At 62.0% G+C, this 129,229-nt stretch overlaps 11 protein-coding genes and 1 long non-coding RNA gene across 27 annotated transcripts; 4 read left to right on the top strand and 8 right to left on the bottom strand.

Moving 5' to 3' along the window:
* Positions 1-9,112: 9,112 nt before the first annotated feature.
* CLIC3 (CLIC family member 3) lies at positions 9,113-15,914 on the bottom strand. Of its 2 annotated transcripts, XM_055399398.2 has the most exons (6): positions 13,700-15,914; positions 12,833-12,942; positions 12,635-12,760; positions 12,412-12,518; positions 12,161-12,336; positions 9,113-12,087 (listed from the first exon to the last, which is right to left on the bottom strand). In XM_055399398.2, the coding sequence occupies exons 1-6, from the start codon at positions 13,733-13,735 to the stop codon at positions 11,929-11,931; spliced, it is 714 nt and encodes a 237-aa protein (XP_055255373.2). In that variant the 5' UTR covers positions 13,736-15,914; the 3' UTR covers positions 9,113-11,928. The 2 variants fall into 2 exon arrangements, with proteins under 2 accessions (XP_055255373.2, XP_055255374.1); XM_055399399.2 differs by lacking the exon at positions 12,635-12,760.
* PAXX (PAXX non-homologous end joining factor) lies at positions 9,815-11,336 on the top strand. Of its 3 annotated transcripts, none has more exons than XM_088841001.1 (7): positions 9,815-9,951; positions 10,020-10,080; positions 10,306-10,355; positions 10,435-10,625; positions 10,707-10,781; positions 10,955-11,039; positions 11,140-11,336. In XM_088841001.1, the coding sequence occupies exons 1-7, from the start codon at positions 9,839-9,841 to the stop codon at positions 11,156-11,158; spliced, it is 594 nt and encodes a 197-aa protein (XP_088697127.1). In that variant the 5' UTR covers positions 9,815-9,838; the 3' UTR covers positions 11,159-11,336. The 3 variants fall into 3 exon arrangements, with proteins under 3 accessions (XP_088697127.1, XP_055255376.2, XP_055255377.2); XM_055399401.2 differs by having other exon boundaries at positions 11,136-11,336; XM_055399402.2 differs by lacking the exon at positions 10,306-10,355 and having other exon boundaries at positions 10,475-10,625; positions 11,136-11,336.
* Positions 15,915-16,031: 117 nt separating the features above from the next.
* On the bottom strand, positions 16,032-35,919 carry ABCA2 (ATP binding cassette subfamily A member 2). 3 transcript variants are annotated; one of them, XM_088841000.1, is made up of 49 exons: positions 35,773-35,919; positions 32,242-32,335; positions 31,973-32,005; positions 31,214-31,358; positions 30,977-31,140; positions 30,637-30,764; positions 30,142-30,228; positions 29,668-29,886; positions 28,964-29,331; positions 28,597-28,756; positions 27,641-27,769; positions 27,386-27,553; positions 27,221-27,317; positions 26,557-26,730; positions 26,365-26,467; positions 26,171-26,285; positions 25,866-26,056; positions 25,613-25,763; positions 25,334-25,538; positions 25,054-25,218; positions 24,785-24,965; positions 24,498-24,710; positions 24,222-24,418; positions 23,960-24,142; positions 23,622-23,806; positions 23,086-23,206; positions 22,591-22,827; positions 22,305-22,511; positions 21,985-22,087; positions 21,603-21,898; positions 21,319-21,532; positions 21,123-21,228; positions 20,913-21,024; positions 20,780-20,840; positions 20,511-20,685; positions 20,152-20,267; positions 19,925-20,072; positions 19,725-19,848; positions 19,477-19,609; positions 19,209-19,326; positions 18,951-19,129; positions 18,735-18,876; positions 18,525-18,659; positions 18,208-18,311; positions 18,043-18,135; positions 17,744-17,846; positions 17,523-17,660; positions 17,230-17,436; positions 16,032-16,814 (listed from the first exon to the last, which is right to left on the bottom strand). In XM_088841000.1, the coding sequence occupies exons 1-49, from the start codon at positions 35,836-35,838 to the stop codon at positions 16,779-16,781; spliced, it is 7,329 nt and encodes a 2,442-aa protein (XP_088697126.1). In that variant the 5' UTR covers positions 35,839-35,919; the 3' UTR covers positions 16,032-16,778. The 3 variants fall into 3 exon arrangements, with proteins under 3 accessions (XP_088697126.1, XP_055255371.1, XP_088697125.1); XM_055399396.2 differs by lacking the exon at positions 31,973-32,005 and having other exon boundaries at positions 31,214-31,325; XM_088840999.1 differs by lacking the exon at positions 31,973-32,005 and having other exon boundaries at positions 24,845-24,965; positions 31,214-31,325.
* On the top strand, positions 21,781-23,681 carry LOC129539131 (uncharacterized). The gene is made up of 3 exons (XR_008682401.1): positions 21,781-21,913; positions 22,164-23,203; positions 23,577-23,681. It is a non-coding gene; the product is annotated as an uncharacterized LOC129539131 (long non-coding RNA).
* Positions 35,920-37,709: 1,790 nt separating the features above from the next.
* Positions 37,710-41,719, bottom strand: FUT7 (fucosyltransferase 7). Its single transcript, XM_055399708.2, has 3 exons — positions 41,542-41,719; positions 39,387-39,498; positions 37,710-39,295 (listed from the first exon to the last, which is right to left on the bottom strand). The coding sequence occupies exons 2-3, from the start codon at positions 39,397-39,399 to the stop codon at positions 38,280-38,282; spliced, it is 1,029 nt and encodes a 342-aa protein (XP_055255683.1). The 5' UTR covers positions 39,400-39,498; positions 41,542-41,719; the 3' UTR covers positions 37,710-38,279.
* A 1,846-nt stretch (positions 41,720-43,565) lies between these two features.
* On the bottom strand, positions 43,566-49,317 carry NPDC1 (neural proliferation, differentiation and control 1). Of its 3 annotated transcripts, none has more exons than XM_055400194.2 (9): positions 49,048-49,315; positions 46,284-46,430; positions 45,096-45,230; positions 44,834-45,007; positions 44,697-44,763; positions 44,494-44,578; positions 44,307-44,386; positions 44,044-44,140; positions 43,566-43,932 (listed from the first exon to the last, which is right to left on the bottom strand). In XM_055400194.2, the coding sequence occupies exons 1-9, from the start codon at positions 49,157-49,159 to the stop codon at positions 43,864-43,866; spliced, it is 966 nt and encodes a 321-aa protein (XP_055256169.1). In that variant the 5' UTR covers positions 49,160-49,315; the 3' UTR covers positions 43,566-43,863. The 3 variants fall into 3 exon arrangements, 2 of the variants coding, with proteins under 2 accessions (XP_055256169.1, XP_055256170.1); XR_008682467.2 differs by having other exon boundaries at positions 43,890-43,932; positions 44,830-45,007; positions 49,048-49,317; XM_055400195.1 differs by lacking the exon at positions 45,096-45,230 and having other exon boundaries at positions 49,048-49,316.
* A 1,697-nt stretch (positions 49,318-51,014) lies between these two features.
* Positions 51,015-56,707, bottom strand: ENTPD2 (ectonucleoside triphosphate diphosphohydrolase 2). Of its 2 annotated transcripts, none has more exons than XM_055400190.2 (9): positions 56,325-56,707; positions 54,921-55,038; positions 54,190-54,340; positions 53,839-53,998; positions 53,532-53,759; positions 52,880-53,134; positions 52,676-52,795; positions 51,712-51,846; positions 51,015-51,595 (listed from the first exon to the last, which is right to left on the bottom strand). In XM_055400190.2, exons 1-9 carry the CDS (start codon positions 56,439-56,441, stop codon positions 51,392-51,394), a joined length of 1,488 nt encoding a protein of 495 aa, XP_055256165.1. In that variant the 5' UTR covers positions 56,442-56,707; the 3' UTR covers positions 51,015-51,391. The 2 variants fall into 2 exon arrangements, with proteins under 2 accessions (XP_055256165.1, XP_088697124.1); XM_088840998.1 differs by having other exon boundaries at positions 53,532-53,681.
* Positions 56,708-64,605: 7,898 nt separating this feature from the next.
* On the bottom strand, positions 64,606-72,199 carry SAPCD2 (suppressor APC domain containing 2). Of its 3 annotated transcripts, XR_008682517.2 has the most exons (7): positions 71,508-72,199; positions 68,629-68,741; positions 67,890-68,030; positions 67,411-67,518; positions 67,215-67,325; positions 66,627-67,117; positions 64,606-66,405 (listed from the first exon to the last, which is right to left on the bottom strand). XR_008682517.2 is itself a non-coding variant. In XM_055400688.2 (6 exons), the coding sequence occupies exons 1-6, from the start codon at positions 72,082-72,084 to the stop codon at positions 66,989-66,991; spliced, it is 1,179 nt and encodes a 392-aa protein (XP_055256663.1). In that variant the 5' UTR covers positions 72,085-72,199; the 3' UTR covers positions 64,606-66,988. The 3 variants fall into 3 exon arrangements, 2 of the variants coding, with proteins under 2 accessions (XP_055256663.1, XP_055256664.1); XM_055400688.2 differs by having other exon boundaries at positions 64,606-67,117; XM_055400689.2 differs by having other exon boundaries at positions 64,606-67,117; positions 67,890-68,027; positions 71,508-72,198.
* Positions 72,200-77,863: 5,664 nt separating this feature from the next.
* Positions 77,864-84,269, top strand: UAP1L1 (UDP-N-acetylglucosamine pyrophosphorylase 1 like 1). 4 transcript variants are annotated; one of them, XM_055399658.2, is made up of 9 exons: positions 77,864-78,592; positions 79,197-79,401; positions 79,605-79,780; positions 80,086-80,258; positions 80,413-80,606; positions 81,009-81,149; positions 81,674-81,859; positions 82,406-82,472; positions 82,863-83,822. In XM_055399658.2, the coding sequence occupies exons 1-9, from the start codon at positions 78,304-78,306 to the stop codon at positions 83,178-83,180; spliced, it is 1,749 nt and encodes a 582-aa protein (XP_055255633.1). In that variant the 5' UTR covers positions 77,864-78,303; the 3' UTR covers positions 83,181-83,822. The 4 variants fall into 4 exon arrangements, with proteins under 4 accessions (XP_055255633.1, XP_088697123.1, XP_055255634.1 ...); XM_055399660.2 differs by having other exon boundaries at positions 77,866-78,592; positions 82,931-83,158; XM_088840997.1 differs by lacking the exon at positions 82,406-82,472 and having other exon boundaries at positions 83,680-84,269.
* A 3,011-nt stretch (positions 84,270-87,280) lies between these two features.
* MAN1B1 (mannosidase alpha class 1B member 1) lies at positions 87,281-98,504 on the top strand. 2 transcript variants are annotated; one of them, XM_088840996.1, is made up of 13 exons: positions 87,281-87,503; positions 88,014-88,122; positions 88,778-88,893; positions 90,564-90,718; positions 90,971-91,080; positions 92,263-92,448; positions 93,134-93,282; positions 93,665-93,853; positions 95,311-95,501; positions 96,003-96,123; positions 96,573-96,770; positions 96,847-96,978; positions 98,134-98,504. In XM_088840996.1, exons 1-13 carry the CDS (start codon positions 87,396-87,398, stop codon positions 98,146-98,148), a joined length of 1,779 nt encoding a protein of 592 aa, XP_088697122.1. In that variant the 5' UTR covers positions 87,281-87,395; the 3' UTR covers positions 98,149-98,504. The 2 variants fall into 2 exon arrangements, with proteins under 2 accessions (XP_088697122.1, XP_055255630.1); XM_055399655.2 differs by having other exon boundaries at positions 97,585-98,504.
* A 1,638-nt stretch (positions 98,505-100,142) lies between these two features.
* Positions 100,143-103,738, bottom strand: DPP7 (dipeptidyl peptidase 7). 2 transcript variants are annotated; one of them, XM_055400201.2, is made up of 13 exons: positions 103,581-103,738; positions 103,280-103,393; positions 103,058-103,197; positions 102,802-102,965; positions 102,440-102,575; positions 102,282-102,363; positions 102,030-102,196; positions 101,815-101,875; positions 101,268-101,386; positions 101,023-101,179; positions 100,822-100,886; positions 100,489-100,559; positions 100,143-100,384 (listed from the first exon to the last, which is right to left on the bottom strand). In XM_055400201.2, the coding sequence occupies exons 1-13, from the start codon at positions 103,660-103,662 to the stop codon at positions 100,276-100,278; spliced, it is 1,467 nt and encodes a 488-aa protein (XP_055256176.2). In that variant the 5' UTR covers positions 103,663-103,738; the 3' UTR covers positions 100,143-100,275. The 2 variants fall into 2 exon arrangements, with proteins under 2 accessions (XP_055256176.2, XP_055256177.2); XM_055400202.2 differs by having other exon boundaries at positions 102,440-102,503.
* Positions 103,739-111,471: 7,733 nt separating this feature from the next.
* Positions 111,472-123,170, bottom strand: LOC129539648 (endoplasmic reticulum mannosyl-oligosaccharide 1,2-alpha-mannosidase-like; the record flags this gene model as incomplete). The annotated part of the gene is made up of 12 exons (XM_088841696.1): positions 111,472-112,287; positions 112,894-113,025; positions 113,102-113,299; positions 113,749-113,869; positions 114,371-114,561; positions 117,423-117,611; positions 117,985-118,133; positions 118,818-119,042; positions 120,179-120,231; positions 120,459-120,613; positions 122,285-122,400; positions 123,056-123,170. Coding segments are annotated over 12 exons (1,869 nt in total), but the record flags the coding sequence as incomplete, so codon positions are not given.
* Positions 123,171-129,229: the final 6,059 nt, after the last annotated feature.

Below are 129,229 nucleotides of genomic sequence, written 5' to 3'. Positions count from 1 at the left end.
GCGCTCCGCAGCTGGTTCCGGGGGCCTGGAGGGACAGGGCAGGACACTTGCCCGGCAGCCCTGCCCACCCCCCTGGGCAGACGTTAGGCCCGAGAGAGGCGGCTCCTTTGGCTGCCGGACAAGGCGTCTCAGTGGCTTCCTTGAGCCCCCCTCGGACCGCAGGCGCCAGGCCAGGGGTGCAGACCTGCAGCTGCCCTAGAACGTGACCCCCGACCCACGCCCGGTAGGCACCTGGGCTCCTCGGGTCCCGGGTCTCCCACACGGCAGCCCGGGGTTCCCCACACCACAGCCTGGGGTCCCCCACACCACGGCTCGCGGGATCCCCCCACCACAGCCCCAAGGGTACCTCACACCACAGCCCCGGGGGTCCCCCACACCGCAGCCCGGGGGATCCCCCACACCGCAGCCGGGGGTCCCTCACACCACAGCCCGGGGTCCCTCACACCGCACCCCGGGGGATCCCCCACACCGCAGCCGGGGGTCCCCCACACCGCAGCCCGGGGGATCTCCCACACCGCAGCCCGGGGGTCCCCCACACCGCAGCCGGGGGTCCCTCACACCGCAGCCGGGGGTCCCTCACACCACAGCCCGGGGGATCTCCCACACCGCAGACCCGGGGGTCCCTCACACCGCAGCGCCGGGGGTCCTTCACACCGCAGCCCCGGGGGTGCCTCACACCGCAGCCCGGGGGTCCCTCACACCGCAGCCCCGGGGGTTAGCCCCACACCGCAGCCCCGGGAGTCCCCCACACCACAGCCCCGGGGGTCCCCCACACCACAGCCCCGGGGGTCCCTCACACCGCAGCCGGAGGTCCCTCACACCGCAGCCGGGGGTCCCCCACACCACAGCCCGGGGGATCCCTCACACCGCAGCCGGGGGTCCCTCACACCACAGCCCGGGGGTCCCTGACACCACAGCCCCGGGGGTCCCCCACACCACAGCCGGGGGTCCCTGACACCACAGCCGGGGGGTGCCTGCACCGCATGCATCCTAGCCTGCCCTCCAGCACCGCTTCTCCCTGACCGCTGCCTACAGATCTCTGTCCTGCCATTGTGTTTATGAGGGAAATAGTGGTGTCCTCTCACGGCTGGCTCTGAATCATCTCAGGGTGAAAGGGCATGACATCTGCAATGTACCTCATTCAGAAAACAACCGTGCAAGATGCACACATGTCAAAAGTTGACCGTGGTCCCCCGGGTGACAGCTCGCTATGCTACTATTCTGCTCTTCAGCTGGTTAGGTGTTTTTCGGTAGAAACACAGCCCTGTCCTACCAGACTAGCGTTCTCCATCTGGGCCCTTCCGGGCAGTGCGGTCACTGGGAGGAAGAGTCCCCACATCCCAGGGGCCCCAGACAGCCCCTCATCCCTGCACCACCTGGAGCCCCTCCGGTGCCGCTGCTGCCCGGCCGACCTGCCAGGCTCTGGCCCGCTGTGGGCACCACAGGGGTGGGACCTGTCCTGTCTCCCCTTGCTTCTAGCCTGACACCTGTCCCGCAGAGGCGGGCAGTAGGTGGGAAGGCCCAGAGAGCCAGCCTCTCCCACCCAAGATGCCAGCTGCCCTCAAGACAGGCATCTATAGAGGGACTGGCGATGAACCAGTTGATGTATTCAGCGTGCTTTCCGCCAGGTCCCTTGGTCGAGACGCACAGCTTGTGGGAACTTAGCCCTCTAGCCAGGGAGCACACTCAGGGCCCCGGTGGTGAAAGCGCCAAGTCCTAACCGCTGGGCCGCCAGGGAATTCCCAGTTGATCGGCTGATTCGTTGGTTGACTTTCGGCTTCCACACAGACTGAGAGAAGACACCCTGGAAATTGCCTAAGAGCGGGGACTCACCGTGGGACGGGCTGGGGTGCCACCTCTCCAGCAGGCTCTCAACCCCTGCCCTCCCCGCCCACTGTCCCCTCCAGGGCCCCAGGGAAGGGTCTGGCATGAGGAAATGCAGTCTGCCCTCAGGGCCCTCTGGATCCAGGAAGGGTCACACCCCTGGAGCCTGCCAATGGGCCCAGTCCTGCACACCCTGCTCTGGCCACAAGGGGGCAGCCTTCAGCCAGCCGACCACCCGGGTCCCAGGGCTGCAAGTGTCAGTGTCAGTGTGCCACTCCTCCGCCCGTGGGTCCCTCTCGGAGAGTAAGGGCCAAAGACCTGAGGTGGCCAACAAGGGCCCTCTCCGCTGACCCCACCGGTATCATTGCAAAGAGCCAGGTCACTGGGAAAAAGATTGTTCCACGCCTAAGCATTCAGGGCCTTCAGTTTCAGCCTCTAACCAGCCTTTCCAACATCCTCCCAACCCCCAGCACCGGGCTCCAGGGAATCACAGGGGCTCCTCCCAAACCTCCTCCTAAACGTCCTCTCTGTTCTTGGCCACGCTACATGGCATGTTCCCCCACCAGGGACCCAACCCATGCCCCCTGCATTGGAAGCACGGAGTTGTAACCACTGGACTGCCAGGGGAGTCCCCCAACCCTCTCTGTCTATTTTTTTCTTAAACTGTGTCTTTTCTTTCTTTCAAGCTCTCCTTGTTAATCAGCTCAGATTGGTTATTGATGATTTACATTGACAATGGGAATAGAAAACTTTTATTTGAGCTAAACTGAGGACTGTAGAACAGAAGACCCAGATTTAAGAAGCACTTGAATTGTGCTCCTCAGGCTGCAAAATGGGGAGGGATGTTTATACAGGCAAAAACTGCAAAGATACATACATCGTCAGGAATTAGGATTGAAGCTGACAAGGAGGAAGGGTGTTTGTAGAGCAAGAATCAGTGGGGTCCAAAATACATAGTTACAAGGAGAGACCTTGAGACCATAAGGCCGCAGGTGGTGGTGACTAGCAAAGAACAGTTGGTGATGACCTTGAGTCTGATACAGCTTAAAAAATTCAAGTTCCCAGGGAGGCAGGAACTGTCTGAAACCACACCCACAATGGCCACCCGGCTCCAGTGTGGACGCCTGAACCACAGGTTTGTATCTTGTCAGAACAGCAAACACCAAACATGGCAGGGACACATTTTCTCAAGGTCTGGAGACAGATTGGCAGGTACACAGCAAGTCAGCATGAACTCGGTGTCTGGGAAGGGAATCTCGTCTTCGAAGGAATATAGCACTGTCGCTGGGGACGAAGCGCCAGGGGGTGGCATTTATTCCTGTATTCAGAGTGGACATTCTAAACAGTCGGATAATGCATTTCCCCCTTCCTCCTCATTGTGTTAAAGCAGATACACAGTTAATGTTTGACAGGCTATACAACAGGCTTCTCTAATTAGCATAAAGTTTAATCAAATTATGTCTAATTCAGAATCACTGCCCCATGCCTTAATTCTCGCATCAACTATGTCTCCCCAGAGTGCTCGTTTAATGCTCTCCGGGTCGAGTGTGCTCTTGGTGCATCCCCTGTTCTAAGACAGGTTTCACATGGGAGATTTCTGAGCGCCCCCTCTGACCCGTCCTGTGACTCGAATTTGACCTGAAGAGACCTCCATATGTACACGCTCCCTGTCCCGAGGGACACAATATCCAAGAAAGGTCCGCCCTGGCATCAAGGGAAAAAGTTGCTGTACTGGAAAAAACCACTGCTGGTTGATCAGCAATGCTTTCAGAGAAACATCTCCAAAGGAAGAAATGTAAAGACTAATTAATAAGAAACCATCTTTAAAATGGAGTCAGGAGGGTCCATATTAAGAAGAAGTGGCAAGAACACACAGAAGATCTGCACAAAAAGGTCTTCACGACCCAGACGACCACGATGCGGGGTCACTCACCCAGAGCCAGACATTTGGAGCGTGGAGTCAAGTGGGCCTCAGGAAGCATTACTATCAACAAAGCTAGTGGAGGTGATGGAATTCCAGCTGAGCTATTTCAAATCCTAAAAGATGATGCTGTGACAATGCTGCACTCAATACACCAGCAAATTTGGAAAACTCAGCAGTGGCCCCAGAACTGGAAAAGGTCAGTTTTTATTCCAATCCCAAAGAAACGCAATGCCAAAAAATGTTCAAGCTACCTCGCAATTGCACTCATTTCACAAGCTAGCAGGGTAATGCTCAAAATCCTTCAAACTAGACTTCAAAAGTATGTGAACCAAGAACTTCCAGATACACAAGCTGGATTTAGAAAAGGCAGAGGAACCAGAGATCAGATTGCCAACATCCTTTGGATCATAGAAAAGGCAAGAGAATTCCAGAAAAACATCTACTTCTGCTTCATTGACTACGCTAAAGCCTTTCACTGTGGAATGACAACAAACTGGAAAATTCTCTAAGAGGTGGCAATACCAGACCACCTTCCCTGCCTCCTGAGAAACCAGTATGCAGGTCAAGAAGCAACAGTTAGCATGGGCGTGGAATAATGGACTGATTCAAAATTAGGAAATGAGTACATCAAAGCTGTACATTGTGTTATTTAACTTATATGCAGAGTACATCGTGAGAAATGCCAGGCTAGATGAAACTCAAGCTGGAATCAAGATTGCTAGGGGAAACATCAATAACATCAAATATGCAGATGACACCATCCTAGTGGTAGAAAGCAAAGAGGAATTAGAGACCCACTCGATGAAGGTGAAAGAGGAGAGCGGAAAAGCTGGCTTTAAACTGAGCATTCAAAAACTATAATCATGGCATTTGGTTCCATCAGTTCACTTCAGTCATTCAGTCGTGTCTGACTCTGCGACCCCATGGACTGCAGCATCACCAACTCCTGCAGCTTGCTCAAAGTCATGTCCATTGAATCGGTGATGCCGTCCAACCATCTCATCCTGTCTCATCCCCTTTTCCTCTTGCCCTCAATCTTTCTCAGCATCAGGGTCTTTTCCAGTGAGTCGGTTCTTCGCATCAGGTGGCCAAAGTATTGGAGCTTCAGCTTCAGCATCAGTCCTTCCAATGAACATTCAGGACTGACTGCCTTTAGGATGGACTGGTTTGATCTCCTTGCAGTCCAAAGGCCTCTCAAGAGTCTTCTCCAACACCACAGTTCAAAAGCATCAATTCTTTAGCACTCAGCTTTCTTTATGGTCCAGCTCTCACATCCATACATGACCACTGGAAAAATCACAGCTTTGACTATGGACCTTTGTCGGCAAAGTCATGTCTCTGCTTTTTAATACGCTGTCTAGGTTGGTCATAGTTTTTCCTCCAAGGAGCAAGCGTCTTTTAATTTCGTGGCTGCAGTCACTGTCCCCAGTGATTTTGAAGCCCAAGTAAATAAAGTCTGTCACTGTTTCCACTGTTTCCCCATCTATTTGCCATGGAGTGAAGGGACCAGATGCCATGATCTTCATTTTTTGAATGTTGAGCTTTAAGCCAACTTTTTCACTCTCCTGTTTCACGTTCATCAAGAGGCTCTTTAGTTCTTCTTGTCTTTCTGCCGTAAGGGTGATGTCATCTGCGTATCTGATATTATTGATATTTCTCCAGGCAATCTTGACTCCGGCTTGTACTTCATCCAGCCTGGTATTTCACATGATGTACTCTGCACATAAGTTAAATAAGCAGGGTGACAATATACAGCCTTGATGTACTCCTTTCCCAATTTGAAACCAGTCTGTTGTTCCATGTCCAGTTCTAACTGTTGCTTCCTGACCTGCATGCAGATTTCTCAGGAGGCAGGTCAGGTGGTCTGGTATTCCCATCTCTTTAAGAATTGTCCACAGTTTGTTGCGATCTACAGAGTCAAAGATTTTGGCGTGATCAATACAGCAGAAGTAGATGCTTTTCTGGAACTCTCTGGCTTTTTCCATGATCCAGTGGATGTTGGCAATTTGATCTCTGGTTCCTCTGCCTTTTCTAAATCCAACTTGAACATCTGGAAGTTCTCAGTGCACATGCTGCTGAAGCCTGGCTTGAAGAGTTTTGAGCGTGACTTTGCTGGTGTGTGAGATGAGGGCAATCGTGCGGTAGTTTGAACAGTCTTTGGACTTCCCTGGTGACTCAGATGGTGGAGCGTCTGCCTCCAATGCGGGAGACCTGGGTTCAATCCCTGGTTGGTAAGATCTTCTGGAGAAGGAAATGGCAACCCACTCTAGTATACTTGCCTGGAAAATCCCATGGACGGAGGAGAGTGGTAGCCATGGGGTCACAAAGAGCCAGACACAACTGAGCAACTTCACTTCACTTTCACTTTGAAGATTCTTTGGCATTGCCTTTCTTTAAGATTGGAATTAAAACTGACCTTTTCCAGTCCTATGGCTACTGCTCAACTTTCCAAATTTGCTGGCATATTGAGTGTAACACTTTAATAGCATCATCTTTTAGGGTTTGAAATAGCTCATCTGGAATTCCATCACCCCCACTAGCTTTGTTTATAGCGATGCTTCCTAAGGCCCACTTGACTTTGCACTTCAGGATGTCTGGTTCTAGGTGAGTGATCACACCATCGTGGTTACCTGGGTCGTGAAGATCTGTTTTGTGCAGCTCTTCTGTGTATTCTTCCCACCTCTTTGTAATCTCTGCTGCTTCTGTCAGGTCCACACCATTTCTGTCCTTTACTGTGCCCATACATCTTCGCGTGAAATGTTCCCTTGGTATCTCTAATTTTCTTAAACAGATCTTTAGTCTTTCCATTCTATTTTTTCCCCTCTACTTCTTTGCATTGATCATGGTCCCATCACTTCATGGCAAATAGTTGGGGAAAAAATGGAAAATAGTGCCAGATTTTCTTTTCCTGGTCTCCAAAATCACTGCAGACAGTGACTTCAGCCATGAAATTAAAACATGCTTGCTCCTTGGAAGAAACAGTATGACAAACCTAGACAGTGTATTAAAAAGCAAAGATATGACTTTGCAAACAAAGGTCCATCTAGTCAAAGCTAGGGTTTTCCCAATAGGCATGTATGGGTGTGAGAGTTGAACAATAAAGAAAGCTGAGTTCTAAAGAATTGATGCTTCCGAACTGTGGGGTGTTGGAGAAGACTGTTGAGGGCTCCTTGGACTGCAAGGAGACCAACCAGTCAACCCTGAGGGAAATTAACCCTGAATATTCACTGGAAGGTCTATTGAAGCTGAAGCTTCAGTACATTGGTTACCTAATGTGAAGAGCCAACTCATTGGAAAAGACCCTGACGCTAGGAAAAACTGAAGGCAAAAGGAGAAAGGGGCAGCAGAGGATTCAAAGCTTAGATAACATCACTGACTCAATTCTGGACATGAGTCTGAACAAACTGCAGGAGATAGTAGAGGACAGAGGAGCCTGATGTGCCGCAGTCCATGGGGTGGCAAAGAGGTGGACACGACGACTCAGTGACTGGACGACAAGGCGTTGACGACGGCACACTCATACCTCCCGGCTGATCGTCTAGACTGGAGTCTTGCAAGCACAGCAGCTTTCACTAACCTCCGTCAGACATACAGTCATGTCAGGAACTCCATGAAAAAGGAGAGGCCCCAGGTCTCCTCCAATCCTGCCCTGCCCCAGTCATCTTGGGAAGGGCTTTTCTACTGTCCTGAAATGCAGGGGTCATCCATGATCCGTCCCCTCCTCCCTGCTGCCTCTGTCCAACTCCACTCTGAGCCCCTGGCCCCACTTGCATCAGCTCTGCCCTGGGAACTCAGCAGCCCTCTACTATTCTCCCTGCCCCCCTCGCCTTCATCCCTGCAACCCTTGATCCCCCCACCTCATGACATTCAACATGGGCTGTATACGCAAAAATCAGAATGGCCATCTCCATCCCACCCCTGCTCAAACACGCCAACAGCTCCCCACTCTGCATTCAATCATTTGTATATTTACTAAATATCTCTATGTTTCAGCCATTAGAAAAGACCCTGATGCTGGGAAAGACTCAGAGAAGGAGGAGAGGGGGACGACAGGATGAGACGGTTGGATGGCATCACCGACTCACTGGACGTGAGTTTGTGCTAACGCTGGGGGATAGTGAAGGCGTGCCGCGGTCCATGGAGTCACAGAGTCCGACGTGACTTAGCCACTGAACCACAGAAGCACGTCAGCCACCGTTTAAACATGGAGAATACAATGGTGAATGACAGACAGAAAGTCCTGCCTTTGTGAAACTCACGGTGAAAATGGGCAAGAGAGAGAATAAATAACCGTGTCGGGAACCTACCACTGAAGATCACCCTCAACGCTCAGCGGCTTAAAGCAGCGGGCATCGTCTGCCTGCTTCTGAGGTCAAGAAGCTGGCTTTGCGTGCTCTGTTATCTCTGGTGTGGGCTGTGTTCCCAGCAGAAGGCTCCACTGGAAGAGGGTCTGTGTCCTGGCTTCCTCGCGCTTGTTGTTGGCCAGGCCTTGGTCCTTTGCCACTGGGCTCCTTGTGCCGTGTAAGCAATTCCAGAGGAAGAAAGAAATGACAGTCCATCACTTCTGCCACATTCTATTGGCTATCCGCGAGGGACTCCATCCAGCGCAGGCTCAGGGGAGGGGTACCCAAAGGTGCAAAACTACGAGGCACTCGGTTGGAGGCCATCTTAGAAGCTGCCGTCACCACATGTAAATCAGAAGGTGCTTTGTATAGTGACAAGCTGGAAAACAAGTAAATGCAGAGGAGAGAGCACACAAGACGTGGGGCAGGGCGTTGAAGTCGGGTATAAAACAAGAGAAGGCCTCACCAGTGAGGGCCCTTTGCGTAAAAACCTGAAGAGAATGCCTGAGTCTGGGGAGGGGGTGCCAGGCAGAGACAACAGCGCATGCAGAGGTGCCAAGGCAGGAGCCTGGCGGGGGTGGGGTGAGGGTTGTGAAACAGGATGCAGCAGCCAGTGGGGCAGGCTTGGCTGCAGGCGTGTTTGAAATTCATCAGCACAGCTTGCAAACCCACCTGCCAGCCACCCTCCCTATGCCTTGGTCCCGTCACCCTGGCCTCGCAAAGCCCTGAGCAGAGCTGTTCTGTGTCCAAGGCAGGGCTTCTGCAGAGGCCACCCCCTCTGCCTGGTGCCCCCTTTCCTGGCGTGCTCCATCCCTCTCTTCTTCCAGGTCACAGCTCAGAGGGCACTGGGCACGACCTGAGGACTTCATGCTTCATTGTCCATCCCATGATTGCTCCTCAGCTCCAGGAGTTCAGAGACCTGGCTACTGATCTAGGCGAGCTCTGGGCCGGGACAACACCAGCAAGGAAGGGGTGCTGGCTAAACATAGCGGGGCGAATGAACGAGGGGCGGAAGGCTGGCGCGGGTTACCATACTTTATTCTGTTTTGTATTTGACTTGTTCCAGTTGACACAGGAAGTGGGGTGCGGAGGCTAGGGGAAGGCCGCAGGGACCAGCGAGGGGGCGGTCAAAGCGATCTGAGGCCAAAGTGGTGGCCGGCGGGGCCTGCGTCCGCTCAGCGTTTGCGCCAAGGGGGGAACCCCGGACTCAGTGGGGACAGGCGGCGCGCAGAAGGGAAGATCCAAAGAGGCCCCCAAGTGTGCGCCGGGGGCCGAGGCCCGGATGGTGACCAGATTCGGCGAGAGCAGCTCCGGAGCCCGAGCCGTGCACGTGGCCCCGCCCCACGGAGCAGGCTCCGCCCGGGCTAAGCCCTGCCCCACAGCGCAGGCTCCGCCTCGGGGATAAGCTCCTCCCACGAGCAGGCACCGCCTCGGGGCTAAGCTCCGCCCACGAGCAGGCGCCGCCTCGGGGCTAAGCTCCGCCCACGAGCAGGCGCCGCCTCGGGGCTAAGCTCCGCCCACGAGCAGGCGCCGCCTCGGGGCTAAGCTCCGCCCACGGACCTGGCTCCGCCCCGGGCTAAGCCCCGCCCCAGCCCGCCGCGCTGCGGAAGCCTTCTGCCCGCGCAAGCGCCCCAGGTCCCGAGGCGCCCCAGGTCCCGAGGCGCCCCAGATCGGCAGGCGCCCCCGGCCCGCAGGCGCCCCAGCCCTGGAGCCCTGCCCGCCGCGTCCCTCCGCCCGCCGAGGCGCCATGGTGCCGCCGCCGCTCTGCACGCTGCCGCCGGGCCCCGGACCCCCGCGCTTCGTGTGCTACTGCGAGGGGGAGGGCGGCGGGCCCGGGGAACACGGTGGCTTCAACCTCTGGTGAGTAGCGGGTCCCGCGGGGCTGCGAGGGGCGCGGGCGGCCCGGCCTGACTGCCCCTGCCCCGCAGTGTGACGGACGCCGCGGAGCTCTGGAGCACCTGCTTCACGCCGGACCGCCTGGCGGCCCTGGTGGGTAACGGGACTCCTGGGCGGCCGGGAGCCCCCCGCACCACACACCTGCAGCGCGGACCGCCTGTGGGCTCGCAGGGGGCGGCCTGGAATTTCCCGGAAGTACCTGGGAACCCTTCCCACGGCCCTGCAGCTGTCCCGGGAGGCTCTGGTCGGGCAGATTGAGGGTGTCCCCAGAGCCCGTAGGGTCTCAGGCCCCTGATGACCTGCCCTTGTGCCCTGTAGAAAGCCCGCTTTGGCCTCAGTGCGGCTGAAGACATCGCCCTCCGATTCAGGTGAGCCTCTGAGCAGAGAGGCAAGGTAGGTGGGGAGCAGTGGATGTGGCCACGGTACTCAGCCCCCCTCCTTCCCCAGGGCAGCCTGCGAGCAGCAAGCTGTGACTCTCACCCTGCAGGAGGACAGAGCGTCCCTGACCCTTTCAGGGGGGCCCTCGGCGCTGGAACTTGACCTGTTCAAGGTGCCGGGCCCAGAGGCAGCCTCCAGGTTGCAGACACTGACGCTGGGCCTGGCGGAGCGTGTGTGCAGCTTGGAGCGGCGGCTGGCAGGTAGGTGGGGGTGGGAACCCCCCATCTGGGCTCACTAGGGTCCCCCCGGCCGGGCCTGGATTCCTGCTTTCCACCCCCCAGCTGCTGCAGCGGAGGAGACAGCCACCAGCCCCAGGAAGAGCGCCTGGCAGGCGGGGCCTCATCTCTTCTTACCAGGTAAGGCCTGTCGCTTGTGAGTCGGGTTGGGGCCGCATTGACTCCACTGGGACTCGGTTCCCCCAGAACAAGCCTCAAGCTCCAGAGAGAGGATTTGTCCTTGTGGAGAGGGGGTCGTGGGCCTGGGATCTTGCTGGACTCAGGAGCACCCCGCCCTCATCCTTTTTCCCCAGACCCAGATCCTCAGAGAGGTGGCCCTGGACCTGGGGTCAAGAGGAGGTGTCCAGGGGAGTCTCTCATCAACCCCGGCTTCAAGAGGTGCACCCCCACCCCCGTCCCTCCTGTGCCCAGGGTCCAGCGTGGACCCCACCCGCCCCTCCACACCCCACAGCGTCATCCCCTCTTCTCTCCCAGTAAGAAGCCGGCAGGTGGTGTAGACTTTGATGACCCCTGAAGGCACTGCGGAAAGTGTGACGCCAGGACTGTGCCTGCGAGGGGAGGATAGGGGCAACCCCTGGGACCTCCCGCCGGCACCTGCCCAGCCTGCTGCCAGGAGCGAACAAGACCATTCCTCCAGCCCCTTTCCTGTCAAATAAACATCTTCATCTGGCGAAAGTCATGAGGTCATGGCCAGACGCTGGCTCCCGGACCGCGGGCCGTATCAGGCTCTGCGCTTCCTGGTGAGACTTCCCAGCTCTTGCCCTGCCCACCTGTCCCTGTCCAGCACGCCCAGGAGCCCAGCCGGCTGTGCAAGGGTGGGGCTCTGAGAAGCTAGAAATCTTGTTCCCGCCCCAGCGGGCACACACCTCGGTGATGCAGACCCCACACGATGGCCAGGGAGGTGGGGGTGGCCTGCCTGCACCTGGGCAGAGCTGAGGAATGTGGGGCCCGCCCTCTAGCCCGGAGTTGCCCAGACGGGGCTTTACTCCCCACCCTCCCCAGCCATCCTGCCGCCCCACCCTGGCCTGACTGGTTTGGGAGCCCAATCCAGTCCCGCCATCCCCGAGGAGTAGGGAGATGGACCGCACCCCACCCACCGGCTTCTCTGCCGATCCGTGTGGGCTGTTGTCTGGAGCTGATCGGCCCACGCTGGGCGTTTGGGAGTGGCAGAAACTGAGGGCCTCTGGTCCCTCTGATTTCCCTTCGCGCTCACTGGGGCAGAGGTGCCTTTATGGGGCTGCAGACGAGTGGACAGGTGGCGGGGGCGCTAGCGGGGGCGCACGACGGGCCGGTATGCCGCCAGGATCTCGGCGCTGTGGGGACACGTGTACTTGAACTCCTTCTCCTGCAGGGCGCAGTCCAAGTAGCGGTGGACGCCACGCAGCTCAGCGGGGATGGGAGCTTGGCGGAAGTGAGCGCACACCGTCTGCGGGAGAGGGGCGCAGTCAGGGTCTCTGGGCGGGTCTGCCCGCCCCGCCCCGCCCCGGCCCGGCACTCACGTTCACGACGTGCAGCTTGGGCAGCAGGCCGCAGTCGGCCAGCGTGAGCTGATCGCCGTCCAGAAAGCGGCGGCGGGACTCGCGCAGTTGCGGCTCGCGCCCGAGCTCGTGCTCCAGGGGCGCACGCAGGTAGCTGTCCAGCTTGGCGAGGGCGCGCAGCAGCTGCTGGTACAGAACTGAGGGCGAGGGGCCCGGTGAGGACCGGCCAGGGCGCCTCTCCCCCAACCCCCGCCGCGCCTCCTGACTCTCACCGTCGTCCTGCGCGGGCACCGGGTTCTTGATGAAGGCGGAGAACTTTTGAAAGACGTCGTCACCCGCTGCGGCAGACTCCCTGTATCTGGGCGCCAAGCTGGGGAATCTGGAGGGGTGGGGGTTCGAGTTAGAGTCCGCTGCCCCTTCCCGGCCTGCTCTGCCCTTCCTGGGCTCTGCCCCGGGGGTGGCCTGTCTGCGGGCCCCTCTGTGCCCGGCCCTCACTCTGGGGGGCCCAGTGTCTCCTCCAGAAACTCCCCGATCTGTAGCGTGTCGGTTTTGGCGTCGCTGTCGCAGAGCAGGATGGGCAGCTGGGAGCCTGGGGCAAAGTCTTTCAGCACCTCCGGGGACCTGTGGGCACGAGGCAGGGTGGGAGGTGGCTGGCAGAGGAGTGCAAGGCCAGGGTCCCGGGGCAGGGCTCACCTGCGGGTGTCCACGGTGGTGAGTGTGAAGGGCACGCCCTTGAGCAGCAGGATCATGAAGAGCCTCTGACAGGAGGGACAGTGGCCCACGCTCTCGCCGTCCTCGCTGGCCTGGGGTGGGGGACACGGGGCTGCCAGGGCAGGGGGCACACCCAGGACTCCTGCGGGCTCCCGCTGCCCAGAGGTCAGAGCAAGCCCAGGGCTCCCGCTCTCTCAGGCACAGCCTTGACAAGTGGCCGGTGAGGGCCCTTGACTTGGTCCCTGGGAGGAGGGGTCTGCGGAGCTGCCAAGGGCCTGGAGACTGAGCAGGGCGCCAGGATGAGGGGTGCGGGGCTGGGACCCTGGCTCGGGCTTGGCCCCTTGACCCTTATCTTCAGAGCCTGGGCAGAGGCCAGGCCCCTGGGCACCAGGCGCTGCAGGCTGGTCATAAGGGTGGGTCGGGCCAATGGAGCTGTTTTCTGAGTGATTCATCCCATCGAACTGGGCACCTTGCTGCCCCGGGCTCCAAGGGTGGGAGGAGGCCAGGACCTGGCAGTCCCTTCGCAGGGATCACAGATCTGGGCACTGAGGGGGCTGCCTGGCACAGCCCCTGAGCCCCGGCCTCTGGCTATCTGCCTGGCACAGCCTCTAAGGGGCTTTTTTTCCAGGAGAATGGGGCCACCGCAGCCCTTTTGGGGATGGCGCTCTCTCCCTTCTAATGCACCCCCACCCCACCACACCGCCAGTTACACAGCCTCCACGAGACAGCCTGAGCCCACCGCCTCAGGGGACACTGCCGCAGACCGCCCCCCTTCAGACTGCCCCAGAGAGTACAGCCCCACAGAGCGCCCCGCCCCCGGGACCTCCCCCAGCCCAGGCAGCCTGGTACCTTGACGAACAGCTGGAGCTTGCCGGTCTCAGCCATGGCGGGAGCCGCGGCAGCAGGGCCTGGGCGGGCCGGGAGCGCTCTTTAAGGTTCTCGGGGCGCCCCGCCCTCCCCAGCCTCGGCCCGCCCTGTGGAGTCACCTCAGCCGGGAAGCCTGCCAGGCTCCTGCCGGGCGCGCACGAGGGAGCTCAGACTGGACCGAAGCCCCCAAGGGCCCTGGTGGGGGGAGAAGGGGACGGAGTGATGGAGGCGGGGGCAGCTCTGGGTCAGGGTCACCCCACCGGGAACCACCGCCCTCCCTCCAGTGGACGCCCCGCGGGCCAGGGAGCGGGGGAGTTGGGAAGAGCCTGGCCACAGCCTCGGTTTCCCCACCTGCCGACCAGGGCGCCACAGGAGTGGGAAGCCACTTGGAAGGGACGCTCCCTTCCCACCTGGGAGCTGTCCCCGGGGCGCGCCCACCCCACGCCCCTGCCCCGCCCCGTGCGGTCGGGGTGTTTCTCCCGGTCTGTAACCTTTGAAAAGAAGAGCTCTTGGCGTGAGAAGCCACAAGTTTCTGACCCACGGGGGCCGCCCTCCCCCGGGACTGGAAAGGCGGGCCAGAAGAGGCTGGGGGTGGGCAGCCCCCCGGTGCGCGCGCACCTGCCCCGTAGGGGCCGCTCGCAGCGCCTCCCGCCCGGGCCGGGCCTGGGGGCGGGGCCTCGGGGAGGGCCGCGGAGGCGCCGCGCCGCCTGGTGGCCACCGTGGGATCTGCACGCTCCTCCCTCCGGGACCCGGGCCCGCCGCGCCCGGGCCCAGCCTGACAGCCCCTCCCCGGACCCAGCACTGGTCAGGGCCCCGGGCACAGGCCCCGCCACGAGCCGGGCTGATCTGGACGTACTGTGGCCTCGGGGCCTGGGCCTCCGACCCATCTGCCACCACCATGGGCGGCTCCACAACCGCTGGTAGGGGGTCACCCAGCTGGTTTCCAGCTTCCTTGTCACACAGCCCATCCTGGAGGAGGGCCTGGGCCCTCCACACCTGGACCTGCTCACTGGATGGCCTGTGTGTAAAAACACCCTCACACGTCCGTTAGGAAAATGGTGCAATGAACAGGTGGCTCAGAATAAAGGAAATAAAACACCCAACAGAACACCCGAGGGTTTCATTGCAACTTATTTCAAGAACAAATCAGAACAAGATAGATAATGGTTTGTGGTTCAACGGACAGAAATGTGGCAACCATATTCTTGGCAAGGATGTGGGGAAACGCACTCCTGGGGGTGCCCCTGGTAAACGGCAGTGCCTCTGGGACGTCCCCGTAAATACACGAAGGATGAATCAACCTTCTGCAGTTCCCCGGGGGTGGGAGCCTGGTGCATCCAGAGGATGGAGGGAGGCTCCCACTAGCCTGAGGTTTCCTGCTGTCATGGCTGCCCACTCTGAATTCACATGTTCTGGTCCTCCCACCAGCCCCCCCCCTCAGAATGTGCCTGTATTTGCAGATGGGGGTGATCAAGATGAGGTCACGGCAATGGGCATATGACGGTGTATGACCGTGTCCCCATAAAAAGGGCAGAAATGGACACCTTCACACACATAGATGGAGAACCCTGTGTGCAACTGGAGGCAGAGAGCCAGGCCATGCCAAGGACACTGGAGACGGCCAGAAGACCCCAGCAGCTGCGAAAGCAGTGAGCCTCGCCACCTTATGACCTCAGAAGGCTCCAACCTGCCAGCACCTCATCCTTGAACTTCTGGCCCCAGAGGGTGAGAGAGTAGGTGTCTGGTGTTGAAGCTGCCTGGTTGTGGTTCTCTGTTAGGGTGGCCCTAGCAAACCAGGCCAAGCGGGAGAGAGAAACCCAGCAAACTGAAAGCACCATGCACTCGTGCCTGTGACTCTGAGCCGATGCGCGCACCCTGCAGAATGACCTCAGACACTAAAAACACAGACACGCCACCTGTGCTTTCTGTCCGTGTTGTCTGAAACGCCTACCATGTTGTTTACCAACCTTAACAGGACCACAACCTCCCCGGGGCACTTGGATTGTCTAACCCTCCCCACCACCCCTGCCACAACCACAGAGCAGCTGCCAGAGGGGCCTGTGGATCTGCCCACCCTCCCCCTTCAGGGCTCCTGCAGGGCCTCATCTCGGTGGAAACTCCTCTCTTGAGCCCCTGCCTGCGGGCCCTTTCCAGCAGCACCTTAACAGCTCTGTTTAGAAGGGCCAGCGAGGGGAAAGGAACCCAGCCCCTCCTCCAGGTTGACCCCGTCTCCCTCCCCCAGTCCGAGCCCGGTGCCAAGCGTTGTGTCCTGGCATCCAGCGGGGTCCTCCTCACCGCCCCCCCACACGCAGGCTTGCGTGGACTTTTTTATTTATTTAAAACAAACATCTGTGCGCTATGTACAGGTCTGGCTCCCAGGTGGGCGGGCAAAGGGCCAAGCTGGGGGGAGGGCAGTGGCAGCAGGAGGGGTGGGGAGGGGGGTCAGGTCCCTCATCTGGCAGGTGGGGCCAGCGTCTCCATTCCTGCTACCAAGCCTGCTGCCCCTGGCAGCCCACTCTGGGTCCGCAACAATGGCCTCCCCGCGGGAAGCCAGAGTGAGGGAGCCTTATCCTAAAGCAGAATAAATAGGTGCCTTGGGTGGAGCTGAACACACCCCTCCCCTCACCCCTCCCCTCACCCCGAGGCCTGCAGCAGCCACCATCCAAACTGGGTGTAGGAGCTCAGCTGGTGGGGGGGCCAGGTCCCGCCAGGAGAGGTCGGGCGGTCCTGGCAGCCTGGGGCACCCCACGGCCCTGGAAGTGGTGGGCAGAGCTGGGCAAGGGCAGAGGCCAGGGGCCGGCCAGACCCCAAGGCTTTAAGGCAGAGTAGGGTGAGGGTGCACGCAGCCCGGGGCGGGCCAGCCTTTGGCACCAGGAGGGGAGGGCGGTGCGGCGGCCGAGGCAGGGAGGGGAGGGGGGCTGGAGGGAGCTGACGCCTTCGGTCCTGGACCGCCCACTCCAGGGCCTGGCAGAGGGTGCGGGGGGGGGGGGGGGCACACGTGGGACCTCGGCCACCGCCTGACTTCTGTTCCCACTGCGTAACCTCGACCCAACTCTGGTGGTCAGCAGAGCGTGTCCGTGTTGAAGGAGAGCTGGGCCTGGTGGACAGCGACAGGCTGGTTGGGCTGTGTGAGCCCGCCCCCGCCCCAGGCCGGCCCTCCCGCCTCTGTCCGCCCCAGCGCCCTCTCCGAGCTCCCTCTCCGTGCGGGGCTCCCGGGTGGCCTGCCCCTGCCAGGCCGGCAGCTGCTGTCCCCAGGCTCTGCTCCGCCCACCTCGGCTCTGCCTGGCTCCAAAACGCGCTCCAGTTCCCAGGCGCTAGGAGGTCGGCGTGGCCTGTCTCCCTGACTGCGCCCAGGCCTCCCAGGCCCGCTCTGCTCCTGAGTATCAGGTGACTCCTTCTGCCCCCCGCGTCCCCCAGCTCAGAACGGCGGGGGTCCAAGGCCCCGCCCCGCCTCCCAACCCGAGCCCGGCCCCCTGACCAGCCCGCGGCCCTGACCCGAGCCCCCTGCTCACCCGCTCCTCCTCGAAGCTGATGAGGCCCTCGTCCTCCGTGTCCAGGTCCTCGGGCTCGTCGGCCACCAGCGCCCGCAGCTCAGTGGGGGGAGGCCGCGGCCGGAACAGGCTGAGCAGGCGGCCCAGCGGGGATTGCAGGCCCGAGGGCGGCTCCGTCTCCTGCTGCTCCAGGTTGTCGCTCTGCTTCTTGGCGAAGTTCACGAACACCTGGCGGGTGGGGGCAGGGGATGGGCGGGGCGGGGCCCGGCCCGGGGCGGGGGGCAGGGGTGGGCGGGGCCCGGCCTGGCACTCACGTTGTCCAGGGTGGTCTGGCTGACCGAGTAGTCCTCGACACCCAGCACGCCCACCACCTGCTCCATTTTGCTGAACACCTGCGCCAGCGAGATGTGCTCGGACTTGAGCTGGTACTGCACCTTCGTGTGGTGCCGCTCCTGGGGGGCACAGAGGTCAGAGGCCGCTCAGAGGTGCCCTCCCGCCCGCCTCCCCCGCCTCCGGCCCCCCAGGCCTTGCCCACCTTGAGGATGGCCTCCGGGAAGTTCCTGTTGAAGAACCGCACCACGTCCTTCACGTTCTGGCTGCTTTTGGTCCTCACCGTGATCATGTACCCGTCCCCGAACCTGCGGAGCAGGCTCGTGGCCACACCCCAGCCAGCAGAGGGGCCCGTCTCGCCTGCCTCTTAAGCAGCCTGTGGCTGCCCCGCGGGGCCTGTCCCCGTGGGCCCTGCCCCTGTACCCCTCCACCCCAGGCCCCCGCCCCTCCCCCACCCTCCTGTGCCCCTTCCCCCCCGCCAGGCCCCCCACCGCCAGGGCTCACCGGTTCTTCAGATGCTGGATGCTGCCCAGACAGCGCAGGCGCCCGTTCACCATGATGGCCAGCCGCGTGCACAGCGCCTCACACTCCTCCATGCTGCAGGCGGGACCCACAGGTTGGCATGGTTGGGGGGGGGGGGCTGTGGGGGGGGGCGGGATGGGAGCGGACCTGTGTGAAGTCAGCACTACCGAGCGCCCCGTCTTGATGAGGTCCAAGATGAGGTTCCAGAGGAAGCGCCGGGCCTTGGGGTCCATGCCTGTGGTAGGCTCGTCCTGGGGGGTGGTGTCAGGCTCAGCTGCTGTACCCCGGTCCACCCCGGCTGGCCCCACCAGCTGCTTCCCGCCTGGCTTTCCAATAACACAAAGATGGGGTACTGATCCTCATCCCACCCCTGGGGTCGGTCACCAGGAAGATGAAAGTTGGGGTACCTGATCCCCAAACCACCCCGTTCCCCATCCTCCCCCCAGTGCCACCCCTGGGCTCACCAGGAAGATGAAAGCTGGGTACCCGATGAGGGCAATGGCTGTCGACAGCTTCCGCTTGTTCCCTCCGCTGTAGGTGCCAGCGGGCTTGTCGGCATACTTGGTCAGCTCCAGCTTCTCCAGGGCCCACTTCACCACCTGGGAGTGATGGGGACGTCAGAGGCGCCCCCCCACACCCCCATGCCGGCCCCCTCCCCGCCCGGCGACCCTCACCCGCGCCTCATCCTTCCAGGGGATGCCCCGGAGCCTCGTGTACAGCTGCAGGTGCTCCCGGGCCGTGAGCTCGTCGAACAGGGCATCGAACTGCGGGCAGTAGCCCAGGCTCTGCTGCACCTGGAGCAGCTCCTTGAGCACACTGGGGACACAGCACCGTCAGCAGCAGGGCAGCCGCCGGCCTGCCCACCCAGGCTCCCGCCCTCCCGCCCACACCTGTGCCCGTTGATGAAGGCCTCGCCCCCCGTCGTGCTCTCGTCCCCCGTCAGCATCTTGAAGGTGCTGGTCTTGCCCGCGCCGTTGACGCCCAGGAGGCCGAAGCACTCGCCAGGACGCACGCCCAGGCACAGGCGGTCCACGGCCAGGATGCGGCCTATCTTCCGGGACTTGTACACCTGGCAGAGGTGCGGGGGCGGCGGCTCAGCAGGGCCTGCGGACCCCCGCGGGCCCTGCCCCCAGCCTTCCCGGGCCCACCTTGGTCAGGTTCTCGATTTTGACCATGTCGTTGTCGGCGTCTCCCCTGAGCACTCGCTGCCGCTCGCTGGCCACGTCCACGTCGTCCTCCACAGGCTTCGTGGACACAGGCATGCGCCTGGGGGCGGGGAGCGCGTGGCTGACGCTGCCGGGGGCGCGCACGCTGGAGCCGCGCGGGGGCGGGGGGGAGCGCGTGGCTGACGCTGCCGGGGGCGCGCACGCTGGAGCCGCGCCCCGCCCACAGGGCCCGCGGCGCTCGGGCACTCACTGTGGCTGCCGCAGGAAGTTGTACTGACACATAATGGTCAGGAGAAAGCCCACGAAGCCCTCGACTGTCATGGCCACCAGGCCCCTGGTGACGATGTCCCACTCGAAGGGAGACTTCATCTTGTCAACCTGGCCTGCGGGACAGCTGGCTCAGGGCCGGGGCCTCGGGAGCACCCGCTTGCCCCTAGGCCTGGAGCCAGCCTCGGCCCCCTCACCCAGGGGCCGCGCCCGTCAGCCCCGCGGCCTCACCGATCTTGGCGTAGTACTCATTGATGTACTCATTGTAGGCCATCTCCATCAGCCCGTGGCCCAGGTTGTAGTTGGGAAAGATGAGGAAGCAGCTCTTCAGGTAACTGTTGACAACCTTCAGGTCCTGGACGGTCACGGGGTGGGGGGTGTCAGGGCACAGCCCCAGCCCCGCCACCCCCCGCGCTGCCACCCCAGCCCACCTTGTCATGCTCAAAGAGCTGCAGCAGGAAGGTGGCCACGGTGGCCGTGATGCCGATGAAGAGGTTGATGACGATGAGAAACACGTAGGCCGAGCTGGGGACCTCGAACCAGAAGGAGGCCGGGTACATGATGGGGGTGATGGACCACCTGTGGGCGGCAGACAGGCGGCGTCACCGGGCTGCCCGACCCCTGCACCCCCCTCCCCGCCCTGCCATCACACCCTTACCCGTAGAGCAGGAACAGGGAGAGCACGGCCGGGAAGTTGGTGGGGGACGTGTAGGCAGGCAGGTCAAACACGAACAGGATGAGGACACAGCAGGTGGCCGGGACCAGGTAGTTGAGCTGCCGGAGCAGGGGTGAGGGGTGAGGGGCCGGGCAGAGGGGCCTGGGGGCAGGGGCAGGGGGTGAGGGGCCGGAGCAGGGGCAGGGGGTGAGGGGCCGGGCAGAGCAGCCTGAGGGTGGGGGTGGCAGATGAGGGGCCGGGCAGAGGGGCCTGGGGGCAGGGGTGAGGGGCCCGAGGGCAGGATGGGGCCCAGTGAAGGGCAGGGGAAGGGGGTGGGGGCCGGCCGGGGGTCTGAGGCACACCATGTCCCACACGTAGTTGGCCAGCCAGTAGATGACGGGGTTGCAGCCGCTGACAAACTGCAGGTGCTTGGCCTTGGTGGACTTCTCGGCCACCAGAAAGACCACGAAGCTGGCTGGCACGAAGGACATGGCCACGATGATGAAGATGGCGATGACCACGTCAGTGCCCTGCAGCCTGGGGGCAAGGAGGCCCTCAGCCCTGCCCGGCTCGCGGTCAGGCGCCCCACCCGGCTCGCGGTCAGGCACCCGCCCGCCCCACCCGCACCTACAGGTAGTCCAGGGAGAGGCTGGCGCTGGTCCTGTTCATCGGGTGGTTGGTGACGCTGATGCCTGCGGCACAGGGGCAGCCTCAGCACCTGCTCTGCGCCGGCGCACCCACCCCGCCCTGCCCCGCTCACCCACCATAGGCTGCAGGGTTGCCCTTGCTCTTGGGCAGGTTGGCACGCAGGATGGCATTGTTGAGGCTGTTGAGGTAGGTGGGCATGCTGTGGTAGCCCTTGTTGTTGTAGAAAACCTGAGGGGGCGCACAGAGGGATCCCCCAGAGCCTGTCATCCTTGCAGACCTTGGGCAAGGGTGGGACGCGGCAGGGCCCAGGGCTGAGCAGGGCTCACCTGGGCGGCCCGGCGTACTGCAATCCTCCGCACCATAGCTGGGGCCCGGGCCCCAAACGAGGCTGGGATGGACTTCTGGACGTTGCCAAAGGTGATGGCCCCGTACCTGGGTGGCAAGCCGACCACCCGTGAGGCCAGGCAGGCAATGGGGGTCCACTCCCCGTCCAAGGCCGGCACACCCCTCCCCTCTGCTCACCGGTGCAGCCGGAAGCGGTCAGAGGTGAAGAGCAGGTACTCGGAGACGTTGTGGCCCGTGATGTCAGTCAGGATGTCGCCCGTAACCACCCGCATCTGGGGCGGGTGCCCCCCCACACCACCCGGGCAGGAGAAGCCGGTGCCCTGCCCAGAGCAGGTGCAGCGGACAGGCTCCCGCACCAGGTGTGGAAGAGAGGGCGCCGATGTCCAGTTATCTGCAGGCAGAGTGCACGGTCAGCCTGGCCCCCGCTTTCCCGAGCCCCAGGCGGTCCCACTAGCCAGTACCTGGCCCGGAGGTGGGCAGCAGGTCCTCATCCAGGGTCACGGGGGAGTCGGACGGGGCGGGTGAGGGCGGGGGCGGCACGAAGTTGGACAGCGGCAGCCCCTGCGTGAAGGACTCCAAGCACATGCTGTCGAAGAACCGCGCGGCCAGCAGGCGCGACTCACCGCTGCTCAGGTTCAGCGTGGGCCCCAGCGAGCCGTTGGCCGGAGACTTGAGCACACAGGTGGCGCCCACACCCGACGGCAGCCGGAAGGTGCCCACCAGCTGCTGGGGCCCGGCGTCGGGGGACAGGCGCAAGCTGGGAAAGCACAGAGTGAGTCCAGGTGGGGGTTGGGCCAGCGCCCCCAGCCCCCGCCCTCCATGGCAGCCCCACTGCTGGCTGACCGGTATTCCCGGCGCTCCTCGTTGGCGTAGGGGATGAAGTTGCCACGGGGCTGCGTGTAGTTGTGGTACTGGGAGGGGGACAGGATGAGCGGGGGCAGGTCGCCTGATGGGAAACACGGGGAAGCCTGAGCAAGTTCCTACAGCCTGCAACCTCATAGACCCAAGTCCCCTCTTCCTAGTACCCACAGGGGGCCCAAGCTTGGAGTCTGCACCCCAAAGGAACCCCAGAGTGTGCCCACCAGCCTCAGCTGCCATGCCCAGGGCCCCCCACGTGGCTCCCGAGCAGGTGGATGTCCAGGGGCCTGGCCAGGCAGCCGTACCGATCTCTGGGACGGAGAGCGCCACGGTCATAGCCACGCAGACGAAAAAGGCAGGGAGCAGGATCTGAGAGGATAGTGCCTTGGAGTTGCGCCGGGCGCAGTGGAAGCGCTTCACCAGGAGCCCGTGGAACTGGCGCACCTTCAGCCACCAGCCCTCCAGCTTGCGGCTGCCCTGGCCAACCCGCGCGAGGGTCTCCGCCTCCACCTCTGCACAGGAGGCAGGAGCTGAGCACGGGCCCTGCTCCACCCTCCAGGGACCGTCCTAGCCATACCCAACAGCCCCCACCTTGCAAGCTGACATTATCAGGGTCCTGCAAGTTGTCGCAGAGGGGGCGGTAGTCGCCGTAGACATCGGTGTAGACGGCCCCCTCATCACCACGGGCAGAGCCCACCGAGGACGCGGACTGCAGCGATGCCTGAGATTGGGCCAGCTCTGCGCACCGCGCCAGGCTGCTGGTGGGATCTTCCCCCAATATTGGGTCCGCAGCCCCCGGTAACACGTCTTTCCTGGACTCTTTCACGTCTGCAGAGGGGCCAAGGGAGACACGCGGGGACTGAGGGCGGCCTTCACCTGCAGGCCTGTTGGGAACTCCAGCCTGCACACTCACCCAACCACCCCAGGCCACAGCCCCGGCCTGGCCCTGGGGCATCCTGGCTCCCTGTTCCCACCTAAAGCCCTTGGCCCCCAGAGACAGGGAAAGAGTGACAACGCCAGGCTCACGTTCAGAGCCGGCAGAGCCAGGCGATGGGGCAGAGATGGTCAGCAGCCCTGGCGGCTCACCTGCCTCACTGTTCTCCAGCGACTGGTCTTCCTCCGACACCTTCAGGAACACTTCCTCCAGGGTCGTGTCCATCAGCCCAAAGCTGCTCAGCTGCAGCGCATCCAGACTGTGCTCCAGGTGCTGTGAAAGAGCTGTGTGAGGCCCGCCTCAGAGAGGGTGGCCGCGGGGCAGGTTGTGCCACGGGGCAGGTTGTGCCCACCTCTTGGGCAGCCCCGCCCCCTCCGCTGGCCCCGCCCCGAGCCCACTCCCGCCCCTCCACTGGCCCCGCCCCCGAGCCCAGTCCTGCTTCCTCCACCAGCCCCGCCTCCTCTACTGGCCCCGCCCCGAGCCCAGTCCTGCTTCCCCACCAGCCCCGCCCCCTCCACTGGCCCCGCCCCCGAGCCCAGTCCTGCTTCCCCACCAGCCCCGCCCCCTCCACTGGCCCCACCCCCGCACCCAGGCCCGCCTCTTCTGCTGAGCACACCTCCTCCGCCTCCCCCACTTCCTACAGACCTCTGCCCCGCCTCCGCCATCAGCGCAGCCCGGACTCACACACCTGAAAGAGGCGCTCAAAGGCCCCCTTCTTGGCGGCCTCACTGGGCAGGATGTAGGAGAGCTCCGTGCTGGTGTCCGAGACCAGCAGACAGGACGCCACGTGTTTGCGGATAAACTGGGAAACCTGGGACTCGGAGCAGCTGCTCAGCTGGGCTGGACCTGGGGGGCTGGCTGTCAGCCCTGGCTCTGGGAGGGTAGGAGGGCTTCACTCAGGGGCTGGGGGAGAGGGTAAGCCAGGCCCAACTAGCACCCTGGGCCCACTGGGCAACGGTGAGAGCCCAGCCCCTCGACCTCACTGGTCTTGAGGAGGGGTCTGGGGCAGGTGGCTTCCGCACAGACCTTGGGGGCCCCCGGGCTCGGCAGGCCGCTTGACCAGCGTGAGGCGGTAGCCGTCCCCGTAGGCGCCCTTGAGGAAGAGCGGCGAGCCGCAGCACTTGAGCTTCCCGTGGGAGATGATGGCAATGCGGTCCCCAAGCAGGTCAGCCTCGTCCATGTGGTGGGTGGAGAGGAGGATGGTGCGGCCTGGGGGAGACAGGGTCAGAGGGGCGGGCAACCAGGGCCAGGCAGGGGGCCGTGCTCCCCACCCTCGGCGCCTGCTCACCCGGCTTGTACTTCAAGATCAGGTCCCAGATGGCGCGGCGCGCGTAGGGGTCCACGCCGGCCGTGGGCTCATCCAGGATGATGGCCCGGGAGCCGCCCACGAAGGCGATGGCCACTGAGAGCTTGCGCTTCATGCCACCAGACAGTGTCTGCACCAGCGAGTGCCGTTTGTTGGAGAGCTCCAGGTCCTCGATCATCCTGAGGGCAGACGGGAGGTGAGCCGCGGGGGCGGGGTGCTGCTGCCTGCAGCCTCGCGTCCCGCCCAAGCTCCACCCACTTGTCCATCTCCTTGCGGATCTCCTCCTGGGCCATGCTCTTGAGCCTCGAGTAGAACCAGAGGTGCTCCTCCACCGTGAGCCGGTCGAAGAGCACGTTGTGCTGGGGACACATGCCCAGGTTCTTGCGGATCTCGTCCATCTCCGTGCGGATGTCATGCCCATAGATGGTGGCTGAGCCCGACGTAGGTGGGAACAGGCCGGTGAGGATAGACCTGGGCAGACAGGTGAGGTCACGGCCCCACCTCCTGCAGGGAGCCCTCCCTGCCACCCACCCCGCAACACACACATGGTGGTGGTCTTGCCAGCCCCGTTGTGGCCCAGGAAGGACACGACCTGGTTCTCATACAGGTTGAGGCTCAGCTTGTTCAAAGCCAGCTTCTTGTCGCTCTTATAGACTTTGGTGAGCTTGTCCACGCAGACCACCAGCGGCAGGTGGGTGGGCTCCTCTTCCATGCCCCGTGTCTCCTCTGCACCGGGGCCGAGAGTCAGCACCAAGGCTGTCCCCAGCCCCCAAAGTCAGCAACTGCCCCAGTCCCCACCCTGGTGTCCACTCACCCAAGCGTCGGCTCTCCATGGCACAGGCTTGATCCTCCTCCATGACGCTGAGGCGAGGGGCGCGAGCCCATGGCCAGTTCCACTCCCATGCCTCCGTCCGCCCGCTGCCTAACCAGTAGGACTTCTGCAGTGGGAAGTACCAGGGCCGGGGCAGCCCGTACATGCCTATGGGAGAGGGGAGGCTGACCCAGGGCCTGGGGTCACTGTCCCCCCCAGGCCATGTGTCCCCCTAGAGACAGCTCCCTTCTCCTGCTCCCCTCTCCTCCAAAGGGCTTGGTACCTGGGTGCACAGCCTCAATGTACCACGTGAGCACCCCATAAACGACCGCATCTACCATCAGCATGGTGACAGCCAAGAGCAGGTTGAAGTCATCCCCTTCCACAGGAGACTGGCTGAATGTGTGCCACTGGATGCCCACGCCCGCCACCTCGTACAGCGCAAAGTACTTGGAACCCAGGCCGAAGGCTGTTGTGGACATCAGGGACTGAGGAGACAGCAGTGTCAGCACAGGAACGGAGGCCGGACGCCCCCGAGCCCGGGCCACCCCGTGTCCCTCACCGCGATGCACTTCTCAAAGGCGGTGATCTTGTCGTGGGCCACCTCCTCACGGATAGCCACGTACATGTAGGGCACATAGCTCAGGAAGTAGATGATGCCGCCGCAGGCTGAGGCCAGCTTGGCCTTGGAGTACAGCACGGACACCAGGAAGCTGGGGGCAGGCAGGGCCACAGGCCGTCAACCACACCCGAGTCCTGGGTCCCTAGTGGAAGCAAGCCCATCCTCCAGCCTGCTGCTGCCCCACAGCACCCACCAGAACATGATGGTGGCCACGGCGTAGACAGCCAGGAAGAGCCAGATGATGAGCACGTGGCTGTGCGCGAGGACTTGGCCGTACTTGAGGATGGCGGTCAGCGCCGTCACCGAGATGGACAGCTGCACGAAGCCTGTGATGAACCAGGCCACCCAGTGCACCGCGTTGTTCAGGCCCATGGTCTTCATCACCTGGAGGGGCGGCAGGGCACCGGGCTGCCCACGGCTGCCCCCCGCCTGTACTGCTCGCCACCTCTCACCTGTCTCCATCGGCCCCTCCGCCCCTCCGCCCTCCTCCATCTTCACCTCCTTCAGCCGGTGCTCCTTCTCGGCCACAATGTGCTGGATGGTCATGGCCACAGAGTAGACCCAGGAGATCACCATGCAGAGCGGCATCATGTGCTCGATGACAAACAGAAAGCTGGGGGGAGAGAGGGGCGTGAGGCGGAGGCCGGCGGACCGGGCGCCCAGCGCTCGCCCGGCGCTCGGTCTGCACTCACTCGTCCCGCGTGTAGCAGGGGTAGGGGAACATCTGCACGTAGTTGCCGGGCTCCACCACGTCGTGGCCCACGAAGGTGTCGATGATGGCGCGCTCCATCATGTCTGCGGGTGGGAGGAGCAAGAGGATGGCGGTCAGCGGAGGCCGAGGCCCGCCCCCCGCGGCCCCCCGCGGGCCTAGGGTCGGCCCTCACCCTGGATCCAGACGAAGCCATAAAGAAAGTACAAGCGGCCGCCGGTGTTGGGCCCCGGCCGCCAGTAGGCCCGGCGGATCTCGTTGGTTTTCTCCGTGAAGCTGGAATTCTGGCGGATCTTGTAGTGCACGTGGGGCGGCAAGGAACCATCCTTGCGGGTCTGGAAGATCACACCTGGGACGGGAGGACGGGCGGGGCGGAGGAAGGGGGATGAGGGGCGGGGCCGGGGCTGAGGAAGGGGAGGTGGGGGCGGGGCTGGGGGCGGGGCCTTGGTGGAGGGCGGGGCCAAGGGTGGAGCCTGGGCGGAGGGAAGGGTGAGGGGCGGGGCCGAGAGTGGGGGCGGGGCCTGGGCGTAGGAAGGGGGATGCGGGGCCGGGCCTGGGCGGAGGGAGGGAATGAGCGGCGGGGCCGAGGAAGGGAAGATGAGGGGTGGGGCCGAGGGAGGGGGCGTGGCCTGAGCGGAGGGAGGGGATGAGGCGCGGGGCCGAGGAAGGGGAGATAAGGGGTGGGGCCGAGGGAGGGTGGGGCCGAGGGAGGGTGGGGCGGGGCCGAACAGTGGGGGCGGGGCCACTGACCGACCGTAGAAAGGTACAGAAGGGGAAGGTCTAGGGCAAGGGAGAGGCGGGGGACCCAGGCTGGGGACCTGCCCAGGGGGCTGGCTCACTAGCGAAGACGGTGACATTATCCTGGTAGGCCTGGTTAAGGGTGTAGTTGACAATGCTCTCCTCATCTGGAAAACCCTTGAAGATGTCCACACTCACCTAGGAGAGGAGCATCATGAGGCGACCTGCACGCCCGCAGCGCCCTATGGGGCCCCCGGCCCGCCCACCTTGGACATGAACTGGATCCAGCCGCAGGCCGCATTGTCAATGGTGTCCAGCTGCTGCAGGAGGACTGAACCGTTGGGCAGTGAGAAGTTGTCCTGGCGCAGAGCAGGCGGCAGCTCCTCAGGCGACAGGCTCAGTGCCTCCGGGTGCAGCCGCAGCTCAGCCACATACTGGGGGAGGGGGAGACCGGTTCAGAGGGTGGCCTGGGCTGGCCAAGGTGGTCCCTGCCACCCCCACCCCAGCCCAGCCCCCAGCACCTGTTGCAGCCAGCGCAGCTGTTGCTGCAGCCTTCCCTGCTCCAGGTAGCTGCGGATCTCCGCCGAGATGTTGAGCCACACCTGGGCGTAGTGAGTCACGTTGCCTACAAGGGCGAAGGTCTCATTGGCCTGCGGAGGGTGAGGGCAGAGCACGCGGCTCATGGAAGGGCCCCGGCCAGCACAGGGGCTTCGCATTCCTTACCTCCCTCCATGGCTGGAGGAAGCCACTGGCCAGTCCCCACCAATCACCAATCTAGGGCCGGCCAGAGGGCCCCTGGAAGCTCCAAGCCCTTCCCTCCCAGGCCTCTGCTCAGTGCCTCCCCTGAAACCCCCTCTGCCCGGCTCCCAGGAAAGCACAGCCTCCCCACCCGCTGCCGCCAGTGGTGTCTTCCCCGCCCCTCTGTGGGACACCCCCCATGTATGTCTCGAGTGGCCGTGACACTTGACCCTCATCTCCCCCCATGTTCATCCTAGGGACCCCCTCCCAGCCCCTCCCCTTCCTGGGTCATCTCCAGCCCTGGTTTCTACTTCTTCCAGACTGCAACCTGAGAGGGCCACAGACACTGTGCCCTCAGCTGGTCCCAAACCACGCAGCTGCCCTGCCCAAATCTCACCCAGCGGACAATGCTCTGGACAGTTTCGGCCTGCGGCCCCTCCTCTATCCTCACCGGTGCTGCCCAGTCCTGGCCATGCTCAGCCAGCCAAGACCCTGCACCACACCAGCCATCCAAGGCATCCTCAAGGCAGCCTTCAAAGTGCCCCTGCACCTAGGACTTGCTCACAGGTCCCCTTACCCAGAGAGCCAAGCCCCAGAGTTCTCAAGAGCCAGGGCTGCACCCATCTCGTGCCAATTCTACCAACCGCCCCCCCCACCCCAGCGTCCCCAGCCTGCAGAGCCCTCTGCCCAGCTCCCTCAGTTCCTGCCCCAGAGGACACGGGCAGCCCGAGGCGCACACCTTGAGGATGACACGGTCTGCCTCGGAGCCCGCAGGCGCGTACAGGATCTTGGGGTTGCTGGTCATGAGGTGCACGAGGAGGCCCAGGTTCCGCTGCTCCTTGCTCGTGAAGCCCAGGGAGCTCATGTTGCCCCTTCGCAGTGCCTCGGGCTCGATGGTGCTGGGACAAGCAAGAGAGACTTGAGGTGGGACAGGGCATCGGCAGGGAGGGGTGGGCGCGGGGTTCCCGAGCAGGTGCAGGTGTCAAACGATTGGCAGGGAGTAGGGGACCGTGGATCGGGACCAGGGAGGGGGCATCAGAGCCAGGCCTGGGGGCAGGCCCAGCGCCCCCCGTCTTCCTCACCCCCGCCCCCTGCCACCCACTTACCGGTTGTTGCCACACAGGATGGGCTGCAGGCCAGCCCAGAGCTGCACGAAGGCGGAGCACTGGCCCTGCAGCGCATCCGGGGGGGCCGGGGCTGCAGCGGACGGGGTCCCCTCCTCGGCTGTGCTGTTGGAGCCGGGGCCCGCCCCAGCCCCAGTGCTGTTGGCTGCCCCGCCAGGGCCGCTGGCTGCAGGCCCAGGAGCCCGGCCTGCGCAGGCACCCTGAGGTAGCAGCAGGGCAAGGGCCGAGAGGACGTCCACGTCCCGCAGGACCTTCTGGGCGTCCAGCAGGTCCTCCAGGAGCGCCTGCAGCCGCGGTGGGGGTGGTGGCTGCTGCGGGGCGGCAGAGCCATTGGGGGCGTCCAGGCCCAGCTGAGGGGAAACGGGGCGAGTGGGCAGACGCAGGCCCAGGGGCGGGAGCAGGGTCTGGGGGCTCCTCTGCGGGGGAGGCTGAGGTCAGCGTGGAATAGGGAGGACACCCGCAGGAGACACAGGAGGCGAGCAGGGGAGCAGCCCGGGGATCAGGGAGCGCCGACCCCAGGGACGGGGAGACAGGCTGGACCGGAGACCCAGGGCAGGGGACCCAAGGACAGCCAGGCACAGCCCTGAGCCCAGGCGCTCCTGGTGACACCGAGGAGCCCTGGCACACCACCCCCTGCCCCCGGCCCAGGTGCTAGGTTTGCAGGCCGGCCAGCAGGCAGGCCTCACCTGCTGGGCGATCTTGGCCGCATCCAGTTGGTTCTGGAGCTCAGCAGCCAGCCCTGAGAAGCGGTGGGCACGCGCTGCAGCCTGCCCTCTGCAGACTGCATCCCGGTAGCCCTGCAGCGCTGTCTGCTGACCCCGTGGCACAGTGAGGACCCGGCCCAGCTCCCTGGAGCCTGGCATGCACGTGAGCTGCTCCAGGAGGGCAGGGGCCAGCAGCAGCTCCTGGGGGCAGGGTGCAGGAAAATGGCTGAAAAGGAGCCCCAGCCAAGAGGATACCAAAGGCCTTACCCTGCCCCACTGAGCAGGCCGGGTCCGAGACCACCTAGGTCCTGCAACAGCAGGTAGGGGCAGGGGGAGGGATAGAGACGCATTCCCACCCTGCCTCCCTGGGACAACCACCAACTCCTGTGGACCCCCTCACCCTCAAGGGGAACCCTCTCTTCACCCACCCAGAAGCAGGCAGCCATGTGCCCTCACCTCCATCCGGAACAGGGGCTGCCGATTCCTGGGGGGCCCTGACCCCCCGTCCAGGCCAGGCGAAGGGCCAAAAAGCAGGCGATAGACCTGAATGCGAGGGGGTCGTGGCTCAGCTGGGGCTCCAGCCCTGCAACCCCACGGGAGCCATCAGAGGGCCAGGGCAGGGGGCCAGGGTGGGGGCTCCCCCAGGAGCAGACACAGGAGCCCTGCACTCCCACGGGAACCAGGGGAGGGCCAAGGCGGTGGGCTCCCCCAGGAGCAGACACAGGAACCCTGCATCCCCACAGGAGCCAGGGGAGGGCCAGGGCAGGGGGCTCCCTCAGGAGCAGACACAGGAGCCCTGCACCCCCACGGGAACCAGAGGAGGCCCAGGGTGGGGGGCTCCCCCAGGAGCAGACAGAGGAGCCCTGCACTCCCACGGGAACCAGGGGAGAGCCAGGGCGGGGGGCTCCCAGGAGCAGACACAGGTGCCCCACTGAGGCTCCCGGCCCTCACCTCGGGCAGGTCCACCTGGGCAGCCAGCAGAGCCCGGGCCGCGCTGTCAGGCAGCGACAGGTTCTGCGTCAGGAAGCGCCACAGCTCCCGCGGGTCCCTGGCCACCGAGTCCAGAGAGAAGGAGGATACTGCACAGGCAGAAGGACAGGGCTGAGGCCGGCCCTGCCAGGGGTCAGAGAGCCCCAAAGGGCCTCAGAGCTGAGCTCCCAGCAGCTCCCACTGTGGCTGGGCCACAGTGACGGGCAGTGGGCGCCTGGTGAGCGCCGGGCCAGGGTGTGGCCGTGGGGCCCGTGGCAGGAAGCGCTTCAAACCCTGCTGACCGCCCCGCCCCCGGGCGCACCTGCAGGTCGGGCCATGCGGCTGTCCCAGGGATCCGGGCTGGCCCTGAGGGCCTCCAGGTGCTGGCGCAGCGCCTCCAGCTCCGAGCCCAGGCTGGGCCTCGCCGGGTCAAACAGGTTGCCCTCCTCCACCACGCGGTTGAGGCGCTCCAGCAGCTGTGTGACCCTGCAGCACCGCGGGCGTCACCCGCAGGCCGCTGGCAGCGGGCAGGGCGGGGCGTCCGGGACGGGGCACTCACGTGGAGTTGGCGTACTGAAGGAAGCCGAACTCGTCCCGCTGGCCGTCGGGACACAGCGACTGCATGACCGGCAGGATGCCGGCGGAGGTGAGGGGCGCCGCTGTGTAGAAGGCTGGGGGGCAGGCGAGAGGGCCCAGGGCCGGGGAAGGGCGGGGGCGGGGGGCGGGAAGAGACAGAGGCCGAGAAGAGAGATTTAGAGAAAGTCAGGAGGAAAAGCAGCTGCAGGCAGCAGACAGAAACAGACGGTTGAGTGTTCTAGTGCAGATGACCCCGGCAGGTCAGAGGTCAAAGGGCATCTCACCATCTCCTCCCCACAACTGCCAGAGCATCCCTCTTCCCTCCACCAGCCAAGGCCAGCGCTCTGACTGGTTCCCCAAGAACATGAGGCGGCACTGCCCCCAGGGCTCAGGAGCACAGGGGGCCCCTACTGGGCAGTGACCTCTGACCTCTCTGGCCAGCTGGTTAGTAGAGTGAACGCAGGAGCCCACTAGGTCTGAGTGGACAGCAGCCAGGTGCTGCAGCCCTGCACGGCAGGGCCAGGCAACCCCACCCTGGGTGACACTGGGGAGCCACCGAGGTCCAGGGGGCTCCAGTCGTGACCTCCCACCACCCCACCCCACCCCACCGAGCCAGCTGTTCCTGACAGCAGGCAGGGGCCCTGCAGGACCCAGCTGGCCAGGAGACGCCGTTAGTGCAAGCGAGGGGCGGGGCAGGGTGCAAGCTTCACCAGGAGGCCCCACAGGGCTCCTGAGGTTGTCCGGGCCAGCCGGGAGGCAACCACGCACTTACAGACTGCATGCAGGCCCGGGAGGAGGGCAGAGACCATGCGGGGGTGGGGCAGAACAGAACAGAGGAGACGGTGAGGCCCAGCGCCACGGCCACCCAGCCCGGCCAGTCGCAGGGCACGGGACCGCGCGGGGGACGGGCACCCCTGTGCCGGGAGGAGCCGTGTGCACGCTGACGGGTATGCGAGACTCATGAGGGCCGCCTGCCTGCCCCTCCCGGCCAGGCCCCCCATAGCCCCTCACCTTCCTTCACAGAGATGGTGGGCTTCTTCTGCCGAAGCCCCAGCAGGATGAAAAACAGGACAAGTGGGATGAAGATCTCGAAGGCCAAGACCCACTGGAAAGGGCGGGCGGAGTGAGGCCACCTGCCCAGGGCTGGACAGGACACAGCCAAACCCTCCTCTCCCTCACAGACAGACACCTACCCCTCCCAGGGCCAGCCCAGCCCCGTTGGACCCTGCGTGCCCCACCAGGGGCCACAGGTCCACCCAGGCCCCCCAAGGCCACAGAGATCACAGCCCCTTCCTTCCAGAACCTCTTTGAGGAGCGAGAGGGTCAGTGTTCTCTGGCTCAAGCAAACCAGGCCTCCACACCCAGTCCAGACGAGCCTCACTGAAGGCTGGCAGGGACAAATCAGGCGGCTTGTGGTCCACGCTGACCCACACGTTGCCCGGTTCCTCGCCCACCTGCAGGCCGCCTGGGCAAGATCTCGGAGGATCCAGGAGTGTCTGGACTGGCCTGTGACTCCCACCCTCCCTGGGGGTCAGCCCTTCTCCCTGCAGCTGTAGCGCCATCAATCTCCCCCCCCTCGCAAAGGCCTAGGAAGGTAAGGCCTGGATGGGGGTAGGGCCTGGCTGTAGCCCTGGGCCCTGAACCTCCGGGAAGACCTGGTCAGGGGTCTGACAGCCCCCCGACCCTGAGATGCAGGTTCCTCTTGCCCTGGCCCCCCTGCTCCCTAGGTGCCTTGGGTGGGCACAGTCCTGCCTGCCTGGGGCCTCTGATCAGGGTTCCCAGGACGACTCGGCTACAGGCTGAGCATCGAGGTGAGCCCTGCTGGGACACGCCTGGAGTGGGAAAGAGTGCCCAGGGTCCAGACTTCCCTCTATTCCCTCCTGCACCCCTCCTGGCTCAGGGAGGGCGTGGTGGAAGGGGAGGTGGACCTTGGGCTGACTGCTCTTTGGGGGCCCCTGGCCCACCCGAGGGCACGTCCTGACCCTTACCCCACTGAGCTTCTGCAGAGGCACCAAAGTTCTTTCAGCCTCACCCCCACCCCAAACTGACTTCAGAGCACTGACCCAGCGGCACCCTCTCTGGCCCAGGGCCCAAGCCCTGGTCCCCCAGGGCGGGGCCAGATGCTGCTGTATTTACTGGGTTGACAATAGGGCTTTGTGGTGTGGAACACCCTGCTGTGTGTCTGTGCCCCATGCCCGCCCCAGCCCGTGCCAGCCTCCACCCCTGCCCTGAGCCAGCAGCCAGCCCGGGGCCAGCCCAGGAGGCATCGTGGACCAGGACAGGCGCCTGCCGCGTGCGTGCACACCGAGCGTGGCTGGGGTCACGGCTGCTGAGCCGGCCCCACCCACCCCCGCCCTGCCACCGGGCACCTCCACCAGTAACTGCAGCAACAGGCCTGCTGCCTCCTCATTGCTATAGCAACGGCCGCACACGAGCCGCTGGGAGGAGGCAGTCCTGCTTGGCGGGAGGGTGGCCAGAGGGGCATCTGGTTATGGCAGGCAGTGCAGGTTCAGCCCCACCTGGGCGCCCTACCCAGTGGCCTGCAAGGTGGTCAGACCCCTGTCCCTGGAGACGGGCCAGTGCTCCGTGTGTCGCCTCCGGGCCCCTCCCGCTGCGTCCAAAAGAGAAAAGGTGAGGCCTGAGGACAGAGGCGCTGCCCCCGACTCCAGGGACCTGGCCCCCCCATCAGGAGCAGCCCCCCAGGACAGACAGGGATCCAGACCGAGCTCCACACCAGCAGATGGAGCAAGCCGGGCACAGAGACCCTTGGTTCCTACCCCCAGACCAGGCTTCCCCCAGGATACATACACACCCTCAGTGAGGCACGCAGCATGCAGGCAGACCCTCTGCCAGTCAAGTCCAGGGATCCAACCATGATGCCCAAGACCCTCCCAGAAAAGTGGAAGAGTGCGCCCGCTACCTAGCCTGCCCCAGCCCCCAGCGTGGACCCAGCGAGGCCTCGGCCACCCTGGAGGAAGAGTTCCTGCTGTGCTGTGGCCACAGGCCACGGACCTCCACAAGCCCAGCCATCCCTGGGGGCACCATGGGGCGGGGCAAGGAAGGCTCTGGGGAGGCCCAACCTGACACGCGAGGGCTACTCCTGGTGTAGGTCAGTGGGCACCTCCCCCCTGCTTGCCAGGTGCCCACTTCTCTGAGTCTTGGGGTCCCCAGGAGATGCTGGGGCCCTCACGGGAGCCTCTGCTCCCAGCTCCCATCCTCCCTGCCAGGAACTCGGGGGCTGACACTGACACATGCCCACGTCCAATCTCAATCCCTCCCCAAGGCCCCGCCCTGCTGGCCCCGATGACCCAAAACCTGCAGCGGAGGAGGCAGCATCAGAGGCTGCAGGTCTGATCCACGAGCCCAGCGCCAGCCAGCCCCAGGCACCGCGGGCAGGGAGCAAACACAAGCCTGGCTCCCTGCCAGGGCCAGGTGCCCAGGGGAGTCCTGCCAGGCCAGGGTGATGACGGCTACCCTGCCCATCTGCAGGTCTGGGTTTCCCACTATGCACTTTGAAACCCCTCTCAGGGAGGGGCCGAGGCAGGAGCAGGTTGGCTCAAGGGGCCCCAGGGCCAAGTGGGACAGGAGCCCCCAAACTCCAGAGGGGTAGGAGGATGCCTCCACCTCAGGTTCCATCTCCAGACCCCAACCTGCCCTGAGCCCCATCCTGGAAAATCCCCAGTGTCCTGTCAGGAACCTGAGCTGCCCTGACCTTGCTGCGATGTGCCTGGTGCCAGATGCCCCTGCCCTTCCCAAAGCTGGAGCGGTGGCAGTCAGGGTGATGACAGCCATACCGCCCCAGCCACGCTCCTCACCAGCGCTTCTGCCCCTGACAGCTGCAGTGCCCCGCACCCCCAAGCACAGGGCAGAGAGCTGGGGAGCATGGTGGTCACAGGACCCAGTCCCGGGGGGAGGCCAGGGTGGGGGGTCGAACGGAGAGTGGATCGCTTCAGGGAGGATGGCCGCAAAGGACAAAGGGTGCAGCAGGGCCCAGGCTGGCCAAGGCAGGCACAGCAAGGACGCGGGGCGAGCCCGTGAGCAAGGGCCAGCGGATGTGCGCGAGGAGAGGCGCCTGTCCAAGGACAGAGGGCTGCGCCCGGAGGAGGGACAGGGTCCCTGCAGGGGCGCCAGGGCTGGGCCCAGAGACCGCAGCTCCTCTGAGCCGGACCCAGACTCCCAGCCGGTCCTCTGCTGGGGGAAGCAGGGCCTCCCGCTCCCCCAGGGGCCCGGGGCCACCTTCCAGCCCTGAGGCTGGCCCGGGAGAGCGCGTTGCGGAGGGCGCCCACCCCGTGACTCAGCCGGGCTCCACGAATGTCAGCGGACGCGGGCGGCGGGCCGGGTACAGTCGAGCCCCCTCTCCGGGGGCTAGAGCGCGGGCAGGGGCGGGGGCAGGCGCGGAAGGGGCGACCACCCGCCGCCCCGCCCGCCTGGGGTCGGCGCGCGCCCGGCCGGGCCGCCGCACGTGCGCGCGGGGAGCGCGCCGCCGGCCCCGGTGCGCGCAGCCTCCGGCTCCCGCAGGCCCGCGGCGCGGGGGTCGCTCACCGGGCTCCGGCGCTTCAGAGTCACGTTCTTCCAGAGCAGCAGCTGCAGCTGGTGCAGGAAGCCCATGGCGGGGCCGCGCTCCGGCCGCCTCCGCGCCGCGGCCCGCTCCTCTGCGCGCCCCGCCGCCCGCCGCGCCGCTCGGCATCGCCCGCGCGGGGCGGGGTCTCGAGCTCCGGGACCGGCTCGGCGCTGGCTCCTCCCCGGCGGCCGCGGCTCGCGCCGCCCCCGCTTAAAGGGGCCGCCGGGTGCCCCCCGCCCGCCGCCCGACCCGGGTCTCTTGCCCACCGGCGTTTGGGCGGTTCCCGGAGCTCTGACCCGCCACGAGAGGCTTTCTGGTTGCCCGCCTCCCGCTAGCCGTTGAGGTGAAGCGCCCGAGAGCCCAGACGTAAACCGAGACTCCCGACTCGGTCCCGGGGCGTTCTTCTCCCAGGGGCGCCGAGCCGAGGCGCAGCACCCCAGCCCCCTTAAACAGTCCTCCCTTAAGGTGCTCCGAGGTCGACCTGGCCTCGGCCCATGGCCCCTGGGGGATGCTGGGGGAATGCTCGCCTCCCACCAGGTCCCCACTTCTGCCTGCCCTCCGCGCAGAAGAGCTGAGGATGGCAGGAATTTCATCCGATCCTGAGAGCCAGATCCCAGTGCCCGGGGCACTTGGGGGCTGGAGGGGCATAGCCACCCACACTTGGGGAGCTGGCGCGCAGCCTCGGATGCGGGTCCTACCTGTGCGGGGAGGGCATGTCTCTAAAGGCTCAAAGAGTTGGCTTTCCTGCCAGACTGGGGGCAACCCCACCTGCACCTTGGGGGTGGGGGGGCGTACTGACGAGAAGGGCGGCAGGTGGACTGTCCTTCCCCTGTAAGACTTTCCTGTGCTCCTTGCGAATGAGCCACTTGGTGACCAAATGGCAGAGGCCCTGGCTGGGCTCGGCAAGGGCTGCAGCTCCCTGGGCTCAGCCAGGGGGAGAAGGGACTCAGAGAACGGCCCTGTGCAGGCGAGGCGAGCCGGTGTTTGGGGAGGCTGAGGCTGCGCCCTCTGTGAGGGGCCGCTTTCTCTCCCTGTGGGCGTGGGTGAGTGTGCCCTCTGCACCGGGCGTCTGGGGCCGGTGCACCCGCGAGCTCGGTTCAGCGTCTGGCCGGGTCTGAGCCGGGTGGGGACGCCCATTCCCGGGGAGGCCAGCAGAGGGCAGGCCCTCCCCTGTTGCAAGAAGCGTCCTGCCTTGGGCTTCTCTGGGCTCCGCCCAACCTCAGCTTCCCAATTTGTGAGTGGGAGGGGCAAACCGAGTGGTGTCGAGTCTGCGCTGCACAGAGAAGGACCTAAACTGAGCGCCGGGCCTGGGGAGCCCGCCGCTCCCCACCCCCTCCCAGCGCCTTCCCTGCAGTGGGAGGAGGGGGTGGGGCTCCTTCCCCCTCCTCCCCGCCTCCCCCGCCCCCGCAGCCTGAGGACACTTCCTTCTCCTCTGTCAGGCCGTGGGGCTAGGTCAGGACAGGAAGCCACTGCCAAGGGGGAGGGCAGCAGCTTCCTGCTTCCACCTGCCGCCCACCCACCTGGGGCCCTGGCAGTGCCGCCCAGAGGCTCAGCGCCAGCCCCCACCCCCTCCCCTGCTCACCAGGACCCCCTGATGCTCCCGCATGCCCACGCTGCCACCAGTGACGGGGGCCCACATCTAAGCGGGCCTCGTCACCCCCTGAATGCCCGCAGCCTGAGAATAAAGTCCCAGGGGGCCTTGCACACGTCCCCCAGCCGCATTTCTGAGCTGGGCCTCTGCTCCCTGCCTCTGGGCCTTTCAGGGTCGGGGGCATCAGGGCGGGCTCTCTGCTGCAGAGTCATTCACTGCAGCCAATGGAGGCTGGGAGGATGAACCTGGGGGGAGAGGGCGGGATCCGGCCAGGACAGCGGGGGTCCAGCCCCGTGTGGCTGGGCGCAGGGGAGCCAGATTCCACGTGTGCTCTGCTTGTGTCTTTATTGGTTGGTGTCCCCTCCCCAGGGGACAGCAGGCTGATTGTCTGTCTCAGGTCCAGGACACAGGGTCTGCACGCTGGGCTCCAGACTGCACATCCTGGAAAAGGGACCCCAGCTAAGGGCCGGAGGCCCGGCTTTTGCCCCCACAGACCTCAGGGGGCATGTCCACGGCCCGGAGGACCCTGCCTTGATCCTCTCTCAGCCCCCGCCTGTCTGAGGGCAGCCCTGACCTGCCCGAGATATGATCGAGGTGGGGACGGAGGGCCTGTGTGGCCGTCCACCTGACGGACCTCAGCACCCCATACTCCGTTCCTCCTTCCCTGCTCTCGCCTCTGCCTGCAAAGATTGGCTCCAGTGCCCAACAGCCTCCTCCTCCAGGCAGGCTGCCCAGATGAGCCCTGCTTCCTGGCCCCCCACCCCAGCCTCCATGTCCGCCTGGTGGTTGCCTACGGGGGTCAGGTCGGATGCCGGTGGTTTGATTTCAACACCCAGCCCTCTACCCACGTGTCCAGCTCCCCAGCCACCCTCCCCTTCCCCCCTCCACGGGCAGAGCTCAGGCCTGGAACCAGCCCTCGAGGTCTTGGTAGACCCGGCCCCGGGGCAGCTGGGGGAACCGGGCACAGATGGCACAGAAGCGTTCTCGCCAGTCGCTGAGCAGCCGCACGCGGAACCGGTCTCGCCAGGCGAAGTAGCGCCGGTAGCGGCTTTCGTTCATGCCGGTGAGGAAGGCGGCCAGCTCATGGGCCGAGCTGAAGTCGTCCACGTGCACGAAGGCGTCGGGCGGGGCAACGGCCTCGTAGGCAGCCCTCGGGGGGCCCAGCACCACGGGCACGGCGCCGGCCGCCAGCGCGTTGCGCCAGAACTTCTCGGTGATGTAGTCCCGGTGCTCGGAGTTCTCGAAGGACAGGTAGAAGCGGTAGGGGGCCACAGTGCGCAGCAGGCAGTCGGCGCACAGGGGCCGCCCGGCCGCCCGGCCGAACACGTCCACCCGCAGGTGCGGCGCCAGCTGCCGGTACAGCTGCACGCGCCGCTGCCGCTTCTGGAAGTTGCTGACCACCCAGGCAGCCATCCCGCGCTTGGCCGGCAGCGGGGGCGCAGGCCCCTCACGGGGCTCCAGGCGGCCGTAGGGCACGAAGATGTCCGAGTCGCGCCGGTAGCTCAGCACCCAGTTGAAGACCCCTCGGAGGCGGCCAAGGCCGCGGGTGTGGCTGGGTGACTCCATGGAGGCCCACACCCAGGGCTGGCCCCGCGGCCGCGCCGCCAGGGGCAGGTGGGCCCGCTGGGCCTGCAGCTCCCGGTGGTGGAAGACCACGGCGTCAGCGCCGGCCAGCAGGCTGCGATTGGCAGTCAGGTGGCAGCGGGCCACCCCGTACCTGGCACAGGTGTCCCCGGGCAGCTCTGGGGGCTGGCTGGCAAACGGCCAGTGCCAAACGAGGATGGTGATCGTGGGCTGTGGGGCCGGGGCTTTCCCGGGGGCCGCCCCGAGCTGCCAGCAGAGCCAGAAGGCTGAGAGAAGGGCCGCCACGGCCAGGCTGCCCAGAGCCCTGAGGCTCGGAGCAGGGCTGAGTCCTGCAGGGACACGGGAAGAGAAGCTGTGTCCTCCAGCTTGCCATGGGCCCTGGGCTCCCAGCCCAGACCTCCCCCGAGGCCAGAGACTCACCAGCATTCTGCATTCACGACTCCTCAAATCACGGCCGCCACTCTGTGGAACGCCCGTGAAACCACAGCTGCTCCCCTGCACTGGGCGCCGCCTGGAAACCCTCTCCTTTCATCTGCTCAGGAGGAAGGCCACCAGAGTATCTTCCCGCTCCCGTCCTGCCCCCGCCCCTGGTGACCTTTGACACCACCAGCATCCGAATGCCGCCACCCCCGCAAGGCCCCTGGCTGCTGGGGGGCGGCTCCCGGAAGGGCACCCAGCCAGGGTCCAGGACCATGTCCCCCACCCCTGCCGGCCTCTGGAAAGGCCTGGAGATGACCCACCGGCCGGCCCATGGAGAAGTCCTGCCTGGCCTCAGGGAGGGGAAGGCCATCGCGAGTGGAGGTGGCCCCCACCCGGGAAGGGCAACCCTGACATCGAGGATCCAGTGGCTGCCCGCTGCCCTGCCGGGGGTGCGGCGGAGAGCAGGCGTGCTTTCCTGGGGCCGCTGAGCATGGGCCACCACCGCTCCCGGCGCCGTGTAGTTACCCACTTCCCCCGCTCCTCCCTCTCGGCTCCGCGGTGGGCCCCCAGACCCTCTGGCTGCAGACACGCTGCGCTCAGCTCCACCCGGGAGGCTGAGGTTTCTCCCATGTGTTGCTTCTAGCCAGGCCTCTCCACGCTGCCCATTCCTGCTGCCTCGAGGACACCTTTGTCCCGGAACCTGGATTCCCCGGGACGGGCTATGTCGCAGAGTCCACACAGGGCCCCAGTGCATGCCCTCGGTGGACAGCACCAGGCTGGGCCTGGCTCCGGTGGGCTATGTGGCTGCCACACCTTCCTTCCCCACCAAGGGCACCGGTCTGCAGGAGCCCCAGCCTGGGTGGCCTTGGGTCTGATCAGGCCGGGAAGAGACACGGGAACCTGGGCTGGGACGCTGTCCTTGGGGGCTCTGGGTTTCTTCCTCCAGGCCCCACAGCCCAGGGCGGGGGAGTGACGGAGGGGGTTTTCCAGGCTGGAAAGGGAAGGAGTCGCTCTGTCCCTGACGTGGGCACCTGCTCCAGGAAAAGGAAGGCTGCAGTCCAGAGGCCCTCTCTCCACCCCGCCGTCCGCCAGTCCTGGGGCCCAGGCATGGAGGTCCAGTTCCTTCCCCTTTTGCCCTGGCTCCAGCCCGCTCCACGCTCGGTCACCAGCTTCCTTCACCCCAGCCGGATGTGGCCAGCAAGGCCCAGCCCTGGCACTGGCGTCCTGAAGGCCTCAGGCCGGTCCGGTTCTTGGAGGCTGCAGGTGGGGTGTCGTGGAACCTTCACCAGGCCTGCCACCCGTGCCATCCTGGGGGCCGCCCATCACCCTGTCCACTCTCAGGCTCCCAGGACTACCGGCCTGTCCCAGCTCTCGTCCCCCGGTGAGGACCAGACTGTGTCCAGGATGGGAACCGAGGAGCCGTCAGCACACTCATGGGGAGACAGAGGCTGGTCTGGGAGAAGGGGGGCACTCTGGCCCCTCTGAGGCTTCTCACCCCCAGCAGAGGCTCTGAGCGGTGGTGGCGAGGCTCTTGTGCAACACTCGGGGGTGGGGGGTAAGATGCAGCATCGGGCCCTGGACCGAGCAGAGGGCAGCCGGCACCCCACCCTTCTAGACCTCAGTGCTCAGGGAGAGGACCACGGTGGCACTGGACCTGGGTCCCACCCAGGTGTCTCTTCCCTGGCAGGGGCACCCCCGAGGACCCCACCCCCTCTGCCTGTGGCAGGCGCCCCAAGGGCAGCGGAAGAGGGCAGGAAGGAGCCAACCCCCTCACAGACCGCTGGCGACCTGGCTGCCAGGGCCTCTGCCCTTCCTGTTTGCGCTGCCAGGTGGCGGGGGCTCTGCCAGCGGCCACAGCCACACCTGCAGCCTGCTCCCTTCCTGGGTGGACTCGCAGGAGCCACCCCCACCCTCGCCCGGGATGCTCCCCCGGGCCTCTTGCATGCCCACCCACTCGGGGGCAGCTGGGGCCCCATTCGTGAGAACCTGCTTGCTGGGAAATGGGGCTCAGGATTTGGCCCAGAAATGGGTCAGAATGAGAGATTCTCAGAGGAAAAAAGAAACAGGCGGACAAGCCTGAGTCAAAGAGAAAGCGGGGCCTCCTGCCAGCTCGGTGCCAGGCCCCAGAGCCAACGGGGTGCAGGCAGGCACTCACCTCCGGCTCAGCCGCCCATGAGCACCTTGGACCAGGAACATGCAGCCACCCCCACAGCCCAGCCGCGCGTGGCGCTGCTCCAGGGCCAGCCTCCTGGGGGAACCTGCCTGGAGGGCCCCTAACTGGCCCCTAGGGCCCAAGGGAAGAGGATCCCCCTTCCAGAGGCCTCTGCAGTGAAACCAGGGCCGGCCACTAGTCAGGGAAGAGGAACTAGGGGCTGGGACGGGGCCCCTCAGCCCACTCACTGGGCTCTCAGCCCCACGGAGCCCAGTGCCCGCTCCTGCCAAACTCCTGCAACGTTGCTCGAACCAAGCACCCCCCCCCCAGATGGGATGTGGCCGGGACCCCGCGCTGGGTGGGAAGGGCAGGAGGGCTGGAGGGGCTGGTGGCCTCGGGTGGTCCGCGGTGAGGCTGAAGGCAGCCGCCTGCTGTGACTGCTGCCCTCGCAGCTGCACTCGACCTGGGGCCCCCTTGGCCAACTGCCAACCTCTGTACACCCCTCTTCCCCAAGGGGCTCCCCAAAGCCCTGGCCTCACGCTCTCCCTGGAGAAAAGCGGCGCGGGCTCCCCCTGCTGCCCTCGCCCCCTCCTGCAGGAGCCCGCGGCCGAGCTCCGCCACCAGGGGGCGCTCCGGGCCCGTGGCCCCACTTGGCTGGGCTGGGCCAGCTCTGGGGGCAGACAGGTGTGCTCTGGCTGCGGCTGGGTGTTCCCTCCGTCCCGCATAGGCACTGCTGTCTGGAAGGAGTCGGTGGTCCACTGAGGCATGTGAGTGGCCATCCTCTGCCCAGGTCAGAGCAGCATGAGGCTGCAGGGGTGAGTGCCAGGACACCACGGACTGAGCCCAGGGCTCCAGGGCAACCTTCAGTCCTGGGTCTGCAGGGTTCAGCCGGTGACTGGTCTTTACTCTCAAGGGAGGCCTTAAGCTCTTTGTCTCCCAGTTTTCTTTGTGGCCAATCCCCCTCATTACACGGACGAAGTAACAGGCGATAGGGGTCCTCAATGCCTGGCCCACGTGCCACCCTGCGCTCATTCCCAGCTCCCTGTCCCCACCCCCTTCCATCTCCCACACCAGCGCACCAGAGGGACACCATGGCTTCACACTGGGGGCCTGCCCAAGGCCATAGCCCCAGAGACACACTGCTTTAGGAGAGCCACTAGCTCTAAGGAGGGCCAACCTAGCTTCCACTGCCCAGCCCCACCTAAGGGACCAGACTGCCCCAAGCGGGCCGTGTCCACCCCCTGCAGGGCTGCTGCACCAGAAGTCAGAGGTCCAGCAACCTCAGGACCCCACCCTGAGGACTCACTAAGGGGCTTCTGAACCCCATCCACGCTTCCTCCCAGCCTTGGTGGGGCAGACAGACCTGACCTCCACCCTGTCTGCAACAGGCCCCCTATGCTCCCTGGATCCCAGAAGCCCCTCCTCCCAGCCCAGTCTTCTCATCACTTCTGAGCAGAAAACTTGGACCCCACTCTGGAGCTTCAGCTGAAGGTCACCTCCCCCTCCACTGGCTTTCCTGCTCCTTGGCGGGGGATTGGAGTCGACTGAGAGGTACTTCCTGACATTTGGGGGCCCTACCACCTCTGTCGCCTCAGCTACCCACCCTGGTCTACCTGCCTGTGTGTAGCCTAGGATCCTCTGCTTGGCATACCCACTATGTATGCTGCAGGGGCCCCGGGGTCGACATGGTCCCGCAATAAGCGCAGAGACAAGGTGTGCAGCCCATCCCTCCTGGCCCAGGTGGATGCAGGGCAGGAACGGAGGCCTCAGTGCCCACTGCCCGGCGTCTGCGGTGCCCACTCCCAGCCCTTTTCATCATACACAGGATAGGGTGTTTGAAGGAAGAGCGCCAACTCCAAACTGGCCTGGCCATGCACCCATACTCTCCCCTCCCCAGCCCTCTTCCCCAGTGGGCAGTGACAGGGTCTTCCCAAGCTAGGGGTGCAGCAGAAGGCCTGAGGACCCACTCCAGTGTCCATCCACCATGGCCCCCTGTTGGGGGGAGGTCAGTCTCTAACACACTCAGCCAGTTTTGAAATGTACTTTAATTGGCTTTTCTCTGGTATTACCAACCCATGCCTAGTTTCTAGGGTTCTCCTCCGTTCGATTGGGGGCTTCCACACTTGAGGGGACAGGCACAAAAAGGGGGCACAGTCCGGCAGGAGTCTGCCCCGTGAGGGGTTCCCAGCCGCTGAGGCCAAGCCACAAGCAGGCGCACATCAGGACACCCTCTTTAATGGGAAAGGCCGGGCCCCCTGCTCCCCCCCACCAGTGGGCATCACGTCCTCGAGAGGGTGGGCAAGAGGGTGGGCATCAGCCTTCAGGTCACTGCAGCGGGGGCGCGGACAGCGAGGCATGGTCGAACAATGGGTTCCGAACCTCCATCTCTCCCGTCTGCGAACGCTGGCGTTAGGTGGGCCCAGAGCAGGGGAGGGATCCCCCCTCCGCCTCCCCCTGCACCCCTCCCCCAGCCCGTACCCCCCCACCCCCCAGCCCCGCACTCACTGGGGCCAGGCCCGGGCACTCGTACACCGTGAAGTCGCCGTCTTCGTTCTCCTCGTCGGAGGAGGCGGAGTCCAACTCCTTGGGCGGCTCTTTATGCCTGGGTGGGAGGCAGGATCGCTGGGTGCTCCCTCACCCGGCAGGCGCCACTGGCCCAGGGTAGAGGACAGGGGTTGGTGGCAGGCCGGGTGGAGGTGGGCAGGGCTGAGCAGGCGGCAACAGGCCCTGGAGCGGGCGGGTGGGCCGCGCTGGGCGGGGTTTCTTACCGCTCCAGGCATCGCATCTGCTGCCTCTGGTGCTGGTAGTGGTACATCTCGGCACTGTGCGCCAGCCTCTGGTCCCCGGGCTGCGGGAGGGGTGGGGCGGGTGGGTCAGGCCCAGGACGGAGGGGCGGGACGGGGAGGGGTGGGGAGGGGCGGGATGGGGAGGGGGGGGTGCGGCGCGGCCACGCACCGAGATCCCCGGCGGAGCTGGGGAGCTGGGCGCCTGCGGGGCCGCGTAGTCGGCCTTCTGGGTCAGGCGGATGTCTCGCTGCAGCCTGCTGGTGAGCGAAGAGACCCTCGGGGTCATCACCCTCCCCAGCCCCGCCCCGCCCCGCCCCTTTAGCCCCTCCCACCCGCCCGGCCCCACCCCGCCCCACCCCGCCCCGCGCTCACCGCCACCAGAAGAGAGCGGCCACCAGCAGCGCGGCCGCGCCGGCCACGGAGCATGCCAGGATCAGCACTGCAGGGAGGGGGCGCGGTGAGGGCAGCCTTCGGGGCAGGACCCCGCCTCCCCGCCCGGCCAGACCTACCGAGGGTGAGGCCGTCACCGCGCCCGCCCCGCGGCTCCAGGGGGGACATGTGCACAGGCCCAGACGACACAGCGGGGCCCAGGGACGGGCGGGGTGTGGGCGCCGGGGCTCCCCGCGTGGAGGGGAGGCCCAGGTCGAGTCCCTGGCCTCGCTCTGAAAGCCCCAGGGTGGCCGCTGCAGGGAGACGGCAAGTTAGCACAGCAAGACCGGGTTGAGGTCAAGGGTGTGGGGAGCTGGACAGACGCGCGGGTCAGGGTCTCACCCGCCTCCGGGGGCCGCTGTTGTCCCTCAATCTGGGGTGGGGCCTTGAGCCCGGGGCGCCCCACCTCATGCCGGGCTAGCTCCTGGGCCAGGAAGTCGATCTCCTCTTCCAGTCTGGGCCGGGGCAAGCCCTCCCCTGGCGAGGGCGAGGGGCCATCAGCTGGAGAGGCCCTGGGCCCTCCCTGGCAACCAGCTACAGGTGGCCTTCCCAGAGAGAGTGGAAAGGCCCATCCGCCAGCCAGTCTCCAGGCCTGGGTCTCCTCCTAGGCCCCAGGAGCCAGAGGACCAGGTGCCAGCCCGCGGGCCCCAGGCCATCCTAGTTGCCATGGTGACAGCTGAAGGAGCTGCGTGTGTGCCAAGGTTCCCAGGCAAGTAGGCAGGGGCAAGTGCTAGGGGAACACGCAGAAGCCAGACGGACAGTGCAGGGGTGCCGGCCCTCTCCCCACCCACTACCCACAAAGTGGTGGCAGGAACGCAGGGACGGTGCATCACCCATGCCACGTGGGCCTCGTCGGCCAAGGGGGGCAGGACTTCCCAGGGGATGCAGAGAAGACCCGTCCTAACCCCCGCCTCTGCCTGGTCACCAGGAGGAAGGGAGGGCAGCTGCCAGGGCGGGGCTGTGGATGGGCCTCCCCGTCCCAGACAGAGGCTCCAAGTAGACTCTGACACTTAGCATCCGCAGAGCAGACCATGTGCCTTCAGCGCCCAACCCCCAACTCGTTGTGAGGAACGTGCTCTTCCAGGAAGCCCCTCCCACCCTGTTCAACTCTTCGGCCCCCACAATACCCTCTGTAATGCCCCATCACACCTGAAGTCACTCTGGCTGGCACCATCCCAACCGACGCTGGGTCAGGGCAGCATCGGGGCATAAGCCGACAGGACCAGTGAGTGATGGAGAGGGAAGGGACGCTGGGCAAAGAGCAGAGGCAGCTCGGCGGGGGAGAGGCCTGGGGGCTCTGACCTTGTCTCTCCCGGGGTCACCCTGGCACTTCATGCTGGGTACCTGTGGCCCTGGGAAGGGTGACTGCCCCAGGCCCCAGCCCACTACCCAGCTCCGCACTGGTGCCATCCGGAAAGGGTCACCAGGCCACTTGGAGGGAGACGGGCGAGTCCTGGCATCCCACAAGGTGCAGGACACCCAAGCGCTGAGGGAGGGAGCAAGTGTACCAGGTGGGGGAGGAGGCCGTACCCAGAGGCTGGCGCGTCCTGGGCACACACAGCCCCTGCCGGTCCTCCTGGAAGGGCTGGAGGCAGGGCCCACAGACGTGTGCCCCTGTGGCACACCGTGCCCGCCTCTGCAGGGCGCAGTCCAGGCTCCCAGGACAGGCAGCTGCGTCTGGAAAGGAAGCAGAGGAAGAAAAGGGTCTCGGCGGGTCTGACTCAGCCCCTGCCCAGAAGTGGTGCCGTTGTGGCCACCCCGCCCCCACCCCAGAGCTGGCCAAGGCAGGCTCCGGCCATTGTTCTGGGCAGGCCCTGCCTCCCCCGCGTCAGGGACCAGAACCAGGAAGACAAACAGTCCTGATACTTATGGGAACTCCCTCGCTCCACCCACTCCCCAGAGTCCACTGCCCAGGCCCAGGCCAGCTTTCTGCATGGAAACTGTCCCTCGTACTCCTGAGAGCACAGAGCTCTCCTGGGCCGTGCAGCCCTCCAAGCCCTGCTTCTGGTCTCAAGCTGACCCAAAGCAAGCCTCTCACCCAGCCTGGGAGCCTCAGAGGGTGGGATCCTCTCTCATCCCCTCAGGGCTGCTACTCAAAGCCCATCACATCCTACAGCCCCAGAAAGCCCGGCTGGGAGACGGCCCAGATGCAGTCACTCCCCTCCGGCACAGAGAGGGGCTGCTGGGGTGGGGGAACCTGGGATGGAGTCCGCCGGCCTCACTGGCTTCGCAAACAGAAACCAGGCAGGAACACTCTTGCAGCCACCGCTGCCAGGGACTGGGGGGCCTGAGACTCCAGGAGGGAGGCCGCTTCTAATTTGGGGCCCAGACCTCAGTGTCCTGTACACAAAACCATGGCTCCCACCCTGATGTCGGGGAGTGACGGGCGGTGGCCCTCTCAGCCTCAGTCTCCTCTCGGGATGTAGAAGGTGAGGCCCCTCCACGCTGGGGCAAGTATCAAGGCCTGGGACACTGGCCCCAGTCACTGGACAGCAGAGCCTGGGGAGCCACGGAGAGACCCAACAGGACTGTCAATCATGTGGGGGTGGGGGTGGGGGTATCTTGGACGACCAGGACTGGTCCCCTTGGCCCAGCACCCCCCCAAGCAGGAGGGTGACATCCCAACCTGTCCTCCAGACTTCAGCTGGCCTGACTTGGTTTCCTCGGTAACCTGATACTCACAGCCCCATGGCTGTAGATATCCCTTGGAGGAAGTTCCAGCAGCTTCTACAGCAGGTGGGCAAGTGGGTTGGGGCTCCCCTACCAGGGATCCCACCTCCTGCACAACCTGGGTCGGCAGGCACCAGTATCAGTGCGCTGGACCCAGGGCTGGGGCTGGCTAAACATTAAGCCTGTGCCAGCAGGTCTGTCTAGACCCCACCCACCAGCTGGGCCCCCGGGGAGCCAGGCAGTCCCAGCCCCTGGTGCACTGACCACGGCCAGGGGCCTGAGGTCCAGAGCCGGCTCTTGGTTCTGGGCTCCAGGGGTCTCCCTTCGCTCCCCACCCTCCACCCCAGGAAAACACGGGTGCTGCCCGTTGATCCTGGGAAGTTCCCCACTCTAGCCTCAGAGTGCAAACAAGGCCCCAGGAACAACAGCACCTGGAGAGCGGCTGGCACGCTGCCCAGCATCTGGGCGAGCACAAAGCTGATGAGCTGCTGGGGCGGCACCCGGCTTCCCCGTCTCTCGGGAGCCCCACCCTGTATGCCCTGGAGCCAGGCCACCAGCAGGCAGCCTCCACCACCCCTGGCCGCCATGCCCTGGCCCTCAGGCCTCCTTGGGAGCCTGCTCTGGTCAGGCCAGGCCCCTGTCCAGGGGTGCTGTGCCCAGGAAGAAGCCTGCCCTGCTCTGGTCTCTTGAGGATACACATGCAGACTACACCGCCCAGGTTAGCACCCCAGCTGCATCACATACTGGTCACATCACTTATCCGTGCCTCAGTTTCCTCATCTGTGAAATGGGCTAAAGGCAGCACCTCTCCTACGGAGCTGCTAGGAGAAACGGGGCCTCGGTTCAAAGCCCCGCGGTCCTGCCACCTGGGAGGGTGCGATCGGGATTCTGGGTTCCTGCAGAACTCTGGAGCCTCAGTGCCATCTGGGAAGCTGGCAGGGTCTCCCAGGACCCTGGGCTCATCCCTCTCTGCCTGAATCTGCCCTGGGGGGTGCCCCCACTGCCAGGCACAGAAAACGTAATGGAGGGGCCCTGCAGGGCAGAGGGTGAGTGAGGAAGCAGAGACTCTGAGTCCCTCCTGCCCCCAGTGAGGCCAGAGCAAGCCCCGAAGCCTGAGACGAGCTGTCAGATGCCCGGGAGACTTCAGACGCCGCCACGGCAGCAAAGCAAGGTGCGTATCCACCACCCGAGCGGCAGGGACAGACCAGCCCTGCGGCTCCGACTCCAGGACGGCCACCGGCAGGAAGGCCAGCAGGCACCGGGGACGCGCACACAGAGAAACGTCCGTGGGACCGGCTCCAGGCCGCGGCCCGCTCCGAGACAGCCCGCCTGCGACACCGACCCACCGACTCACGAACCCAGACAAAGACAAGAAGCGGATGGACTTCAGCTTCACCGCCAAGGAGCCCGGAGAAGCCCCGTCCAGAGGAGTCCCTCGGCGGTCCGGCGCCGCGCCCTTCCCGCCGGGGACTGTTTACCCGAGCAGGGCCTGCGAGGCCTGCGGGCCCAGACCAGGGCGGCGGCGGCGGCGGGGAAGGTGAGCGCGGCGCCCGCGGCCGAAGCCCCACCCGGCGACCCCCGACCCCGGGGCGCCCCGCAGCCGGCTTCCCAGCGCGTCGCTCACCGGAGCGGCCGGCGGCCGCACCGCGTAGGGCCGCGCCGAGGACGAGGCCGGACAGCAGGAGCCGCAGCAGCCGCAGGTGCCGCGGGGAGGGCGGGGGCACAGGCGTCGCCATCCTTCAGCGCCGCGGCCGGGGCAGCATGGCACCGCGCGGCCCGGGGCTGGGCGCGGGGTCGGGGCGCCGGGGGCGGCGGCGGCCAGGAGGGGGCGGAGGCCGGAGGCGGACGCCGCGGAAAACGGGCGGCGGCGGCGGCGCTGACGCTGCGGCAGAGGATCGGGCGGGGGCGGCGAGGGCGCCGAGTCGGAGTGCGCCTGCGCGCCCCACCTGCGGAGGCGGGACCGCCGTCAGGCTGCGCCCCCCCCTCCCCGGATTGCGAGCCCCTCCTCGGCCCCCCGGCCAGCCCTCTGGGCGCCTCAGCCTCTGAGGCCTCTGCAACCCGGACCTTCTCCAGGCGGGGCACTGGTTGGGGCTGGGTTCCCCGGGATGCGCTTCCCCAGCCGGTCCCTCTCGGGCTGGTAACTCCCACCCACCGCCCCCCACCCTCCTGGAGCGGAGGATCCGCTTGGATCTGGAAGGACACCAGGCGCACAAAGCTGGGCAGGCGCACGGGGACGCGCAGGTGTGCCCGGAGGCCCACTCGGCATTCAGACACACGGCAAAGGCACCCACCGGCGCACAGGACTAGCCCGGTGCCGGTGGCCACTGTGACTGGAGTGGGACGGACGCTCCCGGTGAGGCCACCAGGGGGCAAGAGTGACCTGGAACTGCTGTTGACAGCCAGCTGGGAGCTGTCCACGGTGCCCAGGTGACAGCCTTTTAACTCTGGGGTGCCCCACGACGGCAAGCACTTGGGTGCACCCCTAACCCCACCTACTGCCTCCTGGGAGCGCAGCCTCCGCGTCCCACCTGGAAACCTCCCAGGCTCCCGTCCCTGAGAGATCAGGGCGGCCCTCCCCCGTTCCCCCAGCCCCGCGGTGCTCCTCTTGGCCCTTTGAGTCTCGGAACTCCGAAGATGCGGCTGGCGGCCCGCAGGTTTGTGAAATGCTCAGAATCTGGCAGACGTGTATGTGGGGTGTGCGGGGGGTGTGTGGGAGGGGCGGTGTGTGTGTGCGTGTGAACAGAACAAGGACCGCCCCCGTCCCCTGCGAGGCACTAATCAGACAGAAATAGTGTCAGAGCTCACTTCCCAGAAAGTGGGGGTGGGGGCGGAGAGATGCAGGCAAGACCACGCCTACCCACTCGGGGGAGACAGGGCCTGGGGAGGGGCTGCCCGAGCGGCAGGTGGAGTCTGTGCGATTGTGCGGCTTGGCCAGAGCCAGGCTCTCTGCAAGGCTCATCCTCCTGAGCAATGGGGCCCTACGTCCCTCCCGGCCCTGGCTCCCCCACACCACCCGCCTCCTGTGGATGGTGTGCCCCCTCCTTCCCCCCACCTCCCTCAGTGTCTTGAGCACCGCCTGAGAGGCCCGCGTGCTCAGGCGGGTTCATGGGATTTTCCCGGGCACGAATACAGGAGTGGGTTGCCATTTCCTCCTCCAGGGGACCCTCCCAGCCAAGGGATTGAACCCACGTCTCCTGCGTCTCCTGCGTTGCAGGCAGATTCTTTACCGCTGAGCTGCCGGGGATGCCCCCTTGAGCACTGCCTGCAACTTAGGCAGTCGCTGGGCCCCCTCACTCCCCCGTCTGCCATCCCCACCCGATCCCAGCCAACCAGAGACCAGGGCCCAGGCTCCAGTCTGGCGGGAGTCTCAGGGACTCTGTTTTAGAGCAGCCAGCTGACAGCTACTCCAGGCCACAGAGGTGCAGCAAGGGACCAGGGTCGTCACTCCCCCAGCCTGAGCTCGGAGAGGAAGGAAGTAGGAAGAGCCAGGGTCTTCCCCTAGGGCCAGAGCGGGGCCTGTGTGGCCAGTGCAGCTGGGGAGGGGAGTGAGGCGGCAGAGAGGCCCCGCCCCGTGGACAGTCTCTCCACTGCTCTACGAAAATGCTTTTATTCAATAACAAAAATGTGTACAAGTAGGCCCTGGGCTGTGACCATGACCGTCCCCTTAATACCCAATCCTGGGGTGGGAGGGGGCCCTCAGAACTCCACTCCCGGAGACCCGACTCTGCTCTCACAGGCTGAGGACCCCCAACCTCAGTAAGGGGGGGGGAGCAGGAGGCCTTGAGGTGAGACCAAGGCTGGAGTTGGAGGGGTGGGGCTGGGTTCCGTTCTCTTTGCCCATCCCTGCCAGATGTCGGTGTCCGCACTGAGTCTTGCTCCTGGGCTGCATTAGGGACAGAGGTGTTGGTGGTGGGGTGGGGTGAGGGGTGAGGGGGTATACAGATGGGGGGGCCTGGGGCTGGGGGTCCCTAGATGGTGCTCGCCGACTTCGTGGAGCGCGCCTGGTGCAGCAGGAGGGCAAACGCGGCCAGGAGCATGGCGGCGAAGAGCAGGAGGAGGACGACCCAGGAGCTGAAGTCTGTGCCTTTGCGCAGCCCAGGCGGGTCAGCGGGGATCAGGTTGGTCAGGTTCAGCATGTAGCCAAGCGCCCAGCCGACCGCAGTGTCCCCGGCCTACGGGCCGCAGGTATGGCCTGAGCTTCTGCGCAGCCAGGGCGGCCCCGCCCCTCCGCCCCTCCGCCCCCCTACCCGGCCCGGGCGGCCCCGCCCCTCCACCCCGGGGTTCCCACCTTCTTCTGGAAGGTTACGCCTCCGAAGGAGCGCTCGTCGAAGCCATATCCCCGGCTCAGCAGCTGCTGCACGAACATGGCCCCCGCACAGTAGTCGGGCAGGCGGGCCCGGTCGTCCGGTGCCCGAGCCTGCAGCTGGGATGCAAGTGACAGACTCTAGGCCAGCGACCACCCGGAGGTCTCTGCCCCACCAGACACAGAAAGGCAGTGCGCGGCTGGAAACGGCGCCGCAGGTCCCAGAAAGAAGCAGGCGGGGCTCTCCCCTGGGGAGGAGCAGCCTGACCTCTGGATGGCAGCGGCGTGGTGCCTGTGAGGTTGACAGCCAGCGGACAGCAGCGTGGCCCCCGGGGAGCAGGGGCTGCAGCGGGCTTGGAGGGATCAGGGGAGCAGAAGCTCCAGACTTGGCCCTGGGCCCTGGGCTTGCCTCCTGAGCCCACTTCCCCACCTCCCCAAGTCTGCCTGGGACTGGACAAAGAGAGGGCAGGACACGGGAGGGTTTCTCCGGAATCACCTCCTCCTCCGCGGGCCCAGACCCCTCCATCTTACTTCACCTGGGACCAGCACAGCTGTTTTCCACTTCTGACTCCCCCGAGCCCTGCCTGTTCTCCTGCTGAGGCTCCGCTGGTCCTTCTACTTCTCCCCACGCTCTCCCAGCCACACTCTTCCCTGCCCTGTCCACTCCACGCACCCTGCTGTCCCAGGGCCTTTGCACTGGCTGTCCCCTCCACCCTCCAGATCCTGGATCTAGGGTCAGGCCTCAGAGAGGCTTCTGCAATCCCATCTCATCTGACTGCTGGGCTCCTGGCTGTAGCCTGGCCACTTTTCAAGTCTGATTGGCAGTGTATCCCCACACCCCTCTACTCACAGAGCAAAAGAAAGATCGGGAGGCCTGACGCTGACTGGCAGAAACCCCAGCTCCACCCCGCGCAGCCCTGGTGGAGCGGGGGGGGGGGGCAGGCCTCACCTCACTCCATGTCTGGTTGCAGACGGTGACTACAGCCACCTCTAGTTGCTGCAGAGTTGCTACGGGCAGCCCCATCACCGTTCTCAGGAAGTCCATCGTGTAGAAGAAAGCAGAAAAGGCCTGAAACGCGGGTACAGTCACATGGTGACCAGACCCCAGGCACCTCAGGCATGGGCCCCCAACCTTCCTGTCCTCTGGACTCACGATGAACTTCCCAGCCACAGGGGGCTGGAAGACGCCATTGAAGGAGCATCTGGAGAAGCGGCAGGAGGAGGAGTTAAAGAGCTGGGAGACGAGGCTGTGGCACCGGGCAGGGTTGCTGCTGCCCGCCAGGCTGACCCTGGCGCTCCTGTTGAAGGCCTGGGGCCGCTGGGCGGCGGTGCAGGGCGACTCGTAGATGTCCCGGAGCATCACGTGAGTGGAATAGCCCTGCGGCCAGCAGGGGTGGGAGCCGTGGGTCTGGGGAAGGACGAGGGTGAGCGTCAGTCCCGCTCCAAGCATTACCAGCCACCCCTGCCCTAGGACCCCTGGAGGGCCTCCCCAGAGGACAGCATTTCCTCTGAACACATGAGCTATCCATGGCTCCCCCTCGCTGGCTGGACAGAACCCAAAGTGCTTGGCCAGGTGGTTCAGGCCCCCTGAGAGCTGGCCCCGGCCCTCCTTATTCACCAGGGCCACCCCCAGCCTCTGGGTCTTTGCTCATGCTGGATTCTCGCCCATCTGTCCTTCCAGCTGATCCAAGCACGACTTGGGTTCCTGGAGAAGCCCCGCTCTGGCCACTCTTCAGGCTCTGCTCTGGGCCCTTGGCCCCCTCTTTCCCCAAGCCCTACTTCCAGGAGGACTCAGTAGAGGGTACCTGGAGTGCACTGGCTAGCAGCCTCCGCAGGACCTGGTCACGGCCATAGCAGAGGAAGCTGTGAGTGTATACTCGGTAGTGCTGGCCATAGAGCTGGAGCTGAACCTCGTTGGCTGGATCCTCCGCGGGGCTGGCTGTCTCGAAGGTGATCTGTGTGGAGGCGCCCCCCAGGTCCATGGCCCCCAGCGTCCCCTTCCTTGGATGGAACCACCGGCCCACCCAGCCATACTGTGGGAAGTGGAGGTTGGGGTCAGCTAGCAGGTGGGTGCCCACACCCCTGGCTCATTGGGCTGGCCACCGGGCCCACCTTGATGAAGTTTTCCAGCAAGTAGTTGGCAGTCACCCAGCCAAACACGCCCTCATCCTGGCCTGAGAGGATGCGGGCACCGCGGAAGTCAAAGGGGTACTGGGTCAGCGTCTGTGTTACGGCAGCGAGCACGTTGGCTGAAGCCTCTGGACTGGTCAGGCTGGGACACAGGGAGGACTTCAGAGTCCCCCCCAGGTGGCCGTGATCCTGCTGCTGGGGTGCTCAGCGTCTGCCCAGCCAGCTGAGGGGCCCAGCCCAGGGCTGCTGCTGGGGGTGTGCAGGGCCCACCCGGGGCTCAGGCTGCCGTGGTCCCCAGGGCCAGGAGGTCAGCGGACAGGGCAGGACACTCACTTGAGCAGGCGCATGCCCGCCGTGGCTCCCAGGTAGAGTGGCGTGCCCACGTGTCTCTCCTTGGGCACTTCCCGAAGCGCCTGGTTCAGGCATTCCACAAGGCTCTGCCCGGCCCCAGAAGGGTTGTCAGCATAGCTAGAGATGCCCCCACCTGAAGGGAGCCAGCAAGATGGGCCTGGTGGGCAGCCTCGAGCTGGTCCACAGGCCAGCAGGACTGGGGGCGCTTATGCTCCCGAGCCAGGTGGCAGCTGAGACCAAATCTCCCAACTTAAATTCTCAGAGACGCCCTGCTCAGAGATAAAAGGGCTGCCTGTGGGCCACCCACGTTCTCCAAGCTGCCACCTGCCCAGTGGGTGTGCACACAGGTGCTCGGACAAAGCGTGGGTCTGTCCACCCAGCCCGGCCTCCCCAGGGGCCTGCCTGGGCGTGCCCTCCAGCTCCTCGGGACCCCTCCTGCTCTGCCTGGGATGTAGAGCCAATCTGGGGCCAGGCAAAGCCCAAACCTTCCAGATGTTCCCTGGGGCTTCTTTTCTAGGAACTGTCCACAGCCCTTCTGAGGCCCAGGGATGCAGCCTCCCTTTGGGGGGCTCCTGCCTGGAGTGGCCCCCTGGCACCAAGCAGAGGGGTCTGATGGCTCGAGACTGCAGAAGCTGAGGCCAGGGAGGGCTCCCAAGGCCCCACAGTGAGTGGGTGTGCAGGCCGGGGGTGTCCAGCACTCAGAGGACTCTTACCTCGCACGTCGCAGGAGCTGTGCTGGCCCACGACCCCTGTGTCGTTCTCTTTGTCCGCCGGCCACTTGTAGATGAACATGGATGTGTGGGAAGAGCCCGCGTCCAGGACGATGCCATACTGCAGGTGGGGTGGGGGTGAGCCTTAGGAGTGGGGCAGGGCGTGAAGCCATGCCCTGTGGCTCTCTCAGCTGTCTGGCCCACCCTGCTTGACCCTGTGTCCAGACTGGAAGCTTCAGAATGAAGTTCTGAGGCTCCGAGAAGGCCGGGGACAACCCCCGGGACACAGCTTGGTGGGCAGAGATGGAGGTGGAGGGCCAGCGTCCACACCCCCGCTGACTGCAGGAGCCTCCTGAGGGGCATGGTCAGAGTCAGGGGTCGGGGGCCACCCTGGGAGCCCTGGCAGGGGGCCTAAGGTCCTCAGGCTGCAGCAAGAGCCCCTCAGACTGGCCCTTCCTGCCCATCCTCATCCTGTCTCTCTGATCTCTGCCCCATCTGAGGATGTGAAATAGAGGCCCCAGGGAAGGCAGGACCGAGGCTGATCACTGGCCAATGAGCAGAGTGGGCCTCAAGGGCAGGGCCAGGGGAGCGCTATCCTGCAGAGCTGTCCAAACGCCGCAGGGGCCTTTCCTGAGGGTTGGAAGATGGCAGCACCCAGCTTGCCAGAGCCACTTTCCCGCACCTGCCCCAGGGGCCTGCATTCCAGCAAGGGGAGCTTGCTGGAGTCCCTGGAACTCCAGGAGCAGAGCCGGCTGAGGGGCCCGCCCCGCCCCACCCGAGCTGGGGGTCTCCTCTGGCAACGGAGCATTCACTCTGCATCTGCATCCCTGGCGCCTGGGGCTCCAAGCCCTGGGGCGCCGTCCACCCAGGCACCAGACTGGCCCTCAGTGCAGTAGAGGGTTAAGGGGGCCCAGGTTCCCGGAGGTCGAGTCTGGCGGGGGCGGGTAGGGGAATCAGGCCGAGTCCGTTCCAACATTTTTTTCAGGACCGGCCAGGGCTGCCCCCGCACCGTGAGAGCCAGCGGCGAGGTTTGGGAGGGGTCCCTTGGCCCAGCGCCTGTCGCGCCCCATCTGGGCCAAACCCCGAGGAAGGCCGAGTGTGCTGGGGCGCGGGCCCGGCCACGGCCTGGGCGCCCTGGGGGTGCGGAGAGACTCCAAGGCGGCACCGCGGCGGGCGCCGCGAGCAGAGACTCCGGCACTTCGGCCTCCGGTACCGCGTCCCCCGGAAGCGCCGCCGCAGCGCCCTGAGCCGGGGCCGTAGCGCGTCTGAGGGGCCGGGACCCGACCCCGCCGGGCCGGCTGCGGAGCGCGCGGGGTCCCGGCTGGCACGCGGGCGCAGCCCGGCCCGGCTCGGTCCGAGCCCCCGCGGACTGCGCCGGGCTGCCCGGGAGCCCGCTCGAGAGTGCACCTTGAGGGCGGGCGGCTCCCGGATGTCGCGGGTGGGGACGCACAGCAGCAGGAGGCCGGCGAGGCCGGCGGCCGCCAGCAGCAGCGGCGGCAGCAGTGACAGCGCCTTCCCGGCCATGGGTGCGCAGGCGGGCCCGGGGTGCAAACGCGGCGGCGGGGAGCCGGGAGGCCGAGCGAGGTCGGGGACCGCGGGGTTGGCACCCGGGGCGGGGACCGGTCCGCGGAGGCCACGCCCACGGCGAGACGGCCCGCCCCGCTCCAGCCCGCCCCGAGCGCAGGTGAGAGTCTCGGTTGCTGAGTCATCCGCGCCGCCCCTCGCGGCGCCCCGGCCGCAGCCCAGGTGCCCTGCTCGCTGCCCCCTTCCCCTTCCTGTCTGCTCTGCCCTAGTGTCATTCCTCCTGGCTGGACCCCCACCTCAGCCTCTAAGAGCCTGCCAGCCACGATGGGCCGCTGGGCACTCCAGCCCGACCCACAGAACGCCCTGCCCTCTCCGGCCTTGGCCTGGGGGCCTCCTGGGCGGGCTTGTTTGGAGGGTCGCGCTTCTGGAGAGCCGGCTCTCCCCTGGCCTGATCCTGAAGGAAGGAGACACTGCCAGCTGCAGGAACCACGTGGCTCCCGGCTGGGTCCTGGCAGGGGAGGGCCGGCCTGCCTGCGGTGCCCACCCAGTCCTGGGCTCATGGCAGGGTGCTGTGCCAGTCATGCCCCAGGACGCTGTGCTGACCCAGGCTGGGCCTGCCTGCCCTGGAGGTGCTGAGCGCTGAGACTGAGGGCCAAGTAGGGGGGAGCCAGACCTATTTCACATGGTTCCAAGCAGACAGGTGAGGGTGCAGGCAGAGAGCAGAGCAGGGAGCCCACAGTCCCACGGAGCCTGGAGACAGGGAGCCCTGCTCAGGTGCCCGGGGCCCCGCCACCACTCCTGCCCAGCACAGGGCCCTTGCCCAGGGGCCCAGAGGCCTGGACCGGGGAGGAGGGGCCTCTGCACAGGAGGCTTCATCCGTTGGGGGGAGGGGGAGAGGGGCCGCAGGCCAGCCAGTGGGCACACTGGGTGGACAGGTGCTCGACTGGCTGAAGCCCCAGCTCTGCTCCTGTGCCCCACGGCATGTCTGGTCTCTATGCTTTGAATCCCTACGTCACCCTGCGTGCCACCCTGGCCAAGCATCACCCCTTACCCGGGCCAAGGGCCACCCCCACTTTGTGCAAAATGGGAATTCCCACAGCGGGGAACTATGTGGCAAGACCATCCAGGAGTGCCAGCAACAGGGGTTGGGGGGAGGGGGCCCAGAAGGACAGCCTTTGATGGGCACAGGGTCTGGGCAGTGGCGTGGCCGGCTGGAACCGGACGGGACAATCGGGATCGCCGGGCCAGCTGCCCAGGCTGAGGGTCTGGTGTCTCAGGCCCAGCAATGCAGCCTTGTTTCCAGCTCAGGACCCGGCGGGAAGGGTGGGAGCCCCGGGACCTCGCTTGGCCTCCCCAAACCCTCCTGGCTGGGGCCCAGCAGAGAGTCACTGGGTGCGGCCGACTCAGGGCTCCAGGCCCCGGGTTCCAGCCAGCTCCCCCAACACCCCTCCCACCCCAGGCCCTTTCTTCCACCCCGGAAGGTTCAGAGGAGGGAGAGGCCAGCAGTTTAGGCTGAAAAGGAAGAGACAAAGGCGGCCCAGAGGGAGCCTGGCAGACACTGGTGTGCCGGCCTGCCCCGGCCCCCCCAGCCCTCGAGGCCCAAGTGGAGGGGGCTGTGGGGATGCAGGCCTGGCCCCCGTGCTCATGCCAAGGGCCCAGACCAGCCTGGGGAGAGCCGATGGGAGGAAGTGGGGGCATGGAACAGCTACAGCGAGATGGGAGCGGGAGTGAGTTCTCCCCAACAGGGGCCGGGCGGGACCACCTCTTAGCCCAGAGACTTCTTTCGACGATCACTGGGCTCTGGAAGGCGGGCTGGAGGCAGGCGACAGGGAGGCCCTGGCAGGGACCCACTGTGCGGGAGGTGACTCCGGCCTCCTCCGGGAACCTCGGTGGAGGTGGGGCTCCAGATGTTCTGCACGTGCTTGGCTCTGGCTCCAGGCTGAGGAATGTGGCTGCAGAGAGGTGCCAGGAGAGGCCCTGGGGGAGGGCCCGCAACCCGCCCACCTCGAAGAACCCAGACCTCCCAGGGAGGGGGTCCTGGAGGTCAAGGCCTCCACTGCCCCTGCCTCCGTCTCCTCGTGGGAAGTCACTGCATCCTGTGGCTGGAACTCCTCACCACTCACTGTGCTCGAGAAGTCACTCAGCAGACATTTGCTGGGACCCTTCTGAGGACCAGGCACAGCAGGCTGTGCGTCGTGGTGAGCGAGGGCGGCTTGCAGGGAGGGCCCAGCACCCGTCCGGGGAGGGGCGCCTCGCGAGGCGCCACAGACACACAGCAGCTGCAGCCCCGGCTGCGGAGGAGTCCTGACGGCCTGACCTGACCCGACCTTTGTACCGGTGGTCCCTTGCTTTTGTTTATAGCTTTCCACCGCCTCGATGCATCTCCAAATAATCTATTGTGCTGTTTTTCCTGTGTTTTTTTTTTTTTTTTTATGTACTGGAATGCTCTTCCGGAATTAGCTTCTTCCACTGCCACTGGATTTTTGAGATCCATAATGCTGACGTGTGAAGCACTGCCTTCTGGTGCGAGCATCACAAACCTCACATTTCATAGTGAGTGTGTTTGTGGCCCTGGCGTCAGGCTGTTTTCACTGAGATTGCTGCTACACACACTTGTACATGAGCCTTTCCCTGGGGAAGAGCTTAGGGGCTGGGGACCAGAGCACACGTGCGTTCAGCGCCACCCGCCAATAGGCCCGTTTACAGCATGGCAACGCCACCTGGTGACCTTAAGGGTGCGCGCCACTGTTTTGGTTGGTATTCTGCAAACTCTTGGATTTTTTTTAATAAAACCCTTGTGTATTTATTTATTTGGCTGCGTCAGATCTCAGTTGCGGCACGTGGGACCATCACTGTCACGAGGGGTCTTCCGTTGTGGCTCATGGACTGGTTGAGGCAAGCGGGCTTCAGGAGCTGCAGTCTGCGGGCTTAGTTGCCCCAAGGCATGAGGGGTCTTCGTTCCCAGACCAGGGATCAAACCTGCGTCCCCAGCGTTGCAGGGCGGATTCTTAAGCATTCAGCCACCAGGTCTCTCCAGGGAAGTCCCCCTGCAGCTCTTGGATTTTTGAGACGCTTGTGAGAAAGAAATCTCTTTGAGCTTTTCATGCTGTTTCTTCAGTTGCTGGAGAAGTCGAGTCTTTCCTGTGTTGCGTGAAGCATCCGTTTGAATCTTTGGTTCATTTTCCGGGGACGGCGTCTTCCTTGCTGCTCTGCACGGCTTTCATGTACACTCTGGCTATGAGTCCTTTGCGGTGAAATCATGCAAGCTCTTGACTGGTCCGGCGTATCCGTTTTCTGCTCTATCCTGTGTGCCTTTTGGGTCTTGTGTGTGTGATCTGCCTCGAGGTGCTTATCCACTGCCAGTGGAATGATTGTTGAATTGATGGGTGGAATCTTGTTTAAAATTTCCTGTTCGTGTCTGCTTTATTTCTGCAGCACTTGTTCTTATTTCTGTTTTGTTTTAATTCCTAGCATCATTTTGTTTGTTTTCTGTCTCTTATTCTTCACTGATCCAGGCAGATGTTTCTGCCCTTGTGAGTCTCTCGGTCAAGTTTTTGCCCCTTTGTCGATGTTTCGTGGAATGCATGTGAGAGCACGGCTCCCCAGCCGGGGATGAAACCCGCACTGGGAGCACCGTCTTGACCCTGAGACCGCCCCTTGGATGTTTGTTTTCTGTTTCGCTAATTCCTGCTCTAATCTCTGCCATTTATGCTCAGATATGACATTATGTGGAGCGGGAGATTTTGTGTCTCTTCCAGCTGTTGCCCAGCGTCAAGAGAAGTGTCAGGTCCATGTACATGCGCGCAAGTCACTTCAGTCGTGTCCGACTTTTTGCGACCCCGTTAGCCCTCCAGGCTCCTCTGTCCATGGGATTCTCCAGGCAAGAATACTGTGGTGGGTTGCCATGCTCTCCTCCAGGGCATCTTCCCAATCCAGGGACCGAACCCACGTCTGTTGTGCCTTCTGCATTGGCCAGCGGGTTCTTTACCACCAGTGCCACCTGGGAAGCCCTGTCAGGTACATATATACACTCAACAAAATATTTTAAACTGACAGGTTACAGTTTCTTTCTTCCATATTCTTTGTATTGGTTCTTGAAGTTCAATGCTTAATTCTTGCTTTACAAACCTTTCTTCTTTCCTAATGTAAACGTCTAAATGTCTGTGTACATTTCCCTCTGGTCTTTGCTTTTGTTGCATGCTGTTTTCGTCTTTTTTTTTCCAGTTTCATTGCGATTTCTTATTTGACACACGAATTGCTTAGATACGGGCGTATTTTTTAGATTTCTTTTTTCATGTTTTTTCTTTTTTCCTTTCTTTGGTTGTTTCTGTTTGCTTTTGCTTTGTTTGGGATTTGTTTTTCTGAGGAAGTGTGTGTGTCTTAAAACCCAGAAGTCTGGGCTTTAAAAGCATATTATTTATTTGGCTGCACTGGGTCTGCATTGCGGCATGTGGGACCTAGTTCCCTGACCAGGGATCGAACCCGGGCTTCCTGAATTGGGAGCATGGAGTCTTAGCCCCTGGACCACCAGGGAAACCCCTGGGCTTTTTCCAAGGTACCTGCATCGTGGTGACATCATGTAGTCTGCTTGCGAGCAGTCTTCTGGTTTCTGTTGGATTGGGTTTTGGGCCCAGTGTGTGGGCATAAAGATATATAAATATTCCTCGTGTGCTGGAGAAGAATGTGTATTCTCCAAGTAGTGAGTGCATTGGTCTGGATTCGTACACTACATCACCAATAACGTCCAAATCTACTGTATCCTATCAGTTATCAAGAGATATGTTAAAATTCACTGTGATGATGAGTTTGCTAATTTTTCTTTACAGTTCTGACAAGTCTTGCTGTGTATATATGCATAATATACACATAATGTACACATAATGTATTATATGTATATACATGTAAACATATGGATCAATAGCAAATGGAGAGAGAAGAGGGCAGCAGAGGGTGAGGTGGTTGGACGGCATCACAGACTCAATGGACATGAACTTGGGCCAACTCCAGGAGACAGTGAGGGACAGGGAGGCCTGGCACGCTACCGTCCATGGGGTCGCAGAGTCGGACATGACCTAGCAACTGAACAACAATAGCAAAACCAGGAAATTGACAGGTGCAACCTAAGGAGCTTACTTTATTTCACCGGTTTTACTTGCACGAACGCGTGTGTGTCGCTGTCTGCAGTTTTATCCCACGTGGAGCCCTATGTAACAACCGTGAAAATTAGGACACCTGACTGAACTGTCCCTGAGAGATCCCCTGCACCAGCTCCAGCCACCCCACACCGCCCAGCTCCGTCTGTGGTGTTTCCCGGTTGGCACAGGGATGCATCACGCGTCCTTTTGAGTTGGGTTCTCACCACCCGGCACCCCTTCCCTGAGGCTCACCCACGTTGCTGCGTTACTAGCAGTCCCTTCTCGTTGCTGACTTGCATCCTGGGGTGTGGTTGGACCAGTGTCCAAACAGATACCCATAGAAGGAAGGACATCTGAGCGGTGTCTAGCTGGGAGCATCGACCAGTGAAGCTGCTGTGAATCATCTCGTACATGTTCCTGCGTGAAAACAAGTCTTTGTTCCTCTGGGAAAAACGCCCAAGAATGCCATCGCTGTGCATATGATGTAGAGTAAGGGTGAAATGGCAACCCACTCCAGTACCCTTGCCTGGAAAATCCGATGGACGGAGAAGCCTGGTAGGCCCCAGTCCATGGGGTTGCAAAAAGTCGGACACGACTGAGCGACTTCACTGCAAGGGTGCCCCCAAGAAAGGAAGGGGAGCCAACAGGAATATATATTATTTGGGGAGGGAGAGAGGGAGCAGGGGAGAAACAGATTTTTATTTTAAAGAACTAGCTCATGCAGCTGTGGAAGCCAGCAAGTCTGAAGTCTGCAAAGCGTGTCAGCAGGCTGGAACCCAGGAAGACAGGATGTAGCAGCCTTGAGAGCAGAGGCAGCCTGCAGGCAGACCTCCTTCCTTTTGGGGGACTGCAGTCTTTTCTCTTAAGGTCTTCGACTGATTGGACGAGGCCCATCCACGTTATGGGAGACAATCTGGTTAACTCAGAGGTCACTGATGTAAAAGTCAGTCACGTCTAAAACATACCTTCACAGCAACCTCTGTGTTGTAACCAAAGCACTGGGAATCATACCCAAGTCAAGCTGACAGGTGAAACTAGAAACCACATGCGGTGATTTTAGCTTTGAAAGGAATGAGCAAATCATTCTCGAGTGGCGGTGTCACTGGACGCGCCTGTGATAATGTGTGAGTGGCCCAGTTGCCCACATTGTCGCCAGCACGGAGTGTTTCCAGTTTTTACATTAGCCACCCTGATTGGGGTGGACCTATTCTCACTGTAGCTTTAATTTGCATTTTTATAGTGGCTAATAATGTTGAGCATTTTTTCACATGCTTATCCGCTATCCGTGTGCCCCCTCGGTGAACCGTCTGCGCACCTTCGCGAGTTGTATTTTACTGTTGGGCGAGCACCACTTCAGGGTTGCTCTATATTCCTGGTGAATTAAACTTTTTGAGATTGTTACTCTCTTCAATGTTATCAACATCTCTTGCCTTAAAATCTATTTTCTTTTCGATCAATGCAGCTGCTTGAGTTTTTCTTTTTTTGTTGTTTCGGTATTCTATTTCAGGTGTGTCTCTTAAAACAGCTTCTATCTGAACTTCTGGAAAGCCAACCTGATAACTCACCAGAGCTCACCTGTTCACGTATTCTGTGAACCCTGATATATTTCTTCGATCTTGTGTGTTTTCCGATTTTTACATTTTTTCGTCTAGATTTGAATTTCTTTTCCCTTTTCTCCTCCATTTCCCTGGCCCTCCCTTTTTTTGAAAGGTATACTTTTAGCTATTATCTTACCCGCTTCTCCCAGTTATTGTAACTCTCAGACTTAGTAAAATAAATACGGTTGCTGTCTTTTTCTGCCTCTAAACAATTACCCTTGAGAATGCCTCAGCTCCCTCCACGTTTCCGCCATCATGACATTTGGGTTCTACTCCACTCCCCCAGAGGTCAGCACCCTCATCCTCATTAGAATTCCTGTCACAGCAGACGAGAAAGGGAGGAGGCCCGCTGACCGCGTGTGGACGCGCCATCTCGGGAGGGAGTCCTCCCTGGTCACTCAGCGTCACGGAAGATGCAGTCCCAAGGGCTGCCTCTGCCACAGCCTCATGCAATTCCAGGCCGACGCCAGCAGTTCCTAACCCACAGAAAGGGCAAGAAGACGTGCTGCTTGCTCCGTGGTGAGGAAGCCACCTGGTAATGCAGGGGCTGTGGTCTCCATCCCCGGGCCAGGAAGTTCCCTTGGAGGGGAAACGGCACTCCAGTACCCTTGCCTGGAGAATCCCATGGACAGAGGAGCCAGCAGGCTATCACATACAGTCCATGGGGTCGCAAAGAGTCAGACACGACTGAGCGTGTGTACATAAGCCACTAAGTCTTGGGTTTTAAAAAACAGCAACTTTGCTGCATGTGGGATTTTTCAGCTGTGGCATACGAGATCTAGTTCCCTGACCAGGGATTGAACCTGGACCCCTGCACTGGGAGCATGGAGTCTTAGCCACTGGGTCACCAGGGGAGCCCCTGCCCTGACTCTTGAAAAACAGTGTCTGTGGGTGCAGGCTTCTAGGTTAATAATGACATCGTCTCAGCCACTGATGGCTTTTCAGTCTCTGGACTTTGATGTCACTGTGGTATCTCCTTTGAAGGTAACTGGCTTTGTCTCTGGATTCTTGTAAGAATCTTATAAGAGAAAATGTCACTTTTCTAATTCATCTTGCCTGGGATTCACTGGGATTCCTGGACCTAAGGATTGGTTAAGACGATTCTGGAAAAATTTAAGCCATTTTAACTTCATATATTTTTCCTCCTCCCTATCCTTTCTTTCAGGAAATCAAACAGCCCTCCACCTCTCAAAACCCTGCTCTCATAGTTCCTGACTCTCTAACTGAATGGTCCTCAAATCATTCCCTAAGCTCAGTTTCAATTCATTAAGTCTCCTTTCAGCTGTGCTGAAATTTCCCACGTCAAATTCTAAATTTTATTTTTGAATTTCTAGTTCTATTAGATTCTTTTCATTTTATTGGCCACCTTTATGGAGTCAAGGTTGACACTTTTAATGGAATGAGAAACTGGACGATTCTGTGTTTGTTTCCAAGCATCTTTTATTTCTCCAGCTACAAGAAACATCGGCATCTTCTCTGACCGTCCCAGTATCTGAAATGGCCACATATTGTTTTCTCCCTGCTCTCACAGTGGCTCCTTTCCTTGTGAACAGGTTTTAAACTGGAGATGCTCCTTTTCCTTGGCACTCAGCCCACAGGGAATCCTCGAGGCCTGGTGGAGCCGCACCGCTCTGGCACAGATGCTCAGGAAAGGGTGACTTCGCCCTCGCCCCTGCTGCCCCGCCTCCCCCTCCACGCTGGCATCACAGAGTGTTGCTGGCATCTAGTGGACAGATGCTGCTAAACATTCTCCAGGGCACGGGCAGTCCTCAAGACCACGCCGCCCCAGTGTGGCTAACGCTTGCTGCACTGGAAAGGCTGTTTTGTTTCTGCCAGCCGCCTGGGCTCGCCAGCCCGTGGGCACTCCCAGTTCCCTTGGGGTCTCTGGGGCGGCGCAGGCAGCCTCACTGCAGGCTGCAAAAAAGGAGGGTGCATCTTCCGTCCTGGGTGGGAGGCCAGCATCATCATTAAAGGCCCCTCTGCAAGTCGCGGGTTTCTCCCACTCAGCCTGCAACTGAAGGGGCTGCCTGCAGTGGGCAGCGACCCTGGGGTGAACACCGAGCTCTCAGCAGGGACACAGAGCCCCTCAGGGCAAAGGCTGCCGCCTCTGCTGTTCCAGCCCCCACAGGCTCGGGCAGGGCTGCGCAGGAGCAGGTCAGGTGAAGCCGGGGAGGGAGCTCCTGAGGCCGGAGCAGCACTTGAAGAGCCCAGAGCTGGGATGGCCCATGGCCTGGGGCCTAGCCTGTCCTGAGTCATGCATGGGTGGAGGAAGGAATGGGAGCTGGGGAAGGCTGTTTTCAGTTCTGGAATTAAGCGGACCCCTAGTGAGGGGCTCAGGGCCCGAGCTGGTGCGGGGGCTCTGGTCAAGAGCTGGCAGAGGGGGACGACTAGGCGAGCCAGGAAAGGGGCAGCCTCCGGGCGGTCCTGGTGGGCCCTGGTCCAGTCACTGCATGGCTTGGATGCTGGAAACCTGGTGCCGCCCTTCGGGTCCAGCTCCCCTTCTGCCTTACATCCCAGGGAACCTGCCCAGGTCAAGGTCAAGTAGCCTGCGTGCTGGACCCAAGACAACCACCTTCCTCCACTGGCTGCCGGTGTTGGGGAGGGCTCCAGCTGGCACAGGCAGAGCAGGGCCCTTTGGGGGCAGCACCCCGGACCCCTCCTCTCTGGGCAGGCTGCTGCCCCCAGGCACGAGAGGCTGCGCACAGTCAGCCCTCAGAGCCCAGCTCTGTAAGTGTCCACCTATGTCCAGGCCCCGACCACACGGCCTGCCTGTGAAACCTGGATGCCCTCAGCTCCAGGGGAGGGCCCTGGGGGCGCTCAGAGCCCCTTCCAGGGTGGCTACAGGCCCACTGAGCAGATGGTCTCCCTGAGAGTGGGCCGGGCGTGGGGGCACAGGCAACAAACGACCCCGGCGGGACCCGCTGCCAGGCTCTTCCTGAGTCCTCCAGGCTCCCCTTTCTCGGACCCAGACCCAGACCCTTCATTCCCTGGGAAGCGCGCATCTGGTGGGGGTGCTGCTAAGGCTGCTAGTCTACAGGACTTCCTGGGGCACGCCAGAGGACTACCACCTGCCCTGAGGACAGGGTCCTCCCCACGGAAGGGCACCCTAAGCTGCCCTGGTGACCACGGCCCTGGCCTGGTTACCTGGCAGGCCCGAGAAAGGTCACTGTTTGTTCAGTGGAGTCCAGGCCAGCAGGGATGACCGCAGCCCATTCGTCTAGCGTCTAAGTTCTGCGAGGAAGAGAAAGACCAGCTCTGGCTCAGGCAGGAATCCAGTGAGTCCTGAACACTGTGCCCTGGGGCCCCCCTGGAACCGGGCATCAGTAGAAGCCCCTGGACTCCTGGCTGAGGTGGGACCCCTAGTCCTGAGGGAGGAAACGTGCCCGTGAACCCTCGGAGCCAATCACCACTGGGTCTGAGGTGTCCCACCCAGACCCTAGAGGGTCACCTACTCTAGGCCCCATCGGAGACACACAAATGAGGGCTCCAAGGCCAGTTAGCAGCGCAGGGTGAGCAGGGCCGTGGACTGGAGACCCCAGGCGGAGGGGACACAGGCCAGCAGAACACGGGAGCAGGCCTGCCAAGAGCTGCTGAGGCTGGTGTCCACACTCCCCATGGACAGCAGGGCAGCTCCAGGCTGGGTGCCGGCATGATGAAGTCTCCTGCCCTGCCAGCCGTGAAGCCCAGATCTGAAGGGAGGAGGGAGGCAACGTCCAGGCACCTCTGCCTCAGACGGGGGCCAAGGAAGTGCCCCCCTGCCCGGAGCTGAGAGACTGGCCAGGCAGCAAGGTCCCATGTCCGTGCCTGGGGCTGGCTACATGAAGGTGGAGTCCAGGGGCCCGGCATCCTGCTGGCTGAGGGCACGGGCCTCAAACAGCTGCTTGATGAGGGCAGACTTCTCCTGCTCCAGCTGTGTGATCCGCTCGCTCTTGTTGGTCACCTCCTGGGCAGGTGGGAGGGTGGTCAGAGCCTGGCCAGGGCCCCCCAACCCCCACCCCCACCCCACCCCCAGCTCCCGCCTGCACCCCACCCATGCCCACCTGGGTCAGGAGCCGGTTCTGCTCCTTCAGCATGAGGATAGTCTGCTGCTGCCAGTTGGGGGCTGAGGGTGACACAGGGCCTGGAGGCCCCGAGGAGGACGAGGGCAGAGCCTACAGGAGGGCACGGTCAGGCGGGCCTGGCACAGCCTCTAGGACAAGGGTGAGGGTAGCATGAGCTGGTCTGGGAGGCACTCACCCTGACAGCACAGGCCGCGGCCAGCAGCTCCCCCAGGCACCGGGCCACCTCTTGCACCTTGGGCAGCAGCTGCCCCAGCAGGCGGGGGCTACCCTCAGCCCCGAAGTCCTGGAGGAGAGCACAGAGGGGCAGTCAGGGAGCAGGGCCAGCCCGAGGGTGCAGGGGTTCCCCAGGGACTGCAGAGGGGCCCAGGGGTACAGGGGGTCCCCAGGGGCTGCAGGGGGGCCCAGGGGTGTCACAGGTAGGGAGTATCACGGCAGGGAGGGGTGGCCCAGCACTCTGGGTAGAGGAGCAACCACTGTCCTCTGCCCACTTGGGCAGGGGATCACTGTGGGGGGAGGGTGCCTGTGCCCACCTGGGCAGGGGATCACTGTGGGGGGAGGGTGCCTGTGCCCACCTGGGCAGGGGATCACTGTGGGGGCAGGGTCGCTGTTTCCAGGGGTGGGGTGGGGACGGGCCCAGGGAGCAGCGGCACTCACCAAGCTGGCCCTGCTCTGGCCCAGGCGGCGCTGGCGCTCCTGCAGGTGCTGCAGCTGCTGCTGGCACCACTCCCGGCCCCGCGCCATCATCTCCAGACCCTGCAGCAGCACTTCCTGTTCCTGCCGCAGCTCCCGCATCTGCTTCAGCCGCCACACATGGGCATTGCATCACCCACGGGCATACACCATGTCAACCACAGGCATGCGCCACGTCACCCACGGGCAGCACACGGGCATGCAGCAGGACAGGATGGCCTGCACCTGCCTGAGCCTGGAACTCACACTGGCCCGCGCGCACACACCCGAGCACACACCCTGGTACCAACAGGAGCCCTTGTGCGCCTCTGCACTGGGAACACAGCCCTGCTCCTCCACCCAGGGCTGGGGGCCTTCCTCAGCCCCTCCACACAGGGTCCCCAAGGGAACCTTCCCCCCCTTTATGGCATGTGGCCACTCTCCACAGGTGGGCCGGCCTGACGCACCAGCGAAGCAGGTAGGGGCCAGTGCAGTGCCGGGGAGGGGCTGACCAAAGGACTTCTTGACCTGACCGTGGGCCAGCTCCCAAGTGGGTTCAAACCAGGATGGGAACTGAGGTTTAGAACCACCGATGTTCCTGCCACAGGGTCCCCCGGAACCCAAGCCCAGATGTGCCCTCCCAGGCAGAGGGACGGTCCAGGAAATCATGCGTGTGGGGCCTCGTCCAAACAGGCGAGACGGCAGAGCCCCGGCCCCGGCTCACCAGGCCGCAGTCCGCGCCGCTGGTGACGGTGTGCCTGCGCCGCTCCCCTCGGGCTCGGGGCCCCCGGTGGGCCTCCCCCACGCCAAGTTCCTGGGCCCTGCAGGTCACTGCTCCTGCAGCAGAGAAGTGACAGCCTGGCTCACTTCCAGGCCTGTGAGGCAAGCCTGGCCCCCACAAACCCCCGAAGATCCATCCCAGACCCACCCCCAACCAACCCCAGCTGCACAAAGCCAGGTGCCCAAGTCTGCGTGCCTCTGGGATCCTCAGCGATCCAGAGCCTCCCTGGGCCACACCCTGCCGGGGCCTGGCTGGAACCTGGTCCTCTCTCAGCCCTCACAAGCTGCCCTCACACCTGCCATGCAGACAGCCGTGTGGCCACCGAGGCACAGGTCGCGCACCCCCTGCGTGAGCTCCTGAGGGCAGGGGGCTCCATCTCATTCATCTCTGCACACCCAGGGCCCATATCTCAAGGGCTCAAAGGCTGCTGGACTCGGAGCCAGCGAGGTGACCTCTGGCCTCCACTCCTCTCTCCTTGTCAGCCAAAGGGTGACTGGGGCTTCCCAGGCAGCGCTGGTGGTAGAGAACACGCCAGCCAATGCTGCTGCTGCTAAGTCGCTTCAGTCGTGTCCGACTCTGTGCGACCCCATAGATGGAAGCCCACCAGGCTCCCCTGTCCCTGGGATTCTCCAGGCAAGAACGCTGGAGTGGGTTGCCATTTCCTGCTCCAATGCTTGAAAATGAAAAGTGAAAGGGAAGTCGCTCAGTCGTTTCTGACTCTTAGCAGGAAACACAAAAAGACTCAGTTCAATTCCTGGGTCGGGAAGATCCCCTGGAGGAGGGCATGGCAACCCACTCCAGTATTCTTGCCTGGAGAACTCCAGAGACAGAGGAGCTCGGCAGGCTACAGTCCATGGGGCTGCAGAGAGTCAGACACGCCTGAAGCGACTTAGCACACAGAGTTCAAGCAGGAGGAATGTAGGGCTCAGGTAGCAGAGCCCAGCGTTCTCCCAGGGAGGCGACTGCAGCATGGTCCCTGCATACCTGCACCAGTGGAGCCCCAGCAGTAACTCTAACGCACACACAGTCACCCGCAGAGTTGGCGTGGGGCCAGAAAGCCAGGTGCTTCCCTGGGTGGGTCTCCTGGAGAGCACCAGCTTTCCTGGAGGACGGGAGGGCGAGCAGGGCTGCCCGTGAGGGGGGGGTGGGTGCAGGTGAAGAGGGCACCCTCCCTGGGTTCCCGAGCCCCACGCCCTGCCTGGCACGGCAGTGGGCAGGTGATGCAAAAAGCAGGCACAGGTATGTCTGACAGGGACACATCCAGAGGGCTGGCACCAGGTGGTCACGTGGGCCACCAGCCAGCTGTGGCAGACTGGCTCCAACCAGCCAGCCCTGGCAGACCGGCTCCAGGCTGCCATGGGCTGAGTCCATGTTCCAACCTGCTGAGCTGCGCTGAGGGGTGCTGGGGGCACCCCGGAACACCGGGGCTGGTCTGCACCATCAGGTTTGCAGGGTGGCCCAGGGCCCCCAGAGGACAGCAGGCTGGAGGCCCAGCAGGCAGAGGCATCCCTGACCCCACCCCACCCTGTCCGAGCGGGATCTAGCAGCCTGTACCTATGGGGCTCAGGCCAGCCTGGGGTACGTGCTGAACCCCAAAAGGGAACAGGAAGGAGGGCCTGGACGGCGGGGAGGGCTTGGGGGGCTGTGAACGTGGGGCAGCTTTCTCTTCCTGGGGTGCTAAGGGTTCTCAGACCTCCAGGTTTTGCACCCAAACAGTATGTCATGAGCCCCGTCTGGGCCTCCGCTGGTAAAAGGTGACAGTGGACGCCGGAGCTGGACCTCAGAGGACTGCAGTGACGGACCTGGTGCGACGACAGGCCTGAGGCATCAAACCCCAGTCCCATGGCTGATTCCCAACAGCATGCAATCACACGGACGGCACCGGGCCTGCACTCAGGGCCGCACGCCCAGAAGCCCACTTCCCCTTCACATCCGGGGGGACGTGGAGGCTGGGCAGCGAGGAACCTGGATGCAGGAGCCCCCAGCTGAGGGTCTGATGAGCTCGACAGGGAGGCGGGGGCCACCGTAGCTCCAGGTGGCAGTCATGGGGTTGGGGAGTATGTCTGAGCATGGGCAGGGTGTCCGGTGAGGCTGGCAGAGCGGTGGGCTGCATAGAAACGGCCACAGCTGCCCAGCAGAAGGCCTGCACCTGCACAGGCTGAATGGGCCAAGGGGGCGGAGCTCCCCCCCCTACAATGCCAGTGTTGTTCCCAGGACAGGCTCTCTGGGGGATAAACAGGGGACCATTCAGTCATGCTCTGTCCCTGCCAACTGGACCGGAAGCTGGGCCATCCCCAGGGGCTGTGGTTGATCCCGCCCAGGTGTCAGAGTTGCCAAGGCTCCAGGCCTGGAAGACCCTCCACTCTCTGCCCTTTCTGGGGCCAGGTCCTCCTGCACCACGCCTGGCAGCTCCGGCCCGCCCTGGCCTCACGGGGGCGATCCGCCCAAGCCTCTCCGCCGAGCTGCTAGACCGAGAAGGACCCAAGGAGGCAGCAAAGGCCCTTCACAGTCTGGGGGCCCTCCCTTGACACCAGTGAAAATTGCCTCTGCCTGAGTCACCAGATGCGCCCAAGGGCCCGGGTGTCCCCAGGTGCGGGCAAGTACTGAGGTGGAGAGCCCTTAGACCGAAACGGCTCCCCGCTCGGGTTTAGCTCGGAGTGGGCTCCTGGTGGGGTCTGCGTGGCCTCCCACCAGCTCCTTGGCCGGGTCTCCGAGCACCCGAGGTGCGGAGGAATTTCTTTCCCTCCAGGCAGCCGGCGTGACCCAGGCTTACAAGCCCGCGGGGAGCTACGGGGCAGGGCCAGGGGCCGCCCCGCACTCACCAGTGTCCTTGCTCGGGCTCCGCTCCAGCGCCGCGCCCTGGGGCCGCTCGGGTTCCGCCGGACCGGGCGCCGCCTCCGCCAGGCCGCACGGCTTCTCCAGGTTCCGACTCGCGAGGCCTGGGCCAGCCGGCGGGGGGCGCGCGCCCAGGGGCAGGGGCTTCCTCTCCAGGACTGTCCGCGGCTCGTCGGCCGGCGCGAACACCAGGCGCGGGGCCGGCGTCTGGCCCCCGGGCCGCGCCGAGCAGCCTGCCCCGGCCGGGGCGCGTGCGGGGGCCCGCGTGCCGCCGTCGGCGCTCGGCAGCGCGGTGCGCAGGCCGGCCACGAAGCGCTCGAAGGTGAGGTAGCCGCTGGCTGGGGCCGCCTGGCGCAGGCCCTCGAGCACGCCGCGGGGCAGCTCGCGCGCGTCGGCGCCCCGCCAGCGGGACTCGATCTCCCGCAGGTGCACGAGGCCGCGCCGCCGGTCGTCCAGGATGTCGAAGAGCGTGCGCAGGCTCTGCAGGAAGGCGCGCGGCAGCCCCTCCGTGCCCGGCGCGGGAGGCGGCCCGCCGCCCGGCTCGGCCATGGCGGCTCCGGCCATGGGCGGCCGCCCGCAGCGCTCGGGCCTCGGCCCCCGCCGGCTTGGCCCCCGCGCTGCCCGACGGCGGGTCCGGCGGCGCGCGACCCGCCGCGACAATAGCGGCGACTTTTTGAATGGGCCTCCCCGTGGCGTCAGCGCTCATTAGCATCCGCGGCGGCCATTGGCCGAGGTTAGCTTGTCTCCTCTCTGATTGGCTGAGAGGCCGGCAGCCCCGGTTTGATTTTCGGGTGGAGAGGCCGGTGGCTGGCGCGCTCCCGCAGTGCCCGGAGCGGCCGGGGGCGCGCGGAGGCGCCCGGCGGGCAGGGGGCGGGGTCCCCCTAGTCCGCCTGCCTCTCGAGCTCGCGGGTGGGGGCGGGACCCCCGAGCGCCCCGGTAGACTCCCCCCGCTGCAACCACGCCGGCCGCTTCCTCCGCGGTCCCGACCTCTCTGGCTCTGGCCGCCCAGCCCACCTTCCGGAGGGCGGGGCCCGGGGCCGGCGGTAACGTGTCCCCGGGTGGCCTCCGGGGTTAGGGGGAGAGCAGCCCTCCAGGGACCCCCCCCTTCCCCCTCGAGCTGCCCAGCGCGCTCTTCGCTGAGTGTCCCTCGGCGCAGCCCTGGGGCTCCTTTCTCTTGCACCAGGCGGGCCCCGAGGGGATTGTGGGCTCCAGCCAGCTGGGCGCTTCCGCTCACAGAAGCCTCTCTGTCCCCACCGCTGCTCCCTCCTCCGCCGGCCCCTCGGGATAGCCTGGCCTTTCCTGCCGGCCGCAGGACAAAGCCACTTCTCCTGTGTCCCCAGATTCCCGTGTGCTCACAAGGTCCTCTGCTCTGGCCCCTTCCTCTGGCTGGACACTTCCTCCAGCTGCAACCAGGGCACTCATGGCCTCCTGAAGGCAGCTAGGCAGGCCTGTGCACCCCCTCCCACCCCCGCCCACTGCCCCTGCTTCATTCCCTGGTCACTCTGTATGGTCAGTCTGGGAGGGGCTCATCTCAGGGCCCACTGATGGGACCTTCCCCAAAGCAGGGAAGGACCCAAGATGCTGTCTGCCTGGGACCCTGTGTTCCCCATAGCCTGCCCTGAGGTCCTGCCCTGCTCCCTTTCCTCCACTGATGGTTTTCTCCATGCAACTGATACCCCACTTTGCCACTGAGCAGAGCACATGAGTTATCTGCTGCTTTAGAAGAAGACTATTCACCTTGGGGGGGTAAAAGAACAAAGAGTTGATGACCACCTTCTCCAGACAGGCTCTCGGTGCGGCCATGGGCTCCACACTCTGGCTGGCCTGCCTACCTGTGCCTCTGTGTCCTTGGGCCCCAGGCACTGGTCTGAGTCTCAAGCTGTTGTGAGGGCAGCTGCCCTGGCCAGGGAGTGTCCTGGATCCACTTCTCCCCCTGGGGTTATCCCAAAAAGTGAGGACTCTTTTATGGTGAGGAATTTGGGGGCTACCTAGAAAGCTGTGAGCCTGGATAGTCACCCCATGGAGACTGGTCTGTCCCTGCCTTCCCCTTTAGTGGCAGGACCAGCCAAAGTCCCCAGAGGCATTCAGGTCTTTTGTCCTGCAGTTCATCTCCCCTTCCTTCTCTGCTTCCAGCAACCATCCCCCACCCCACCCCAGGCCCCTATGCTTAGGGTACTGGCATTCCTTCGCCTCTGAGTCTGTGCACCTGGGGGCTCTCCTACCAGGAACACTGTTCCTCTGTGCTCCTGGCTGAGCCCTGTGCTCTTCCGGTGCACAGTGGCGCTCAGTGGAAACCTTCCTGGAGGTCGCAGCGGAAGGAGCATCTTTGGGTGGGACGCTGAACCAGGGCGAGGCCCGTGGGAGGGGCGGCCTGGGGACAGCTCTGTGGGGTGCTGCCTCTCAGATGGCATGCCCAGCGGGACCCAGGCTAGGCCACGGCCCTTGTGAGCCTGAGCCCACTGTGCCAAGAAAGCAAAGTCCCCTCAGGGCTTCTAGAGTGCTGGGGAAGGCGGACCCGCCGGGCCCTGGCTCACTGGTGCTCTGACGGCCCCTCGCTAGGCGCTGGAGAAAGGCATGGGGAAGCTGAAGTCAGCGCCAGCTCCGGGTGTGGGGCTAAGGCGTGGTCCCCATGTCTCCGACCGCTTCCTCCTTCCGGTTGCTTTCCAACCTGAGGCGTGGTCCCCATGTCTTTCCAATCGCTTCCTCTTTCCGGTTGCTTTCCAACCTGCCCAGCACCTTTCCACCTGTAGCTTTCAGACTGGCTGTCACCCTGGAGAGGGATGGGGAGGCTTCCCAGAGGCCCAGGCCAGGCAGATCCTCTGAGGCCTTTAAACTTTGGAGGTACCCACCCTAGTCGTAATTTTCTCTGTGGCAGCCAGGAGCTCTTTGGAGCGGGCAGGGGCACTGGCCACGCCGTCCTCTGCCACCTTGGCAGGCGGCCCAAGAGGCTGTCACCCACCTGTGCCTCCTAGGTATCCCCGTTTGTCAGTGCCCCCTCTGCCCAGGCGGGCCGGCCCCCCTACTCTTGGCCCTTCAGGTGCCTCCGGCTACACGGTCTCAATGGTCCAAATCCTTCTGACCTCAGCTGAGTCCCAACCTCCCACGCACACTGTCTGTCCACTTGGCGCGCCTGCCGCAGACCTCCCTTCAGGGCCACGGACTGATGGAGCGGACCAGCCCCTCGTGTAGCGAGTGCACGCAGGCAGCCGTCTGGCCCAGTCACTGTGCTAGACCTGGGGCCCAACACGATCGTTCTTAACAGGCGCTGGCTGAATGTCCGCTGTGTGCTGGTCATAGATCAAGTGATGGTGTGCAGCAGTGAGCCAGACAACATCCAGCTCTCGGGGTCTCAGTTCCCATGGGGAAGCCGGACAGGGGAGGGTAGAGAAAGGCAAGGAGGAACAGAAAAGGACAGAAGGGTCTTCCCAAGTGTGACCTGTGAGCAGAGATCTAGCAAAGTGGAGCAGGAAGTTCTCTGACTTTCTGAAAACAAGCCATTCAGGTGCAAAGGCCCTGAGGCAGGCCCACTTCTTTTAGGTCCCAAGCAAGTTCAGGGGGCCCCCAAGAGGCCGTTAAGCTCTGCCTCCTAACCCAGAAAGGGTACTTGGAAGGGGTGGGGCTCGCACCTTAACAGGCATTCGCTGGACAGGCTGGAAGGGGTTTTCTTTTCTTTTCTTTCTGTGTCTGTCTCCCTCCCGCTGCACCGGGTTGGTTGCAGGATCTTTCACTGTGGCACGCGGGATGGCACAGGAGGCAGTGACCAAATCCATCCCCAAAGAAAAAGAAATGCAAGAAGGAACAGTGGTTGTCTGAGGAGGCTTTACAAATAGCTGAGAAAGAAGAGCAGTGAAAGGCAAGGGGGAAAGGGGAAGATATAACCGAGTGCAGAGCTCCAGAGAACAGCAAGGAGAGATGAGAAGGCCTTCTTAAGTGAACACTGCAAAGAAACAGAGGAAAACAACAAACCGGGAAAGACTGAAGATCTCCTCAATGAAACTGGAAGAGCAGGAAAGCATTTCACGCAAGGACGGGCACAGCAAAGGACAAACATAGTAAGTTCCGAAGAGAGGCAGGAAAGATTAAGACGTGGCAAGAATACACTGAAGAACTGTAAGCTGGAAGGCCATGACGGCGTGGCCACTGCCCTAGAGCCGGACACCCTGGAGTGTGGAGTCAAATGAGCCTTCAGAAGCATTGCCATGAATAAAGCTAGTGGAGGTGATGGAATTCCAGCTGAGATATTTCAATTCCTAAAAGATGATGCTGTTAGAGTGCTGCACTCAGTATGTCAGCAAATTTGGAAAACTCAGCAGTGGCCACAGGACTGGAAAAGGTAAGTGTTTATTCCAGTCTCAAAGAAGGGCAATGTCAAAGAATGTTCAAACTACCACACAACTGCACTCATCTCACATGCTGGCAAGGTAAAATCCTTCCAACTAGATTTCAACAGTATGTGAACCGAGAACTTCCAGATGTACAAGCTGAATTTCAAAGAGGCAGAGGAATCAGAGATTAAATTACCAGCATTCATTTGATCATGGAGAAAGCAAGGGAATTCCTGGAGAACATCTACTTGTGTTTCATTGACTATGCTAAAGCCTTTGTGTGGATCACAACAAATTGTGGAACATTCTTAAAGAGATGGGCATACCAGAACACCTTGCTTGTATCCTCGGAAACCTGTATGCAGGTCAAGAAGCAACAGTGAGGGCTTCCTTGATGGCTCAGTGGTAAGGAACCAGGCTGCCAGTACAGGAGACTCTGGCACCCTCCCTGCTCTGTGAAGACCCCACGTGCCGCAGAGCTACTGAGCTTGTGTGCCACAACCACTAAACCTGTGCTCTGGAGCCTGGAAGCTGCAACTGTGGAAGCCCGAGCGCCCTCAAGCCTGTGCTCCGCAAGTAAAGCCACCACAGTGAGAAGCTCGTGCATTGCAACTGGGAAGTGTACCCTACTCTCTGAAGCTAGAGAACAGCCCGGGCAGTAATAAAGACCCAGCATACCCAAAAGTGAACAAAACTATTTACAATAAAAGAAAAGGAAGAAGAAGCAACAGTTAGAACTGGCCAGGAACAACTGAGTGATTCAAAATTGGGAAAGGAGTACAGCAAGGCTATATATTGTCACCCTGCTTGTTTAACTTAAATGCAGAGCACGTCATGGGAAGTGCTGACTGGACGAATCACAAGCTGGAATCAAGGTTGCCAGGAGAAATCAACAACTTCAGATATGCGGATGATACCATGCGAATGGCAGACAGTGAAGAGAAACTAAAGATCCTCTTGATGAAGGTGAAAGAGGAGAGTGAAAAAGCCGCATGAAACTCAACGTTAAAACACAACAACAGCTCAGACCATGGCATCCGGTCCCAGCTCTTCATGGCACATAGACGGGAAAAGTGGAAGCAGTGGCAGGTTTGGGACGGTGACTGCAGCCATGAAATTAAAAGACGCTTGCTCCTTGGAAGGAAAGCTATGACAAACCTAGACAGCGTATTAAAAAGCAGAGACATCACTTTGCTGACAAAGGTCCATACAGTCAAAGCTATAATAGTCATGTATGGATGTGAGAGTTGGACCATAAAGAAGGCTGAGAGCTGAAAAAAATCATGCTTTGGAACTGTGGTGTTGGAGAAGATTGTTGAGAGTCCCTTTGACTGCAAGGAGATCAAACCAGTCCATCCCAAAGGAAATCAACCCTGAATATTCACAGGAAGGACTGATGCTGAAGCGGAATCTCCAATACTTTGACCAACTCATTGGAAAAGACCCTGATGCTGGGAAAGATGGAGGGCAGGAGGAGAATATGGTGGCAGAGAATGAGATGGTTAGATGGTATCACGGACTCAGTGGACATGAATTTGAGCAAACTCCAGGAGATACTGGAGGACAGAGGAGCCTGGCGTGCTGCAGTCCGTGGGGTCACTGACAGACACGACTGATGACTTAACAACAGCCTGGGATCTTTAGTTGGAGCGTGTGGGGCCTTAGTTCTCTGCCCAGGGATCAATCTCAGCCTCCCTGCATCAGGAGATCAGAGTCTTAGCCTCTGGACCACCAGGGAAGTCCCAGAGATCTTCTCATTTCGGGTCCTAAAGCACCATTTTAACTTGTTTTAACCATGGGTATGACTTTTAGACTTAGTGAAACTAGCTGCTAAAAGAAAATTTTGTCCTCTAGTGCCTGAAGCTACTCTTTCATATTTTTAACCAAGGAGGCGGTAAACAGTAAGAGGTTTAAAACCTGACGGTTAAAGTAAAAAAGCAGGGCCAGGGGCAGCTCCTGCGTGCTTCCGGTCACACGGCAATGGGAAGGAGGAGGAATGAGAAGGAGGGGGCCCCCAGGCAGGAAGGTTGGCCTTCTTGGGGGCCGTGCTGGTGATCTGGCTCTGTCCGCCCCCGCCCAGCCCTCCGTCTGAGCCCCCGGACTGTGGTCCCTGGCGCCAGGGGTCCTGGTAGATGCCCACACGGCCGCTGGCAGAGACGGACCCTAGCCTCCCCTGGGGACTGGGGGCTAGGACGCGAACTAAATGTGAAGCCTGCCCTCCAGCGCCAGCGCGGGCGGGGCGGGGCTCGGAGCGGCCTCCCGGGCTGAATAGTGGCGGGGCGGGGGCGGAAGCGAGGCGGAGTGGGCAGGGGTCTGCGACCCAGCCGGGCCGGGGCGGGGCGGGGTCGAGGCGGGGCGCCCCGGGCCCGCCCGGCTGGAGTCGGGGCCGCCCGCCGGGTCCCGTGACACCGGCCTGAGAGCACGGGTCACAAGCGCCGGCGCGGCGGGCGGCGGCAACATGGCCTCGGAGGCGGACCTGCGCGCCCGGCTGCAGCGCGCCGGCCAGCAGCACCTCCTGCGCTTCTGCGCCGAGCTGGCGCCGGAGCCCCGCGCCGCGCTGCTGGCCCAGCTCGAGGCCCTGGAGCCCGAGGCGCTGCGCCGGCACTGCCAGCGCGCGGCTGCCGCCTGCGCGCGCCCCCCGGGCCCGCCGCCCGACCTGGCTGCGCGCCTGCAGCCCCTGCCTCCTGAGCGCGTGGGCAGCGCGAGCGAGGGTGACCCCCAGACCCGGCGGCTCTGGGAGGAGGAAGGTAGGCGGCGGGGGTCCGGGCGGCGGGCGCCGCGGGCGGCCGGAAGGGGCCACGCCCACGGAGAGGGCAGAGCGGGGCGCGCGGGGAGCTCAGTTTGCCTTCTTCGTGAAATTGCCTGCCCTCTCTCACGTACCGGCTCGGGTTGGTTCTGGGGCCGCCGCCCCCAGGCCGAATTCCCTGGGGGTGTGCTTTGTGCTGGGCGCCCCTGGCTGGCCAGCTGCCACTTACAGCAGGGGACCCGTGGACACTTGCACAGGCTCCTTTTCACAGCAGCGTTGGCGAGCTGTGTTCCTTGCCTCTTGGCCCGTAGCTGAGGCTGTTTGTTGCTCTTGGAGGGGAGTCTTCTCCGGGTCCCTGCACCCAGGAGGCTCTGAACAGGCCCGCGAGGTGTTTCCTCTGAAGGACCCAGGAGGGCGTGGTCAGAACCTCGGCAGGGTCGGGGTAAGGTTAGGGGTGGGTGAGGCCCCGGCCCAGGTCGGAGTGTCATCTGGAAAGTTCTGTGCTGTGGCTCGCAGCCCCAGGCTCAAGTTTGGTTTGCGCTAAAATGAAGGGGTGATCGTGTGGTGGGTTTCGGGAACCCCCTCATGGTGCCCCCTGCCTCCAGGTTTCCATCAGATCGCCCTGAACAAGGTGGCCGTGCTGCTGCTGGCCGGTGGGCAGGGCACCCGCCTGGGAGTGACCTACCCCAAGGGCATGTATCAGGTGGGGCTGCCCAGCCAGAAGACCCTGTACCAGCTGCAGGCAGAACGGATTCGGCGGGTGGAGCAGCTGGCTGGCGAGCGCTACGGGACCCGCTGCACCGTGCCCTGGTGTGCCCGCCTGCATTCCCTGGGCCCCAGAGTGATTCCCACCCCCCACCTTGTGTAGCCCCAGTCCTGCTCCGCACCAGGACTTGAACCCCAGCACAGCCCCAGACAGAGCCCAGCCCCCACCCAGAGGGAGGCCTGCCAGCCCCATCTGCCAGGGGGACCAGGCCCTCCGCAGGGCTGGCTCAGCCGTGCCTCCCTTGCAGGTACATCATGACCAGTGAGTTCACGCTGGGGCCCACGGCCAAGTTCTTCAAGGAGCGTGACTTTTTCCACTTGGATCCGAACAACGTGATCATGTTTGAGCAGCGCATGCTGCCTGCTGTGACCTTCGATGGCAGGGCCATCCTGGAGAGGAAAGACAAGGTCGCCATGGCGCCAGGTACGCCCCGTCGCTGAGGCGGGAAGGGTCTGAACGTGGAGGAAGGCCGAGAATGTGGAGCTAGCTCCGGGTCAAGAGGCCTGGGACAGAGGCCGGAATATGCTGCCCAGAGGCTGTGTAGTCCTGAGCGAGTGGCCGGCCTCCTTTCTCTGGTTCTTGATTCCCATCTGTCACGTGGAACAGCCACAGGGCTCCTTGGATAGCGATAGAGCGCGCCTTCAGGCGCAAGCCTCCGCTGTCTCCAGCACACCGTCAGCCAGAGGCCGCCCGGAGCCCTCGCGAGGCCCTTTCTCCTGCGTCGGCAGATGGCAATGGCGGCCTGTACAGCGCGCTGCAGGACCACCGGATCCTGGAGGACATGGAGCGGCGAGGAGTGGAGTTCGTGCACGTGTACTGTGTGGACAACATCCTGGTGCGGCTGGCCGACCCGCTCTTCATAGGCTTCTGCGTGCTGCGGGGCGCCGACTGTGGCGCCAAGGTGAGCCTGCGCGCGCCGCGCCTCCTCCTGTCCCTGACCCCGCCTCCTCCTCCCAGCCCCGCCCCGCCCCGCCCTCCATGCCCCGCCTGCCCGCCTGCCCCGTCCCGCCCCAGTCGGCCCAGCCAGGCATCTATCCATCCTGTTGCGGCTGCAGGTGGTGGAGAAGGCGTACCCTGAGGAGCCGGTGGGCGTGGTGTGCCAGGTGGACGGCGTCCCCCAGGTGGTGGAGTACAGCGAGATCAGCCCCGAGGTGGCACAGCTGCGCGCGCCAGGTGGGGGCCTGCTGTACAACGCAGGCAACATCTGCAACCACTTCTTCACCCGAGACTTCCTCCGGACGGTCACCAGGTGTGTGTGGCAGGCGGCTTCCCGCCCAGCCTGGCTGCAGGGCCTGGGGGCAGACCTGAGCTGCTGTGGCTTGCAGTGCAGAAGGGCTCTTGACTTTAAATAAGCTGGAGGCACCAGAGAGCTCGGCAGCTGGTGCGGCCGAGTGGGCCTGGCCCTCCTGTAGACAGGCTGTGCCACCCATCCCGGGACTTGCCGCTGCCACTGTGCTTGGGCAGGGGTGAGGCTGACGGTGGCCAGCTCTCTGGCTCTGCAGACAGGGCTCAGGTGGGCCCTCACTGCCCTGTGTCCATTGTGTCCATCTGTCCAGTTGCCCCGCCTGGCCAGGCATGAGGGAGGTAGGCTGGGGCCCCGAGATGTCCCGTCTGAACTGCATCTAACCTCCTGTTGGCCTCACGTCTCCAGGGAGCTCGAGCCCCTGCTGCAGCCACACGTGGCTGTGAAGAAGGTCCCCTGTGTGGACGAGCTCGGGAACCCAGTAAAGCCACTCCAGCCGAATGGGATCAAGATGGAGAAGTTCGTGTTTGACGTGCTCCCGTTTGCCAAGTCAGTGCAGAAGCCGTGTCTGTTCCTCCCCCCCCCCCATCTTATGGTAGTTCTGAGGCCCAACAGGCAGGGAAATGGAGGCTGTGCCCCTTTTCTGGGGGGTTTTGGTGCAAGAAGCCCAGAGGAAGCAGTCCCTGGGGTGGGAGCGGAGGGTGCGTCTAGGGCAGTTGGAGCCCTCGGCGTTGTGGACTTGGGGGCACACCTGTGCTTCCTCTTGAGTCCCCCTCTGCCCTGGCCTGGGGCCCTGAAGCTGTTTCCAGGGGAAGCAGCTGGAGCTCCCAGAGTAGGTGACCCCTATCTGGGGTCCCAGGTTCTGGGGGTCAGGCTGGTGGGCACGGGGGCGGGAAGAGAGGACCAAAGATAGCTCCGGGGTCTTGGAACAAAGACTCACGCATGCTCGGGGCCCAGAGAACAGACCCCCAAGTAGTCTGTGTTGCTCTGACCTGGCTTTCAGCTGCCAGGGCCCAGGGCGTCTGGGCCAGCACGTCGGGTCTGCAACTGTCTCCCCCGCCCCCCCCCACCAGGAACTTTGTGGCCTTCCAAGTGCTGCGGGAGGAGGAGTTCTCCCCGCTCAAGAATGGCGACTCGGCCGACAGGGACAGCCCTTCCACATCCCGGCGGGCCCTGCTCGCCCAGCACTGCCGGTGGGCCCTGCGGGCGGGTGCCCGCTTCTTGGACGCGCACGGAGCCCAGCTCCCCGAGCAGCCCAGGTGAGTGTGGGCTGTGGGGTGTGGCCCGAAGGACAGTGGTGTCAGGGTGTCACAGCCCAAGCCCCACCCCAGGGCCCTGCTGGCGTGGCTGCTGAGCTGGGGTGGGAGCTTCTGCCCTGGCACCACGCCGAATGCAGATGACCGTGTGCACGGTTCTCGAGGTCTGTTCAGGGCCCCGGGGATGTGAGGGCCGCACCTTCCCAGGCGGGGCACCCAGAAAGCAGCAGGCAGGTCATTTTCCAGGGTGGGGAAAGAATAGAAACTTAGGTTCCACCCCAGTGCTCACAGCCACCTCCTGAATCTGGCTATCCGGGCTGTGAGATGCCTGCAGAGGACAAGGAGGGTTTTTCAGACCAAGTCAGGGGCTGTCGTTCTGGGGCGGTGCCCAGGGCCGGGTGTTTAGAGGAAGAAGGTTGCCTGGAGGAGGGCTGTGGGTGTGGGGGATGGTCCACTGGGTGGGCAGGGACTGGCCAGCTCCCTGGTGGGTGGGGCCACGGAGGGCGCAGGGACAGGACCCTGAGCTGATGCTGACGAGTGCACCCCCAGCCTGCCTGGCAGCACAGAGCCTCCAGCCGTCTGTGAGATCTCACCCTTGGTGTCATATGCTGGAGAGGTGAGAGCCGACTGCCGGGGCGGGCTCCCCTGGGGTTGGGCTGGCGGGGTCGGACGGGGCAGCCTGAGCTGGGCGCTTGGCTGCAAAGTCACAGCTCTGCCACGGTCGACTGGCAGGGTCAGCAGTCCCTCAGTCACAGAGGACTGTCTGAGACCTGGGGTGCAGTGAGCTGTCAGAAGCCTGGAGGGGTTGGGGAAGGCAAAGGTCCATCTGAGCCTGGGGTTTGGGCCAGTGGTAGTGGAGGCTCTCAGTGGGAGGATAGCCCGCCCTGCACCCCCATGGGCAGTTCTGGCCGGCCCTGTGGGACAGCTGCGTGGGCCCGGGGGCTCAAGGTGGCATCCAGCCCTCGCTCCTAGAAGCCTTTCTGGCCCTGCCGCCCGCTGGCTCCAGGCTGACCTGGGGCCTCACCCAGTGGACCAGGAGGTGGGATCCGGTTGTCACGACCTGCTCGTCTCCAGGGGCTGGAGGAGTGCCTGCGAGGACGCGAGTTCCGGCCCCCGCTCATCCTGGACGAGGCCACGGCCAGGGAGCTGCAGCCCTGAGCCCTGCCGACCCTGGGGCCCAGGGCTCAGGACACAGCCCTGCCCGGGCTCTGGGAAGGAGAGCTGCTGTTCGATTCTGGCTGCAGACCAGGGAGCACAGAACGGAGTGGGCTTCCTCCACAGGGGTGGGAGGCCTCCCACCACCCAAGCCCCGGGAGCCTGGTGACTCCAGGCCTGCAGGGCCCCTGGGGGCGCTCTGGCTTCACTCCTGCGGTGGCGACCAGGCTGGAGGCAGAGGGACTCGGGGGACTGGGGTGGGGCCAGGGCGGGCACGGCAGTTGCTGAGAGGCACACGCGCCTGTCTGAGCTGAGGAGGCTGCTGGGCCCTGCAGACCCGCCTGGCAGAGCAGCAACAGCCACGCTGCGCTTTTCTGGAGACGAAGCAACAGCAGCACCTGCAGGGCTCCTGTTGGGACAGACAGCTGAGCCTGGGGTCACAGCCCGGCGCCCCTGCCCTGCCCGGCTGAGGCCCACAGCAGGTCCGGAGCTGGCTCTCCGGGAAGCTTGGCCTGCACGCCTGGCAGAGTTCTCTTGAGTTCCGTCCACAGCCTCAGCCCCCAGAAAACAGTGGGACCCATGGAGGGTGCGCCCCGCAACCCCTCTCTGCCCCAGGCCTACAGGGGGCTTCTGACAGCTCAGTGCTCGCGCTTCTTCCCCCCCCACAGGAAGGGGTGGGCACAGCCCCTCACTGCACACCCCCAGCCTGGTCAAGGTGGGGAGAAGACGGCTGCCTCTGGTCTCTTTCCACGGGCTTGGCTGCTCGGGCCCTGCCTGCTTCCCGCCTGGAGAGCAGCACAGGGCACCTGCCCCCACCGCCTGTGAAGAGCGTCCTCAGTGCGGCCCCCAGCTTGGCCAGACCCACCCCGCCCCTCCGGCTCCTCCAGCCCACGGGCGGCCGTCTCCCCCAGGAAGGGGGCTGTGCTGCTTCAGTGGAAGTGATCCTCCCAGGGGCTTGGAGTGCACGGTGGCTCTTCCACGCGTCCCGCCCCGGGTGTGATGGCAGGGTCAGGGCCAGGCCCAGGGCCCGGAGGATGACTGTGCCTCCATCCAGGCTCTGCCGTCAGTCCTAACATGTGCCTTACTTGCCTTCTCCCAGCTGCTCCACAGGCGCGCAGAGGGCCTGGGGCAGAGGGTCACCAAGGAGGAGGCCGAGGGTCCCGCCCGGCCCAGGGGCTCCTCACTGCCACGACGGGGCAACCTCTTTACCAAGTTGAGTTCGTTGGGTAAACTATTAAAACAGCTTGCTTTCACAAAACCTTTCTGTTTCCAAATAATTGCACCTTCACGTGAGGTTTCGTTCAGCACAGAGAGGCCCTGGGTACACCTCGCTGTCTCCTGCGATGTCTGTCCTTCTGCGATGCGAGGACGCCGCGACCAGGAGACCCTGGTCGTGCTGAGTCCTCTCTCCCGGGTGAGGCTCCCTGTGGGTCGGGGGTCCCATGGCTACAAGCACCTTCCTCCTGCTTCCGTAGGAACCATGCGCCCCCATCATTTCTCACCCAGAGAACTGTTAATTGAAGCAACTTGAGTTTTGAAAGATGGACAAACTCAGTTTTCCCAGAATGCAGGGGTTTCCAGTAAACACAAGGTGCTGTGATCCAGCCCGGCCTGGCAAGTGTGCTAACCAGTGAGCGTGGTGGGAGCAGCACTGGGTGTCCCAGGTCTGCGTCCATCCAGGGGCTGCAGCCTGCTGGCCCTGTGGAAACGAGAGCCCACAGGCCAATCTTTGTATCAGGAGACTGACTTTACAGTGTGTGGGCAAGTGGACCTGAGTTTGGTTTCGTAACAGATTCGCTGAGGTAGCCTTTGGCTTTGTGTTAATTGGCTGAAAGGAGATCCTTCCCTTCTATTTCAAAGGATTGGGATCAAATAGGAAACCATGTCTACTCCAGATTTAGCTAATTTAGCCTTCAACCAAGAGAGACCTCTCAAATCCTTAACCTTCAACTCCGGTGAATAATGGTCCCTAAACAAAGCAGCAGCAGTGTTGCAAAAAGCCAGGACACTGGAAACAGATTGTGGCAAGCTTAAGTACTTCCAAGTGCCTTCAGGCTCTAACCAGCCTTTCCAGCACCCTCCTAGCCCCCAGTGATGAGGCTCTTTCCAAACCCAGTTCATCATCAGCTCACAGAAACAAGTTTCCAGTTTGGGAATGAATCTCTTACCATACTCAGCTCAACTGTGGTAAAGTAGCCCCTGTCTTGAAAAACTAAAGTGGTCCAAATGGTGGTGGTCCCTGATGAACCTCAACGTGTCTCTGAACCTGTTTCTTTTTGCTTAAGCCCCCCGAGATACCCACGACTCCCTCTCCTCAATTCTTCCACCTGCATTCATTAGGCCAAGACATCCTAGAAAATACCACGCTGGAATTTCTTTCTCCCAAAAGGGGAAAGAATTCTAGGAATTCACAGTAACAATCGAAATAGCCAACAAAGTGAACTGACTGTTCACCGCCTTTGCTCTGCTCTGTCTCTCACAGTCCTGGAGCTGTTTCTGGAGACACTGACCTATTTGCTCCTATTGAATCAGCTACCACCCTCCTCATGGGCAACATCTCCAGCTGATACTGACAAAAGCCACAGTGCCCTTCCCGTCAAGACTCAAATTTAAGTCCCTGGAATCCTCTCCCCAGAGCGAACCAGCACCCTTAAGTACAGAAGCCCCTCCGGGTTTGAAGCCCGTGACAGGGCTCCAGGGCTCAGGGCCCCCCGCCCCGTGCACACTGCCAAATGGAGCCTGTGAGAAAGCCCAGTGGCTGAGGACGGAGGTCTGCCCAGGACCTGCAGGCCAGAATCAATGCTGCTGCCCCTCAACACCGTCTTGCTCTTAATCCCCACCCTCGACAAGCACTCCTGCTGAAAGCAACAATTTTCACTGTAGTTATGTTGTGCATTCTTCAGCATAGGAACGCCTTCAGGAACACTGTGGGTCTCATTCAGGACCATTACATAACAAGGAATCTCACAACAAAGCAAGTCATGTCAACCTTTTGGTACCAGTGCATACAGAAGTTGTTTAGTCTTCTGTAGTTTATTAAACATGCAAAAGCATTGTGTCTAAAAAACAATGCATGTACTTCATTAAATAATATTGCAAAAAACTGCTCACCATTAACAAGTTATAACATTTTAAAAGTAACATAGAAAAGTCACTGACCACAGATCACCATAACACATATAATAGTGACCAAAATGAAGCTGTAAGAATTACCAAATGTGACACCGAGACAGGACGTGAGCAAATGCTGTTAGAGAAACGGTGCCCATAAACTTGCTCAATGCAGGGTTGCCACAAACCTGCAAAGACTCAGTATGCACAAAGTGCAATGAGGCAAAGTATGATTAAATGAGGTGTGCCTGCATTCCAGCTGATGAGGCCAGCCAAGGCCTCTGATTCCACTTGGGAAGGACTAACAACGCATCTGGACATGAATGCCCCGAGGTTTCACTGAAATTCCTTCCTTTCACGAGACTTAAAGGTTGATTTGGACGATACAAGGTTTCCTGCAGGCTCCACGCTATTACAGCATTGGGACGACTTACTACTCTCCTCTTCTCAAACCTCTTCACAGCAAGCCATCACCAATCTGTTAAAACTGTTCGGTTTTACAAGAACATAAAGTCTCCACGAAAAAACTGCATTTGATCAAACTCAGCGTCGATACTTAGGCCGCCAGATCTTGGAAAACAACAAAAGTAAATTCCTCTCCTTGGTTTCGACATGGCTAGTACTTGCTACTGTTGCACGTTCTTAACTGCAAACCCTTTGCCATGCCCGAACAAACTCATTTTCCTGATCAAACAGCTGGCTACGTTTACGGTCGACGGGTCCGATGGATGAAAAACCCTGGGTTTCTAACTCCCGGGCCCCGCGTCTTCCCGCCCACCCAGCCGGACCCGGCACCAACTGGGTCAAACCCAGCCCCGGGGTCCGAGCTCAGGGGCTCCCGGCTGACGTGGTGGAGCAGGGGACAGCTGCCCGCGGTCAGCACTGCCGTGAGAAGCCCCGGCTGAGCCTCGATGCCCACAGGCGCCGGGGGAAACGCGCGAGAGCGCAGGACGGCTCAGTCTCGGCGCCGGGCAGCCAGGGCGGTGATCGGCGCGCAGGCGCGGCCGGGGGCGCGTGACGTCACCGCGCACGAGCGGACGCAGGGCGTAGGGCGCGAGCCCGCCTTCGGCGGGGCCGCGGCGACGGACGCAGGCGCAGTGGGGCTGCGGAGGCGCGGCAGAGGCGCATTGGCGGCGCGGCGCGATGGGCGGGGAGTTGGCGGCGCCGCGATGGCCGGACACCCGGCTTGGACCGACGGCCGTATCCGCCCGGCTGGAAGCTGGGATTCCTGACGCCGCGGGAAGGCGAGGCCCTTCGGGCGCCCGCGGCCGTCATGTACCCGCCGCCGGCGCCGGCGCGTCGGGACTTCGTCTCGGTGACGCTGAGCCCCGGCCGGAGCTACGATGGCGGCCGGGGCCTGAGGCGTCGCTCCTGCTGGCGGGTGAGGGCCGGGCCGGGGTCTGGGGACCGGGCGCCGGCGAGGAGGGCTGCGGGCCCCTCTCCGCCGTCCAGTGCGGGCGCAGACGCTCTCCGCGGGGCTTGCCTTGCTCCAGCTGCGGCCGCTGGGGCTGCACAGGTGGCTTGGCGGTGGAGAGCCCGCCTGTCGAGAGGAGACACGGGTTCGATCCCTGGGTCGGGGAGACGCCCAGGAGGAGGAGGCGTGTGCCCACTCCGGTGTGCTCGCCGGGAAATCCCGCGGACACAGGCGCCTGGCGGGCTACAGTCCGTGGGCTTCCAGCGGAGTGGGACGCTGTGAGCCGGTGTGCGGGGTGTCGGCTGCACTACCGCTCCAGCCTGCGGCCCCCGCTTGGAGGAAACGTCCCCGGGTCAGAAGCAGCAGAGCCCCACGCTGGGCCTCGGGACTTGCTCCTCGTCCTCCCGGAGCCTGACGCGGCGGGAGAGGCTGCTCGCTGTGCTCCTTTGACTGAAGCAGCCGTTGTCTGTCCCTCAGAAGTGGAAGCAGCTGTCGCGGTTGCAGCGGACGGCGCTCCTCTTTCTGCTGGCGGTCCTGATGCTCTTCGGCCTCTTGTCCTATGTCCACGTGGCTGACGAGTGGACAGGTACCAGCTGCATGATCCTCGGGCGTCCTGAGGGCTGACTAAGGGGTGGCACAGCCATCTGGCAGCGGCAGGCGTTGGCAGGCAGTGAGATAAGGAGAAGCCTAGAATGTTCCCAGCCCCCCGCTGTAAGGTGGCTGTTAATCTGCGGTGTCTGACTGTTTCCCAGACGTCTGCTGTGAGAAGCGGCGTGTCGTCCCAGCCATCTCACACCGAGGTCCAGGTCTCAGGGTGCAGGCGGAGTCTGCAGGCACTTCCTGACATGCACTGCAGTGCTGGGAAGGAAGCACTGGTGCTGGGAGGAGGGGCCTCTGCTTCCTGGGATCTGCTTGTGACTCCTTGGAGGAGGAAAGCTGCAGAGCCCCCGCGGGTCGCTCCCGTGATCGGCCTGTGAGCCACCGTGGGCCCTCCTTGAAGTGGAAAAGAGGAAGGCCAAGTGTTTGAGTTGTGGGTGGGGATAAAGACAGAAGCTGCCAGGAGCTATGGGCAAGGTTTGCTTCCCTGTGGCCACTCTGGAATTCCTTGACCTGCCCGTTTTCGGAGGTCCCAGCCTGTCCTTTTCCAGGAGTGCTGGCTGTGTCGGTGCTGTTTCCAGCACCCTTTGACTCTCCTCTGGGCCTTGAGGCGTATCTGAGATGAAACAGATTCTCCTGTTTAGCTGTGGACAGCAGGTCGGCGGCAGCATGGCAGATGAGACCAGCAAATCCTCCCGCCTTGCCAGCTCCTCGGAAAGCAGCTGAGAACCCAGAGACCGTGGTGGGGCTGTCGCCTCAGGTACTTGAAGTAAACTGAACGTAGAGTCGTTACTGGGGTCCAGGCCAGAAGCGCGTCAGCGCAACATGGGCTGTTTGAGAGGGACTGGGAAGAATTCTGCCTCCCACCACGTGTCTGAGGTTTTCACCTGAGCCTCCTTGCTCTGGGCTGCTGGACAGAGGAGATGCAGGGAGAGAGGAGCGCCACTCTGTCCTCCGTCTCTGTGCCCGGCTGGCGCTCCAGGTCCTCGGGGGGTGAGACAGACCGTCCCTGTTCCCTGGGAGCTACTGGCCGAGGGCGGGCAGGTGGGGTCTGCACTCTGACCTGCCCAGACGGAGATGCTGGGGCCTCCGCATCACAGTGGGGTCAGCAGGGAGGAGTGGGAGTTGGCAGGTGCGTGATGCCTGCCGTCGAGAAAGGGTGGGGGCAGGGGTGAGGCCTCGTGCTGGGGGCCCCGAGCCATCCAGGGGGCCAAGCGGGGGTGGGGGCGCATGTGGAGACAGAGGGCGAGGGGGTCAGCCAGAGCCAGGGCAGGTCCCCACCCCAAGAGGGGCCGGCCTTTGAGAGCCCGGGGTGCTCTGCGCCAGGGACACGCTCCCGTGGGTTGAGGTGTCCAAGTGGGCCCATGTGCCCCCAGGCAGAGGCTCTGGGACTGATGCCGGCCTCACGCCCCACAGGGTGCCTGGGAGGGACAGGAGGCTGCTCTGACCCCGTCTCTCTGGAAGGTCTGTGTGTGCAAGAGCCGTTTTCTCCCTTTAGAGCCAAGAGCATTCCTTCTGTCACTTCTGTGGCTACTCTTTTCTGTCCTGACTTCATGGTCATGTGACAGCAGAACGTGGCTGTCTCCCCTCCGAGAGACACGTTTCCACACCTCAGCGTCCATGACCTGGATTCTGGTGCCTGGCGGGTGGGGCTGGAAATGAAGGCGTGAACATCCTCGTCTCCTGTGGAGCGAGTCTTGGGGCCCCTGCACATCCTGATGGCGCTGGCACCTCCTCTCTGGGTCCGATGGTGGCACTTGTCCCTGAAGCCTGCTTCATCCCTGGAGCTTTGTTTAGGCCGCACCTACTCTCTTGACCTGGGGGCCCGGCTCGGTGGGCTTTGGATCTTGGAAGTGTGTTGTGTTTACGGATCCTCCTCCAAGGTGTCCATGGGTGCTGCAGCCAGAGGCTTTTCCGTTCACGAATCTGTGTCCTTGTGAGCTGGAGGAGTTGCTGTCACAGCCACTGTTGGGGCGCTGGAGCCGGACGCGTGTGTCCTCCCACAGCGCTTTGTCACTGACCAGCTGCCTCTGCCGCAGCCTTCCGAGGCTGAGGTGGAAGTCCTGGGCGCAGGCCTGGGCAGTGTTCTCTGTGGCTCCATCGACGGGAATGGGGTGGTTTAACCCTGCCCTGCTGCCCTTGGGGTCTGACTCCCAGACACGCTCTGGCCAGGCTTAACCGACCTTCCAGGGCTACACTCGCCCATTGGCAGAGCTTCCATCAGGCAGTCAGAGCCAGGAGCTGACCAAAAAGGGGCTCATCCCAAAGCCGCGTATCGTATGAAAAGCGGAAATCATTTCCTCTAGGAAACTGCAACTGCTCAGCCAATCCACAGCGCTCCCTGTGTGGCTCCAGGTCTGACTGGGGCGGGGGGGTGCGTCCTAGAAGCAGGATGGAATCATTGCACGAATGACTCTTGTCTGTGTCCAGAAGCCCCAAAGGCATTTCCGACGAGGACCCCCCAACCTGCAGATTAGAGCGCCCGATGAAGACGCCCAGGAGAGGAGGCAGGCCCAGGCCCAGAGGAGGGCAGAGGTGGTGGGAGAGGCTGGCTGGGGAGCAGAGGTGCGGAGAGACGGCCTCAGGTACCGGGAGCATCAGAGGTGGTCTGAATGTGGGAACCAGTGTTTTGTGTTTTTGTTTTTTATCAAAGAGAAAGTGCTAACAAGGGTTTTCCTTTGTTTCAAACTGTTCACCCTTGTGGAACAGGGTGTTTGTTGGCTTGTCCATTCACGGTCCCCTGGGTAGCGTGCGAGTTTGAGCCTGAGCTTGGTGGCAGCCTTGGGGAATCCACATCTCTGTCCCTGCTCTGAGCGTTCATGTTTCTCTCCCTGCAGCTGGAGGGGAGCAGGGACCAAGCCACAGCAGGGCACTGAACCTCCTGGCAAGGAGGCAGAGTTTCCCCCCAGGCCTTCCCCAAAGGCCGTGAGGATTCAGGCCAGCCCAGGTAAGGTCCGCCTGTCCCCTCTGGCCTCAGCTGGCGTTCGTTCTGAGGGTCACGGTGAAGTGAATTGGGGTGGCCGTGCAGCTCCTGCCGTCCCTCAAAAGCTCTGCTCAGCCTGGGACACCCAGGTGGACCCGGCTTCTGCGGGTCAGGCACTCGCTATAGCTCTGGTGGTGCCGTCTGGCTCCTGCACAGATGTCTTTCAGTGTCCAGTGCTGCAGCCATCTTAATTTTTGTTTCGTATTCTGTTTTAGATGGTTAACAGTGTTGTGATCGTCTCAGATGACCAGGGAAAGGACTCAACCATACGGATACGTGTATCTGTTCTTTTGCAGACTTTTCTCCTGTAACACTGAGTAGGGTTCTCTGTGCTGTGAAGGAGATCCTTGTTGGTTACCCATTTAGAATAGAGCACTATAGACAAGTCTGCCCCAGACGCCCTGACTATCTCCTCCCACCTTTCAGGTCCCCAAAACCATAAGTGCATTCCCTAAGTCTGTGGGTCCCTTTCTATTTTGCAAGTAAGATTTGTATCATTTTTTGTATCGTTTTTTGTTAGATTCCATGTCTAAGGGTGTCATAGGACGCTTCTGCTTTGAGTTACTTCGTTCACTGTGACAGTTTCTGGGTCCGTCCACGTTGCTGCGAATGCCGTTGCTTCAGTCCTTTGAGAGGCTGAGTGACGCTCTGTTGTGCGCACGCAGCGCGTTTTCGCTCTTTATTTCTCTGCGGATGGACGTTTAGGTTGCTTCCGTGTATTGGCTTCTGTGAACAGTGTTGCAGTGAGCATTGGGGCGCATGTGTCCTTTCAGTCATGTTTTCTCTGGACACATAGGCAGGAGTAGGTAGCTGGGTCACATGGCAGCTCTGTTACTAGTTTTTTAAAGGAATTTCTAAATTGTTGAGAGCAGGTTTTCTTGTCTGGGTCACCAGCGCCTATCACGTTAGATGTCCGCAAACCAGACTGCACACCCAGGCATACTGGTTCCTCTGCTTCCGCTCCTTTGCTGTTTCCTGGAGGGTGGTCCCTGCCAGGACCAGATGGAGGCTGATGAGCATGGGCAGGGTGGCAGTTTCAGCTTGGGCCTTCACTGCTGCCTAAGGTGCCCCCACGGCAGCCTCACTCACCGTGGGGCCGCAGGGCAGTTCTGTCTGGGTGCCCATGCCCTGCTTTCCTCCTCCCAGCCTCCCAGAACGAGCGCCAGAAGGCCGTGGTAGATGCCTTCCTCCACGCGTGGGCTGGATACCGCAAGTTCGCCTGGGGCCACGACGAGCTGAAGCCCCTGACCAGGTCCTTCAGCGAGTGGTTCGGCCTCGGCCTCACGCTGATCGACGCCCTGGACACCATGTGGATTCTGGGGCTAAAGAAAGGTACCTGCTCGTCCCTGCGGTGGGCTTGAGCTCGCCACGCATGACCCCCGGGCCCAAGTGAGCCTGGTCTGGGAGGTGACCACATGCCGCGTCCTGCTGGGCTGTGCTTCGCCTTGCCCTGGCTGCCAGAGTGGCTGTGCTGGCCACGGGCAGTGCTCGGTCCTCACACATGCGTGCGCCCTGCGCCTCCTGCAGAGCGCGGAGAGAGGTGGAGGGTGGAGTCCAGGGGTGTGTGCAGCCCGTGTCTTTGTCGCGGAGGGCCCTGTGGGGGGAGGTGACACGTGATCCGACGCAGCGGCCGGCCGCGCCCCAAGTCTCCCTCAGTCTTTCTTGGTGCAGACAGGGTGGGACGGGCGACGTGTCCCCGGATGTCTCTGAACTGGTGCGCTCACGGGCCTGTTTCGTCTTTGCCTTGCACTGCAGGCCCCCAGCCATTCACTGTCTCGTGCTCCTCTGTAGTGTGGCTTTGACGTCGAGCACTTGTGCTCACGCTGCACGGCCTTCCCCCAGCTGCACGCTGGCCCCATGTTTTCTGTGCGGTTGGAGGACTCCTGGGCTCCCCCTCTTGCATGAGGAGGTGATGTCGAAACCCTGCAGGGGATGTGCATAGCCCCAGAGGGAGCGGTCAGGGAAATGCTGGACTGTTGTTAATTTGTTCCTGTACCTCTGCTGTTCCACGTGGTAGAATTTCAAGAAGCCAGGAATTGGGTGTCCAAGAGGTTATTGTTTCAGAAAGATGTGGACGTCAACCTGTTTGAGAGCACAATCCGGATCCTGGGTGGGCTTCTGAGTGCCTTCCACCTGTCGGGGGACATACTCTTCCTGAAGAAAGCTGTGAGTGTCCCGGCATCGGGTCTGCTCGCGTCCTGGGCGGGGCTGGGGTCTCAAGTGCTCAGCAGTCAACGCTTTTCTCATGGGATTGGGCTGCGGCAGGCGTTTGTTTCCAGTTCTGTCTCCTCCCGCTCTTGAGTCTGTTTCCAAGCACGTGAGTGGCTGAAGCAGCATTGTGCCAGCCTGCTGCCTGCCCGTGAGGTCATTCTGAACTGATTTGAGTCCAGCTCGGTCTTTGTAGCTGGCCAGGGTTGGGTCACGTGAAGCCAGCATACTCGAGTCTGTCCACTGAATTAGTTGAAACTGGGTGTTGGGTTTACCGTCGTGTCACGGAGACAAGGCCACCGAGCAGCAGGAATCGGTGACTCATCGCTGTGTTTATCAGGAGGATTTTGGAAATCGGTTAATGCCTGCCTTCCGAACACCCTCTAAGATCCCGTACTCCGATGTAAACATTGGCACTGGAGTTGCTCACCCACCCCGATGGACCTCTGATAGCACAGTGGCTGAGGTGACAAGCATTCAGCTGGAGTTCCGAGAGCTCTCTCGTCTCACGGGGGATAAGAAATTTCAGGTACGGAGGGGCCCCGCTTCCGGCTGGTGCGGGTTTTCTGCGGGGCCGTCTCTGGCTCGCGGAGCACGTGGAGGTCTGTGTGGTCACGGGCGCTGGGCCGTGAGACTCGTGTCGGCTTTGGTTCTTGTCCCCGGTTTTCCTGGAGAATCGCATTTTCTGGTGACACCAGAGGTGCAGACGGGAGAGGCCTTGACTGGAGGCTGAGTCCTCTGCCTGGCCTGCCCCTCAGGACCCCTACACTGATGACTGGTCCTGCTGCGCTCGGCGTGGCCTGGTGTCCACTTGCCTGCTGCAGTGGGGAGGATGCCTGCTCTGCTGTGGCTGAGCATCGCGGGGTGGCTGGAGCTCTGGGTTTTGTGGTCAGCTCAGCGTAGGTGACGTCGTTGTTGTCCCACTTGTGGCGCCCTGACTGGGCCCCGTACGCTATCCCAGGTGGGCAGCTGGAGTGGTGTGCCGGTGTGGCTCCTGCTCCGCGGTGCTGGCCACGTGTGTGGGGTGATGGCGGACCTGGCTCTGTGGCTGGCTCTAGCTACCTCGGTGTCTTCGGCAGCACCTGCCACCTGCCTCCACAGGGCCCCTCCTGGGGCGGGTCTGTCTGCGTGTCGGCATCCGCTCAGGTTCCCTCTTCTCTCCGCTCACCCCCGTCTTGTATTTTGTTGAGATGTTTGTGTCGAGAGGTCCCGCCCTCTCCTGTAACTGGCTGTCTGGGCTTACGTGTCTGGCCGTCGTCACCGTCTAGAACTGTCCCCTCCACCCAAGCAACCCAGCACTGTTCACAGACTTTCCATTCGTCACTCCACAGCCCTGGGCAGCCAGGCAACAGGCTGCTGTCTGGCGCTTTCCCCGTGCTCAGCGGGTCCCGTCTTCTGCCGTGGCTGCAGTCTGAGCGGTCAGTGAGCCTGCTGTCTCAAGGTGGCAGGACCGGTCAGGATGCTTCCTTTCTCAGCTTAGAGAGCCCCTCACATGGTGGACTTGTTTCTGGACTGGTCACTGCTAAGCTGCAGCCGGTGTGCTGCTGGGGACGTTGGCAGGAACCCGGGCTGGGTCCACCTGTCCAGACGTGCCTTTGTCTGCCAGCCAGCTGTCACTTGTTCCTCCTCGTGGGTGTGTGACGGCGTCTCCAGTTGGCTTTGATTTTTTAATCGGTGCTGTGTCGCTGTGTGTGTGTCCATACGCCATGTGTCTTCTGTGTTGTGTGTCCACGTGCCGCGTGTCTTTTGTGTAGGAGGGCACCAGCAGGTCCCTGGCCAGGCACTGACATGGGGGTCCTGACTATTCTGTTGCTGGGACACGGTCACGCCACGCAGGCCACTTGCTCCTAACCTGTTCTCCCGGCTCAGGGCTGGGAAGTGTCTCAAGAACAGCTTCAGTTCCGTGGTCGGCCGTCCAGGCACCATGTCGGAGGGCAGCCCCTCTGCCCAGCCCATCTGCTCACCCGCCCCCATGGTCTGCCCCAGGAGGCCGCAGAGGAGGTGACGAGGCGCGTGCACGCACTGCGTGGAAAGCTGGACGGGCTGGTGCCCATGTTCATCAACACCAACAGCGGCAGCTTCACCCACCTGGGCATGTTCACCCTGGGCGCCAGGGCCGACAGCTACTACGAGTACCTGCTGAAGCAGTGGATCCAGGGCGGGAAGAAGGAGAGGCAGTGAGGCCTGTTTCTCTGCCTTTGGGGTGGCCCCCGGGCTCGGGGAAGGGTGTCTCCAGTCGGGGCATGTGAGCGTCCTGGAACTCAGTGCTCTGACACTGATCAGCGCACCCTTTCCCAGAGAGCTGCCTGGTCGCTCCTTGTCCAGCTGGAAAATAGAGATAAACCCCAGTGGGGCGCTGGGATCCTCTCAAGCCTCGAGCCTGGGGGTGACTGTGGCCCCGGAAGTGTCACTGATTGGGGAGCCCGCAGGCTGGTTCAGGGTGAATCAGGCTGGCACAGGCTGGTCTCCAGTGGCCCCTTGGGGCTGGTTGGGAGGCTCTGACCTCACAGGACTGGGGGCGGCCCAGAAGCCCGTGAGGCTGACCCCCATGGGGCAGGCAGAGCCGGGCCTCATAGATCCCAGAACGGGGACAGGAGCTCGGGGTCACGCCCTGTCTGTGGAACTGAGGGCTGTGCGCCCACCTGGCCAGCGCACACAGGCCCCGCTGGTCTGCACAGGCTGCTGGAAGACTACCTGGAAGCCGTGGACGGGATCAGGAAGCACCTGCTCGCTAGATCTGAGCCCAGGAAGCTGACCTTCGTGGGGGAGCTCAACCACGGCCGCTTCAGCGCCAAGATGGTGAGTGGGAGCGTATTTCCCTGATCCGGCCTCAAGGCAGCTTGGGGACCCAGCCTCTGTGCTTGATGTCTGATGGCTCTGAGTGGGGACGACCAGGGGAACCTCGTGATCCTGGCCGTGGAGTGTGAGTGGTCCCGGGTGGATGTGGGTGTCCCGTGGCAGCAGCAGGAGGAGCTGAGGCCTGTGGGGCGCCAGGGCCCCCATCCCAGAGCCCCCACCTCCTCCAGGACCCCTGCCCTGCTCCGAGTCTCTCCTTCCATGCTCTCGGGGAGCCCCCACCCCCAGTCGCATGCCCTCCTGCAGCCAGGGCTCCATCGACCTTTGAGGTGGTCCTTCCAGAAGCTTCTCCCCTGCCCATGTGGGGCCCCAGGTGCTTGGCCTGCAGCTCAGTCCCCTGTCTGAGGCCTGATGGCGCTGGACCCGCTGATGAGGTGACCCTGTGGTTTCAGGACCACCTGGTGTGCTTCCTGCCAGGGACACTGGCTCTGGGTGCCCACCACGGCCTGCCTGCTGACCACATGGAGCTGGCCCAGGCGCTCATGGACACCTGCTACCAGATGTACCGTCAGATGGAGACGGGGCTGAGCCCCGAGATCGCACACTTCAACCTGCATCACACGAAGGCTGTTAAGGACGTTCAGGTTAAGGTGAGCCATGCTGGGCTCAGGGCCGGGCCAGGTGGGAGTGCCGGGAGGCACCTCCTGAGCCCATGTGCCTCCCCAGGCGGCCGACAGACACAACCTGCTGCGGCCCGAGGCCGTGGAGAGCCTGTTCTACCTGTACCGCGTCACAGGCAACCGCAAGTACCAGGACTGGGGCTGGGAGATCCTGCACAGCTTCAACACCTACACGCGGGTGAGCCCCGCCCCGTGTCCCCAGGGCCTCACTGGCGCCTCCCAGGGGCTGCGTGGGGAGGCCCTGCCCTGCTGTGAGGGCCGGGGGGTCAGGGCATCCGTCGGTCCTGTCTGGGGGACAGCTGTCGGGAGGGTCCCTGCAGTGGCCTAAGGTGCACAGAGCGTCCTGGGTCCTCCGTGGGGCTTGGGCAGTGTGTGTCCACCCAGCGGGTGGGTGACCTCTGGGCCGCTACTCCCCAGGCCAGGGGCCACAACCCCCTGCTATGCCCAGGGCCCACTGCCCACCCTGGCAGGGCTGAGACTTGACCTTCACCCTGTGGCCCCTGAGGTGGACTCTACACCCCTCGGGTGGCCTTGGGGCCTTTGTGAGGTCTGCGCAGGTTTTGGAGGTGACACTTGGCATCTGGTCACTGAAGGGAACCATGGCTGACCTCCAGGTGGCCACTCCCCTTGTGGGCTTTGGTGTCCTCCCCACCTGACCCTGCCCTGGGGGCCGTGTGTTCTGGGGAGGGCTGGGGGCCCCGGGCGGGGGTTGGGCGCCTCTGACTGGCAGCCCTCCAGAGGGCTGAGCCAGCGTCGTGATGCTGCGGCCTCGGCTCTCGAGCAGGTCCCCTCGGGCGGCTATTCTTCCATCAGCAACGTCCAGGACCCCCGCCACCCCCAGCCCAGGGACAAGATGGAGAGCTTCTTTCTGGGGGAGACGCTCAAATACCTGTATCTGCTCTTCTCCGACGACCCCGACCTGCTGAGCCTGGACACCTATGTGTTCAACACAGAGGCTCACCCCCTGCCCATCTGGGCCCCCTCCTCGGGCGGGCCGGCTCTCGAGTAGACGCTGCCCCGGAGGCTGAGACGTGCTGTCCGTGAGGGTGCTTGTCAGCAAGCCTCGCGCCCTGACCTTGGCTGTGCGGTGTCCCTCCTGCTGGCGGCACGTGCTCCAGGCTGGGCTTGTGACAGAGGCCCGCGGGCCACAGGGCCAGGATGTTTCAGGGCCTCGTGGCTGCTCGGGGTGGCCACTGGGCATCCGGTGGTCTGCCGCTGGTTCTGTGCTCCTCGCCTGCTTCCTGTTGGATCACCGTTTGGAACACACAGGAATAAATGGGCGGTGTGATTCTGGGGATCCTGTCCACTCAGCGAGTTTCTTCCTTCTTCCTAGAAAATCAAATCATGACCACATTCCTGAAGCCTGAACACTCTCCTGCTGCCCTGCAAGGGCTTCCTCGGGGTCCTGGGCGTCTGGTCAGCCCAGGCCACTTTGGCCCAGAGCCCGTGATGTGATCAGAGATGGGCTGAGGACACAGCCCTGTGCAGCCCAGCCTCGGGCTTATAGCCTATGAACACGCCCGATCCAGAGGCTTGCCTGACCTCATGGGGATTCGGGCTCCTGGCTGGCTGTGGTGTTTACACGTTGGACTCAGGGATCCACCCCTGCATTTGCAGGGCTGGGCAGGGCTGGGCGGCATGTTCACCAGCTCGCTGCCCAACAGACGGACTTCTAATCCATGATAAAAGTATACTTGTTCTGAATCGCATCTGCTTTGTCTTTATTTTCTGATTTCTAGTATGAGGTCGGGGCAAGGGGCAGCGGCAGGTCCAGTCTCCCCTGTGTCCAGACATTGGCTTTGTCTCTGCCCCGGGAAGCTTGGAAATGCCCGCCCACGGTGCAAGTGCTGGGCGAGGCGGCCCCAGGGTGAGGGTGTGAGATGCTGGCTGTGGCCTCCGTGGACCCTGTGCTCTGCCCGCTGCCCTGGGTGCGGGGTATCGGCGCCTGCTGCTCTCAAGGTGCCTGGCTGGCCTCTCTCACACTCCTGTTCAGCCAGGGGCACCCGTTCCTTAGGGCTGACCCAGCTATGGAAGTTAAAAGACGCTGTTCCTTGGAAGAAAAGCTATGACCAACCTAGACAGCATATTAAAAAGCAGAGACGTTACTTTGCCAGCAAAGGTTTGTCGAGTCAAACTTATGGTTTATCCAGTAGTCATGTATGGATGTGAGAGTTGAACCATAAGGAATGCTAAACACTGAAGAACTGATGCTTTCACACTGTGGTGCTGGAGAAGACTCGTGAGAGCCCCTTGGTTCTGCAAGGAGGTCCAACCAGTCAATCCTAAAGGGTATCAGCCCTGAATATTCACTGGAAGGACTGATGCTGAAGCGGAAAGTCCTATACTCTGGCCACTTGATGCGAAGAGCTGACTCGTTGGAAAAGGCCCTGATGCTGGAAAGATGGAAGGTGGGAGGAGAAGGGGACGACAGGATGAGATGGTTGGATGGCATCACCAACTCAGTGGAGTTGAGTTTGAGTAAACTCTAGGAGTTGGCGATGGACAGGGAGGCCTGGTGTGCTGCAGCCCATGGGGCCGCAGAAAGACACAACTGAGCGACTGAACCGAGGTGGGCAGGGTATGGCTTTCCAGCAAGAGGCCAGACCTCTGGGTTGGGCCCAGTCCCAGCCCAGCGCCCCTGTGGGCCGGGCTGGCCCTTTCCCCAGGTGTGTGAAGAGACATGTTGCTGTTGCCGGCAGCCTCTGCGTAGGCCACAGCCTCCCAGCCTGCCGGGGCCTCCCCACCACCCTACCTCACCCGCAGTTGGCACTTGTTCCCGATGGCCCTCCTGTGTCCATCCTGTGGGGCTGCCATCCCCTCTCGCCCTCAGGCCCAGCGGGGCTTCTACCCAGACGTGTGCAGGGCCTACCTCTTGTGGCTGCCTGTGTGCAGAAACCCAGCCCAGGGCACACAGTGCGCCCTGCCACCACCCTGCAGCCCAGGAGCCACTTCGGCAATGCTTTGTCTGGACTCCGGACCACAGGCTTCCTCCTGGACGTTCCGCAGCCCCAGGGGCACAGTCGGCCCAGTGAAGCAGATTGCCCCCCACCCTGTGCAGGCCTGGCCCCAGGCAGGTGGACTTTGGGGTCGCAGGGGCCACTGCAGTAGTTCGGGATGGAGAGCACGGCTGAGAACAGGGTCTCTGGGATGGCCGTTGGTTGTGGAATCTCAGGCTTTCCTGCCGCGGTAAAGGCCCACACACCCGACATGCAGGACAGCACACGGAGCCAAGGACTCTGCTTTATTCAACAGCCAAAACTGAGGAGGTGGTGTGAGCACGCCAGTGTCCAGGGCCTCAGACAGGACAGGGGTAGGGCCGACCACGCCTGACAGGCCAGCAGTTTGTCCAGCGCCTCCTTGGGCAAGGCCCTGCCAACCCTGGCACGGCTCTGGCTGCAGGAGCTGGGGCCTGTTGCCTGCCCCTGCCTCGCCACAGGCCCCAGCCAGTGGTCTCTGGCCCTGTGGCGGGCAGCCTTCAGCCCCCAAGCCCTGTGCGCCTCGCCAGCTCCACCCACTTGCCGATGAGGGCGGCCTCCAGCCTGCGGGCCTCCACCACGGATGCGGGGTCGTCTGGGTGGGAGGCTCTGGGGGCGGGCAGGGAGGCGCTCAGCTGGGCTGGCTGGCCCGAGCCCCGCCACCTTTGCCCGCCCCGACCAGGCACCATGCCCCTTCCCCAGGAGGGCCGCACCTGAGGTCCAGGTGGTGCGCCCCCCCGCGGATGGTGATGGCGACCACGGATGCGCTTAGGTTGCTCTGGATCTGTCGTTGGAGGAGCCTGTGTTGGAGGCGCTGTGCTCTGGGCTGAGCCCCCAGCCCACCGGCTGCTCGTCCCAGCAGGTAGGACGCAGCCTCCGCAGGGGCTTGAGGAGAGCGGCCCCGTTAGAAAGGAAAGGTGGCCCTGAATGAGCAGACGCCAGGCCACCAGCAGGAGAAAGGGAACCAACGGAGGGAGAGGAGGCAGCGATGGATCGGGAGCGCGGCCAGGAGTGACGCCCGCGGGCCCGGCCCCCGCGTGACTCACCCCGCCCCGCGCCCAGGGGTCCAGGTCCCCGTTGGAGAAGATGATGTTGCTGGCAGCTGTGAGGTCTGAAAGGGATGGAGGGAGTGTGGTGGGGACCGGGGGCCCCTCAGCCTGACCCAGGGGCTGGGTCCTGGAGCCAGAGAAACAGCCTGCTCAGTGCAGGGGGAGGAACTGCGCCCCAGCCCCCGCCGTGGGCCTCACCGCCTCCCCCAAAGCTGGTCTGCAGCCAGTCCTGCCGTGGCCACACGCCCCATGTGTCCAGGCAGTACTGCTGGCGCTGGGCTTCAGTGAAGGGCAGCTCAGGGAAGAGGTCTGACACGTTGTTGCTGGAGAAGGTCAGGTTGATCTCAGTGCAGGCCTGTGGGACGCCGCGATCAGGCTGGCCCATGCAGCCCCGGGCCCCCAGCCCCCTGCTCCCGGCCGCCTGGGCCCCCAGACCCCCATACCTGGTAGTCCCAGGCCTTGGCATCACTGCCCAAACCACAGCCTGTGGGGTCGGCACAGGCCTGGTACTGCAGGTAGACATCGTAGCAGGGCTCTGTGCCAGAGGAGTTGTACACCAGCCCTGGGGGAGAGGGCTGCTGGGGTCAGGGGCCTGGACACCCACACTGTCCGCTTAGAGGGGTCCTGCAGGGGTCGGGGCTCTCGGGCCCAGTGGGCCCAGAGAAGATTGGGGTGTTGGTCCCAAGGGGCGGGCTGTGCTGTTCGCTCCATCTGGGTTGCTCAGGGCGGCGGGACAGCCCACCTGACGTGCCCTCTCCCAGCAGGGTAGGCTGGGGCAGGGTGTGCAGCCCGTTGCACTGGGGGCCTTTCAGAAGGCCCTGGAGCCATGCCCCACAGGGGGATGGCCCATGGAGTGGCCACTTCCTCCCAGGGGCCAAGTGCTGGCCTCCGTGCATCCTGCTCCACACTGCCCTCCCTGGGCCTGGCTGCCGCCCACCAACTCAGGGCCTCCGCACTCAGCACGGGCCCGGGCAGGGGGGGCAGACACACCGGCCAGTGCGCGAAGCCCCGCAATCCTCGAGCTCTCTCTCAGCAGCCGGTTGCAGCCAACCTGGGGGAGCATGGAGCGCCTCAGCAGCCGCGCCCCCAACCCTTCCTGGTCCCAGAGCTGAGCAGGCACAAGGCCCCAGGGCGGGCCCGCTCTGAGCACCCCAGGGTGGCCGGGCCCCTCCCCGGGTTCCGGGTGACAGAGGCGGGTGCCGTGCCTGGACGGGGTGAGCAGGAAGGTGGCCCACAAAGTCAGTGGCGTACGGGTAGTCCATCATGGCCAGCACGGTGAAGGCATTCCGGGCGAAGCCAAAGAGCTGGGTGAGGTCCTTTGGTCCGGAGAGGGGCTGGCAGGTACCGAACTCCTGATTGACGATGTGCGGGGCTGCGGGGGGGGGCGGATGCGGGCCTATGGGTTCTGCGGGCCCACATTGGGAGGCGGGATGGCTGCAGGGGGGCAGCTGCCTCACCTCCCTGCTGGAACAAGTCCCTGATCTGCCGGAACGCGTCCTGCACGGCCCAGGCACACTCAGGGCTCTGGCCTTGGAAGTCCTGGAGGGAGGAAGGGTGTGGCTGCACCCACCAGCCTGACTGCCCAGGGTAGGGAGGGGCCGGGGCCTTGGCTTACCGCGGAGACGTCCTGGAAGAACTGATAGGGGTCGCCGAGGCCTGCCGCCGAGACCACAGGGGCACTGGCCGCCAGAGCCCCCGCCACAAGGTGTGGGTACTTGATCCTCAGGTAGGCGCTGAGCATACCCCCGTAGCTGGTGCGGTTGCGGAGTTAGCCCGGGTAACCCCTAGCACCCCACCTCCTGCAAGGGAGACTCGGCAGCCTCTCAGCGTGCAGGCTGTGTCGCCGACACACACGTCCTCTGCCTTCTCAGGGCCTCCCACCCCATGACCCCCAGGACCCGACACGTTCAAGACCCACAGAAGTTCTGGGCAGGGCCAAGCACGCTTGCTGGGGACAGAAAGGAGACACTGGCGCACCTGCCGCCAAAGGCGATGGCCGGGGCATCGGGGGCCTCGAGCTCCTGCCGGAGTGCCCGGAGCAGCCCTGCGAAGTCAGCCAGGACCTGCTCCACGGTCAGCAGCTCCGTGTACCCGCGCCACGTGGACCGCTCACCGAAAGGCAGCGACTTCCCGTAGTAACGCTGGGGGCAGGTGGGTGGCAGGGGGTGGGGGGGACTGACTCGGAGCCCCCAGGGTGACACCCCCACACCCCCCGACCCTGGCCGGTACCCACGTGCTCGGCAAAGACGACCAGGGCCCCCTGCTGTGCTGCCAGCTCCAGGATGAACCCCGAGTTGTTGGCGAAGGACCACACGTCCCCCTCATTGCCGGTGTAGAAGAATATGGGCCCCTCGCCCCTCTTCCAGAACTTCTCTGTCGGGTGGAGGCGCGTGAGGACTGCGGGAGGGCGGCCCCCTTGCCTGCAGCAGCGGGTGCTGTTCCCGGGGCGGCTCACCTGTCAGCAGGAACCGCTGGAGAAAGGTCTTGTTCCCAAACCTCTCAAAGTTGAAATGGTCCAGAAGCTGCTCGAAGTAGGCCTCCTGAAACTCTGGGTCCCTGGGTCTGTGGGCTGGAGGGCAGCACGTTCAGCGGGGGTGGGCGGAGCCATCGTGGGCCACGGGGGATGGGGTGGGGGGCCTGGCAAGGGGTGGATGGGAGGGAGCCAGGCAGGGGGCATGGGGATTGGGGCCCGGCGGGGTCGCAGGGGATGGGGGTTGGAGCCCGGGGCAGGGGTGGGGGCCTTGGGCCACACTCACCCCTGGCCTCCAGGCCTCGCAGCTGCAGCCCCAGCAGCAAGACCAGGGCGCAGGGCAGGGTCGGCCAGGGATGGGGGCTCATGTCCACTTCGCCCGGCAGCTTCGGGTCAGGTGGTTGGGGTCACATGACCAGCGGAACTCCTCACGTGATGGCTCGGGCAGGGCTGTGCACTTCCCTACAGGTCCGGCGCCAGCTTCCTGGCCCTTCCGTGTGTGTCACCGTGGAGACGGTCGCCATGGGGGCACGGAAGTGGGCTGAGGGCTCAAGGGTCCATGCTGGGGCGGGGCTGTGCCTGCCCAGCCTCCCATCCTCTGCGGCCGCCGCCAGCTCGGGCGCCAGGCCACGTGCATATGGGTGGGAGGTGACCTCCCCGCTGCCCGGCCCGCCGGCCTTCTCCAGAGCGAGGCTGGGGAGGGCCTGCCCTTGAGGGGAAGGAAGGGAGAGTTTGGCAGACGGGGCTCGGCGGGAGGACAGCTCTCGGGCCCTGGGGTGAGGGGTGGGGTTGTTATGCCTTCCTCCGGGCTGATGAACCCGGTCTGCCGGGATAGCTTTATTCTCCCCAGTCAGAGGGATCCTGGACGAGCCCCCAAATGTTATGCCCTGAGTCCGGTTCCCCCATTCTGGTAGAATAAGACACTCGCAGCAAAAGCAAGAATGGGGTTTATTTCTAGCTCGAGCTAGGGCTCTTGTCTGCACTCCACTGCGCTGGGAGGGGCAGGAGCCCTAGCTCGAGCTAGATATAAACCCCATTCTTGCTTTTGCATGGCTGCGAGTGTCTTATTCTACCAGTATGAGGGGACTGGACTCAGGGCATAACAGGGTCAGCGGCCCTGGGAAAGAAGCCCAGCGCTTGGAAACCTTGAGGGCCGTGTGGCGGGCAGAGGAGGGTGAGCCCGGCCTCAGAGCCCGCACAGGAGCTGGGGCCGCGCGCTTGGACGCCGAACTGGGATCCAGGACCCTCTCCCGCCCCCTCAGGCCAGCCCCTCTCTGGCGCCCCAGTACCCAGAGGACAGAAGGGCCCCCACTGCCCTGGTGCCAGTCCAGGGCCTGGAGGGGCCAGACAGGCCAAGCGGGTGGCCTGCTCGGTCTCAGGCAGGGCTGTGCTGACCGCAGTCCTGCTGGGGACGCGGCCCATGAGTCGGGCCCAGAGCGGGTGTGGGGGGTGGCCCCGCACAGGTGGCAGCGGGGAGTGGGCTGCCTGTCCCCACTCCCAGGACGGTCCCTGGCCCGCGGGGCCCTGGTCTCTGCCCAGGCCTCTCCTGTTGTGTGCTGGGCTGGCTGGAAAGCAGATGGCCTGGGGCTCGGCGGGGAGGGACCACGTGCCACCCGCCCCCGCCCCAGCTCCCCTCAGAGTCCCAGGCCCCATGCTGTGACTCTCAGTGTGGTAACAATGCTCACCCACCATGTGACACCGCCCTGTGGGTGTGGCCTCCCTGAGGTCACCCAGGCCCGCAGCACAGTCACGCCCAGTCCCCTGCCTGTGTCCGCATCCCTACACACCCTCAGCGCCCCCCTGCCCCCACCCCCGTGTCCCCATGCCCCTGTGCCCCTACCCCTGTGTCCCCATGCCCCTGTGTTCCCGGCCCTGCGTCACCATGCCCCTGTGCTACCCCTGCGTCCCCACGCCCCTGTGTTCCCGGCCCTGCGTCCCCCTGTGTCCCCGGCCCTGTGTCCCCCTGTGCCCCCGGCCCTGCGTCCCCCTGTGCCCCAGCCCCTGCGTCCCCACACCCCTGTGCCCCAGCCCCTGTGTCCCCCTGTGTCCCAGCCCCTGCTTCCCCGTGCCCCCATCCTCTTGTCTCTGTGTGCCAAAGTGGCCCTGTTCCCGCGTACCCTTGGGCTTGTCCCTGTGCTCCCGGCCCTGCATCTAGGGGCGCCAGTCCTGTGTTGAGAGGCCCGCATCTTCACGGAGGAGTCCCTTCCCGTGGACGGCAGCCCCTCCTCTGTCTGCTAAGAGGCTGGACCCCAACCCACCACAGGCCCACCGCATTCCCCCTGCAGATGCTACAGGCGGCTCCTCCATGCCTGGGTAGCAGCGGGAAGTCCCAGAGAGGCGCATCTGATTCCTCTGAAACTCTGGCCACGACTTGTGGCCCTGAGCACACAGGTATGTCTGGGGGACCAGATCCCTTTCCCCAGCTGCCCGGGGCCACTGACTCTGGGGACAAAGCTGGGGCCTGGTTCCCCCTCCACAGCCCCTGGATCTGGGAACCAGGCCCAGTCCCTTACCAGAGCCTACCCTGCCCCTTTCAGACCTCAGAGCCGCCAGGAACCAGAGGTGGGTTCCTGGGATGCACAGAGTCCCAGAGTAGGCCCCAGGGCTCTCAGCTGTGACCCACGCAGCACCTGCAGTTAAGGCCATGTTCATCTCTGTATGTGAAATCATACGCTTTCAATCACATTTAAATATAACATCAGCTGTAAATTCATCCATACTGTTGTGCAACTACCATCATTATCTCTCAAACTGTTTCATCTTCCCAAACAAACTCCTCACTCATTAAGCAACACCTTCCCCAGGCTGATGACCGCTCAGTCGTCAGTCGTGTCTGACTCTGAGGCCCCGTGGACAGTAGCCCGCCAGGCTCCTCTGCCCACGGGAGTCTCCAGGCAAGAACACTGGGGTGGGTTGCCATTCTCTTCTCCAGGCGATCTTCGTGACGCAGGGGTCGAATCCGTGTCTCCTGCACTGCAGGTGGAGTCTTTACCACTGAGCCAGCAGGGAAGGCCTCCCCCTTCCTGGGACGACCTCTACTGTCCTGTCCCTATGAGTCTGCTTATTCTAGAAACCTCGTAGGAGTAGAATCATACACAGTTGTCTTTGTGTCTGGCTCACCGAGCATCAGGTCTTCAAGGCTCATCCATGTTGTCGGCTGTGTCGGGATTTCCTTCCTTTTCTGCAGGTAAATGTGGGTGATGTTCCCTTTATGGACCAACCACATTGTGCATGCCCATCCCCCCATCGGTGGACACCAGGCTGTCTCCACCTCTCGCCTACGCTGAAAACGCTGCTGTGAATTCGGGAGCGCGATTATCTCTGCGAGACCTTGCTTTCAGTTTGGGGGAGGGTACACCTGGCAGTGGGAGTGCAGGACCACGTGGTAACTGTTTCACTTCTGAGGAGGCGCCACTCTGTTTTCCACGACATTTGGGTCATTTTACATTCCAGCCAGCCGTGCACAGAAGTTTCATTTCTCCACGCCCTCTCCAACACTTGTTTTGTTTAGAGGCAGCGTTGCCACAGTGGGAGTGGTCTCTCACTGTGATTTGGATTGGCATTTTCCTGACCAGTGACATTACTTTTTCATGTACTTTGTGAGCATGTATAAGTCTTCTTTGGAGAAACGTCTTGAAGGGGCAGGGGGTGTCCCCAAGCAGGTCCCCGTGCTCTCAGCTCTAACCCAAGTGGCACCCACAGCTGTGTCAAATTAGCATGTGTGTACGTGTATTAAATTATACACATAATGTGCCCTTTTAACATGAAAAGTGTTTCTACTGTTTATTCATTGTTGAGTTTTTTTGTTGTTTAATTTGTTTTGTTTTAGTTTTTTTGTTTGTTGTTGAGTTTCAAGAGTTTTTGTTCTTGACTTTTAGAGGTTTTAAAAAGTATATTCTGGTTATTAAACCCTTATTGGATTTGTAGTTGGAGACTATCTTCCCCCGTCCTGTGGGGCCTGTGCACTCGGGACAGTGTCTTTCCATGATCAGAGATTATTCTGACGACGTCCAAGCAAACAGATGGGGGAAAATGGAAACAGTGACAGACTTTCTTTCTTGGACTCCAAAATCACTGCTATGACAAACCTAGACATTGTATTAGAAAGCAGACACATTACTTGCCAACAAAGGTCCAGTCAAAGCTGTGGTTTTTCCATTGGTCATGTATGGATGTGAGAAAGTAGGACCATAAAGAAAGCTGAGCGCCGAAGAATTGATGTTTTAGAACTGTGGTGCTGGAGAAGATCTTGAGAGTCCCTTGGACTGCAAGGAGAGCAAACCAGTCAGTCCTAAAGGAAATCAGTCCTGAATATTCGTTGGAAGGACTGATGCTGAAGCTGAAGCTCCAATACTTTGGTCGCCTGCTGCAAAGAGCCGACTCACTAGAAAAGACCCTGATGCTGGGAAAGATTGAAGGCGGGAGGAGAAGGGGACGACAGAGGATGAGATGGCTGGATGGCATCACCGACTCGATGGACGTGAGTTTGAGCAGGCTCCAGGAGAGAGGGAAGGAAAGGGAGGGAAGCCTGGCATGCTGCAGTCCACGGGGTCACAAAGAGTCGGACACGACTGAGTGACTGAACAGCAACAGTGACAAAAATCACTGCGGACAGTGACTGTAGCCACGGAATGAAGACGCTGCTCCTTGGGAGGAGGACTGTGACAAACCAGACAGCGTGTCATAAAGCAGAGACATCACTTTGCCGACAAAGGTCTGTCTAATCAAAGCTGTGGTTTTTCCAGTAGTCATGAGTGGATGTGATAGTCGGACCATAAAGAAGTCTGAGCACCGAAGAATTGATGCTTTCAAACTGTGGTGCTGGAGAAGATTCTTGAGAGTCCCTTGGACTGCAAGGAGATCCAACCAGTCCATTCTAAAGGAAATCAACCCTGAATATTCATTGGAAGAACTGACGCTGAAGCTGAAGCTCCAATACTTTGGCCACCTGATGTGAAGAACTGACTCGTTGGAAAAGACCCTGATGCTGGGAGAGATTGGAGGAGGAGGAGAAGGGGACGACAGAGGATGAGATGGCTAGACGGTATCATCAACTCGATGGACATGAGTTTAAGCAAACTCTAGGAGGTAGGGACGGACAGGGAGGCCTGGTTGCTTCGTGGGGTCACAAAGATTGGACATGACTTAGCGCCTGAACACCACCACAGCCATGAGTTTGTCTCTAGATCCTCTCTTGTTTCCCATGATCCGGGTGTCTATCCTAGCCTCATGGAAACACCACACTGTCTTGAATACTGTGCCTTTGTAGGAAGTCTTGAACTTGGGAAATGTGTGTCTTCTTTTTTCTTTTTCAAGATTATTTTGGCTATTCAGGGCCCCTTGCAATCCCATATGAATTTTAGGATTGACATTTCAACTTCTGCAAAAAAAGTTGGAATTTTCATAAGGATTGAATTGAACCTGCAGGTCACTTTGGGGAGTATTGACATCTTAAAATTAAGTCTTCCCGGGACTTCCTTGGTGGTCCAGAGGTAAGGACTGTCCACATTCACTGCTGGGGCCAGGTTTGATCCCTGGTCGGGGAACTAAGATCCTGTAAGCTGAGTGGTGCAGCCAAAAAAAAAAAAAGAAGGCTTTCTATCCATGAACAAAGGATATCTTTCTACCTATTTAGGTCTTAATTTCCATCAGCAATGTTTTATAGTTTTCAATGTACAGTTAAATCACCCCCTTGGTTAAATTTATTTTTAGTTATTCTTTTAGATGCTATTTAAAGTGGAATTGCTTCCTTAATTTCCTTTTGAATTGTTCATTGCAGGTGCATAGAATTGTAGCTGATTTTTTAGCTGTTGATCTAATACCCTGCAACTTTCCTGAATTTATTACCTCAGTAGCTTTCTTAGAGACTCTTGTGTATGTATCTCAAAGATATTTTCTTTGGTTACCAGGAAGATTATACTTAACATCCTAAGTTTATAACAATGTACTTATGTAGACAACAACCTCACTCAATCCCATACATACTGCACTTCAAAACAGCTCCACCTTTCTGCTTTATGTTGTCATTGCAAATTATGTGTTCACACATCTGGGCACAGTAACGTAAGTCTGCAATTGCTGTTCATGCATTTGTCTTTCAAATCCTACAGTAAACACAAAGTAGAGTCATAACCAAAAATATAATGCTGGTTTTTATACTTGCCCACAGTTTTGCCTTTATCAGAGATCTTCATTTCTCCCTATGGCTTGGAGGTACTATCTAATGTCCTTTCACTTAAATCCGAAGGGATACCATGAGCATTTCTTGTAGGGCAGGTCTGGTGGCAGCAAACTCCCTCAACTATAGCTTATCTGGGAATGCCTTTGTTGTTGTTCGGTTCCCCAGTCATGTCCGACTCTTTGTGACCACATACACTTAAGTACACCAGGCTTCCCTGTTCCAGAGCTTGCTCAAACTCATGTCCATTGAATCAGTGATGCCCTAAATTCTTCATTTTTGAAGGGCAGTTTTGCTGAATATAGGATTCTGGTTGACAACTTCATTCACCCATCACTTTAAATACGCCATTGCCTTCTGGTTTCTATGGTTTTCTATTTTAAATTCATTACTTTTGGTCCTGGCGGGTCTTAGGTGTGGTGTGCAGGTTTCGCTGTGCACAGATCCCCTCCAGCTACGGGATCTCAGCTCCTGGACCAGGGAACAAACCCATGTCCCCTGCATTGGAATTCAGATTCATAACCACTGGGCCACCAGAGAAGTCCATCTCTATCATTTTCTGATGAGAAATTATCTGTTAATATGAAGATGGCTCGTATGTAACAGTCATTTCTCATGCTGTTTTCAAGATTCTGTCAATAATTTGATTACTAAAGTGTCTTGGTGTGAGTCTCTTTGCCTTGATTCTTGGAATTCACTGAACTTCTTGAATTTGTAGATTGTATCTTTCAGCACATTTGGTAAGTTTTTAACTAGTTTTTCAACTATTCATTTTCCCCTGCTCTCTTTCCTTTAAAACTGCTGGAAGGCACATGTGGGACCCACTGGGGTGGGGCTCCAGAGCTCTCTGGTCTCTGCTCTTAACACGAGTCCCTCTAGTCACACACCAACTCCAGCGCGCTCCTGCTCCTGCCAGCTTGGATCTGCTGCTGAAGCCCCTAGTGAGTCTCCCAGTTGCTGTGCTCTTCAGTCTGGGACTTTGCTTTCTTTCCATAATTTTTCCTTATTCTCATCTTTGAATTGTTTTTGGGGTTGCTTTACTTCCATGTGCCTGTTTTCCATGAGCTCTTTTCGCATAAAAACAGTTATTCATGTGTGGCCGTGCTAGGTCCTTGCTGCGATGTGGAGGCTTTCTCCAACTGCGCTGAGCAGGGCTGCTCTTCACTGCAGCGCACAGGCTTCTCATCATGGCGGCTTCTCTCGTTGCAAAGCATTGGCTCTGGGACACGTGGGCTTAGCGGACCCTCAGAAGGTGGCATCTCCCCAGACCAGGAACTGAACTCACGTCCCCTGCATTGGCAGCTGGGCTCTTAACTACCGAACCACCAGAGAAGTCCTCTATTCGCATTTTTAACAATTCTCTTAAAGTTGCTTTCTAATAATGCTGATGTCCGAAATTCTTCAGGGATGGTTCCTATCAAATAATTTTCTTCCTTTGGGTAGGCCATTTTCCTGCTTTTAAGTTTCTCCTTGTGATTTTGCTGCTGCCATGGTTGAAAGCTGGCTGTGATTGGTTTTGTGCATGTGTGAGCTTCTCTTGGTAACCCACTCCAGTATTCTTGCCTGGAGAATCCCATGGACGGAGAAGCCTGGTAGGCTACAGTCCACGGGGTCGCAAAGAGTCAGACATGACTGAGCGACGGAACGGAACGGAACGGAGCTTCTCTTGGGGGAACAAGAGCTGGGAGCTGCCTCTGCCTTGTGGCTGACAACCTTCCATTGTTTTAGGCTTTTGCTGGTTTGTTGACGTTTTCCATTGTACCTAACAGGATTAGGATTTCCAAAGGCGGGGGGCGGGGTGGGGGAGATATGACTTTCAGAGCACAGAACGTGGAGTTGGGACCCAAAAGCTTGGATTGGATTGTCTCAGTCCACCCCCAGCATTTCAGAGACCATTCATCCACATGGGAACCTCACAGGGCATGCGTGCGTCCATCCATTGGGCTGGGAGCCGGTGAACATGCCGCCCAGCCCTACCCAGCCCTGAAAGGCAGGGGTGGATCCCTGAGTCCAACGTGTAAACACCACAGCCAGCCAGGAGCCCGAATCCCCATGAGGTCAGGCAAGCCTCTGGATCGGGCGTGTTCATAGGCTATAAGCCCGAGGCTGGGCTGCACAGGGCTGTGTCCTCAGCCCATCTCTGATCACATCACGGGCTCTGGGCCAAAGTGGCCTGGGCTGACCAGACGCCCAGGACCCCGAGGAAGCCCTTGCAGGGCAGCAGGAGAGTGTTCAGGCTTCAGGAATGTGGTCATGATTTGATTTTCTAGGAAGAAGGAAGAAACTCGCTGAGTGGACAGGATCCCCAGAATCACACCGCCCATTTATTCCTGTGTGTTCCAAACGGTGATCCAACAGGAAGCAGGCAAGGAGCACAGAACCAGCGGCAGACCACCGGACGCCCAGTGGCCACCCCGAGCAGCCACGAGGCCCTGAAACATCCTGGCCCTGTGGCCCGCGGGCCTCTGTCACAAGCCCAGCCTGGAGCACGTGCCGCCAGCAGGGGGGACACCGCACAGCCAAGGTCAGGGCGCGAGGCTTGCTGACAAGCACCCTCACGGACAGCACGTCTCAGCCTCCGGGGCAGCGTCTACTCGAGAGCCGGCCCGCCCGAGGAGGGGGCCCAGATGGGCAGGGGGTGAGCCTCTGTGTTGAACACATAGGTGTCCAGGCTCAGCAGGTCGGGGTCGTCGGAGAAGAGCAGATACAGGTATTTGAGCGTCTCCCCCAGAAAGAAGCTCTCCATCTTGTCCCTGGGCTGGGGGTGGCGGGGGTCCTGGACGTTGCTGATGGAAGAATAGCCGCCCGAGGGGACCTGCTCGAGAGCCGAGGCCGCAGCATCACGACGCTGGCTCAGCCCTCTGGAGGGCTGCCAGTCAGAGGCGCCCAACCCCCGCCCGGGGCCCCCAGCCCTCCCCAGAACACACGGCCCCCAGGGCAGGGTCAGGTGGGGAGGACACCAAAGCCCACAAGGGGAGTGGCCACCTGGAGGTCAGCCATGGTTCCCTTCAGTGACCAGATGCCAAGTGTCACCTCCAAAACCTGTGCAGACCTCACAAAGGCCCCAAGGCCACCCGAGGGGTGTAGAGTCCACCTCAGGGGCCACAGGGTGAAGGTCAAGTCTCAGCCCTGCCAGGGTGGGCAGTGGGCCCTGGGCATAGCAGGGGGTTGTGGCCCCTGGCCTGGGGAGTAGCGGCCCAGAGGTCACCCACCCGCTGGGTGGACACACACTGCCCAAGCCCCACGGAGGACCCAGGACGCTCTGTGCACCTTAGGCCACTGCAGGGACCCTCCCGACAGCTGTCCCCCAGACAGGACCGACGGATGCCCTGACCCCCCGGCCCTCACAGCAGGGCAGGGCCTCCCCACGCAGCCCCTGGGAGGCGCCAGTGAGGCCCTGGGGACACGGGGCGGGGCTCACCCGCGTGTAGGTGTTGAAGCTGTGCAGGATCTCCCAGCCCCAGTCCTGGTACTTGCGGTTGCCTGTGACGCGGTACAGGTAGAACAGGCTCTCCACGGCCTCGGGCCGCAGCAGGTTGTGTCTGTCGGCCGCCTGGGGAGGCACATGGGCTCAGGAGGTGCCTCCCGGCACTCCCACCTGGCCCGGCCCTGAGCCCAGCATGGCTCACCTTAACCTGAACGTCCTTAACAGCCTTCGTGTGATGCAGGTTGAAGTGTGCGATCTCGGGGCTCAGCCCCGTCTCCATCTGACGGTACATCTGGTAGCAGGTGTCCATGAGCGCCTGGGCCAGCTCCATGTGGTCAGCAGGCAGGCCGTGGTGGGCACCCAGAGCCAGTGTCCCTGGCAGGAAGCACACCAGGTGGTCCTGAAACCACAGGGTCACCTCATCAGCGGGTCCAGCGCCATCAGGCCTCAGACAGGGGACTGAGCTGCAGGCCAAGCACCTGGGGCCCCACATGGGCAGGGGAGAAGCTTCTGGAAGGACCACCTCAAAGGTCGATGGAGCCCTGGCTGCAGGAGGGCATGCGACTGGGGGTGGGGGCTCCCCGAGAGCATGGAAGGAGAGACTCGGAGCAGGGCAGGGGTCCTGGAGGAGGTGGGGGCTCTGGGATGGGGGCCCTGGCGCCCCACAGGCCTCAGCTCCTCCTGCTGCTGCCACGGGACACCCACATCCACCCGGGACCACTCACACTCCACGGCCAGGATCACGAGGTTCCCCTGGTCGTCCCCACTCAGAGCCATCAGACATCAAGCACAGAGGCTGGGTCCCCAAGCTGCCTTGAGGCCGGATCAGGGAAATACGCTCCCACTCACCATCTTGGCGCTGAAGCGGCCGTGGTTGAGCTCCCCCACGAAGGTCAGCTTCCTGGGCTCAGATCTAGCGAGCAGGTGCTTCCTGATCCCGTCCACGGCTTCCAGGTAGTCTTCCAGCAGCCTGTGCAGACCAGCGGGGCCTGTGTGCGCTGGCCAGGTGGGCGCACAGCCCTCAGTTCCACAGACAGGGCGTGACCCCGAGCTCCTGTCCCCGTTCTGGGATCTATGAGGCCCGGCTCTGCCTGCCCCATGGGGGTCAGCCTCACGGGCTTCTGGGCCGCCCCCAGTCCTGTGAGGTCAGAGCCTCCCAACCAGCCCCAAGGGGCCACTGGAGACCAGCCTGTGCCAGCCTGATTCACCCTGAACCAGCCTGCGGGCTCCCCAATCAGTGACACTTCCGGGGCCACAGTCACCCCCAGGCTCGAGGCTTGAGAGGATCCCAGCGCCCCACTGGGGTTTATCTCTATTTTCCAGCTGGACAAGGAGCGACCAGGCAGCTCTCTGGGAAAGGGTGCGCTGATCAGTGTCAGAGCACTGAGTTCCAGGACGCTCACATGCCCCGACTGGAGACACCCTTCCCCGAGCCCGGGGGCCACCCCAAAGGCAGAGAAACAGGCCTCACTGCCTCTCCTTCTTCCCGCCCTGGATCCACTGCTTCAGCAGGTACTCGTAGTAGCTGTCGGCCCTGGCGCCCAGGGTGAACATGCCCCAGTGGGTGAAGCTGCCGCTGTTGGTGTTGATGAACATGGGCACCAGCCCGTCCAGCTTTCCACGCAGTGCGTGCACGCGCCTCGTCACCTCCTCTGCGGCCTCCTGGGGCAGATGACGGGGCGGTGAGTGAGTGGGCCGCGTGGAGAGACTGCTCTCCAGCACGGTGCCCGGACGGCCGACCGCAGGAGTGAACTCGTCCGCGAGACCCCTTCCAGCCTCCGCCCGGGACAGTGTCTGAGGCCACAGCTGCGGGCCTGGCACCCCCCTGGAGGACTGCTGTGTGCTCCCACTTCCTGCAGGACTGGCAGGCACATCTGTTTCTGAGCCCAAGGTTGCTGCTCATGATGACAACTGCCCCAAAGTCCTCAGCCACCGGGGAACATCTGTACTCTCTTCGGGCTCCTGTCTAGGGGGCAGCACGCGTGTCTCTACCCCAAGGCTCTGCGCCCGCTTCCTCACAGTCCTCTGGACCCAGCAGTGACACACCCATCAATGAGCTCACTTCCTGAGTGAGCTGCTTACTTCTCGTGATCTCACAACCGCCGAGACATGGCAATATGTGTGTCTGCAAGTGACCCTTATGAGCAAGTGGCTCATTTAACGCAGGGCTGCCCTTGGGTGTGTGGGAACCTCACGTGGACGGCGTGTGGTCCCCTCCATCGTTAGCAGGCTTCCCTGACCTAGGGTGGCACCTGACAGGCCACACTTCATCCAAGGATTGGAACACACTGTCTAATCCACAGGCAGCAGAACAGACAGACTGACGCCTTGCAAGTGAAAATCTGTTGTGCATCTAAGGACACCGTCCATGTTGGAAGAACATGGAGACTACAGAGGAGAGAAAAAACTTCCATGCCACACATCTGATTCAGGACTACTGTCCAGAGTGTACAGAGAATTCCTACAGCTCAACAACAAAACACCCAAACTGGACTCACATGAGGGCAGAGGATTTTCATAGTTTGCCAAAGAAGACACACGAATAAACATATGAAAAAATGTGTAGCATCATCAGTCGCCACAATGGAAGCAGATACCACAAGAATCAGACATCACCTCATGCTCCCCTCAATGGCTGCCACCACAGAAAACAGAAAACAAGTGTTGCAAGCATGTGTAGGAACCGAAACACCTGTGCACCGCCGGCGGAAATCCAGAATGGAACAACCGCTCGGGACAAAGTATGGCGTTTCCTCGAAAGCATGGGACACTGAGTGGCCTCACGCCCTCACAGTTTTAGTTCTAAGGATTGTATCTAACAAGGTATCATCACAGCCGCGCTCAGAACTGTGTCATTCACTGTAACCGCGGTGTGGAAGCACGCCAGCGTGCGCTGATGGGTGAATGGAAAAGCAAAGTATGGTCCATCCGGGTAGTGGAATAGTATTCAGTCTTCAAAAGGAAGGAAGTTCTGACGTTACTCTGGATGAACCCTGCGGACACTGCGCTGCATAAAATGAGCCAGACTGACAAGGAGAGGCGCTGTGTGACTCCACCTGTACGACAGGCCTTGAACAGCACACTTCATAGAGACAGAAAATTGAATGAAGTGAGCCAGTATGCAATGCGTGCAGAGCTTCTGCTCGTCAGATGAGAAAGTTCTGGCGATCTGTTTCACAGCTGTGTGAACAGATTGAACACTTATGAAATGGATGCTTTCAATGTGGTTTTACGATGGCGAGTTTTATGTTATGTGATTTTCTTACCACAATAAGAAAAGAAAGAGGCAAAATTTTTAAAAATGAAACTATTTTTCATGGAGACAGAAAGTAGATGCCAGCGTCCAGGACCTGGGAGAGTGGGGAGTTCCTTTCCAGTTGAGGACAGGGGGTCAGTCTGGGGAGGTGGCGCTGATGATGGCTACACCATGGTCTGGACGTGCTTGACGCCACAGGACTGTGCACAGAGGGTAGTCGCTGTGCTATGTTCCGAGCTGTGTGTGTTTAAGAAAGTGATGACAGAGGACTTTCAGATCTGATGTTCACTCTACATTCATTTCAATAATCAATATTGATATGGATAAAAATAGAATAAAAAAGGCTCAAGGGCAGGTGCTGCGGGTCTGAGTTCCATCTCCCTCTACCTCTGATCCTGCACAAGTAAGCAGAACCCTTCCTGCCTCAGTTTCTCCAGTTTCAGCTGGGAAGGGCTACAGTGATTGCAGCAGGAACTACATAAGCTGAAGCCTCTCACTGTGCCAAGCCACTCTGCAAGGCAGAGCAGGGTGGGAGATGAGGGTCAACAGGACTAGTGTGGGTCCCACCTGCTCATCTGCTGCCTGTTCTCTGGGCACATACGGCAGGGTCCCCGGAACATTTGAGGGAGGCATTTGGGCACCAAGGAAGCCTGTACTGAATAGAAGCTCACAACCTTGCCGACTGCTGTGACTACGCCAATCCCTGACACACTTGAGGCTTTTTCCAGTCCAGGTCTTCAAATTAGGACTTTTTCACTGGGAGGAACCTCGGGGGTCAGACTGCCCCGCCCCCCAATACCAGGAGCCGCGCCGGCACACCACTCCAGCTGCCCACCTGGGACAGCGTACGGGGCCCAGTCAGGGCGCCACAAGTGGGACAACAACGACGTCACCTACGCTGAGCTGACCACAAAACCCAGAGCTCCAGTCACCCCGTGACGCTCAGCCACAGCAGAGCAGGCGTCCTCCCCACTGCAGCAGGCAAGTGGACAGCAGGCCACGCCGAGCGCAGCAGGACCAGTCATCAGGGTAGGGGCCCTGAGGGGCAGGCCAGGCAGAGGACTCAGCCTCCAGTCAAGGCCTCTCCCGTCTGCACCTCTGGTGTCACCAGAAAATGCGATTCTCCAGGAAAACCGGGGACAAGAACCAAAGCCGACACGAGTCTCACGGCCCAGCGCCCGTGACCACACAGACCTCCACGTGCTCCGCGAGCCAGAGACGGCCCCGCAGAAAACCCGCACCAGCCGGAAGCAGGGCCCCTCCGTACCTGAAATTTCTTATCCCCCGTGAGACGAGAGAGCTCTCGGAACTCCAGCTGAATGCTTGTCACCTCAGCCACTGTGCTATCAGAAGTCCATCGGGGTGGGTGAGCAACTCCAGTGCCAATGTTTACAATGGAGTACGGGATCTTAGAGGGTGTTCGGAAGGCAGGCATTAACCGATTTCCAAAATCCTCCTGATAAACACAGCGATGAGTCACCGATTCCTGCTGCTCGGTGGCCTTGTCTCCGTGACACGACGGTAAACCCAACACCCAGTTTCAACTAATTCAGTGGACAGACTCGAGTATGCTGGCTTCACGTGACCCAACCCTGGCCAGCTACAGAGACCGAGCTGGACTCAAATCAGTTCAGAATGACCTCACGGGCAGGCAGCAGGCTGGCACAATGCTGCTTCAGCCACTCACGTGCTTGGAAACAGACTCAAGAGCGGGAGGAGACAGAACTGGAAACAAACGCCTGCCGCAGCCCAATCCCATGAGAAAAGCATTGTCTACTGAGACCCCAGCCCCCCCAGGAAAAAAGCAGACCCGATGCCGGGACACTCACAGCTTTCTTCAGGAAGAGTATGTCCCCCGACAGGTGGAAGGCACTCAGAAGCCCACCCAGGATCCGGATTGTGCTCTCAAACAGGTTGACGTCCACATCTTTCTGAAACAATAACCTCTTGGACACCCAATTCCTGGCTTCTTGAAATTCTACCACGTGGAACAGCAGAGGTACAGGAACAAATTAACAACAGTCCAGCATTTCCCTGACCGCTCCCTCTGGGGCTATGCACATCCCCTGCAGGGTTTCGACATCACCTCCTCATGCAAGAGGGGGAGCCCAGGAGTCCTCCAACCGCACAGAAAACATGGGGCCAGCGTGCAGCTGGGGGAAGGCCGTGCAGCGTGAGCACAAGTGCTCGACGTCAAAGCCACACTACAGAGGAGCACGAGACAGTGAATGGCTGGGGGCCTGCAGTGCAAGGCAAAGACGAAACAGGCCCGTGAGCGCACCAGTTCAGAGACATCCGGGGACACGTCGCCCGTCCCACCCTGTCTGCACAAGAAAGACTGAGGGAAACTCGGGGCGCGGCCGGCCGCTGCGTCGGATCACGTGTCACCTCCCCCCACAGGGCCCTCCGCGACAAAGACACGGGCTGCACACACCCCTGGACTCCACCCTCCACCTCTCTCCGCGCTCTGCAGGAGGCGCAGGGCGCACGCATGTGTGAGGACCGAGCACTGCCCGTGGCCAGCACAGCCACTCTGGCAGCCAGGGCAAGGCGAAGCACAGCCCAGCAGGACGCGGCATGTGGTCACCTCCCAGACCAGGCTCACTCGGGCCCGGGGGTCATGCGTGGCGAGCTCAAGCCCACCGCAGGGACGAGCAGGTACCTTTCTTTAGCCCCAGAATCCACATGGTGTCCAGGGCGTCGATCAGCGTGAGGCCGAGGCCGAACCACTCGCTGAAGGACCTGGTCAGGGGCTTCAGCTCGTCGTGGCCCCAGGCGAACTTGCGGTATCCAGCCCACGCGTGGAGGAAGGCATCTACCACGGCCTTCTGGCGCTCGTTCTGGGAGGCTGGGAGGAGGAAAGCAGGGCATGGGCACCCAGACAGAACTGCCCTGCGGCCCCACGGTGAGTGAGGCTGCCGTGGGGGCACCTTAGGCAGCAGTGAAGGCCCAAGCTGAAACTGCCACCCTGCCCATGCTCATCAGCCTCCATCTGGTCCTGGCAGGGACCACCCTCCAGGAAACAGCAAAGGAGCGGAAGCAGAGGAACCAGTATGCCTGGGTGTGCAGTCTGGTTTGCGGACATCTAACGTGACAGGCCCTGGTGACCTGAACGAGAAGGTCTCATCTGGTGGTGCCTGCGTTCTGCCCAATCAGCTGAGGGTGCTTCCGAGGGGGAGAAAGCGGGGAGCTGATGCCTCAAGGCTGATCAGACACCTCCCGGGGCTTGGCGCACATCAGAGGTGGCTTCTCGCCACATGTGGGGGAACCACGTGCACACACAGGGCGACCGCACAAGGAGACGCCGGTGTCCGCGGCCTCAGCACACACACCCTCAGTGTGGGTTCAGGCGGCCACTGGCAACACCCACAGCGTAGTCAGCTGTTGCTATCCCTGCACAGCTGCCCTGTGTCCCTCAGGGCCGTGGCCACGAGTACCCCTCCTGGCTCCCTGGTTCTCCTGGGGTCCTCCAGCGCTGGCAGCAGAGGGCCCCAGCCAGGGCGCAGACTCAGTTCTCCTGTCCGTGGAATGGGCACAGGACAGAGAGCCATCTCAACGGGGATGAGAGGACCACGGTGTGCAGGCTGCAGGGGCTCACTAAGCACCGCCGCCCATAGGCCCTTCACCTGTCGAGCTGGAGCCCAAGGACCCTGCACGTTTGCCCAGAGCCATCGGCCTAGGGGAATCTCTGAAGGACAGAGGTGCACAGCACCCAGGCCTGTCACCGGGACACGGGCAGACAGGCCAGCCTCCTGCACATGTCACTCCCGCCGCTGCAGCACTGGACACGGTGGGACAGCCACAGAGGGGCTGGACGTCATCACCGAGGCTCTGAAGGGTGCCTGACCCCAAGGACCCCCGGGGCCCATGCTCCAAGGGAAGGCGGCCACCCCAACTCTCCAGCGTGCTCCATGCTGCGCCCCTCAGACCAAACACCAGCTGAGGCCCAGAGGGCGCAGGCGGCCCTTACCTCGACTGGCCTGAATCCTCAGGGTCTGCTGCTGAGAAGGCCAGCCGGGGAACTCTGCCTTCTTGCGAGGGTGCCCTGCTTCGGCTTGGTCCCCACTCCCCTCCAGCTGGAGGCAGAGAATCAAACTCAGAGCAGAGGCGGATTGCACAACCTCCCACTCTACACAGGGAACCTCAAGTGAGCAGCCTCCAACCCTGCTCCCCGGGGGCACAGTCTGCGACGCAAGACAGCTATACTGAGGTGTCAGGCTGGTTCTCTTTGCTTTTCAGGGAAAAAACACCAACAGACGCCTCTGGGTTCCCACATTCAGACCACCTCTGATGCTCCCGGTACCTGAGGCCGTCTCTCCGCACCTCTGCTCCCCAGCCAGCCTCTCCCACCACCTCTGCCCTCCCCTGGGCCTGGGCCTGCCTCCTCTCCTGGGTGTCTCCATCGGGCGCTCTAATCTGCAGGTTGGGGGGTCCTCGTCGGAAATGCCTTTGGGGCTTCTGGACACAGACAAGAGTCATTCGTGCAATGATTCCATCCTGCTTCTAGGACGCACCCCCCCGCCCCAGTCAGACCTGGAGCCACACAGGGAGCGCTGTGGATTGGCTGAGCAGTTGCAGTTTCCTAGAGGAAATGATTTCCGCTTTTCATACGATACGCGGCTTTGGGATGAGCCCCTTTTTGGTCAGCTCCTGGCTCTGACTGCCTGATGGAAGCTCTGCCAATGGGCGAGTGTAGCCCTGGAAAGTCGGTTAAGCCTGGCCAGAGCGTGTCTGGGAGTCAGACCCCAAGGGCAGCAGGGCAGGGTTAAACCACCCCATTCCCGTCGATGGAGCCACAGAGAACACTGCCCAGGCCTGCGCCCAGGACTTCCACCTCAGCCTCGGAAGGCTGCGGCAGAGGCAGCTGGTCAGTGACAAAGCGCTGTGGGAGGACACACGCGTCCGGCTCCAGCGCCCCAACAGTGGCTGTGACAGCAACTCCTCCAGCTCACAAGGACACAGATTCGTGAACGGAAAAGCCTCTGGCTGCAGCACCCATGGACACCTTGGAGGAGGATCCGTAAACACAACACACTTCCAAGATCCAAAGCCCACCGAGCCGGGCCCCCAGGTCAAGAGAGTAGGTGCGGCCTAAACAAAGCTCCAGGGATGAAGCAGGCTTCAGGGACAAGTGCCACCATCGGACCCAGAGAGGAGGTGCCAGCGCCATCAGGATGTGCAGGGGCCCCAAGACTCGCTCCACAGGAGACGAGGATGTTCACGCCTTCATTTCCAGCCCCACCCCCCAGGCACCAGAATCCAGGTCATGGACGCTGAGGTGTGGAAACGTGTCTCTCGGAGGGGAGACAGCCACGTTCTGCTGTCACATGACCATGAAGTCAGGACAGAAAAGAGTAGCCACAGAAGTGACAGAAGGAATGCTCTTGGCTCTAAAGGGAGAAAACGGCTCTTGCACACACAGACCTTCCAGAGAGACGGGGTCAGAGCAGCCTCCTGTCCCTCCCAGGCACCCTGTGGGGCGTGAGGCCGGCATCAGTCCCAGAGCCTCTGCCTGGGGGCACATGGGCCCACTTGGACACCCCAACCCACGGGAGCGTGTCCCTGGTGCAGAGCACCCCGGGCTCTCAAAGGCCGGCCCCTCTCTTGGGGTGGGGACCTGCCGTGGCTCTGGCTGACCTCCTCGCCCTCTGTCTCCACATGCGCCCCCACCCCCGCTTGGCCCCCTGGATGGCTCGGGGCCCCCAGCACGAGGCCTCACCCCTGCCCCCACCCTTTCTCGACGGCAGGCATCACGCACCTGCCAACCCCACTCCTCCCTGCTGACCCCACTGTGATGTGGAGGCCCCAGCATCTCCGTCTGGGCAGGTCAGAGTGCAGACCCCACCTGCCCGCCCTCGGCCAGTAGCTCCCAGGGAACAGGGACGGTCTGTCTCATCCCCCGAGGACCTGGAGCGCCAGCTGGGCACAGAGACGGAGGACAGAGTGGCGCTCCTCTCTCCCTGCATCTCCTCTGTCCAGCAGCCCAGAGCAAGGAGGCTCAGGTGAAAACCTCAGACACGTGGTGGGAGGCAGAATTCTTCCCAGTCCCTCTCAAACAGCCCATGTTGCGCTGACGCGCTTCTGGCCTGGACCCCAGTAACGACTCTACGTTCAGTTTACTTCAAGTACCTGAGGCGACAGCCCCACCACGGTCTCTGGGTTCTCAGCTGCTTTCCGAGGAGCTGGCAAGGCGGGAGGATTTGCTGGTCTCATCTGCCATGCTGCCGCCGACCTGCTGTCCACAGCTAAACAGGAGAATCTGTTTCATCTCAGATACGCCTCAAGGCCCAGAGGAGAGTCAAAGGGTGCTGGAAACAGCACCGACACAGCCAGCACTCCTGGAAAAGGACAGGCTGGGACCTCCGAAAACGGGCAGGTCAAGGAATTCCAGAGTGGCCACAGGGAAGCAAACCTTGCCCATAGCTCCTGGCAGCTTCTGTCTTTATCCCCACCCACAACTCAAACACTTGGCCTTCCTCTTTTCCACTTCAAGGAGGGCCCACGGTGGCTCACAGGCCGATCACGGGAGCGACCCGCGGGGGCTCTGCAGCTTTCCTCCTCCAAGGAGTCACAAGCAGATCCCAGGAAGCAGAGGCCCCTCCTCCCAGCACCAGTGCTTCCTTCCCAGCACTGCAGTGCATGTCAGGAAGTGCCTGCAGACTCCGCCTGCACCCTGAGACCTGGACCTCGGTGTGAGATGGCTGGGACGACACGCCGCTTCTCACAGCAGACGTCTGGGAAACAGTCAGACACCGCAGATTAACAGCCACCTTACAGCGGGGGGCTGGGAACATTCTAGGCTTCTCCTTATCTCACTGCCTGCCAACGCCTGCCGCTGCCAGATGGCTGTGCCACCCCTTAGTCAGCCCTCAGGACGCCCGAGGATCATGCAGCTGGTACCTGTCCACTCGTCAGCCACGTGGACATAGGACAAGAGGCCGAAGAGCATCAGGACCGCCAGCAGAAAGAGGAGCGCCGTCCGCTGCAACCGCGACAGCTGCTTCCACTTCTGAGGGACAGACAACGGCTGCTTCAGTCAAAGGAGCACAGCGAGCAGCCTCTCCCGCCGCGTCAGGCTCCGGGAGGACGAGGAGCAAGTCCCGAGGCCCAGCGTGGGGCTCTGCTGCTTCTGACCCGGGGACGTTTCCTCCAAGCGGGGGCCGCAGGCTGGAGCGGTAGTGCAGCCGACAGCCTGCATTGGTCCACTTAGAGTGAAACGCATGGGGAGACCTTTTCTGGCCCTGCTATGGGCTTGGAGAATGACTGGCAGCTGGGTGTGCTGGCTGCAGCCCCCTCCCGCCTTACCTAGTCCCTGCAGCCCACTAGCTGGGCTCAGGCCCCCTGCTCTCCATAGGCACAAGTTCCTTGCATGGCAGTAAAGGCCTCCTGCAAAAAATAATTTTTTAAAGGTCCAACTGGGGAATCCTTGGCAGTTCAGTGGTTAAGATTCTGAGCTTCCACTGCATGGGGCCCAGTTTGATCTCTGGTTGGGGAACGAAGCTCCTGGGTGCTGCCTGACTCAGTCAAAAAAAAACCTCCTGAAAGGCAGGTCCAGAACAAACTAAAGGCCTAAGGTAGCGGCTCCTGGATACTCCTGACCCGTCAGGCCTTGTAAGAGGACGACAGTGGCCCCAGCAGGCATATTTTATTGAAGTGAGATCAGGTTCACAACTTAGGTTCTGGATCAGGACTTCTGTGAAGGACTTAAAAACCACAAGGTCTGTCTGGGGTGAGACATGAGTTTTGTTTTTCTTTCATTTTCATGAGGCCATGAAAGTCAGAAATAACAGAATTAAGGTGAGGGAGATCATATTAGTTTTGTGTGTGTGTGTGTATGTTTTTCCTTTCAGTCTCCTATCAGTAGCTGGACAAAAGCCTCCTGATTTGTGGCACAAGTAAAATAAAAGCACCTCTGGGGACATACGCCTGAATCAGAGGAAAAAGTTATCACGTTTTAAATAATGATGGGGCAAAGTTTATCCAAAGGATGGGGGTTTCTGAACGTCTTAGCTCCAGAGGCCAGCTTGAGGAAGGAGGGAGAGACGACACCGGAGACATGAGACAGGCAAACTCTCCAAGCGCCAGCGAGTAGACGTCAGGGGCCAGAAAGAGTGCCTCCAACTCCACTCCCCTCAGCCTCACCCTAACCCCAACGGGACCCCGCTGCCGGACTGCTTCCCAGGAACGCTCAGACAGCGCTGAGGGTGTCGGTGAAGCGCCAGAGGTCGGTTCTGTGGGACCTTAAAGAGTCGAGGCTGGGTGGCTCCTTCGACAGGCAGAGGCGCCAGGGCGCTCGGACGGGCCGCTGCTGCCGCGGCCGGGGTGCCCGTCCGAGGCCCTTGTGCCGGAGACCACCAGAGACGCTGGGCCCACGGCCGGCCGACCGCGGGCGCCGCGGGGCTCAGGGTGGGGGCCGGCGCCCGGGTCGGGGCTTGCGCGGAGGCCGGGCCGCACCCTGTGCCCCGCGGCGCCCGCGGTCGGCCCGCCGCTCCCGGCCGCCCAGGCCCGCGCAGGCGGCCGCTCACCCGCCGCGGCCAGCAGGGCTCCCGCGCCCCGCCGCCGTCCGCTCTCGGGCCCAGCGGGGCGGGCCGCGGGTGCATGGCGGCGTCGCGGCGCTGGCGCCTCCGGGTGCGCCGCGCGGAGCCCGCCCGACCGTTAGCGGCTCTGCCCGGCGGGCGGGGAGCCGGGCCCCCGGCGCTCGCGGCGCTGCGTCCCCGCCGGGCGCCCCTTCCCGGGCGGCTCGGGATGCCCCGTCCCCCCCGGGCGCCCCTTCCCGGGCCGCTCGAGTCTCGGGGTGGACTTGACCCGGGTGCCTTCCGGTGCCTCGGGGTGGGGCTGGGGCCTGGCCGACCGGGCTCAGTGAGGACGCAGGGCTGCGGAGTCAGGCAGGTGGGCCCTCGGGGTCTTCATCGAGTGTGTGTGCGTGTGTGTGCGCGCGTGCGCCGCTTAGTCGTACCCAACTCTGCGACCCCATGACTGTAGCCCACCAGGCTGTGGGCTCCTCTGTCCCTGGAATTTTCCAGGCGGCAAGAATCCTGGAGTGTTTTCTACTCCCTTCTCCAGGGAATCTTCCTGATTCAGGGATCCAACCCGGGTTTCCTGCATTGCAGGCAGATTCTCTGCCGTCACCAGGAAAGCCATTGGACCTATACATCTGAAAGTGGCTCAGTCGTGCCCGACTCTTTGCGACCCAGAGTTGGTATGGTCCATGGGATTCTACAGGCCAGGATACTGGAGTGGGCAGCGTTCCCTTCTCCAGGGGATCTTCCCGACCCGGGAATCGAGCCCGGGTCTCCCGGGTTGTAGGTGGATTCTTTACCAGCTGAGCCACAAGGGAAGTCCATTGGACTTATTAAAATCAGTCAAGGGAACCCTCAGGGAGGTGCAGTCAGGAGGCCAGGAGCGGGAGCTCTCTGGCCCTGTGGGGCAGCCTCAATAGCAGACCCCACAGGAAGGTGCTGACCCACGCCCCAGGCAAAGGGAGATTTTCTCCCCTCTTGGTAACCGGCAGCCATTCAGCCAATGAGAGACAATGCAGCAAATAAAAAGCCGCCACACTTCCGGCTCCCAGTTTTCTCCAATGGACCCTTTGTTTAGAACAGCCCCCCTTCTCATCTATGAAAGGATTTCTTTTGTTCTCAGCACTTGCTGGAAGGTCACCTTAGTTTGTTTGTCTTGGGTTCCGGTTCTTAACTGTTCCAGAATAAACCCGTGTTGCTGGTAAAATAACTGGCTGTTTTCTTGTTCCAGGTCAAAAGCCAGCTACAAAGTACAATGGAAGAGCCTAACAGGAAAGAACCATCAATCACAGGCCCCCACGGGACAAGTACATTGCTTCTCCGAGAGGAAGTCACCTACCTCAGCAACTCAGCCGTGGATAAACCATCCTCACCCTGACTTGCAGTCTTTCCTAGGGAGATTTCATTAAAAACAAGAAACCCCGAAACTTCTCAGCTTCCTGACTTTTCTCTATAAAGTAACCATTCCTCTCCTTTGTTTATTGGGCTTGCCTATGGCTTTTGCTATAGCCTAGCCACTCCAGTACTCTTGCCTGGAAAATCCCATGGATGGAGGAGCCTGGTAGGCTGCGGTCCGTGGGGTCACTAAGGGTCGGACACGACTGAGCAAGTTCACTTCCACTTTTCACTTTCACACACTGGAGAAGGAAATGGCAACCCACTCCAGTGTTCTTGCCGGGAGAATCCCAGGGACGGGGGAGCCTGCTGGGCTTCTGTCTATGGGGTCGCACAGAGTCGGACACGACTGAAGTGACTTAGCAGCAGCAGCAGTGTGTCCCAAATTGCAGTTCCTGTGACGTTCCAAAGTCCACTTTTGCTGGTAAAATAACCGAGTGCTTATTCTTGAGGTCAGCAGACCCCATAGTCTTCAGGATGCACCAGAGAGCGCCACACCTTACTGTGAGCTCGTTTCCCCTCAACAAACAAGGCAGAGGAGGCCTGGACTGCCTAGGACTGCTCGATCTGGGGCCCTGCCCAGTGCTCTCTGCAGCCCCTCCCTAGGGCTTTCCAGGTCCCAGTGCCCACTCTCCCTATGGGGGAACCCACTGCTTCCTGCCATCCCAGCTATGACCTTCCTGGGCCTCAGAGGGCTCCCCAGCACAGGCCCCTACTGCTCAGCACCTAGGCCTGTCTGCCCCTGACCCAGAGACCACCCTCCCTCCTCCCCCTCCTCTCTAGGGGTCATCTCTGGGGCCTCTGCAGGTCTTCCACACACAGTTCCGCTGGTGGTTCCAGCCATGCCCTCAGGAATCCTCCCTGCACAACCAGTTACCAGGGAAACGGTGACATCTGGAGGAGGGTTTGTCATGGTTTCTCACTGCCCCCCACAAGAGAGCTGGTTCAAGGGACAGCTTCTGGACCAGCCCCCAAGGTGCCTGATCCACTAGGTCTTCCCAGGCTCCCCTGCAACTCTAGGAAAGAGCTGGATGGAACACAGGAAGATTCCTGGGCAGCCCAGATTGGGTTCAGCTGAACCTGTGGGCTCTTGTCTCCGCAGGGCCAGCAGGCTACCTCAGCAAACCTGTTATGAAACCAAACTCAGGTCCACTTGCCCACACACTGTAAAGTCAGTCTCCTGATACAAAGATCGGCCTGTGGGCTCTCGATTCCGCAGGGCCAGCAGGCTGCAGCCCCTGGATGGACGCAGACCTGGGACACCCAGTGCTGCTCCCACCACGCTCACTGGTTAGCGCACTCGCCAGGCCGGGCTGGATCACAGCACCTTGTGTTTACTGGAAACCCCTGCATTCTGGGAAAACTGAGTTTGTCCATCTTTCAAAACTCAAGTTGCTTCAATTAACAGTTCTCTGGGTGAGAAATGATGGGGGCGCATGGTTCCTACGGAAGCAGGAGGAAGGTGCTTGTAGCCATGGGACCCCCGACCCACAGGGAGCCTCACCCGGGAGAGAGGACTCAGCACGACCAGGGTCTCCTGGTCGCGGCGTCCTCGCATCGCAGAAGGACAGACATCGCAGGAGACAGCGAGGTGTACCCAGGGCCTCTCTGTGCTGAACGAAACCTCACGTGAAGGTGCAATTATTTGGAAACAGAAAGGTTTTGTGAAAGCAAGCTGTTTTAATAGTTTACCCAACGAACTCAACTTGGTAAAGAGGTTGCCCCGTCGTGGCAGTGAGGAGCCCCTGGGCCGGGCGGGACCCTCGGCCTCCTCCTTGGTGACCCTCTGCCCCAGGCCCTCTGCGCGCCTGTGGAGCAGCTGGGAGAAGGCAAGTAAGGCACATGTTAGGACTGACGGCAGAGCCTGGATGGAGGCACAGTCATCCTCCGGGCCCTGGGCCTGGCCCTGACCCTGCCATCACACCCGGGGCGGGACGCGTGGAAGAGCCACCGTGCACTCCAAGCCCCTGGGAGGATCACTTCCACTGAAGCAGCACAGCCCCCTTCCTGGGGGAGACGGCCGCCCGTGGGCTGGAGGAGCCGGAGGGGCGGGGCGGGTCTGGCCAAGCTGGGGGCCGCACTGAGGACGCTCTTCACAGGCGGTGGGGGCAGGTGCCCTGTGCTGCTCTCCAGGCGGGAAGCAGGCAGGGCCCGAGCAGCCAAGCCCGTGGAAAGAGACCAGAGGCAGCCGTCTTCTCCCCACCTTGACCAGGCTGAGGGTGTGCAGTGAGGGGCTGTGCCCACCCCTTCCTGTGGGGGGTGAAGAAGCGCGAGCACTGAGCTGTCAGAAGCCCCCTGTAGGCCTGGGGCAGAGAGGGGTTGCGGGGCGCACCCTCCATGGGTCCCACTGTTTTCTGAGGGCTGAGGCTGTGGACGGAACTCGAGAGAACTCTGCCAGGCGTGCAGGCCAAGCTTCCCGGAGAGCCAGCTCTGGACCTGCTGTGGGCCTCAGCTGGGCAGGTCAGGGGCACCGGGCTGTGGCCCCCAGGCTCAGCTGCCAGGGAGGAGGAGCAGCCCTTTCAAACACAGTGCCGAGCAGGTGTTTGGATAAAATGGAAAAATTCCTAAAAAGATACAAATGACCAAAACTGATGCAAGAAGAAACAGAAAATATGAATATATGTACAAGAAAATTGGATTAGTAATTTAACCTCCCTCCAAAAGAAAGCCCCAGCCCAGGTGATGTTGCTGGTGAAGTCTACCAAACACTTAAAGAAGAATTAACACCAATATTCACAAACTCTTCCAGGAAACAGAAGAGGAGTAAACACTTTCCAGCTCATTCTATGAGGCCAATATTAATCTAATACCAAAACTGGAAAGAGGAATTACTAGAAAACTATAGACCAATCTCCCATTAATATAAATGCAAAACTTCTCTACAAAATGTTAGCTAACAGAATTCAACAATATACAGAAAACAGTGTACATTTTGACCATCTTTTTCAGGAATGTAAGCTTGGTTTAACATCCATAAATTGATGTCATACAGCATGCTAATTAAGCACCAAAACTACATGACCATTTCAATAAATGCAGAAAAGAAGCATTTGAAAAATCCAGTACCTATTCACAATAAACACTCTCAACAAATTAGGGAAAGAAGAGAACTTCCTAACCTGCTACAATTGCCTGCAAAACCCAAGAGCTATTATTGTAC

Source organism: Moschus berezovskii, chromosome 11 (genome assembly GCF_049115385.1).
Source record: "Moschus berezovskii isolate FMDL1 chromosome 11, NW_MosBer_1.0, whole genome shotgun sequence".
In the NCBI taxonomy this organism is placed as follows: Eukaryota; Metazoa; Chordata; class Mammalia; order Artiodactyla; family Moschidae; genus Moschus; species Moschus berezovskii.
The sequence above is the reverse complement of the archived record's forward strand: the minus strand, read 5'-3'. Positions and strand labels throughout refer to the sequence as shown.

Bases quoted from the DNA above. Each gene is read 5' to 3' on its own strand.
- CLIC3 (XM_055399398.2), bottom strand. From the start codon at position 13,735: ATGGCTGAGACCGGCAAGCTCCAGCTGTTCGTCAAG. The intron at 12,943-13,699 runs GTACCAGGCTGC...CCCCCACCCCAG, and splicing joins AGCTCCAGCTGTTCGTCAAG to GCCAGCGAGGACGGCGAGAG. The intron at 12,519-12,634 runs GTGAGGGCCGGG...CCACCCCTCCAG, and splicing joins GAGACACTGGGCCCCCCAGA to ATTCCCCAGCTTGGCGCCCA.
- ENTPD2 (XM_055400190.2), bottom strand. From the start codon at position 56,441: ATGGCCGGGAAGGCGCTGTCACTGCTGCCGCCGCTGCTGCTGGCGGCC. The intron at 55,039-56,324 runs GTGCACTCTCGA...CCCCACCTGCAG, and splicing joins GGGAGCCGCCCGCCCTCAAG to TATGGCATCGTCCTGGACGC. The intron at 54,341-54,920 runs GTAAGAGTCCTC...GGCTCCCTTCAG, and splicing joins CAGCTCCTGCGACGTGCGAG to GTGGGGGCATCTCTAGCTAT.
- MAN1B1 (XM_055399655.2), top strand. From the start codon at position 87,396: ATGTACCCGCCGCCGGCGCCGGCGCGTCGGGACTTCGTCTCGGTGACG. The intron at 91,081-92,262 runs GTAAGGTCCGCC...TCCTCCTCCCAG, and splicing joins GAGGATTCAGGCCAGCCCAG to CCTCCCAGAACGAGCGCCAG. The intron at 93,283-93,664 runs GTGAGTGTCCCG...TGTGTTTATCAG, and splicing joins TACTCTTCCTGAAGAAAGCT to GAGGATTTTGGAAATCGGTT.
- DPP7 (XM_055400201.2), bottom strand. From the start codon at position 103,662: ATGAGCCCCCATCCCTGGCCGACCCTGCCCTGCGCCCTGGTCTTGCTG. The intron at 103,394-103,580 runs GTGAGTGTGGCC...GCTGCCCTCCAG, and splicing joins GCGAGGCCTGGAGGCCAGGG to CCCACAGACCCAGGGACCCA. The intron at 100,560-100,821 runs GTGAGTCACGCG...CTCCAACGACAG, and splicing joins ACCCCTGGGCGCGGGGCGGG to ATCCAGAGCAACCTAAGCGC.
- SAPCD2 (XM_055400688.2), bottom strand. From the start codon at position 72,084: ATGGCCGGAGCCGCCATGGCCGAGCCGGGCGGCGGGCCGCCTCCCGCG. The intron at 68,031-68,628 runs GTGAGCCGGGGC...TGGCGGCTGAAG, and splicing joins GCGGCGCGGACTGCGGCCTG to CAGATGCGGGAGCTGCGGCA. The intron at 67,519-67,889 runs GTGAGTGCCGCT...GCTCTCCTCCAG, and splicing joins GCCAGAGCAGGGCCAGCTTG to GACTTCGGGGCTGAGGGTAG.
- PAXX (XM_055399401.2), top strand. From the start codon at position 9,839: ATGGTGCCGCCGCCGCTCTGCACGCTGCCGCCGGGCCCCGGACCCCCG. The intron at 9,952-10,019 runs GTGAGTAGCGGG...CCTGCCCCGCAG, and splicing joins CACGGTGGCTTCAACCTCTG to TGTGACGGACGCCGCGGAGC. The intron at 11,040-11,135 runs GTGCACCCCCAC...CTTCTCTCCCAG, and splicing joins ATCAACCCCGGCTTCAAGAG to TAAGAAGCCGGCAGGTGGTG.
- NPDC1 (XM_055400194.2), bottom strand. From the start codon at position 49,159: ATGGCGACGCCTGTGCCCCCGCCCTCCCCGCGGCACCTGCGGCTGCTG. The intron at 44,764-44,833 runs GTAGGTCTGGCC...CCCTCCCTGCAG, and splicing joins CGGTGACGGCCTCACCCTCG to TGCTGATCCTGGCATGCTCC. The intron at 43,933-44,043 runs GTGAGTGCGGGG...CAGCGTTCGCAG, and splicing joins AGTGCCCGGGCCTGGCCCCA to ACGGGAGAGATGGAGGTTCG.
- ABCA2 (XM_088841000.1), bottom strand. From the start codon at position 35,838: ATGGGCTTCCTGCACCAGCTGCAGCTGCTGCTCTGGAAGAACGTGACT. The intron at 26,468-26,556 runs GTGAGGGCCGAC...TCCCACCCGCAG, and splicing joins TGGCTTCGTCTGGATCCAGG to ACATGATGGAGCGCGCCATC. The intron at 19,327-19,476 runs GTGAGTGCCCGA...CCCCGCCCCCAG, and splicing joins AACTTCCTGCGGCAGCCACA to GCGCATGCCTGTGTCCACGA.
- UAP1L1 (XM_055399658.2), top strand. From the start codon at position 78,304: ATGGCCTCGGAGGCGGACCTGCGCGCCCGGCTGCAGCGCGCCGGCCAG. The intron at 79,781-80,085 runs GTACGCCCCGTC...CTGCGTCGGCAG, and splicing joins CAAGGTCGCCATGGCGCCAG to ATGGCAATGGCGGCCTGTAC. The intron at 82,473-82,862 runs GTGAGAGCCGAC...CGCTGGCTCCAG, and splicing joins TGGTGTCATATGCTGGAGAG to GCTGACCTGGGGCCTCACCC.